Genomic DNA, 144,179 nt, shown 5'->3' with positions numbered 1-144,179 from the left:
TTGGAGTTACACGGGCAAATTTTATGTGCCAGAAATAACAACTATCACAGTATATGGCACGGTGGCTTTTAGCAACTGGCTTAGCGCATTCTCCACATGGATACCGGACAGGTCCAGAGGTTTGTAGCAACATCACCTGATAGCATGATCAAAAATAATTGAGACAATATCTAAATTTAACTGGTCGAGATCTAACGCGCCTGGAATGGTTGAAATGGAAAAATATCATGTATGACACCATAATAGTCCACTGGTTACTAAAAAAGATAGAGGAAGATGGTATTCTTGAGTCTGTAAGCTGTAAATGTATGGTTCAAGTCTTTCTTAGAGTTTATTACTATGATAACAACGTTTTGTTGGGTACATGTGCTGTTTGCTGGCTCCACTCGGGATGCATAATCATCAAAACTCACGACTGGTACCTGAATTAGCAGGATAACGATGAAAAATGTAAAAAAAACTTGAAAAAGTTCGCCATTTCCGGGTTTTCAATTTGGTGTCAAGGTCACTATATCACACAGTTGTTATTGAGCGTTTCGGTGATCTAGACGGTTGTTATAACAGAGCGTCCACTGATCTTGACAATATGAAAAAAGTTCCAAAATCGTCGAAAACGAGCTGATCTTGAAGATATATGAATGGTAAAATCGTTCAAAATGCTTTAAAAGATTGCTCCGTAAAAGAGCTAGAATGATGGAATGCAGGGACAATTTCGGGGAATATACACATTATTAATGTTTAAAAAGAGAAAGTATACGACTTTATTAACAATATAAACTTAAAATAAGTTTTTTTTAGATTTGTGATATTCTGTTGATATTGTTGACTTTTAATTGTTTTACATATTTTTTGTTGATTTTGTTACTGTATATTACATTCCAGTGGTTGGTTATACAAAGCGGTTATACGCCGAAACGAGCTGTATTGTGACTTTTACACCCCGACCCCTATACTGATCAAATCGATTAAGTGTATTATTCACAGCAATAAACTTTATTTAAATTTATAATAAACGATTGTCCTTGAATTGTTCTTTCATATTATGTATGACATAAAAATATTGTTTAATTCATTCAAAATTATATACCATTATATTCCTAGTCGCATGACATTTTTGCCGAGTATAGATAAAAAAACAACTTAGACCATAGGGCCGTGTTTCTCTTGCTTGTTCTTCTTTGCGATATTACTCGATTTTCAGCGATGACTTTTAGACAATATTAGCATAAATTATCATGTTAAAGCTTGTTGCCTCTTTCGTTACAACGATACCAAAATTTATTAAATTGATAAAGAATAAAAAATAGTGAGACCTAGGGCCGTGTTTTTCATACCTGCGCCTACGTGAGATTTTCAAAGTCGACTATTAAGATAAAATAAGCATTTATCACGTTAGAAATTAAAATAAAAACATTTTCTGAAAGCTCGTTGTTTCTTCTTTACAAGTTTTTTAAGTTTATTAAGTTGGCAAAGAATTTAAAAAGGTTGACCTTTTTGCCGTGTTTTTCTAACCTATGCTCCTGTAGAGGCGATATGGCCGGATTTTATACATACCCTCGTACAAGTCCACCATACCGATATACTCACGTGTGAGTAATAACTTCGTAACAAATAACATAAATTCGTATTTTTTTCAATAATATTTGAAGCCTCAGTCCATTTATCATCAAATTTCGTTTCAGAATGTGCATGGAACAACTCGGATTTGGTTTACAGCCACGTCGACCACGCCACTCCAGAGACTCCGACAGTGTTGTGATATTTTTCAGAGTTATAATAGTATAGAGACAGTGATATTTTTCAGCCCAAATATCCTGGAAATGTTATTTTGTTGGTTTCTAGTATGGTAGCCAGTGGTATGTTGTACCACGCGGTTGCACGAATGATGAATTGATTTTATTCGACCTATAATATTGCGATTAGTGAGAAGACACGAAGAAACCGGCTGTGTAGCAGATCGGCCCAGGACCTCAACGGGTGAGTTCATATTGTCCTTTCCAATCGTCGAGACCGCTTCCGGATACCAGGGGTGAGTATCTCGACACTATCGTTAGTTAAGCGTTAACGACTGTTGTAAGGTTGGTTTACGAGATACTTGCGCAGGTATCTCGAAGGCGTTCTTTAGGCAATCGTTCGTTCCTCACTCGTTAGTTATTAACGATTGACCTGTGTAATCGTTTTCCATGCTTTTTGTGTGTTTATGCAGGAAAATGGCTGAGTCAAAACAACGAAAACCGAGATATTTAACAGACGAATTACGAATTGTTAGCACAAGAGGTAAATAAACAAACATTCTATTTGGTAAATTCAGTGATTTATTGTCAATGGAGAAAAAGCAAAAGACATGGTCAGAAATGACCAGACGTATAAACGCTGTCTTACAGACTGTACGAACGGCGGATGATCTTAGAAAAAGATAGAATGACTGGTCTAGTGTTACCAAAGGAAAGGCAGCAAAACGTAAGCAAAGCATGGAGACATGTGGCTGAGTCTGGATTAATTTGGTGGCATTTTCGCTATGCAAGCCTGACTTGCAAGTCTGTGACCAACTACGACTCAGCACTCATGAAAATGTCCAACCTGAGACATCTTGCTCTGAACTGTGATTTGATAGAAAAATTCGATGTTCATTCACATATGCAACATCTTAAGTCCCTCGAAATGTATGCAGGGAGACCCCACGATTTAAAAACATTAGCGCATTGTCTAAAACGTTCACTTACGTCCGTCTTCAGGTGTGAACCTCTAAAACCATGTGACTTTTTGTACATTAAGAAAAGGCTTCCACATATTACAGACGTACATGTGGAGATGAACACTACAGAAATTGTAATTTGGGCAGAAATCTTTAACAAATATTGTGGAACAATGCGATGATTGACATTATTCCAAGTAGAATGCTGCAGTACAACTGGGCACAATATCGAATGTAATGAACATTATAGTGAAAAGCTCTGATGACTTTTTAACATTGTAAACTTAGAAATGCCATCAATATTAAGGAAAGTACCTACATAAAAACAAACATTTGCACTTTATATAATACATGCATGTATAATACATACTTTGTTGTATCTGTAGTCCTGAAAATACATGTATTGTTCGTAAAATCTGTTTTTGTATGTCAAAACACGATGCTGTTTTATTTCATTTTGATTGATCTGAAGCAAGACAATATTATTTCGAATAACATGGTAGGGGGTTGGCCCTTAACCTTTTGACTTAGGTTTAACAACGAAAAAATCCGCACTAATCCCAGTTCAATTCACAAAATCTTGGTTAAATAATCAACCCCCGGGTATACGCGACGGGTATGAGCTTTGATTTAGGTAACTTTCCTGACAAGATAAAAACAAATTTCTCAAATTTGGATCTCGTTCACCCTTATTTGTACAACTTTACCAAATATGGTATCACAAACTTGGTTAAGGTATTAAAAGTTGCGCGTGGACAGGGGTTATCGATTAAAGGGAATGTCAATGTCATGGCCATCGCCGACAACCACGGTACTTTCTTCGGTTATACTTCATACGAACCATGGGACAATTGACTGTCAAAGTCTCGTTATATATCTTTCCGTTATAAACGTAACAGTACAGTGCGTATTAATATCTATATAATCAATACATGTAATGTCTAAGTACATTTATAACAAAATCTCCTTTCAATCCACAAAATCTCAGAAAAGTATAACCATAAGTAAAGCATGAATGGACATATTTCCTTGCGAGTTTTCCTAAACACTTTAGGAACAGAACGGAAACAGAACATAAACAAGTTTTGTTCTAGTTTAACAGAGCATTACAGTTCCACATTAAAATAACATTTTTTCTTACTGCAACTTTAATCATTAATGGGACGTTCCCCGCCACACAGTGACATATAGCTATAAACTTGCTTAATGTACATTAAACCATGGTTGTGATTATCAAAACGACAATTTGATAGCAAACATTTATGATTGTAGACGTTACGAGTACATGTCCTAGATTTAATTAGCGTCAAAACGTCTTGCGAATAAGGTTATTGCGTGTCTGTCTACCATCTTCGTTGTTGTTGTTTTCCCCATCATTTCCGTCGTTGTCATCTCCATTGTTGTCATTATCATTGTCGTGAACACGGTCATCATTGTCATCGATGAAAGGCAGATTTCTCGAAACACAAATGTTGTGAAGAACCGCCACCGCAGTACAATATTGGCACACTTGACTGGCGTGTACGTCATGTACCCACCGGAATTGTGGAGACATCGGAATCTCATTTTCCAAATCCCGAAAGTACGTTCAAGCACACCGTGTACGTTATATCTCCGTTCAGGCTCTGTGTTTGCAGTAGGTAATGGTGTTAAGAGGTATTTCCTCAACGGGTACGCACTATCGCCCAAAAGCCAAGTATTCTGTAAATCCAATTTTTCGATCATACGTACACATTCACAGTTATTCCATATGAAAGAGTCATGTGTTGACCCTGGCCAACGAACAACTATATTTATGAATAAATTGTCAGCACTACATATACCCTGAACATTTATTGCATGAAATCCCTTGCTAGTTACATACAAATGTTCATCTTCAGTCGGAGACATTATTGGAACATACGTGCCATCAACGACACCAATTATATTGAGAAAGCCGCTTATATCATGAAATAGTTGCTTCGTTCTTGTAAGTTCTGCACGTGTAGTTGGAAATTTTATTTGCCGGGCACTTGTCTCGTTAGGGCTTTAGATACCGCGTGAATGCTTCTTGAAATCGAGTGAATAGATATCCCATGACCATCCGCGAGTACTGACTGGAAACTTCCGGTAGCGTAATATCGCAATGCAACAAGTACCTGCAGGGAAACCGGAAGTGACTGACTGCGACTTGTTGGCCTTACTAGTTGAGTTTGTGCACATATTTCAAGAATTGCATCTCTGTCCAACCGATATTTCTAAATAATTTCATGATCGTTCATTACGTCGAGGGGATTCATTCTATCTCTAAATACCCTTGGAATATTATGGCGCCTTCTGTTACCGTCACCTCCCAGAAATACAAGTGCCATCTGATAAGAGAAGAAATTCTTATATAACTGATTTAACCATAAAATATTAAGTAAGGAGTTTGATGTTATCTGCGACCGAAATAATAATAGTTATCATCAACATCATCATCATCGTCGTCGTCTTCATCATCAGCATAAATTAATAAATGGTTCAATGTTATTAATTTACCTCAAGGATTAAAATTCCAACCACGATATTAAATAGTGACAGCTTACATTTAGCTTTTGTTATATCTATGTGACAACACCTTTTCCTGCGTTTGTTTAAGGAAACGTGAAGAAAAGCGTGCTTGATTTTGTTACATAATGATGGTAACGAGAGCTCTACGACACCCATCAGGCAGTCGTTAAATAATGGTTTACGATAGTCGCTATGCTAACGAGAGCTTCGAGATTTTTTTATCGAAAACAACTTTTTATCGGCTGAACTGTTAACTGCAACGCCACGAGAAAGTTTAAAATTAAACACTTTTTTTTACTTATTTAGACTTATTAACGTGTGGGAAATTCTTTTAACATTTTATTTCATCGATGGTAAATACTTTTCATCATTAAAGAAGATAAACATCAACGGAAACAACGAGTTTCTTCTTGTATCGGGGAACAACGTTTGTCGACATTACCCCACCCACCATTTTAACATGGCTGGGAAACGTGGTCCGAAGTCTGGAATTGACCTAGATGAATTAGAGAATAGACTGAATCAACGTTTTGATAAACTAGAATGCATAATGAATGATTGTGTAAAACAGGAAAAATTCCAACTTGCCAAAAGCAACATCAGAGTGTTGTTATACGAAAATGACAATGTGGCCCAATATACTAAACGGGAGAATATTCGCATCGGCAACTTCTACCCGGATGGAGACTTAACTGACTCTGTGTTAAGCATGTTTAACCATGCTATTTCACTGGAAAACAAAGCCATGAATGATGTTTCGCAGGAGGAGGAGGAGCTCAGCCAATCTGTCATTTCTCCCAGTACTCGTCAGACTGTCATCACTAGGGCTGACATAAGTGCCTGTCACTACACTAATCCCAAGTCGCGTGGGGCAAAGAAGCAGATCATTGTACGTTTTGTATCGCGCGAGCCAATCCGTACACTACACAGATTTAAGAAGAATCTCAAATCCAGTCCTAACCCGCACTATAAGAATATCTACATTATGGATGACCTGACTCCCTTGCGCATAAAGCTTAAAGCTGTGGTCGCGAAACTTCCAGGAGTGGAAAAAACTTTCGTTATAAATGGTAATATCCATTGTATGTATAAGGGTAAACATAACACCCTGTCCTCACCTGATGACATCTTCGATCAGCTTGGTGTGAATGTTACAGATGATATGTTAAAGGACATGGGTCTGCAGAGATACATCTAGGATCCAGAGGAGGATGATGAAATCCCCGATGACTTTGTTTATGACAGTTATGTTAAAAGTTCAATTGTTTCTCCGAATTTTGATAATGGTACAAGTAGTACTGTATATCAACTACATACTAGTTCTACTCCTAAACACGTAAATACATTATGTGCATATATATCACAAATTGATAATCAAACTGTAGTGAATACTTCCAATTTTCATAAAAATGTTGATGATGCTTTCAATGCTGCAAATATTAATGTTACAAGTAATGTTGCAAAGGTTACAAGTTCTAGTAATATCAAATGTTCTATTACCACTAGCAATGTTCATGTTCATACATGTATGTCAAGTTGTTTGTCTGATGTTAATACAAATGAGAATTTTGTAAATTGTTTAGATAATTCTGTTTATCCATTACATATTAATTTTAGTCATGTAAATTCATTATGTGTTCAAACTGTGCAAGATAGTCAAACTGAAATTAATACTCCCAGTTTTCATAAATCTGTTGATTGTTCTGTAGATTTTACAAATAATGGTGTTGCTAAAACACTTGATGCAGTTGCCTCAAACTTTAGTATTGATGATAATTGTATCACTTTTACTAATAATGTCGACCATACTTCATATTGTTTGTCTGTTGATACCAGAGTTGTGAAACTAGCCTTTATAAATGTGTGTGGACTTATGTCCAAAATTGATTACCCTGAGTTTGTTGATCTTATTAACAAGTATGATGTCATTGGTTTAGCAGAAACAAAATTAGATAGTTATGATGTTCCTGTCTTGCATGGTTATGTTTTTAAAGGTATATGTAGAGGAAAGTTTATAAGAAAATCTGGAGGTGTAGGAATTTTTATTCAGAAGGATTTGGCTGATCAAATTAAAATTCTTGATTGTAGCAATGAAAATTGCCTCTGGTTTTAATTCATTTCCAGTGATGTAATTGTTGGTACAGTTTATATACCACCTGAAGGTTCAAAGTACAGTTCTATCGATATTTTTGATAAATTAGAACGCGATATTGTCGATATTTACTCAGAATTTGATAATGCATTCTTTGCTATAATGGGCGATTTAAATGCTCATACTAAAAAACTATTAGATTTTGTGGAAATTGATCCTTATATTGCATCTCAAAACTTAGATGTTACTACTAGGAATATGCTCTCCATTGCCAATTTATTGGATCTAGGATTTTCAGTTGAAAGGTGTTCACGTGATACTCATGCTCCAAATAACTATGGTTATCGTTTGATAGATCTATGTAAGTCTGCTAACATATACATAGCTAATGGAAGATTAGGCAAAGATATTGATATTGGTCAGTGTACATGTATAAGCAGTACTCTTATAGATTATGTTTTGTTATCGCCGGAATTATTTCCCAGAACTGTACATTTTGAGGTGCAGGAACATGATCCATTGTTTTCTGATGTTCACTCTTGTGTAGAATTTAGTATTAGTATTAATATGTCATTAAATTTAAGTTCTGACCATGTTAAAAATGTTGTTGATTCCACTGATGATGTTGTAATGAGACCAATATGGGATAATAATGCAAAAAATCAATTTGTAAGTCACATTGATGAGTTAAAGATCACTGCTTTGGCAGATGAAATAGATAGCTTATGTATTAGTAAGCAGTATACTGTTGATGTTGTTAATCATTTGACAAATAGTGTTTCTAATATTTTAACTAATGCTGCTGATAAATCTCAATTGTTGTTAGAAAAGAAAACTGTTAATAAAACACCTGTTCGTAAACACTTTAAGAAAGAATGGTATGATAATGATTGTAAAGTTGCTAGAGCTAATTATATTAAAAGTAAACATTAGTACAGATTTAATAGAACAAATGAAAATTTTGCTTCCTTAGCTAACAATAGTAAGTCTTATAAGAAATTAATGAATAAGAAAATTAATACTTTCAAAGGGAATGTAAATAAAAAGTTAAAAAGTCTTCGTAATTCTAATCCCAAAGCTTTTTGGGGATTATTAAATAAATATTGCGATGAAAAGAAGAAAACCCTTGTCTAGCATTTCTAAAGATGTATTTTATGAACACTTTGTCAAGTTAAATCAAACTTCGTCAACCAATGATGTGGATATGTATTCAGAAATTGATTTTGATTCTATCCCGGGCAATAATGAAGAATTAAACATGGTATTTAGTATTGATGAAATTAGACAGCGGTACACAGCTTGAAAAACAATAAATGTCCTTCTTCATTTGATAATATTTTAAACGAATATCTTAAGTATAATGGAAGTGAGTCTTTCTTATTACTTGTTTGCAAACTATTTTATTTCATTTTTGATTCTGGAGTATTCCCAGAGGTTTGGAGTAGAGGCATCATTTTCCCAATTTATAAAAACAAGGGTAGCATCAATGACCCGGATAAATATAGAGGCATTACAATTTTAAGTTGCATGGGAAAATTATTTACGACTGTCCTAAATAACAGATTAAACTCTTTCCTGGTTAACCACAATTTACTCTGTGAGGAGCAAGCTGGCTTCAGGAAAAATTATAGTACCATTGATCATGTTTTTTCTTTGAAAATCTTGATTGATTTTTATTTAATGAAAGGTAGAAAACTTTACTGTGCCTTTATTGATTATAAGAAAGCATTTGATAGTGTTAATAGAATAGCTTTGTGGCATAAACTCTTAGAAAATAATATAGATGGTAAATGTATTAAGATAATTAACAGTATGTATGATATTGCTAAGTCATGTGTTAAAGTTGTTAATTCATTATCAGAGTTTTTTAGTAGTCAAGCTGGTGTTAGGCAAGGTGAGAACCTTTCCCCGATACTATTTTCTTTGTTTCTTAATGATTTGACTCAGTTTATGTCAAGTAGGTTTGGAGGGCTTGAAACCTTTTCTAAAAGTACCTTTGAATGTTTAAGTGATGATGATGTAGATGTTTACCTACGTCTTTATATATTACTTTATGCTGATGACACAGTTATTCTCGCCGAATCTCATGCCGACTTGCAAGCGGCATTGAATGCCATGCCAGAATATTGTAATATGTGGGATTTAAAAGTTAATCCCAGTAAAACTAAAGTTATTGTTTTTTGCAAGTCTAAAAGAACATTACTGAAAGAACAGGATTTCTACTATGATGGCGCTAAAGTAGATATTGTTGATGAGTTTGTGTATCTTGGTGTTATGTTTAGCTACAATGGTAAATTTACTAAAACTAAAAAACTTTTGGTAGATCAAGCTCGTAAAGCAATGTTTGCACTTATAAAGAAATCTCGTAAACTTAACTTAGCTTTCTCTTTTCAATTGTATTTGTTTAATTCAATGATTGTACCAATATTATTATATGGTTCAGAGGTATGGGCTATGGAGGATCTTAAGATATTAGACCAATTTCAGTTAAAATATTGTAAACTCATTTTAAATTTAAAACAGTGTACCCCTAATTGTATGATTTATGGTGAACTTGGTTTAAAACCAATTTCTATACAAGCTAAAACTAGGCTTTTGACCTTTTGGAGTAAAATAGTAAATTCTGCTGATGTGAGCAGCAGCAAAATTAGTCATTTATTGTATAATACTGCATATTCTTTGCACAATGATGTTACCTCTGGCTTAAAGTTCCCATGGCTTTCCTTTGTTAAGAATTCTTTAAATGATTTAGGATTAAGTATGTACTTTGATTTGCAACAGGTTAATAGTGTTATTGTTTTTAAAAATATGGTTAAAAACAGATTATCTGACCAATTTATTCAAAATTGGTATAGTATTGTTTCAAATTCACCAAAATGTCAAATGTATAAAGTATACAAAAAAGATTTTGGGTTTGAAAGCTATATTGATATACTACCCAAGAATCTTTCATTGTATTTGCTTAAATTTAGAATTATGAATCACAAATTTCCTATTGAAGTAGGGCGTGGTCAAAATGTTGAGAGATTTCGTAGAACATGTTATTTGTGTAGTAGTAATAGTTTAGGTGATGAATTTCATTACTTGTTTGAATGTCAACATTTTTCAGACGATAGAAAGAAAAATATTAAATTGTACTTTGTCGTAACTCTAATTGTATTAAGTTAGATCAATTAATGAACAGTAAAAACAAAAAAGAACTTATTAAACTGGCTATATTTTGTAAATCCCTTTTATCTAATGTCAAATAGTCATTCTCCTTTAAAAACAATACGACTTATTTGTCTTAGTATTTCCTATTATAGGAAACTGTATGTAATATATGTCCACTTTGTTTATATATATATATGTTTAATTGTTTGTTAAAGCGTTATTGTTCTGATCACATGGTTGTAATAACCCATGATCTAAATAAATCTTGAAATCTTGAAATCTTGATACTTACCCCAGTACCGTCTGGTACAATCAGCAACGTATCTGTCGATCAACGGTCCGTCGACGTTTACTGGCAGCAGGAATAAGGGCATATGCTGCGTCCAGGGGCAACGTCTGAACGACGGAAAGACGTAGGAACCGCCAATTGTGGTCTCGCCAACATCTAACTAAGATGGACGCAAAACCAGTGGAAAGAAGTTTAATTCCCAGACGTGTTCAATTTTTGCATATATATTCTTGATTGTAAGCGTAGGGTAATTGGGTGAACGGTTCACCGACTGTTGCGTCATACAGCACTCTCTTTGGGGAGGAGACAGTGTTATTGTCTGGGCAGTCATATCCTGGCACAACAAAACACCGCTAATAGTAGAGCAAGGTAATCTGACTGCCCACTGGTCGACAGCATCCAAGAACCATGTGTGGTGCCTTTCTTGCAAGATCACCGTGATGTCATCATTTTCCAACAGGACAACGTTTTCCCCTGGCCTGCCATCTCTCCGGACTTCAGTCCCATTGGATATCTTTGGAACCAGCTTAGACGTCAGGTACAAAGTGGACGTCACTGACGCTTCAACACCAAGGCCGAGCTTGTGCAGGCGCTTCGGGACGAGTTGAATACCATTCCCAAGTACCGCGTACAACGTCTCATTCGTAGTATGAAACGCAAATGCCAAGCTGTCTTGGATGCTAATGGCGGGCATACTAGATATTGAGTATGTGAATTTCAATTTTACCCCACCGTCTTTGATGTATAATCATCTAATCACCCACAAATCATCATTTGTCAAGTGTTACATTTCAGAATAGCTGCATTTTACTCAAGGTTTTCTTAAGGAACTTCACATCAACGTCAATTTATGGCAAGAATGTTCTCTGATGCGTTTTCATTGACCGCGAGTATATACATGTATGTCGATATTAGTAATTTTCATTTTCAATTTTAGTAACATTTATATTAAATTTACTTCTGTTAGAAGAATGGAGAAATTACGTAATGTGTCGTGGTCACATTCGGTGCTACCTGTTGCATTTCTCTTTCATCTCTTTCTTTGACTTCGGGCAGATAGCCGTTGTTCACCTTCACCATCTCAAATCTTAACAGTGAAATAAGGTACCACCATGTCACGTGATTTTTAAAAGCAGGCGTATGAAAAACAAAACAAAAACTTAATGCACAATTGTATTTTCTTTAAAGACATTTTATTGCACTATGTTAAATACTACTTTACTTCGAACAATATACATTACAATACAGAACCATAGAAGTATAGATTTTTATAATTGTGCGCAGCACTTACGGTTCAATATCATGGATGTATAATCTGTTAAAAACATAACATCCAATATACTTTCTATTTCATCATAATTTAACCATACAAATACAGGGGCGACAATACCGCATACCAATTATAATATTTCATTTGAGGCATACAAAGGCAAATCTCCTTAATATTTCTCTTTAATTACTATGAAAATATCACTGACCCTCAAAACAATGATATCACCATTGGAATGCCTATTTTATTTTGAATACAGTTAAAGGTGCACTTTTGCTCCCAAATATAATTTACAACAATTAATAAATGTTCTTTGTCAAAGAATCTGTTAAGTAGAACCACAAGCGTTAATGCCTTATCTATAATTTAAACATCTATAATTTAAACGTATGATGTGCACAATAATAGTGTAACGGGTTCTACCAATTCACTATGACGGAAGTCTATAGTGTAGACTGTTGTGTACATGTAACTACATTTTCCCGTGCTAAAGAAGTTCAGTACTTTTATTTGGATTATGATAAGTATGATTTAAAATGTATACTTCTTTCAATTTCATTAAAGTTTAAGTCATACTTTGTCATATGATTTTATATTCAGAGTTTACTGTCTGCTGTCTATTAATAACTGCAACTGCAAATCTGGTTAGTTCCATTTTGTTCGTAAATGATTCATTGGGAAGTGTGTTTATTATGAAATTAAATATGGAATAGTTTTCTTTAAGTAGCTTGTTTGGAATAAAGTATATCATTAAAATGTTTTATAATTAGCAACCTATAGGCTTGTTATTAAGTTGTTTACCTTTGTCTTTTGGTTGATTTTATAACCAAATTAAACTATGCTACTTGTATTAATATTCATATTTTATAAACCATACTTGGATTTGTTTTTTTCTATCTAAAGACTGACTGAATCAGTTTCAATGATTTATCTTGTCCTCTGACGGTACCTTCACCATTTTTACATTCTTGGGACTCTGTCCAGGTAGTGTGTGGTTTCCCTGTGGGCCACTCAAATATTTCATATAGATTTTTCAATTTACAACTTGATTATTGTAACTGATATGTGAAAGTTCTCTGATTTTAGATAGTTAAAAATAAATTACTTGGAGTTTAGCTTTTTAAACTGTGTTTATCAATATTTGACACTCTACATAATTGTTTTAACCTTACAACATAAAGTTGCATTATGGCTAGCCTGAGCAGCTAGGTGTAGCTTGGACATTTGTTAGTTTCATAGTTGTTTTTGTTTTACTGTGTTATTTCCATTTGAATATAATTAATGAACTTAAATTCTTGAATAGATTGTATAAAAAAATGAAAACATCTCAGTTGTTTTTCACGCCCAACCTCCCTGCCTTTGCCCTGTGTCGAACCTGAGGGTTCTTGTAACCGCCCGTGCGGCTTACTACCACTCGTTGAGGTTCGGTTACAATAGCATGAGTATTTTTTATATGTACTTGAACAATTACATGGCTTACATGTATATCATTTCGACACTGGCTCTATCTTTACAGTGTATACCTAAATCGTCATAGAGCATATGCAAATACTCTCTTGTCAAAACCGGGGGAATTCACAGTTTCTGCCTACAACGCATGGATTTTTTAACCCTATCCGAAACCAAAATTTCACCAAAAATACCGCCTGTTTCAATAATGCAACGGTGTCCAAGTCTTTTGGGTTTGTGTAATGCAACGGTGTCAATGTTTTATAACGTTTCCGTAATGCAACGGTGTCCATGTCTTTTGCGTTTCTATAATGCAACGGTGTCCTTGGTTTTACGGTTGTATACCGCAACGGTATCCATGTTTTTAGAACCGATTTTATACTGACCCGAACCTGTAACATAACGCATTTCTTTCTCCTCAAGGTTAGGGGAAGGGTCTTAGCAGGGAAAGCTTATATATACAACATAAAGACTGTACCCATTCTCTTCTCTTGTAAGTATATGTCCATACCTGGACTGTGACCTTGTCAAACAGACCATCTTTATCTGGTTATGTTTGTTCTCATTTACAATTATCTAATAACTGATGGGGTGTCTTTTTTTCCTTTTTTTAATATAGCATTCGATACAACAAGAGTGTTTTAACAAGCTTTGAAGAAATACGGATTTTTAATATCAGATTACATGCTCAAAATATAGATACAGGTGCATATTAAAAACATGCTATTGTGCTATTGGTTTTTGAAAAAGGACATGTAAGAGTATCATCGCGTGATCATTTTAAGTTTATGAAGCTTAAACACTTACATCTCAACATATTTTAAAGCTAAAATATCAATATGTATTGACACCATGACAAAAATAGTGTGATTATCGGCAACGTTGATCATGAAAGTATCCAACCCTCTTTCTTTTAATAGTACGGGCTACAGTTGCCTCGACACTAAAATATTACTGTTCCGTCGACTTGGCCTCAGTCTCTTCAGGGGCTGGAACGAAGATAAAGCCGTCTTAGGCTTCGGTTTTTGATTGTACTTGAATATATAAATATAAAACAATTGTAATATACCACTAAACATAATTTGAAAAAAGGACAAAAGTATTTTCGCATGATGTTAAGTTAATGAAACTAAAACACTTACATGTAAACATACATCTCAACATATTTTACAAGCTAAACTATCAATTTATTTGACACCATGACAAAAATAGTGTGATAACTGGTAATGTTGATCATGAAATTATCTTACCCTCTTTCTTTTTCTAAAATATTGACTGAACATGTTGTTCACAAATTGAGTTCATGTATGATTTGCAGGCTTTTATGATGTTGTGGCCAAACACTGCTTTAAAACTTTATGATAGTAAACAACTTTTGCATTTGATCGGCTTTTGAATGAATATGGATTCAGAATATGCTATTGTGCTATTGGTTTATGATAATTACTGTTTCTTCCATTTCTACCGGGCCTGGGGCTGGGGCTGTTGCTGTACGCCGTTGCTGTTTTTGATGCAACTTAAATATATAAATATAAAACAATTGTAACATGTCACTTAACATAATTTGAAAAAAGAACAAGTGTATTATTGCATTATCATTTTAAGTTTATGAAACTAAAACACTGACATCTCAGCATATTTTACAAGCTAAAATATCATGTATCAAAATGATATTGACACCATGACAAAAATAGTGTGATTGCCGGTAACCTTGATCATGAAATTATCTTACCCTCTTTCTTTTTACCCCACTGGCAGTGGCCTTGACACTGAAATATATATAACATATACCATGTGCGTATATGCCTTACCAAATGATACAAATCATTGGTCAATTGTAGACTAAAACAGGAGTTTGAAATAAAGTAACTTAACAAATGTATTTTTTACACTGATATACCATGCAGTGTAATAAGGGTGTCGGGGTATTGCTATACTCTAGCACAATCAACATCATGCAACCTAATGCTAAGTGTTTTAAGTATTTTTAAAATGATGCATTATAGCATGGTAAAATTAAACTGTTGCAAATCTCATTTGACCAATATTCTTAACATATAAAATATTTTTAAGCTGTTTAAATAATTTCAAACATGTTCAGAAAGTCCACTTATTTGGTTGATTAAATAAATATGATTAAGAAGGCAACAAATCAAGTGCATTCGAGTCATACCCACCTTGATACGAAGATCGACCTTTTTGCTGTCTTAAGCTGTCGTCTCCTGAAACAAATGAAGGTATTTTGAAAAATTGTATCACTTTTTTGTCCTTTTGAAACTTCTGTGTAGTTACCGTTACATGTCATTGTAAACTGGTTTTGGAAATTAGGCAGTGCTTTCCTATTTATGACCATGTTTGAATCTGCCATGATGACTTCATCTTTTCCAAATAATAACAAAAAAGCTTAGTCTATTTTTGGAGGTGACAGTGTTTGTTTACACTGCGGAAAATGGTTTAATATTCGGGAATGTACTGAAACCCATACATCCAAAGTGTACGGTAAATGTACGGGATGTTGAATATAGGGGCGTGTTGGACCCGTTTATTCATAAAACTTGCACATCTTGAGTATACGGGATTCAATGTACTAGTGTGTACTAAACCATCCAATCATGTTATAATTAAAAAAAAATGAATTTTGTCATCAATTTTGGTCTTTGATTGTTTTATTTGATAGCATATATAATATAAACAACATTAATACAATTGACTTAAAAGAAGCACTTTTACGTAGTAAAAATCACCTTTATAGAAAATGTAATGCTTTAATTGGTTTCGACAACTTTTGATTAAATTAAAGAGGTCTGAATGATAACAGAAAAATTAATTGGATTTTACCCGGGGTTGGCTGGACCGAAAGTCAAAGTCCTCACTATTCCCCAGACTTGGGGGGCCGAGTTACACATGATTAGTGCATAAGTCATTAGCTGAATGGAATACGGTATATATCTATGAAAAAGACAGATTCAATATCAATTTAAGTCAAAACATACTTACAGACACTTTATTGTAGAACTTTGTTTGTTTACTTTTTCTGTTTGGTCAATCTGCAGAAAAAAAGTTTATAGAAAAATAGACAGTTTAATATTGTTAAATTTATAAGATGCTGAATAAGATTTTTTTCAGTAATGACACTTATCTGCTCAAACTAAATGCTTACAAAATAAAGTGTGTTTACTGCTGGTATGGTTTTTAGCAAAACCTGCAATGCAAATACTGGTTCAAGAATGTACCAGTTATTCACAACGATGGATATCATAGGAAAATGCTAAGAATCATAATAGTTAAAAAAAAAAAAATCATTCCATAGATAATACTGTTTTCTCAAAATAAGCATATTACTTGAAGCACAATAATTATAATAGTTCTCATTATAACTGTGTTAATGATGAAAATTACCTAAACATATTAACATTGAACGGTAACACATAACAAAAAACATATGTAAGCAATAATTAAATATCATTATTCATTTATACTGTTATTTGTTATTTGTTATAGATCAGTTCTTAGACACATACATACACACACAAACACATAGAAAATAAATATTCAATAAAAGGAGAAACAGTATAAATAGCAGTGTTAACATACCTTTTCGAAGACAAAGTGCATTTTGACTCCGCAACTAAACAACATAGCATCAAGGTGTCTGGTCTCTAACAGAAATAGTTTTGGAATGCACATAGAGACAAGGGCATTCAAAAAACTGATTGGCATCTTCTGATCAGCCTTCCAATGTGCATAAGTAGAATATTTCGTATTAATGAAGCAATAAATTCAAGCATTTTATTAACAAAAGACTTGAGTAGAAGAACAAAAATCATGAATAGACAAAGCAGCGGCGACATCAATAACATGAAAAACACATTTCATAAACTAATTTCAGCCAAGTGTGATATCTTCCTCATCTGTTATTAAATTGTAACAAATGTAGTAATTGATCTTGTTTTTGTTGGTAATTTGGTTTTTTGTTGTTGACAACTGGAAGACTTGGTCCGCCTTTAACTGTGTTTTCAATGCGTTTGACCTTAAAATGAAGTGGATTGGTAATTTGCATAATCTTATTCAGATTTGGAGTCTCAACCCTCTAATATCAAGAGATCTTATTTCCTCAGGGTGTTCATGTACTCTCTATGAAAGAGACACAGATTCAATATCAATTGAAGTCAAAACATACTTACAGAGTCTTTATTGTAGAACTCTGTTGTTCAGTCAGTTCAATTTGGTCAAACTGCAGAAAAAAAGTTTATAGAAAAATAGACAGTTTACTATTGTTAAATTTATAAGATGCTGAATTTTAAGATTTTTTTCAGTAATGACACTTATCTGATCAAACTAAATGCTTACAAAATAAAGTGTTTACTGCTGGTATTGTCTTTAGCAAAACCTGCAATGCAAATATTGGTTCAAGAATGTACCAGTTATTCACAACGATGAAAACAGTATAAAAATGGATATCATAGGAAAATGCTAAGAATCATAATAGTTACAAAAATAATCATTCCATAGATAATACTGTTTTCTCAAAATAAGCATATAACCTGAAGCACAATAATTATAATATTTCTCATCAGAACTGTGTTAATGATGAAAATTACCTAAACATATTAACATTGAACGGTTACACATAACAAAAAACATATGTAAGCAATAATTAAATATCATTATTCATTTATATAGATCAGTTCTTAGACACCTACATACACACACACAAACACAGATAAGATAAATATTCTATATAAAGAGAAACAGTATAAATAGCAGTGTTAAGATACCTTTCGAAGACAAAGTGCATTTTGACTCCGCAACTAAACAACATAGCATCGAGGTGTCTGGTCTCTAACAGAAATAGTTTTGGAATGCACAGAGAGACAAGGGCATTCAAAAAACTGATTGGCAACTTCTGATCAGCCTTCCAATGTGCATAAGTTGAATATTTCGTATTAATGAAGCAATAAATTCAAGCATTTTATTAACAAAAGACTTGAGTGAAAGAACAAAAATCATGAATAGACAAAGCAGCGGCGACATGAATCACATGGAAAACACATTTCATAAACTATTTTCAGCCAAGTGTGATATTTTCGCATCTGTTATTAAATTGTCACAAATGTAGTAATTGATCTTGTTTTTGTTGGTAATTTGCTTTTTTTTTTTGTTGTTGACAACTGGAAGACTTGGTCCGCCTTTAACTGTGTTTTCAATGCGTTGGACCTTAATATGAAGTGGATTGGTAATTTGCATTATCTTATTCAGATTTGGAGTCTCAACCCTCTAATATCAAGAGATCTTATTTCCTCAGGGTGTTCATGTACTTTCAAAAGACTTCCAATGAATTCAACATTTTTGTCCGCAGTGTGTCAGCAATTGAAGCAGATTTACTGTCGATGTTTCACGATGTCCCACAGGTAGAAACAACACATGCACCTGAAAAAAATAAGCCTATTAAGGTCGCTGTATAATTAATGATTTCAATATAAACTTTTTATCCAAGATAATATTTTCATTGAAATAGTGACCTATTTAATTTGGAAATATAAGAAATTCTAGAGGTTGGCCGCAGATATAATATTTACATGTTTTAACTACTAGCTCAAAAATCGTATCATCTAGTGTATAAAAACAACATACACTTTCAGTTTATTAAAAGCTGTGTGGCCTTATTGTTGAACGTAATGGTTCTATGAATGGCATTCAGAACCCTACTTGCCGAAGTCAACGACTACTCAACTGTTACCATTCTATGTGAAATTATATTGGCCAAGACTCAACTGACTACTCAACTGTTATTGGCTTAGTTCTGTTGACTTCTAAACTTTTATGGTTCTAGGAGAAATGTTATAAAGTAAGTGTTCATCAAACACTATTGACATCATCTTTCCCTTCAACATACAACTAAATTTTCTTGATTATATGATAATCCATTTTCAAATCATCATGTTGACAAAGATATCATAAAACATTTGTTTAAACTTATATATGAAACCTGTTATTTGATATTTTGTCAGCAGTCTTATATCTTGGATTCCTTGCTTTTTTCGCATAAATTGGCTTGTTCCAATAAAAAACAACAACAAGAGATGTAATTCAAACGTTAGTTCCCCTGAGCGCCAATGTGTAAGGATTATTTCAATGAAATATGCATGAACTGATATGACAGCTTATTTGTCAATGACATTGAAGGTCTTTTGAGGCAATTTTAAGATTATGACCATTCAAAGTGTGAGGTTAGATGGTACATTTATTAACCATGTTCAGATGTCATATATTTGCCGATAAAAATGTATTCTCTTAGCAGCAAGGAATAAGTAAATATGACAATTTTTAATGATGAATATGAGTTATGTCCTTGAACTTTGACTCTTTGTCCTCAAAATCCATCGTGGTCATCTAAGTCACCCAACGCTTGAATGTCAAGTTTGAGGGCCATGGGTGCAGGCATTGTGGAGTTTTCACCAAGACATACTTTTTGCCTTTGAGGTCACTATGACCTTGACCTTTGACCTGATGACCCTTTAAATCAAAAGGGGTCATCTCGTGGTCAGGTCCATCCCAAGTCAAGTTTGAGGGCCATGGGTACAGGCTATCACCATATGAGAGCAGCTTTAACCTTTGGCATACTGCTGAAATTGCATGGTAATACGTCAAAAAGTTTTAGGCCAAACACAGAATCAGAGAGCTAAAAGCCCCCTCGCATTTTTTTTTAAATAATGATTTGTTTTAAGCATTTCTTAATAAACAATTGTTACCTCATATTTGTTTTATTTCTTTCACAAGGAGCTCACTGAACACAAGGACATATTGGTTTTTTTTATTTTTCCTCACACAGTTGTCTGCTTAAAGATAAAGGTTGGGTGGCAACATATTACTCTGGAAATAAATTTGGATAACCCGGATTTAATACTTTATTGTGTTCGAATGTTGTATGCCGTAATTGTTGGAGGTTGGAGAGGGTATGGAGAAGTCGGTGGAGAGGTGGGGTTGGGGGTCATGGTGACTTAAACCCGGGACCCCCTTTCATTTCAAAAGAACCTACAATAGAGTATGCGACTTGGTTTTTATGCCGGGATGATCTAATAATCCATTGTGTTTATCGCTTGTATGTCACACGTAGTCGTATGCGTGTGTGTTGGCGGGGGTAGTAAAACCCGGCACCCTTTTTATGTTCATAAGTAAATACTATAGAGTATGCGGGGTGGTTGGTACGCCGGGATTAATTGCTTCATTGTGTAATCACTTGTATGCCGTAGTTGGTTGTAGTTTGTGAGGGGAAGGGGAGTCGGTGGTGGTGGTTGGGGTGACTTAAACGTTCAAAATCAACTAAGTATGATAGCATGCTTTGTTCATTCAATTTCTTTTATGACAATTGTACTGTATTGACGGCACCGCACGGTACTGCACAGCAAGACACTCAAATGTGAGATCTGATAAGACAGCAGACGGTAATAAAGATAAAGAGCAATACACAGAAGTTGTGTACTTTACACGCGCTGGAGTTATTTTGTTATAGTAGATATTGATATTTATAGATTTAATTGATTTTCTTATTTTTAGTATGTCGTACATTGATCGTTTACTAGCTGTCTTATGTTTTTATTAATATTGCTTGTAATTAGTTATCAGTTTATATCGTTGAAAGCGCCTTTGAACGTGTGTATAAAAAGGGTGCTATATAAGTTAATCAATAAAAATAATAGTTGTGTATTGTGGACAAGTTGTATTCGTGAGTTACCGTGTGCTGCTATACCGGGAAATTTACCCACATACTCGACAACGGCCAGTTTACTTACCATACCACCCTCACTTAACCATGACACCCTCTTTTTGTACGACGAATCCAGCTTCAGTGCAGTATAATACCCCTGGACCACAACAATTTTGTCCTTACTAGGTTGCGGTTCCATTACTAGCATCCCACACACCGCAGTCATCGGTAAAAGTACTACGCCCATTCCCAGCCCGTTTCGTTGAATTTTCCCCACTGTCGATTACGAAGTAACAATTTTCTTTTCGACCCGTTCTTGAATTAGTAAGTAACTGAATTGTCGTCGGTAAATCTAGGAAACCTCCAGACTTCAGCTGTCCGCTCCTATCAGATGGAAATCGATCTGAATTGGGGCATCACATTGTCAGTTGAAAATGTTTCGCTCTTTTCAGATATATTTCCATCCGATTCCATGCTGTTTTTCTAACTGGATGGGTTCTACAGTACATGGCGATTGTACTAAGTTCAGATTTCGCCCTTAACAGATGGGGACCGATCTGAATTGGGCATCACATTGTCATGAAAAAATGCTTCGCTCAACGCAGATCTTGATTATGTTCTACAGAACATGACGACAATTTTTCAATACGTGTAAAGCTCACATTGTCAAAAATGTCCTCATCGCCAAGAACAACTTAAGACGAGGAAATTTCATCATCATCATCATCATCATCATCATCATCATCATCATCATCATCATTTTCATCATCATCATCATCATCATCATCAACATCATCATCATCATTATTGTTGGAGACTTTGCCTGAATATGCGGTATCTAAGCGATCAGTGCGGCCACCAGACCCTTTAACCAAGCAAACAAAGTAAGTTGGCATGAACTCTGATTCCTTCTTAGGGACATTCGTCATAGTCCACATAACATATATCCCCGGGGCCGACCGACGGACATCACAGCTGAATACATCCCTTGTGAATAGGCCTGAAGAAAACTAGTTTGTGGTGGATAATAGGACTGGATAGGCTGTCGGATAGCCGCACTTATCGCGTAGATATGCGCTAATTCATTGGTGGATCCTGCCGTTATAGTGTCATGCAGCAGTTTTCGGAATTTGCTAGTTACAACAGCGTTTACATTTAAGAATATGTCTTTCTCGTAAAAAGATCTGTTTAATATGAGTTCTTATGCAGTCTAATCTCTTAAGCAAGTGGTGGTACTGAGTGTTCGTCACAGAAAGTGAAACAGAGCGGTAGAGGCAGTTCCCATCGCCTATAACTGTCAAAGGCCTGCGCTCTTTCCACATAAATGAATGATACATTTTAAGAATTTCAGTAGATGTAATGTCTGTGCTGGGTTGAACACGTCCATGGTGCTGAGAGGCAAGAGTCACACAATACGTTTGTAACAACCGGCGCTCATTTTTAGCCGCCTGTTATGCTTTACTCCAAGATTGCTAAAAGGGACTGTGTCACAGATTAACACCAAATAAAGTTTTTTTTCTGTAACGAATCTCAGGACAATTATCTAATAGAATGTGTTACGCTTTGATATCCTAATTGTAAAAAAGTACCAAAATGTAAAAAAAAATTGTGTCGGTGACCGCGTTCGAACCCGCGTCGCCAAAATTGAAGTCCAGTGTTACCTACTGAGCTATTAAGGCTTACTCTAAACGGGTGACATAATTAAGCTATACACCTACCTCGGTAATATCACGTGATAACACCGACAAGCCAATCACGCATAAGGAATGAATTCTACCTGGTAGACATACCCAGTAATGTTTTAAATGAAAAAAAATACGCAATAACTGCTAAATTTAAATAAATTGTATACTATGTAGTAGTTTAGTAAGTAAGTCTCAAGGCATTTTACATATCGATGCTAAGTTTATGTAATTTTTCGACAATTTTCTTGTTTTCGCTATTTTATCATCTGTGAGACAGCCCCTTTAATTTCTGCAACTTTGACAGCGCCCCGGAGGCTACAAAGTAATTTGTATTGGAATAATAGCAAGAAACACATTTGATATGTGGTGTCATTTATACAGACTATTATGAACTTAAATTATCGATTTCCGTTATTATTAGTTTACTGCTAGCGATTTTCATGAACCACACGGCAAAAAAGTATCAGTTTATTTTAAATTTCAGTAAATTGCGTGTAGCAATTTAAATCACTGATGTCCCCTTCCGTTATCTAGAATTTCACCTCCTTAGGGCAATGATGCATCTACTTCTCTGCAGAACAAGGTTTAAAAGCTTTCGTCCCGCCCGCACGAACGAAACGCACCTCCATAGGCACCTTAAAGAATACATTTTATATTGTAAATGGCTTCACAGTCGTTGCCTTTGTAATATTCTTTTCAATTATCACCTCATTGCAACATTTCTTTTTTTAATAATTGTCATCCATATACGAGAATTGACAATTCGACAAATAATAAAACATAAAACATAATTTTAATTAGTACGCTTAATTAGGTTGAATAATTAAATCGTGACAGTAGGTGTCTACAAGAAGTCTTAAAGCTGCACTCTCACAGATTGACCATCCTAAAAACTTTTTAGAATCTTCACATGTCGTCGTATGACAACTAGAAACAAACACGTATAAATTGTATTAATCGCCTATGTAAGCTAATTTAATTGGCAGTTTAGTTATAACTTCAAACAAAAACTACCAACAATATCTCAAGTTGAAAGGGAGTGTAAATAACGTCTGTTACGGATAAGAAATCATTTGCAACAAAATAATTTGGAGTCTGAACGTTATTTTTCTCGTAAACATTGGTCAAAGAATGTAAGATTCTTTATCTCAATTATTATAAATGTATGCACAGCATCTTTCTAAAGCTTCTTTATAAATCACACATTTACTGATAGGAAAAAATAAATAATATTATAGGAAGCATTTGAATATCATTTACAATTATTGCTGAATTATCAGCTGTGAACTAGCCTAAGTAAGGTCTATTTTTTAAGGATTCGTTTACGAAATATCATTTTGTCAATTATGTTTTAATCGGCTCTTACTGCGAAAACGTGAGGTCTTCGCTTAGCAGAAATTGAAATCGTAAACAGGTGTGTTTGTCTTCTGCCCTCTTTGTTATAGATCATATTGTGTTTTTGACAGAAAATAAATCGAAATAAAAACTCGTACTATTATGGATATAGATGAATATATTTCCAACTGCTGTCGTAAAACAGCGCGCTCTACTACGCCGCTATGACTTACAGTGAATACAAGAATGACCTGCTGTGTGCCTGTCAAAAGCAATAAAAAAGTGAGATTTAAAGTGATTTAGGACTCTTTATGTCAAACCTAGCTAAAATTAGTCTATACATAAGGTGACTATGACACTGCCAATCCACCAGCCCGCTCGTTGACACCAGCCATTCAATTAACTAGTTTTCTCTTTATATTAAGAGCACTTATTATTATAAAAATGTGGTTAAGAATATAGAAATGTGCCTGTCAAATGAATTAGAAGTAAAATTTAAAAATAATCACGGGACATAATTTGTATCATAGGTAAAAATAGAGTTATGTGAACTTATTGAATAATGGTCGTCAGTAATTGTGTGAAGTCAATTGAATGAAGGGTATAGAAGTTATAAATACGATTAAGCTAAACCCACTATTTTTGTCTTTCAATAATTTGCGTTTTATATACTTTTTCAATTGTTTTACTACTCAAAATAAGAATTATCATAACGATTATCACAATAAACAATTTTTCATATGTAAAAAATCTATCAGCATGTATTTTGTCTAATTGAAATAAGCATCTTAAGCCTATGAATCTTAAGAAGTTTCGAGAAATAAGGGCATGGTAACTAACCTTACAAGTTTAAAACAGCACTTTTGACAAATTACATTTCAGAGTTCATATCACCAAGTCCGTCTTTATGTTTATAAGAATACTCCGGCACCAAATCTATAAGGCATGTGAACACAAAGTATTCTCTACATAGTCGGTGTTTGAATGTTTGAAAAATTGACGTTTACCGTTCAATTGAGAATGCATATAAAGTAACTCGGTTAGGTTTTACTGTACATAGTGAGTGAACGTGAAAAAAACAACACACCTTTAGGTCTTCATTGCAAAATGCGCCTAGTCGCCTGACGTGACTGTACCCGAAAATTGCAACTTTCTCATTTTTAATAACAAAAGTGAACAGAACATAAATGCAATATATTTGGATGAACACCCCTTTAAATATACTGACAATCTGACGATTATGCTCAAGCCATGCTAAGGTGTTAATTTTGCTCACTCATTACACGATTCTAACTTTGATCTATCAACAAGCGCTTTCATTACGTTCTGCGAATTCACACCTTTTTACCAAACACGTGAACTTTAACATATCACGTTCTCAAGCCTCAAGGTGTTGAGACTTTAATGAGCCAATTTTAAATTCCACGTTCGCATCAACTTTTTCCCTAATATTCGTTGCCTTTCTTTTTAAAAGCAAATGCGTACAACGCTTTTCTTAAAATATATTCCCTAGATACCAAGAACAATAGGAATAACATTGATAAAACATACATATATTATATAAATAGTAAACACTGACGTGCAATGTACTATTGAACTACATTGCATTAACAAATAAATATTCTGACTTCAGATGTTTCTCTCATACACCGCGTACTCTTGTTACCTTCGTGTAAATAAAAGATTTAATTTCTAGTTCAAAGGAGCATTCCGTTTTGAACCAGAACGTCATTGGGGTTCAATACATCGTATTATAGTCATCATTGACAGCATGGTTCCAAATACTGACCGCACGATAAGAATCTGTCACAGCGGGGTGTCATTACTGATAGGTAACAGACATGGACCAATATCTCACAATGACATGTCCATATCGATATTGAGACGAGTATTGCATGTATGTATTTAAATGGTATGCTATTAAATCTAATATTATTCCTTTATTCATTAAGTACACTTTCATATCATGACCAATGTTAAACTGATGTTGATGATTCGTATTTATGTGCTGTGATGGTATTAAAGTGGAATTGTATTATTTGCATTTCTTTCTTCACGAAATTGTGCAATGAAACATACCAAGCGATTCCACATCACAGTTGAGACACATACAAATCGTTATGATACACGTAAGGACAATTGTATAATCAACTCCCGCTTGATACCAATTATTCACCTTTCTCGACACTTAACTTGTTCACAATACACATTTATTTTTTTATTGGTTAACTTCATATAGCATCCTTTCGATACACACATTCAAAGGCGCTACAACTAAATAAACGGATAACTTATTGCAGGCGATATCAATAAAAATAAGACACCTTTAAAACAATCAATATACGACATACTAAACATACGAAAAGCAAACAAACAAATATAAAATGTGAATTTGAACTAGTCGTTATTTTACATTAACATATATGAAATTGAAAGGACTTCCCGGGATTTAGCCCTCCCCCTCGTCCGACTTCCACACCCCTCTCCACCCACCAACAACTTTGGCATACAAGTCACGACAAAAATGAAGTATTAAATATCAGCATACAGACCCTCGCATACTCTCTTGTATGTAAGGTACGAGCCCTACCCTCCTTTACCTCTACACTTTGAAATGAGGTATATGAAAGTAGTTTTTGAGACTTCTTCATAGCCACCCCCAATTCCTCCGACTTCCCAACGCATCTCAAACCACCAACAACTACGGCACACAGAACACCTCGCATACTCTTTTATATGTAAAGTATGATCCCTACCATTCATAACCTCCACACTTTGAAATGAAGTATCGGAAAGTAGTATTTGAGACTTCTTCGTAGCCACCACCCCCTCCTCTGACTCCCCCACCACTCTCCAACCAACCTCAACCACGACATACAACCGACTTATACACAATACAGTTTTAAACCATACTCTTTTGTATGTACTTAGAAATATGAATAGGGTTCCCGGGTTTTAATCAATCCATGCCCCACCCCAACTACGCCGACTCCCCCACCCCTCTACAACCACCAAGAAATACAGCATTCAACCCACTAAAACACAATGCAGTTTTGAAGCCCCGGCGTACGAACCTCCTCGCAAACTCTTCTTTTGTATGAATGTAAATGAAAGGGGGTCCCGGGTTTTAGTCACCACGACCCCCAGCCCCATCCCTCCTCCGACTTCTCCAACCCTCTTCAACCTCCAACAATTACGGCATACAACATTCGAATACAACAAAGTATTAAATCCGGGCGTATTAAATAAAACGATACATACCTATGAAAATGAAAGGGCATTTCGGTATTTATCGGGATTTCGGTAATTCCACCGACCGCAGTCGGATGACCAAATAATGACAAAATGTCTGTTTAGCTGTTAATATGCAATATTCCATCAGGACTACCCCTTTAACAGTATGTATTAAGTCTAATTAAAATGGCTCTCTTTACTCTCCATTTTCATTATGGTTTTACACAATATGTCCTAAATGTTACAAATCAACAACTGTTGAATCACACAACTCTTCAGCTGCTTGCAGATATAGGATTCAATAAGTTATATAAGTCAGAGTTAATGACCATACAAGATAATTTGGGCATCGTCAATTGGGTGGATTGAATATTCAATGACAATGTGAAAAGTCCAGCTAGAACTATTCTCACATCTGTAGTTGCTGTTTTTTTCTAAGATCCATCGATAGTCAGGTTTGGATCATGTGGAAATTGGTAAATGTCCAAAAGACTGTACATTCCACCGTGCCCATGGCAGATCGCACCAGTGATATGGGTTTTCAACAGGTCAGCTGCCTTCGGGCTCTGAAAAATAGATCCATGCATGTTGATTCATCTAAAACATTGTGTATCTAAAGGTACTACAGGCATTTAACAAAATCTCTGGAGAGCAAAAGTAGCATGTCCATGTTGCGAAACCCTAGTCCGTATGGACTCCGTCGCTACGAAAATAACGTTCAGGATAGCCCGAATAGCGACAAAATAATCGGGCTTGTTGATTAAAAAAATGGGGTCAATCTGTACATCGACAATGTTAACTGACTTCCGGATTATCATGCAGAGCTACAGATAATTTTTTTACATAATAACATTGCCATATATACAATTTCGTTCATAACTAACTGATGTCTATGACTTCCTTAATAAGAATTTAAGTTTTCTTTCATAATTTATGAATTTGAATATCATTATCTTAATTAGTTTCGAAACTTCCACACCAAAATAAATTATGCAAAGAATAGCTTCAAACTAGATGTAGGATCAAGAAATATTTCAATGATTTTTGTATTGCAAATGAATCATGAACTGAAAGACATTTGTATCTGTCTAAAACTTCCAGAAAACCCCAGGTCAGCCACCCACTCTTCTGGATAAAGAAAATGGTTTAGAAAATGATGGCGATGATGATCTGTTTGGCTATCATCAGGCAGGCATTGAACCGGCTATAGACTTCAGACAGAAGTATGATTATCTTCTGGTCAAACCTAAACAATTGAAGGAGATGGAAAATGGTAAAAGTTACCAATATTTCCATCTTTAATGTATTTGTCGCTAGTATGCTAATGCATGTAAATTGTCGGCCAACCGGTGAGAATAAGGCCTTGATGAATTCACTGGTGGTCATGTTTATGGCAGACAGTTCATAGTGTCCAGTTTTAAAAAAGACTGAGAAAGGTAGTCTTTAGAAAACCGAGTTTCTGTTGAAACTTTTTGCTACTGAGCTTGTTTCTGTAGCTTTTTGCATAAATATTGCATATTTATTTTATAGATTTACAAAGTTATACGTACACATGGCTGATATGATTGCTTTTAATAGATTTTCTTTACTTCTGTTACAGTGAAGAAGCGAAAAGGGAGGAGCATGATGTTTAAGTGGGTGAAGCTGTTCAAGCCAAGTGGACGGAAAAGGGAAAGTCAACATGACTATCAGCCAAAGTGTTTGGGAAAGGTAAAAAATATATTGATAGTTGGCAACGTAATGCTTTGCATATGTTAGGACAACATACAAAAAGGAAAGGATATTATGTTACTGGAATATAGTGGAATATAGTGAATGTAAGGACAACTTAAAAAATAAAGGATATTTGTTACAAGAGTATTTGAAGAACTAAAAATATATTTCTTTCAGATCTTACACTGGAGGTTGAGTGGGACTGTGACAAAAAAGTTTTATCCATATCACTCATACATCTAAGAAGGATAAAAACATCACTACTGGACTTTATTTTATCTGTAAATGTAATTCATTTGTTTTGATAATGAAATGTTACTACTGTGCTAGTGCTGTTTGGACGACTAATGTTTGTGTCTATACTTCATTTTGTTTATTAACATAGCATTTTTTTATCATTACAACAATTTCCGATAAAAATTATTTTGTGTGTATATGTCATTTGCAAGATCTGATGAAATACCATTTCACATAACCCTGGAGGAATTTCTAATTTTATGTCAAGCTTGTGTCTTTTCAAAGAAACAGTCCAGATTTTGTGTGTCTTTGTACGGGTCAACTTTCATTGTGCAAAACAGTAACTTTTGCAACAACTCTATAACTGTTTTTCAAATGAAATTTGGTTAACATGTATCAAAAGATAATAGACACATATGTACAACAGCCCACCCCCTGGCATTGTTAAATATTATCCTGATTGACTATGGAACTTAGGTTAAAGTTTTAGAGCAGGTTGGGATATTTATTAATAACTTCTATGCCCTTCATTCAATTGACTTAATACTTCATATCCTTTATACAAGTTATGGCCCCTTATTGACTTAGGTTAAAGTTTAAGGAAAGTAAAAGTTAAAGGCAAGTTTGGATTTTTATAAAAAAAAAAACAACTTCTATACCGTTCATTCAATGCACCTAATAAAATTCAAAATTATTTACGACCATCTTCAAACAAGAAACTTAATTCCATTTTAACCCTAAATACAAATTATGGCACTTTTGTACATTCTTTACCACATTTTCATAATGGGAAATCAAGTTATTTGAATGACTTGCGTCATTGTTCGGGCGGGCTGGTGGGAGGGCAGTATCAAAGTCATCTTATGTATCGAATAATTTTAGTTAGGTTTGACATAAAGAGACCAAACTTGGTAATATTACATCGATATTGTATTCACTTATAAGTCAAAGCGGCGTAGTCGAGCGCGCTGTCTTCTGACGGCTTTTGTTTGATAAAGTTTGATCTTTATTCTTAATTATATATTATGTAAAGAGGTTTTCTTTTTCTTAAGAATTCAAAAAAAAATATATATTATATAACCTTTTTTTAATTTTAGACCCCTTTAGATGCCTTATTCAATATACATAAAAATCAAATGGTTTCTTTTAATTTTGAAACTTTACAGAACAAATGTCATACATAAAAGATTATTAAACAAAATACATATTATACATCACAAACTGACACATATTATGCTCAATGTCTTTCAATTCAACTCTGTCTAAATACTAAGGATGCAAACGTTTGGTATTTGAATGTCAAAATCGGTATTAGAATATTCGATAAAAAACTGTTGAATAAATAAAAAACAAATCCTTTTGTCTACAACTCTGTCTTGTTTTTACAACGATTGTCCCATAATGCCAGAGTGTGAATTTGATGACAATACACGATATACGCGCCATATGTCATTTAGGGACATATCGTCGGGTACCATAAAAGCCCCCATAATTTTACAATAACAGGCTATAAAACAAGTGGTATCAAAAATTTAATTTATTTTCGGTAAACTTAAATACCCTTGCCAAATGATGTTTTATGAAATCGGCCTTTACACCAAGGTGTTGCCTTGGCTGCATATTTAGCTGTGCAATATTGCTCAAATTGACGTGCTAATATGAATGACACGTGCTACATGTATATAACTATATATGCTTCAAACTGTTGTTAATGTATCGATACAGTGCTCGTGCTTTGAGATATAACTTTATAGTTCTGCGTTTTAGTATAGATATTTCCTCTATTGATATACAATAGAAGAGTTGAAATCCACATATGTTTTCGTTATTTTACTAGTTCCCGAGTTGGTTCGGTTTTCCATTGTTATATTTAGTAGAGGTCAATCCCAGAACGAGGTTGCTCGTCCTACGGAATGAGAAATATGAAGGCAGTGGAATTGAAATTTTTCGATTTTGTTTGTGCATAAAGTTTTTTCTTTCTTTTGAAAATGGGGAATTTCAGAGTCATTGGGGGATAATCAGGGTCCGCCGCGCGAACTGGCGAAGACAAGGTATGGTTTAAATGCCATGGCTATAACTTTAACGAATGATAATAATAGTTTACCAAAACATCTAAAATATGAATTTTGGTAAACGAATATTCGATCGGAAAAATTACCGAATACTCGAATATCAATTTTGCCATTCGTCTGCATCCCCAGTAAGTACTCTATGTTCACTGTTTATGTCTGTTATTAACTCAACTTCTTAGAATATATACTACTCAAAATTTGCTAAGCACCAAAAAATGCCCACACCACTATGAAGTATGCATTTAATATATTTGCGATATGCTTATTGGATACGGTTTGGTGATGTATTGACATGATTACCAGTGTACACATAAGCGTCAATAACGGGTAAATCATTCGTGCATGGCATGGAAATGATGTACCCCTCGGTTTTCACGTTTTTTAGGTGCATTGAAAACATGTACTCGAAATGTGTAGGGTATTTAATCTTCACTTCAACTTAAAAATCTGAAGTTGTATGAGTTAATTATGGAAAACGGAAATGTTAGAAGACATTTGTCAAATGGAGAAATGTGGCGGGCAGTTGGGATGGTGGAACAAGGGGCTACCCATCGCCAGGTAGGGGAGGCCCTTGGTGTGCACCATACAGTTGTCACCAGGGCCTGGGCGAGGTTTCTTCAGTATGGTACACCACTTAGGAGACATGCTGGTGGCAGAGAAGGGCAACAACTGCAGCTGAAGACCGTTTTGTGGTTATTCAGGCTCGCAGAAGTCGTTTCGCGACAGCGACACAGCTTCGCGCCGACCTCCAGAATGCATCAGGGGTCAGAGTTTCTACTCAAACCATTCGATCTAGGTTGCACGAACGTGGTCTTAGGTCACGAAGAGCGTGTATACGCATTCCGCTTTCTCGGAACCACTGCCAGACACGATATGATTGGGCCTTGGATCATGTTGGTTGGCGTCGAATGGATTGGCGACATGTACACTTCACAGATGAGTCCAGGTATTGCCTTGATTACACCGATCGGCGTGCAAGGGTGTGGCGGAGACCAGGCGAGAGATTCCATGCGGCAAACATTGCTGAACATGATCGCTATGGCGGCGGCTCCATTATGGTCTGGGGCGGGATCAGCTGGGATGGACGCACGGATCTCGTGGTCCTTAACCAAGGTACACTGACTGCCCAGCGGTATCGAGATGAGATCCTGGATACCCAGGTGAGATTGTATGCTGGTGCAGTGGGTGATCAGTTCATTTTAATGGACGATAATGCCCGCCCCCATACTGCCCATATTGTACAGAGGTATCTGTACATAGAGGGTATAACACGTATGGACTGGCCAGCACGATCCCCTGACCTCAATCCCATCGAAGACATGTGGAATGAGCTACAGGTGAGACTTTCAGCACGTCAGGTCCAACCAAGAAGTCTCCAGGAGCTTGGTGTTATGTTGGTCCAAGAATGGAACAATATTCCACAAAGAACCATCAGGAACCTTATAGGGAGCATGAGGAGGCGATGTGAAGCTGTTATTAACAGCAACGGGTCACATACCCGATATTAATCCTATACCAGCTTACAATATTCCTTTTTTAGCAAATTTACAAAATTTCACATTCAATCATTTTTTTTTATTTTCAAGGGTCACCCTACTAAACTTCTAAAAAGTCACAAAGAACAAAAAAATCCTTTAAAAACTGTCGACATCATTAAATAAATCATCTATCTAAAAGTATAAATACTTTTCAAAACTGTATTTCAAATGTAGTATAAGGTATGCATGTGTATAGTTTTGGTGCTTAGCAAACTTTGAGTAGTATAGTTTGTTCATCAACTAATGAATATTTTCTAAAAACAAATAAGATAAGTAATGATAAATTTATATTCTTTTATTTTTGGTACATTCATTTTTTTCAATAGATTTGGTATAAACCATTTCATTTTTTTTACAAACCAAACATTTTCTGTTTTTTATTTGTTGATATTCAGTTGTCGAGAACAGTTTTTTACTAAAATAAAAATGTTAAACGATATTACATTTTGATCACTTCCTATTGTTCGGTCGACCTACAGATTTATGTTTTAACACTACCGTTTTTGATACAATCAACATAACAAAGAAACATAGCAAATATTTGTACTATATTAAGGAATCACGTAATTTCAAGGACTTTTCACAGTAAAGCGCTAACTTTCTTTGGGTGGTTTGGTTGTTACTTTGCATTAAAACAATATATTTCATCAAACTCGTATAAGTGTAAAAATACTTCGGAATATATTGACAGACGTCTAAGGTCCGCATATCCTGGACATTTGAGGACGAAATGAAATTCGTCCTCAATATCATTTAGATTACAGAGTGAACATTTTCTTTCATTCCTAGGAACCTTGTGTCGACCTATTTCTATATTTAGTTTATGGGATGAAAGGCGTAATTTAGATAAAATACTTCTATACTTTGTATTTTCAACAAGATTGAGATATGAAGATTGTTTAAAAATTGTCTTAATTTCTTTGAACACATCTAGAGACGAAGACAAGTCTAGCCCAGACCTCCAATTGCTAATTATAAGTATCTTCCATGGCCGAGAGTGTAAGATAAGGTCATTACGACCCGAGCGTAGGGTGTTTTGCGGAAACGAGGTTTACCAAGTTTCCACGAAACACCCTGCGCGAGGGTTGGGATAATGAAAGAGCATAAATTCCCATGCACTCAACATGTACAGAGACCATATATATCAATCCGTTCAAGATATACGAAGATGTACGGTGCCGTACATTCATCAAAATATTACTAGTAATAGCCGTAAATTAAACCTATCAGCATTGTAAAATCTTATTATTTTTATCATAAACATTTAGCTTTAATTTTTATCAAATGCTGTTAAAACCAAAACGCATTACATCCTCTACAAAACGTGAACCTTACTTAAACACATTGCTATTACCTTAAAAATGTTAAATTGGCTTGTTCCAAGACAAAAAATAAAAAAAGTTGTCAAAACTTTCAATCTGTGACAGTGCAGCTTTAAAAACCAAATTAATTTTTCTGTTATCATTCAGACCTCTTTTTCAATTAAAGCATTACAATTTCTACAAAGGTAAATACCCAAATAAAACACCCAAAGACCGAAATTGATGACTGAATTCATTTAATTATAACATGGATGGATGGGTTAGTACACGCCCGTACATTGAATCCCATGAACTCAAGATGTGCAAGTGTACAGATGTAAAATTCAGCTCTCCTAAAACAGGGTTTCAGATATTTTAAATTAAAGAAAACTTTCTCAAAATTTGTTAATGGTCATTATATTCAAAGTACGCTAGTAGTCTTAAATCGCTCATTGCTGATAGAATTGCTCATCCCGATTTTTATGGTTATATTTTAAAGAAAATTCGTAAAATTAAAATGTTTCCAGCAGGTAGTTGGGCAGATAGACTTAATGAATTACTTGGATTTTATTTAAACCGTGGATATAAAGGCAATATTTTGAAGAGCACTTGCCTTCTTGTTTTTGAAGATGAATACCTGAAACAATATTGGGTTGAATATAGCATCCTTTCATAACTAAACTTTCAGTGCTTTGATTTTAATGAAGAATTTGCTAATTCATGTTATCTTTAAAACCTTTTTTGGCGAACACGTGTTGACTGACTGGTTTGATTGGTAAGTTTCCTCAAGTTCATGCATACTTGGATAGTATTTATGCACTGTGCTGTTTGTAGAGTTTTGTCCTGTTCTATGTTTTTTGTTTGTGATTTTGTGTTCTATGTCTTTGGCGTTAGCCCATTGCCACAAAACCGGGTTTATGTTTAATCTTTTTGCTACTGAGCATGTTTCTGTAGCTTTTTGCATCAATATTATGAACATACGGGTCCAACACGCCCCTATATTCAACATCCTATACATTAACCGTACACTTTGGATGTACGGGTTTCAGTACATTCCCGAATATTAAACCATTTTCCGCAGTGTAAACAAACACTGTCAACCCAAAAAGTAGACTAAACTTTTTTGTTATTTGGAAAAAAAAATGAAATCATCCTGGCAGATTCAAACATGGTCATAAATAGGAAAGCACTGCCTAAATTCCAAAACCAGTTTACAATGACATGTAAAGGTAACTTCACAAAAGTTTCAAAAGGACAAAAAATTGATACAAGCTTTGAAGTATGTTTCTGTACTGTAAAGGGGGCTCTGAACTATTGACTAGGAGAATTAAAGTGAAGCATTGCGCTACAGCTTCTAGTTTCCAGGATCGGACATACATGGAGTTTCTGTTTGGCCTTTAAGAAACCATAATAATAATTTCTAATCATTTGGTTTTGTAAGCAATCATTGTTAATCTCGTGTAAAAATTACTGATTTCGTACTAAATTTAGGGACAATGCAGTCCGAGAATAGGTATGTGGTTTAAGATGGCGTTTCCGAGCTAGTTAGGGAAGGTATGTTACACTATCCCAAACGAAAAAATACCGCCCGTTTCAATTATGCAACGGTGTCCTGTCGTTTGGGTTTCCGTAATGCAACGGTGCACATGTTTGTTTTTTCATATTTCGATAATGCAACGGTGTCGATGTCTTTTTGGCAACGGTGTCCATGATTTTAGGTTTTTATAATGCAACGGTGTCCATGTTTTTTAGAACTTAAATTTTATTCTGCTGAGATCAGTCAGGTTTTGAGAAGAGAAGAGAATGGGTGCAGTTTTAAATGCTGAAGGCTGTGCTTAGATATTTCCAGACTAAAGAAGGAAGACATGCATTATGTTTTAAGATTCACAAAGATTATGGGTAAAAAACGAAAACATGTGCATCGTATGAAACGGCAACTGTTTACAAAATGTCTTAGAGAAGAAAAGAACAAATTAACTTCTATTCAAACGCCGTGACAGATCTAACCATATTCGTGTACCGTATGTCAACATTCAGAGGTCTACCATGATTTTTTTTTTAATGTTCACACATTGTTGAGTCTGTACAACATTGATCCCTGTGCCTTTGAACAAGTTCATAAGTGTTTGCCTGCTAGGTTCGTACTTGTAGTTTCTTTTGTATTATAAGAACCTGCGGTCCATTTTAAAATAGTGGTTGGTATTGACACCAAGTTTCATACCATACCTGGTCTCTGGCCTTGTTAAACAGACCAGCTTTGTTCACAATTACAATTTTAACTTGAGGAGTGATGGGGTGGTGTCTTTTCTCGTTAATATAGCATTTGATGCAACAAAGTGTTTCCTATCAAGAATTGAAAAAAAAATGTTTAGACCAGATTACATGCTCAACGTTATAGGTACACGTGTATATTGAAATCATGACACAGATGTAAAAACTGTCTCATCTAGAAGACATAGTCTAGTCCACCAAAATAAATGAATACATGTCGAATACAATAGATCTTATGAAGGATTCAGAGTTTAATTCCAGAGAAAGTTTCAGAACACACGGTAGTTCTACCTTATGATACGATAGTAGATCACAGTAAATCTTTTTGCACTCACCTATCATTTTACATTTTTGCATTTTCAACTATTTAATACAAAATTACATCATGTTATCATGATCAAAGTAAAAATGTGTGTGTTATACCTGTGTATGTATTTTGAATAAGAGTATCCGTACCTGTGTATGTATTTTGAATAAGAGTATCCGTAGTGTCCTTGATCCCTGTTCTTTGCCTTTTACCAAGTATGACATACCCAGGTCTTGGTATAGCCTTCTTATCCTTCCAATAAGTTTTGGGGGCTTTCCTTTTACTGACCCACGAATGGGTTTCTCTCAGGATCTTGTTCGCATTCTGAAATCCATATAAAAAAATAAAAAAAAAATAACAATGTCTTGAAACAAGTTTGATTACTAGTTCTAAACTAGCACATCAGACTGTTACTGTACCTTGTTGCAAATAATAACAAGAGCTGTCACAAAGACAGGCTGCTTGATTATTATATCACGGCTGGCAATCATGGCACCAATGGATCTTGGCGCAATATCACACAACAATATCATAACATTGTATTACTATGTTGTTGTGGAAACTGGTGTACCATAAGTAAATGTCTTTGTTGATGTAACGTGTCATACCTACTATCTCAACATATGTCAGTCCTCATTTTAGGACACCAAATTTGGTGATAAGTTGTTGAACGTTAAACCAAATTTTGAGTGGTACTGTTAATTTTGTTGTGTTTTTTATTGCAAATTCAAGGATATATATATATTGGATATATAGTAAAATCTGACTGACATAGCGTTTGTTAAATGAATGGACTACTGATTCTTATACATGACTAAAGCTTTTATTGGAAAAAAAAAACATGAATACTAGATGATTGTTCGACATTCTGGTGGCATAACTGAAGTTGACATATCAAGAACTCTAATGAATGACTAAAAAAGGTCATTTAATCAGAGCGCATACCTGTAGAGACTGGGTACATTTGTTCAGTCCCTCCTTACTGACATATGGCAGAATTAGTCTTTGTTTCTCTGTTGCTGTCTACAATTACATTAATTGCCTAAAAGAAATATTACTTATTGCAACTAGGATTGCTGAAATATACCATGACAATAAAAATTGAATTTTGAATATAAAAACATTTTTGCAATTGTACTCTTAAAACAGTATCATGTTATTAGCATATACATAATGCATTAGCCTTTAAGCCTATCACTTTACAGCACTATCACATGTGAGGTTCCACGGCCAATCATATTTCTCATCAGCCATTCTTATAAATTTCTACCAATGCCATCTCATTAAGTTTACAAACTAACATATGAAATGTCATTCCTCAAATTATATTAATATTAACTTATTAGTTAGGTGATTCCATATTGAACGAGTTATTTGCCAGTATCCATGTTTTAGTGTTTTTCTTTCATCCGTAAAAGGTTTAAACACAACGTGAGTTATAATTTATATTTCCCTTGCACGATAAAATTTTATAAGAAGAAAGGTACAATATATAGGTGTATATAAATGTTTTATTAAATGACATATTGCTTTGACTGAAGCATTAACTCAGCGTTGTCTTGACCAACGTATTACTATTTCTTATGCTTAATTGTTTTCTCTAAAATTATATCATCCGAAAATTGACAAAAAATATATATAAGAAGCTGAAACATTAAATATGCATAAGTCATGCTATTTTTAAGTAGAACTTGGGAGTTAATTATCTGCGGGGAAAAAGTATATATTCTCAGATTTTATTAAAAAAATCAATTATTGTTTATGGTATGGTAGAATTAATTGTATACAATTGTTAATATGACTATGAACAATGAATTGAATTGAAAGGTAATTACCTTGATTACCTCTTCATATTCTTCATGTCTGTTTACAACTTCATTGGCATCTTTTTCCTGGATAACAACATGTTTTCCAGTATAGATGCCATCACTTGCCCATGTCCCTTGCCCTCAGTCATATTGATCTTAATTGTATACAATTGTTAATATGACTTTGAACAATTAATTGAATTGAAAGGTAATTACCTTGATTACCTCTTCATATTCCTTGTGTCTGTTGATGACTTCATCGGCATCTTTTTCCTGGATAACAACATGTTTTCTTGTAATAAAATGAATACCAGTATAGATGCAATCACTTGCCCATGTCCCTTGCCCTCAGTCATATTGATCTTAATTGTATACAATTGTTAATATGACTATGAACAATTAATTGAATTGAAAGGTAATTACCTTGATCAGGGGCAGATAACTCTTGTTTGGTTACATGGTGTATATACTATGTTTGGATGAAAAAGTTAAAGTAATACAAGGGCAATGAACTCTTGTTTGACATTTTGTAAGAGTCTCTTTCGGGAGTTGGTTTTGGGGTTGGTGTTTTTAATACATGATATACATAAGTATTTACAAAGTACAATCAATTATTTACAATGAGTTTGATAGTGTTTGGTTAATACATTTTATGAGGGGTTAGTTCGTCAGCAGGTATCAGTATCAGAATCGTCTTTGTAATTTAACACGAAGAATTGACAATCGTCACAGGAGCATGGGTACTTTTCTGATGGTTCTGTTCTTTTCTGAAACATATCAACATATATTTTAGTTGTTGTATTTATTATATTACTTTATTCTTTCTGTTATTCTATGTGCAATCCTGCGTCTAGTATTATTCTTCTGGTTGTTTCGTTCGGTAAGTTTAGTGAATTGCCTATTGACATTAAGTCTTCTATTACTTCGTCGACTATCATGTCTTCGATGTCCTCTGCTAACTGGGTGGAGGTTGGTCGTCGGCCGATGGGCATTCCTATTGTTGCTATGTTGTTGATGTATACTCCGTTTTCTGCGTAGTCTTCTTTTTCTTTGAGTGATTCTAAGTACAGTTTCCGTTCTCTGTGTGCTGGTGCTCGAAAGATCGATACTGGACATTGATGGTTTTCAAATTGGTTCGTTAGATACGTTCTGGTATGTTTTATTCTAAATTGAATATATCCTGTGAGGTATCTTTCTTCCTCGTTCCTTATTTGTATTGTTTCTGTTGCATATGCGACGAATTGTATGCATTTCATATGTTGTAGGATGTGTTTTGCTTTTTCTATGTTGTCAGTTCCTATCACTTGTATTTTGTAACAGTATCTGGTTGTTTTGTCATTTGCCAGGGTTAACACGTATTCACTCATCGTTGGTTAGTATTCGTTCTTTGTTTAAATTGCTCGTGTAATCGTTAATAATGTCAGACAACGAGTTGTATCCGAAGGATGATATGTCGATAATTGAGTTTTGTATATAATACAATTCAAGTAGTAGTTCACACTGTTGTATTCGTCTCTGTATGTTTTTTAATTCTGTTAGTTGATACGTTGTATTCTCTGTTGTGTGTATTTGTTCGTTTGGATTTAATACGTTGATTCTGTTTGTTTCTATTGTTTGGTATTCTTAGTCCGATTCGTCTAGATACTGTATCCCGTTACGTGACATATATTTTCACGTTATCTGAAAATGAAATTTCATTACTTTAGTTCGTTGGTAGTGCCTTAATTATTCGTTATATATGTCTTTTACAATAGAAACAAAGTGAAAAGGTTAAAGTATTTCAATGAAGGTTACTTGATAATAGTATGATATAACCGTAGGGGTTGTCTTTATTAATACGTTGTAGTTGCTATGTATTGTGGACCATGTTAAAGTTAAAAGGGGTCGACTCTTGTAATGACATTTTGTAAGAGTTTCTTCCGGGAGTTGTTTTTGGGGGTTGTGTTTTTTATTCGAACTGTTTGAAATATAAGTAATTTAAGTAATACAATTATATGTAATTTAATTACATCAACACCGACACCTTGCATGTATTTATTACAATAATCAATACCACCACCCATTAACTATGAAAGGACAAATAATAACAGTCACAAAGTAGATGAATATGTTTTCATCCGTATGTACAAGTCTTTGTGCAATCAAGTAGGTCACTTATGATCTTAACCGTCACTACAAGCTGAACTTCGAATGTCCTGACTGAATGGGTGTTTTATAACTGTGCCTTATTGGTTGTTCGTTCGTCTTCTGCGTCGATTTTTTATTTGTCCAAAAGATTTGAATTCTTCGGGTTCTACAGAGTCTTTCATATGTTTAACAATGGCTTTTGGATTTATGATGACTGTTTTCCACTGGAGGTGAGAAGGTGGTGGAAAGAGTTCCCGTATAGCTGCTACACATAACTTTTTAGTAAACTGTACGTATCCTTGGATGGATGGTGATGTTCTTTCTGTTCGTCTGTAGTATGCGAAGCAGACATAATCTACGTAAGGGTGATTCACTATTAATTCCATCTCTTTGGGTGTTGGATGTTTGAGTTTAAAGACCCAATCCTTTGAATGATAAACTTTTGGCTCATTTACAAATAGGTCGAACACTGGCCGTTTAAGTGTTGGGTTGTTGACTGTTGAGTCCATAGATTCCATGTTATTGTTTATATGTAGAAGGAGTCTTTTAGAAGACAAAGTGTCTATGCAATTTCCTGTAAACATATGAAAAAAGCAAAACTAGAAAAATAAACAAAGTCATAATGAAGTGTTATAGTAATTTTCAAAACAAGTATAGAAGAAGATCAGTTATAATTTAATAGTAAATAATAAAAATTGTCTTACATATATGGATTGACTGTGTAGTAGTTGTTGTTTGTTCTAGTATGGTATTGATTGATATACCCCCGTAAGCTGTATCACGTCACATTGATATTTTATCCCAAATGTATTTTAAAAGACTAAGAGCTGATAAATGATGATAAAAGATTATAAAACATGTGAAGCTTTCCCTGTCTAATCTTTAATGTAACTGTAGACGTGTTTGTTTTTTGTTATATTTAATATGGCCGACTTTGTTTAGTGGGAGGACCAATCAGGATTTTCCGTTTGATCACGTGCACCAATGAGAATGCTTTATGTCTATTATTTTTGTTTATGGTTTTGTTTATTTTAGGTGATCACGGGTCTCAGCGAAAGTAAGTCCGGGTGTGTCACACGGTATAGCTCTATGCATATCATTACCCCGTAGGGTACGCATTCCGGGTCGAAATCCTGTTTTCTGAACGTAAATAACAACAACAATACAAGGCGTAACTACATGCTAAACTATAAAAAAATAACCTGCTTCCTTACGGTAAATAACAACAACAAAACATCGCGTAATAACATGCTAAAACTTTAAAAATAACCTGCTTCCTTACGGTAAATAACAACAACAAAACATCGCGTAATAACATGCTAAACTTTAAAAATAACCTGCTTCCTTACGGTAAATAACAACAACAAAGCATCGCGTAATAACATGCTAAACTTTAAAAATAACCTGCTTCCTTACGGTAAATAACAACAACAAAGCATCGCGTAATAACATGCTAAACTTTAAAAATAACCTGCTTTCTTACGGTAAATAACAACAACAAAACATCGCGTAATAACATGCTAAAACTTAAAAAATAACCTGCTTCCTTAAGGTAAATAACAACAACAAACTTAAGGTGGTATTTCTACATAGTTTGTACATTATTCATGTTCTTAAAGTAATGACACATATATCAATAAATGCATGCTAAAAAGAAGTTAACATAAACAAAAGCTTATTAATCAAAGGACTGAAGGTCCTGAGAGTTGCCAAGAGAAGTTTCTTGCAGATGCATTGCTAAATGAAGCTTATATGAGTAAACAAAAGTTTTGTAAATATTTGACGAAAGGTTCTAGATTTTTAGCAGACATGAGACATGTAATATTGTCATGGTTTGAAAGAACTATACACAGTTGTTCAGCACATGAAGATGATGTGACATATACAAGATCCAGGTCCCTACCTATAAGGTCAAGGTCACACTTGGAGGGAGACAAACAGCTGTATACAATTGTCGGATGTAAAATCACTTGCAGTTACAAGTCTTGCATAAAACAGTTGAAATCAGTGTGACCTTGACGTTGATGAAGTGGTTATAGTGACAAAAAAAAATTTTGTGGACTTTTCTTTTATTTTTATCAAGAAAATAGATACATTGCACATTAAGTATGATTTGGTAAAAAATCAGAGGTAACAAAATAGTGAATATTTAACCTGTTTACTGGCCTAAATGGCACACAGTAGCTCAGGGGCCGTATTCATAAAGCTCCTAAGGAAAATCTTAAACTTAAGTGAACATTTCAGATGCGGATTTCCAATTTATTTTTAAGCAAACGTCAAAGAAACTTTTCATGCTTATGAAAAACATAGTTTTGCATATGAATGCAAAGTTTCATTGAAGTATTATGGGTAAAAAAGTGAGAAATCTGCAATGGAAATGTTCACTTAAGTTTAAGATTTTCCTTAGGAGCTTTATGAATATGGCTTGAGCCTGTTCGAGACACTTAGTAACTAAAGTTTCATCTAGATCCAAACTGTTTGAAATTCAATCCATAGATTTTATTACCAAAGGTTGGGGAAGTGTTTTAAGTTGGAAGTAAATATAATAGTTTTCATGTGCACACTTGGCCTGGGAGTGAAGGGGTTATTTTTTCTAAGCCTTTGATATGAGATGAAGAAAAAAAAATGACTAGATTGGCATAGAATCTGCTTGAAATACTGGTTAGAATGAGATTGTACATACAAGATGGTGTAAAAGTAATACAAGTACAAGGTTTATGTTGTACATTATCAGTTTTGTAAAATAGTATGTCTCATGTTTCACATAAAACACTGTTTGTAAAACAATTTGCTGCCTGTATGCAATATGGCCTATTAACATCTTGATTAACCTTAAATTTGACCTTTGACTTTGAAGGATGATCTTGGCTTTGATATGTTGCCATTAATTATGTGTACTAACACTAACCCGCGACACTATTAACCCATTATCTGATAAGACACATTTTGATGCATCCGAGAAATGTTAAAAATGGAGCATATTCTTAATCTTCTTAAGGAGCGAATGCTCACTTTTTTAAAAAGGTTTTCAAAACTGTTAGAAATTCATTTTTTCTTTTGCAAAGCATTTCAAAAATTTATAACCAAGTGTAGAAAATAATGTCATCATCCAAATATAGCATATCGGGTAATGGGTAAACGATGTACTATGAAAGCAGTTGTATTCCTGTTATATTAATTTAAGGTTAGCAAAAAAAAATTGGCTTGAAAAAATATCTAAGTTGAATGAAACAAAGATAAACAGACAACGATATGTACAGTATAGTAAAAGTTTAGTCATAACATAGAAAGAAATCATAGGCAACATAATAAGCAAATGACATATCAATAGTTTGTAAGATATGTGAAATGACATACACTCAGTCAAAGTTCTAACCGATCACTTCTTAAACTGGATTTTTTTTAAAACTATATTTCTGTCCTGTCTGAAAAATTAGTAATTGTCTCAGCTGATGTAAACTTGGCAAAACTCCTAATCGGTCACTTAGTAAAGTAACTTTCCTGAAAAATGCATAAAGTGTCAACAATATACAGTTCAGTATTCTATTTTCCCCATCTCGTGGCAATATTCTTAGAAAATTTCAGCTAAATCGAAGCTTAAACGGCAGAGAAAACACAGTTCATATGTGATTACTCCTAATCCAAAAGTCACAAGGAAAAGAAATTACAATGCAAATTCCATAGGGAATCACATTTTTCATTGATTTTGTATTTTTAAAATCTTTTGACACAGTCTCTGTTTCACATAGAAGGTAATGTTAAAGTTAAACATTTTTTTTAACTTATTAAGCCATTGGTGACTGTGTATCAGTCTCACATGTCATGTAATATCATTTTAAAGTGACAAAGGGTGGTATTTTTATTTTTCTTCCTTTATACGCTATGTTAGATTTTGTGACTTTTATTATTGATAGTGTTGTCATTTGAGACACTGTATCTTTTTGATGAAGCGTAGTACGTGAACCAAGTTTTCACAGCATGTGTACGAGATAATGGTCTTTTCATAAATCTAATTTGTAATTAAGCTTATTGTACAGGGAAGGGAATATTAGAAGATTATCTAGGTGACCGATTAGGAGTTTTGTTGAGTGTATTCAGCAAAACAACTCTTTAATACAACTACCTGTCTTAGATAGGTAGTGGTCAATTAGGGAAGGTGTCACCAAGAGCATGTAAAAAGAATGCAGACAGCTGTAGCTGGAATTTGGCAAAAGCAAATTCAATTTTTAAAGCCTGGTATAATAAAATGCGAGTATTCCTGTACTCCTTGTATTTAACTAAAGTATATTTAAAACTTAACTACTAGTAGACATGCATATATGGTCCATGGACGCCTCCACTCAATTGGTGTGTGAAAATCAAGGTAGAATGTGAAGGTCAAGGTCAGAATGATAGTGATACATGACACTTCACAATCCAAAAATGCAACCACAAGCCAAGTTTGGTGATCGTAGGCCATATAGTATAGGAGATATGCACTGACAAAGATTTAAAAGTAATTCTGCTGATGAATATTCAATCTTTCAAACACGAAAAAAACCCTATATCGTCTGGTAAAAGTAATGACCAAAAACGTTATAGATGAAATCATTTTTAGTAAAAGAGGTAGATTTTTTCCTACAATATGTAATTGAACTAGAACTCTGACCAAGTGAGCTCTACCATTGTATGAAGTAAATATGAAATTCCATCCAGTAGTTTTCAAGTTATGCTCCAGACAAGTAAAAGTACCAAAGGACAATAGCTCCATAATTAGCAAATTAAGAGTTATGGTTCTTGTACACTGCACTTCATCTTATTGAGTTTTAACATTGTATGAAGTATTATGAAATTCCATCCAGTAGTTTCCAAGTTTTGCTCTGGACAAGAAAAAGTAACAAAGGGCAATAACTCTGTAATTAAGCAAATTACTGCACTTCCTATCATTGAACTTTACCATTGTATGATGTTTTATGAAATTCCATACAGTAGTTTTCAAGTTATGTTCCGGACAAGACAAAGTAACAAAGGTCAATAACTCCATAATTAGGTAAATTAGAGCTATGGTTCTTGTACACTGCATTTCTTCCCATTGAGCTTTACTATTGTATGGAGTTTTATCAAATTCCATTAACTCATTATCTCCTAGAGACACATTATTGCACAATTATTGTGGCTGATGTTTGAAGAAATTGTGAGAAATAGAGCATTTGCTCCTTAGGAGCAAATGCTCTATATCCCATAATGCCTTTAAAACCATTGAGATAAACCGATACTTCAAGCCTTCAAGATTATTTTTGGTTAGCTAAAAATATAAAATGACGTCGGAATCTAAATATAGCATAGGGGATAATGTGTTAAGAAATACTGAAGTTATGGAAGAAAAACAAAAAACGAATGGACGGACAGACAAACATTGATGTGTGGGGGTCCCTAATTACACCAAAATGAATAAAGTGTGAGGATTTTAATGCCTCATGATTCCCGCCCCAGATTGTAAATTAGTTTACGAACCGTTGCGTGCTTTACAATTGGCCAATTAAAAAGTACACAAGAGGTTGATTGGCACATTGCTGCTCTTGTTTCATACTGGTACCTTTAAAGTAAAATTGTGAAACGCGGCTGGTGGTTCACATAATGATTGACAGTTGTGGGCAGGAACTATGAGAAATAAAATTCTCAAATTGAATTCAAATGACTTTTATAATAGGTAAAATACGCCACTTTCACATCAAATAATACATCAATCTGTCACATCAATGACAGATAGGTAATGTCCTCTAACAGACAAAGATAAATTTTTGTGTGTTTTAAAGTGAATTTTCATCAAGAATATTACTCTAAATAATGAAGATCAAATGTAAAGGTCAACGTCAGAAGGACATGAAACTGATGAAAGTGGAACGCTGCATTCAATATATGCATCCTCACACTAAGTTTGGTAATCCTAGGTGATAACTAGATCCTCGTTCGATTTAGTGAAGATTCCATCCTGTTCTGTGACTAAGCTTGATTCCACACCACCCAGGTCAAGAGCTAGCAAGTTTGGTAATTCTTGGTGATGGAATGATATAACAGGCAACACTATGAATGATCCAGTGTATGAAAAGTAAACATCTCTAAACTATAAACTATGAACATGATTTTTCACTCATTAAAGGTGACCACAGACTGTCATGCTCCAGTGTATGAAAAGTAAACATCTCTAAACTATAAACTTTGAACATGATTTTTCACTCATTAAAGGTGACCACAGACTGTCATGCTCCAGTGTATGAAAAGTAAACATCTCTAAACTATAAACTTTGAACATGATTTTTCACTCATTAAAGGTGACCACAGACTGTCCTTTGGCTATGAAATTCAGTGTTTTTGGTAGTTTGGCTGTAATGTCTTCCAACTGACACTGAAAGGCTGCAACTAGCACTTCGTTTGATACATTGAAGATTCCATCCTGTTCTGTGAGTAACTGGGATTCCACATCACCCAGGTCAAGTCCTAGAATGGTGGCCGTCATCTCGGTGTTTGGCATGTCAGTAACCTATATAAATAAAGTAGAGAATAACTCCGTTATTAAGCATAAAGGGGTTATGGTTCTTGTACACTGCACTTCCTTTCATTGAGCTCTACCATTGTATGCAGTATATGAAATTCCATCCGGTAGTTTTCAAGTTATGCACTGGACAAGAAAAAGTAACAAAGGGAAATAACTCTGTCATTAAGCAAACATGGGTTATGGTATTTGTAAACTGTACTTCCTCTAATTGAGCTCTACCATTGTTTAAAACTTTATCAAATATAATCTAGTAGTTGTCATAGTATGCTCTGGACAAAGTTTACACTATTAAACTATGGAACAAGGGGAGATAACTCTGCAACAAATTGACCAAGCGTTATAACCCTTGCAAAGTGCACAACTTCACATTGCTATCTATCTAAGTTGCAAGTTTCAATCAAATTCCTTCAATTCCTTTAATTCTTTCAAGTAGTTTTTAGGTTAGAGTATGGGACAAATACACTATCGAAATAGTTTGCATGCGTAATTGCCAGGGGTAGTATAAACATTTCATAAATGAAACGCTTGATGTTGATGGGACATCTTTACCTTAACATGGCCGCTAAAAAAATGAGCGGCTTCCTGAGATGCAATATCATGTTAAATAAGTTTGTCAAATGGATGAAAAGTTAATGGCAATTTTACATCTTGAATGTGACCTTGACAAGTGGACCCTCAAAATGTGTGGGTCATTGAGATGCACCTTCATGCTAAAATTCAAGTCTGTGCATTGCAAATAGTTTAGGTAGATCAGAGGATTTGGAAAGGAACTTTTGCTCGAGTACATGTATGTTTGTATGTTCCAAGATATAGCATTTACCTCTATCTTTGTAAATTGTGTGGACGACAGGGATTCCTCATTGTTATATCTCTTGCTGTTGACAACAATATTGGTGATGGCAACAACATCCCCCAAAACCACAGGCTCTGCTGCAATGTTGCGCCACAGGCTGACTTTCACCTTCCCAGTACGGTCCTCCACCGTAATGGTCCGCACATTCACCTCTTTGTCATTCACCATTACTGTAGTGGCAACGCTGTCCTGCAAGGAGAAATAACATCGACATCTTTGATGTGGCATAAAGAAGTTTTTGATTGCTTATTTTCAATCATCATCTTTTATGTATGCCAACATTTGTCTGCCTGTAAAGGGGCATTAAATTTGCACACAAAAAAACGTTAGTTATTACCCTGTCAAATTGTAACCCTTGCGATGGTAAATAAAAGTGTGTAGTTGAAACACCAATGCGCCCAAAAGGTCTTGTCACAAATAAATTTGACATTTGACCTTGAAGGATGACCTTGACTGTGTTATGTTACAAATGAATATCTGCAACTTAATGAGATACACATGCATGTCAAGTATCAATTCTGTATCTGCAATAGTTCAAAAGTTGACCTTTGACATTGAAGGATGACCTTGACCTTCAAATGTTACCACTGAAAATTGGTGGCTCCATCAGGTACACCTACATGCCAAATATGAAGTCACTAGCTGTATTAGTAGAATATATGACAATTAAGCTTTGTGACATTGAACTTTGACCTGCAACACATAATCTTGGATGTGGTTAACATTTCTGTAAAATTTAAAAAATCATTTATTCATGACGGGAGATATGTATCAGACACGAACATGTGTACGGCTAGACAGACACATAGGGCGAATCCTGTTACACTCTATCCAATAAGCTCTATGTATGGGTGATGGTATACTTTGTATAACAATTACGCAATCAATTTTTAAGTGTTCACTTTTATATATATACACTTTGAGAAAACACTTAGAATACACTTTGTGCTCAATACAGTCCAAAGGACTTAGAATCAAAGAAGCTCGACCAATAAAAATGAAAAAGTTAAAATCAAACTATTGATCAAACACACACTTAACAATTAAAATCTCGTTTCCAATATTCAAACACGTGTGATGTAAACACTTGATGAAAAAAGTCACAAGTGCTTCTCAAATACTTGCTTTACAATATTTTAACAATGTATCCAATATTCCAAACACCTCAAACTATTGATTATCAAACTCTTGATGTAAACAAAATGTTAATTGATTTTTAACCAGTCTTTAATATGTCAATTCAATACATGTCTGTGAGTGTGAACATCAATAAAAAAATCCCAAATGTACGTGTTTGATAATGGTGGTGAGGGCGAATAGCGCAGTAAAATGATAACCTAAATTTAGCATGCGCACTCGAGTAACGTTAAGTAGAAATGCACGGAATACAACATACATATATATAACCCGAGATAAACATAAGGCTTGGTTACGAAATTATACCATGCATGCTAAAATGAACGAAGACGGATCGTTTTTCCGAAGTCGAATTCAGGCGTCCCCTTGACGCTACGTAATTTGTGCAAAAATGGTTTGTTTAAAAATGCACAGAGAACATCAAACATAAATAACCTACGATAAAAAGAAAACTCAAGTGAATGACAATATATTCAAGTGCATGCAAACGGAACTGCTGATTGTCGATTCGTTGTTGTTGAACGAGGGCCGAGATTTTACAAAATGGCAGGCTCCGGTGTTGTTGAACGATGCCCAGAGTTTTTGAAAAATGACTGACTTCGGACGCTTTGTAAATTGTGCAGATATGTCACAAGACAAAAATAACAATGCACTGCTATGATTGTAAAATACTCAACACATACAATAAGAAATTGAAGGAAAAACAATTTGTTATAGTTGGCTACTTACCAGATATATTTTGTGGTTTGTAGAAGAGTTAGCCCGGATTGAAGCTGGCGACGATTCCTCCGCGATATTTTAGTCGAACATTCAAAATGAATTGTATATAAATCACTTATGATAACAAACGTTTCTCGACGTTAATTTTTTTAATTTCCATACGTTTATTTTAATGAAATAACAAAATAGCACGCCCGACACTTCACATTCATGGACTACTTTTAGCCGAAGTACCACAGAATTGGGCGGGTTTTGACAAGCTGGCGGGAAATTCAATGGACTACTTTTATTACGCGGTACTGCACAATTTGACAGAGGGGTGAGCGCAAGACTGTGCTAAGTGCATTCTTTATTGCTTTACACTTAACACAGTCTTGCGCTCACCCCTCTGACAATATGTAAAAGCATAAATTACTACGAGACAGGATAAATCATTTTTAATACCTTCATTTGACCAAAATGCAAATAATCGAGTTTCAGACTCGCACAATAAATTATTTATTAAGACACATCACACATAATAATTGAACTATGCATGTGGAAAACATGATAGATATGGAACTTCTTTCAGCGCGGCATTCTACCTGAATCAAGGGGTCCGCGAAAAAAAGTGTAACTCTGAAATATGGTATCAAACATGACTCCAGAGAGTTTGCCTAAAGGCAACTCAAAAATAATTAAATTCCATATAAAAATAAAAATACAACTGACTTTGCTAGACTTTGCTTGACTTTGCTTGGCTTTGCTTGGCTTTGCTACACGATTATTGACTTTGCTAGACGTTGAAAACCAAAGATAAACACATGTTCCCTAAAAAAAGAATGTTTATTAAATTTTATAACATCTTAAATAATATATAATTTAATATTAATACATTGGTACATCAAATTTATTGTGGTCGTTTCTAAACAGCAATAGTGAAATGTAAAAAAACCCACTAAACTTAAGGTAATTGGTCCGAGTCAGAGTACCTTTGTTCCTGGGTTTTGAAAAAAATGCATTACTGTATTTTAACATTTTAATATATATACACTCTAGAAATTCTAAATTTGTCAAACATAATTGACTTTGCTACACGGTGCTTGACTTTGCTATATGGTGCCTGACTTTGCAAGACCTTAAAACATAGAATAGATACATTTGCAATAATAAAATCTAAAATACTTATATTAATTAAACACATTAAGGTGTACACGAAATAACATAATTAATGTGATCCTTCTATTCGGGAATGAAACTGTGTAATATATTGGACTAAGTGTAATTGGTCCGAGATTAATTCAGTTTGCTGGACTTTGCAACCTTGAAGTAATGTGATTTTACAAATTTGACACAATATTTGCAATAAATTATACATTTGTCCAACTAAGTATATAAAACTCATCAAAATAATAAAAATAAATAAAAATAAAACTGACTTTGCTTGACTAGGTTTTGCTAGGCTTTGCTGGACTTTGCAATCTTGAAGTAATGTAATTTTACAAATTTAACACAATATTTGCAATAATATATACATTTGTCCAACTAAATATATAAAATTGATAAAAATAAATAAAAATAAAACTGACTTTGCTTGGCTTTGCTAGGCTTTGCTTGACTTGGCTTTGCTAGGTTTTGCAGTGTTTAATAGGATCCATGTGTCAACATTACGGGATAATTTGGACAAGATAGAGGATTTTTCCCCGGACATAGTGGTGTTGATAATAGGAACGAACGATCTTTGCTCGACAGTAAATACACCAGCAACGGTTTCCAGTGCTATTTTGGATTTAGTGGACACTTTAGTGTTTATCTGTTAGTTTTCCCGGTATTCTACAAAAAAGTGAATTCTTGTCCCATTCGACATGTTGTAGACATTCCCTGGTTCAATGAACGGGCTTTCCTGACAAATGCTGCCTTGGCTTCTGGCTTGTCAGTTCTTCCACACCAAAAAGCACGATATTGGGTTCCTAGGGGTTCTGGACACCCGAAACTGCCACTAATGTCCTGGTCGACGATGGCGTTCATCTTTCCCCGGTTGGAGAGCACAAGCTTTACAACAACATCCGTGCCACGGTGGTGTCTGTTCTGAACGTACAAGACCGTCAAGATAAGATATGTTAATCTGTCTTTATTCTTATATTACAACATGGCGGTTCTACACTCATGTACATCTGCCTTTTCTATTTTTCTATGCAGGCAGTGATTACACAATCATGCTTTTTTTCATGAGTTGCCACTCTTGCACTCTTATATTTCATGCCCTGAGAGCTAATAACTCGCTTTTCGGGCAGCGTTTATGTCAGTTATGTGATGTTTCCATGCTGCATATTGTTTACTCATGCCTTGAGAGCGGCTATGCTATTCGGGCAGTGTTTATGTCAGTAATGTGATGTTTCCATGCTGCATATTGTTTATTCCTGCCTTGAGAGCGGCTTTGCTATTCGGGCAGTGTTCATGTCAGTAATGTGATGTTTCCATGCTGCGTATTGTTTATTCCTGCCTTGAGAGCGGCTTTGCTATTCGGGTAGTGTTTATGTCAGCAATGTGATATTTCCATGCTGCTTATTGTTTATTCCTGCCTTGAGAGCGACTATGCCATTCGGGTAGTGAGTGGTAACTGTCTTAAAGTGCAAGAGATGTGATATATGTATATATATATATATATATATATATCTTTGCCTATTTTTATTATTTAATTATTTATTATTTTTGCTGTCTACGACACAGCATATCTGTATCATTTATCCTTCAGTTTTGGTTGTTCTGCTTCTTAAAGAATTACTTCTTTATGGTGCTCAGCCCTCTTTTTAAATTTGTTTATGGATTGAGGGATATATTACATAACATGCACATGTTTCCTTACTGTGCGGTGGTTTAATAATAGCATACATTACTTAATTTCTGCTATTTGCAGATGAGGCCGAAGCGGTCAGCTCCGTCAACTACGGCATCATGTTCGTGCTGCCATGCCTCGCCTGTTCCAAGTCAGCCACAAGTACAAGTGGCCATCCGGTTGAGGTGCCCCCTCGAAAGAAGTCGCGACAGCAGGTTTCCACAAGAAAAACTGTGGGTCACAGGCGTGCCAGCACTACCGGTAGTGGTCAGACCAGTGTTTCCCATACCAATTACATGGAGCACCTGGAAGCTAGTCCACATGGGCAAATGGATCCTGAGGCACCTGCTGTCCACCCCATATAACCAAACAATTTCGTGTCAATATTCCCGGATGACAGTGATCATTCTAGTAGTGATCTGTCTTCTGAAGAAGATTGTACTTTGGATGGTCCGATAGCCCACCACGCCCAGGACATTACGGGAGGTAATGGCCACCCATTTGTGGAGCCTATTTCTACACCGATTGCCGTGCAGGTAAAAAAGTCAATCCAGAGGAAGATTATACAAAATAGATTTGTTGACTTTGCGCTGTTATTGCCACTCCAACACGTGGACTCAAAAAGCAAATTCACCTTACAATTTGATAGGTTTTCACAAGTCAGTCTCGTTCCTTCTCATAGGCCGAAGAAGATCACATCTATCGAGATGTGGACTTCTGCTTTTTACCATTTTGTAGCCATATATGCCACACATTACCCTCATGAAACCCCTGCATTAATGAAATATGCTGAAATTGTCAGGGACCTTGCCCAATGCCCAAAAACATGGCGGATGGGCTTGGCAACAATACTACATGTATATGCAGTTCCGTCTGTACCGTGAACATCAGGTCATTCAATTGGATAGGTTACACACAGAGTTTTGGGTAATGGTCACAACCCAAGCTCATCTGACAGGTCAAAACCGGTCCTTTCGATCAGGCCCGAGTTCCTCCGCTGGACAACCCAAGCAATTTCAAAGGCAACAAAATCGGTTTCTTGACAATACCTGTTGGACGTTCAATGCTAGAGCAGGCAATTGCAGATTAACCCGCTGCAAACATTCCCACATCTGTGGCTACTGCAGACGCCAACATCATGCAGGAAACTGCAGTTTTTCCTCTAAAGAGCAAGCTGCAAACTCGCTCTCCAGCAATCCTCCCGGGAAAGTCCCTACCTTACCCTCCCGTCCACATAAATCCTGAAATGATAACACCTGTCCGGGTAAACATCCTTGCAGGTTACCTTCAAGTTCATAATGATTACAACTACTTGATTTCAGGCTTTAGTCCGGGTTTCACACTTGGTTTCATTGGTCTTCGAAGAGCTACTACATGTGTTAACATGAAGTCATGTATCGAACTCCCTATCATTGTCCGAAATTACATTCAGACTGAATTACAAGCTTCCCGTATCAAAGGTCCATTCTCCTCTAAACCTTTTCCTAACCTTCAGCTAAGTCCAATTGGTCTAGTTCCCCAAAAAAAGTACATCCAAAACCTCAGCTATCCCCCAGGGGAATCATTTAATGATTATATTGACCCCTTTTTGGCCGCAGTCCAATATGCTTCATTTGATGAGGCAGTGAAAAAGGTCCGTTTACTAGGCAATGGCTGCTTTATGGTGAAAACTGATATAGCTAATGCATTTCGTATTATTCCTATTTTTCTGATGATCACGAGCTGTTAGGTTTTAAGTTTGATTCTCAATTTTATTATAATGTATACTTAGTAATGGGCAGTTCATCTTCATGTGCAATATTTGAGACATTCAGTTCTGCCATTCAGTGGGTGGCCAACTCACGACTATTTATCCCCCACATGGTCCATATACTGGATGATTTTCTCATTTTGAGTCATGACCAACATTCTTGTCAAAACCACTTACTTAGATTCCTTGAATTTTGTAACAAAGTTGGTATTCCAATAAAAACAGACAAAACGGAATCAGCCCGACAGGTCATTACATTTATGGGTTTAGAATTGGACGCTTCCAATATAAAAGCAAGGTTACAAGGATAAACTGGACAAACTCAGGCTCCTACTGCCGCAGTTTGCTTGTCGCAGAAAATTGAAACTCAAAGAATTACAGTCCATTCTCGGCCTTCTAAACTTCTGTTGTAATGTAGTTCTTCCCGGTCGCTGCTTTCTGTGCCGTTTGACAGTTCTTACCAAAAAGGTTACACGCCCTCATCATCGCATTACCCTCACAGCAGATAGTAGGAAAGATATCAAAGCTTGGCAATTATTCATTGAACATTTCAATGGAGACATCTCCTGCTGGATCACAACTGGGTCACAGACAGAGGTTTGCACTTGTTCACAGACGCAGCTGGTTCTTTAGGTTTCGGAGCCATGTTTCAGTCACATTGGTGTTATGGAGCTTGGTCACATCACCTAGTTCACCACAATATAACTTAATAACATGTACCATGTGCCTTACCAAGGTGATACAAGTCCTTGTGAAAAGCAAGTCGTATACTAAAATAGGAGATCGCTAATGTTTATTACTTTTCTTATATTAAGCAGCTGTCTCTAGTTTTGAAGTAAAAATACTTAACAATTGTAATTTACACTGATATACCAGGGCTTTTTCTATAGTAATCACGGGTCCGGCTATCGGACCCATTCCCAAAGCAAAATATAAGATATTTTTCCCAATCTTTAGAAAAAAATCCCAATCAAAAAAAAAAAAAAAAATATATATTTTTAGAAAGTCTTTTTACCTGTACTGGTTCATTTTCAACATCCTAATAAATTATGTGATGTAAAGTTTTTTTTATAATTGAACTCGGAAATCATTGATTTTCATCTCATTCAGAGGTCAGTATGAAATATTATCTGTCATGATTTATTGCAATAGATATTTACACTCCAAGGATTGATATTTTTGGGGTCTTTTAAAGGGAAAATAAACTTATATCAAATAATTTCTTAATTCGCAGGAGACTAGACAGCTTTTCTTTTACTGTAACATTTCCTAATTTCGGCATTTTCACGACGCAAAATTTCCCAAAATGTCTAGGGTCTTTTTCCCAAAATGGGCAGAAAAGGCCCTGTATACCATATAGTGTAATAAGGGATTCGGAATATTCCTATACTTTAGCCACAATCAACATCATGCAACATACTAGCTGCTAGTGTTTTTTGGTATTTTTAATAAATAATGCATTATATGGTAAACTGTTTATGTTCATAATCTAAATTGAGAAATATTCTTAACATATAAATAATTCATTATGCCGATTTAATAATTTCAAATATGTTTAGAAAGTCCACTTATTTGGTCGATTAAATACATATGTTTAGAAAGTCAACAAATCAAGTAAAGGGAATTCGAGTCATACCCACGTCGACTGTTAGTTCAGCCTCCTTGCATTCTTAAGTTGTCTTCTCCTGAAACAAATGAGATATTTTGAAAACCGTATCACTTTTATTTCCTTTTGAAACCTTTTTTTTAAGTCTCATGTCATTGAATGTATTGTGTAGATTCTCCAATAGACTGTAATGTGTAGATCCTGACCCATCTCAAATCCACTGACTATATTGTGAAGATTATCCAATCGACTTTATTTCGTAGATTCTGACCCATTGATTAAATTGTGTAGACTTGGACCAATCGACTATATTGTGAACCATTTACTATATTGTGTAGACTTGGACCATTGACTATAGTGTGTAGACTTGGACCATTGACTATATTGTGTAGACTTGGATTATTGACTATAATGTGATGACTTGTACCATTGTCTTTATTGTGTAGACTTGAACATTGACTGTAGTGTGTAGACTTGGACCATTAACTATTTTGTGTAGACTTGGACCATATACTAAATTCTGCAGACTTGGACCATTGAGTATATAGTGCAGACTTGAACCTTATGAATATTGTGTGTAGATTCTCCTACAATGTCCATCACCTTAAAATAGATTGGGGACTAACCGTAACACATAAACTGGCCGGACTCTGCCAAATTGGCAACATCTGAGGCCCAACTTTTCCATGTTTTTCTTTAAAACTAGACTTCATGACCACCAATAGCAGGCAATGGCTGTAAGAACATAGTTGACACCATGAAGAGCCATGGGCTCCTTCAGTTTTTAAAAGTAGTAAAACTGATATTCAAAACAATAAAAACTATGGATTATCTAAAACGCATACTAGGAATCTGGGCTTTTAAAACCGACAATCTACTGGTCTAGGCCAATTTTTACTACACGCGGACCTATTTCACAAACAGAAAATGGTTAAACAAGACCTGTCACAGTATTTGACGAATGCTCCCGATGTGATAGTGTCTTTCAATTATGTCAGTATATAAAAAAGGGAAGAAATAGCAATGAAATGTTCATTATGTCTAAAATATATGGAACAATTTCATTCATTTCATATTAACATTACTCACAATTATGTATGCAATGGTTATAATAAAATTTGTAGTTCAAAAACTCTTAAATTGTTAGACAGCTCATATGGAGGAGACATGGTGTTTGGTAGATAGAATCTCTTGCATGTTACGGATGCAGTGGAAGTGGTGGCTACCTTATGCAGTGAATGTTGTACACATAGGAATGCGATTTATTCTCGTCAAGCGTCTCCAGCAGCATAGACCGAACCTTGTCCAACTCACTTTGAGGCCATCGCGACGTCCACGCTCTATCTCACCAAGGAACTTTTCCCTGCAACATGGCATGTCGGTATCATATACCTCTAACAAGTTGTTAACTATCTTGTTTGTTAAGTGATGTAACTGTGACGGTATTAGTCGCTCCAAAAAAGTGTGGCCATTGTTTATTCGTCGATCTTTCAATTATACAAGCAGATGGCCTAGGAAGCTGTGATAAAAGTGCACTCGCTAGTTTCCTCAGATGTCTGGATGCCGTTGTTAGCATAATCTTCTAGACTTTATGCCTGTTCATATACCGAAGGTTCAATCCGTAATCAATAATGTAATTAAAAAATATCAATTTAAGAATTTAATTCTAAATTCAAGATACCAAACAGAACGTGCGTAAACGACAAACATATTTTACAAAACTTAAGTACATGTACAATAGTTTGTAGATACTTAGTTGCTATGAAAACCTTTAACTTTTGATTATACAAAATTATTTTACAAATCATGATTCATCATGATACACTCAATCATACTGAGTGCGCATGCGGAACAAAATATGTGACAGGAAAAATATGCTTTCGAGACAATTGCAAAGCGTGGAAAGGATCGAAATTTCGGGGATTTTTATCGCCCGACGGGAGACCGAAGAAGAATAAAAATTCTGGGGAATTATTATCGCCAGACGGTAGACCGGGGAAGGATTGAAACTCCGGGGAATTTTTATCGCCCGACGGGAGACCGGTGAAGGATCAAAACTCTTAGGGATTGTTATCTTCCGATGGGAGACCGGGGTAAGAATAAAAAATGATGGGGGTTTTTGTCCCCAACCAGAAGATATGGCATGTATGTGTAAATAATTATTGAAACAAAGGTTTTTCTCAAAATTTGCTGCTATGTCGACGGATGTGTTGCACTGCGACTTGTTCACAGATGCCTGATCTCGCTCGCTCTGGAGGATGGTTGCTGCCACTTGTGATTTGCAAACAGCTTTAACCAAAACAATGTCAGCCTAAAATACAATACTTTCTCCTATTTGTTCAATGCCTATTAAACTAGTTAAAACGAAAAAGATACTCACACTTTAATATTATCAATCAGATACGCACATTATTTAATATTACGTTTTAAAAGAACATATTAATCAGCCTTTTCATCAAAATAAATAATAAACCGACGATGGAATGTACACTATAGTTAAACTGAATCATATTCGCAAATGTAATGTTATTTCCCTGATATTTACAAAACATTAAATTTGTTTGTCTTCGGGAGAAAAGCTGAAACCAGTCGTTATTGGCAAGGCACGTGAGCCCCGATGCTTTGGGTCGATCTCTGTGGACAAACTGCCGGTCAAATACCACATCAACAAGACCGCATGGATGCTAAGCTGGTGCTTCGAAGACTGGGTAAAAATCGCTTGACCGAAAAATAATGGCTGCGAACAGATAGATCCTCCTCTTTGTAGACAACGCATCCGTAACATCCGGACATCACGCTGAGAAACGTGAAGCTGCTGTTCTTTCAAAAGAACTTCACTTCAATTTTGCAGCCCATGGACGCTGGTATTATTCAGACATTAAAATTAAAGTACAGAAAGAGGCAGCTTGTACATGTGCTTGGTGAGATGGACAAACAGTTCACAGACCGGTCAAGAGATCCTAAGGGTTTTGAACATCTTACAGGCCATCTATTGGATCAACTCATCCTGGAACGAAGTGAAGGCAGGGACCATTCAGAAAGGTTTCAGGAATTGTGGATTCGGGGACAATATATCATCTAGTGCAAGTGACCATGAGGAAAGTAACCAGGACAGAGATTATATTGACGAATATGATATACCACTCGTTGTATTGATGCTGTCGCACGATCTGTTCAGTTAGGACTTAAACACCCTTGCTGACATTGACAGCAATGTGCATACGTGTGACAACTCCATGACATGCTGTGGCCGCCCTGCTTCAGACATTCTTAGTTAGATGAGGAACTTCCAGTAACCTGGATGATGACTATGAATATGAAGAATGTGTAAGATCGGAAAAAGTGGTTTCACTAAGTGAAGTGAGTGTAGTTTGGACACAATAAAAGCTTTTGCTCAACAACGCTCACAGAATGACATGCTTGACATGATAATGTCTGCTCAGGATTTGTTTATGAACTTGAAATGAAAGTAAAACAAACAAAAATGACGGACTTTTTACTTTAAAAAGTGAACTCGAAAATGTATATGTACATGTAGTATTGTATTTATCTAATACATTTTATTTAAAATTTGAAATAAAGAGGTTTTATCTACATTTATATCCAACGTTCTTTAATACTATTGATACAGATGATATTGAGTGTGGTATGAGGTGGTGTTTAAGATACATACTTGATCTTTGAACAAAACGTAAGTGGTGGACATGTCAAACCTTGTTTAATTGGCCACCTTTCTTAAGTAGCCACTTTGATCTTTTCCTAAGGGTGGCCACTTAATACTGGTTTACTCAAGAAACCGGTTGCTTGCTAAATAAATATATTTCTTCTGCTTAACTTACTGGTATATAAATTTGTATCGGTTTTCAATAAAATATTTACTTTTTCCCTTATAAATAATTTGTACAAGTCTTAATGTTTTATCTGTTCTGTTCTGTTCATAATTATATCACAACATTGTAATCATAATCTAAATCTTTGAACAGCAGTGTAACATTCCTTACCTCCTGTAAAAAAAATATACAAGCCCATCCGGAGCGCTCAATGTGTGTTGCGTTGTCATGCACCAGTCAATTGTAACCACAGTCCCCCAGGTGCGGGGTATACCGGGGGAAATGGGCCGTGTTTTTACCTTCCAAAGTGGCAGTGCCGAATGAATGCGATGGTTTTGTCTTCGCGCCCAAAATAGCCGAGAATGGGCATAACCTAAGGTCCCTGGGGTGCAGGGGCATTTGGCGGGGATTTTACCAGCAGTTATTCCCCGCAGAGCAGGGCTTTTACCCGGGCTTGGCTTGGCCGAAAGTCAAAGTCCCCACTAATCCCCACTAATCCCCGGTACTTTGGGTCCGTGGTTACGATTGACTGGTGCATTACTAGGGTATGATGATATCATATCGTAGAATTGCGGTGAGGAAGAGCGGGGCCGTATCTTCGTGAGTGTGCACCACCACAATGCTCAGAGCGTCCGACCTAGCCTGCAGTCCATCTAGTTTCGCCAAGAGTTTAGTTGTAAATTTCTGATATCCGTCCATATTTATTATATTTAACTAGCTTCCTTGAAACAAATTACCTACACCATCCATTAAGATTCCAAAAGCTTTGATTTCGAACTGTCATCCCAGACTTTTATGTCACGATTTTTCAAGTGAAAACAGTGTGGCGCGAGTATAAGAAAACATCAAATATTCACATGCGAACATTCTTTTATGTTACAATAAATAGTTTCTCTTTAATATTTAATGTATCAACCGCACCGACGGTCTCTTCGCACTGTCGTTTAACCTTACTACTGTTAACGATGTCTATCTCGAAGCTTGCTGAAGATGGCCGAGTTGTTATGAATGCGTTTTATTTGTGTCTAATTCTGTTAAATCATTATGCCAGTGTACTGTAAAAATGGTTTGAAAGAGTAAACAGGTTTTCCCAGTATGGTGACCTCTATGGGGGGGATGTTCTTGTCCCCTACAACTAGTCGGTACTCGGCCTGACCTTCTCTAGAGAGTCTTAACCATAACACGACCACAAAACTGAAAACCTTGATCGTATCATATCACTGGTTTCCAGACACGTTGAATTTTGTGGAGTTATATGCATACTTTGCATACCAAAGAACTTTCCAAGTGTGGTGATCTTTATGAGATTGTAGGTGTAGGTCTCCCTGCATCCCCATCTATGTAGTACACCTGTATTTTCTAGCGAATACCAGACCCGGTCGAAAGACGTGATTTGTATCGTTATTTTCTTCACTTTCACTCACGTTAAAAGTACTTAAACGAGTTTCCAATTGTTGTAATGGTTTACTAGCCGCAAACAAAACACCTACTATAAGCGGTACTCCGCCTAAATATCTCTTGGGTACCATACCCAGTCGGAAAATGATTTTTGTTGAATCATGGCCTATTTTGAAAGTGGTTTAACAAGTAAACGAGGTTTTCCAGTATGGTTTTGATATGGGGTGGTAGGTGTACATGTCCCCTACAACCCCTTCTAGTTGCAACTCCGCCTCAACTACTCTAAGGGCAAGATTTTTGTTTGACTCATGCGTTCTTTAGAGTGGTATAATTAATGAGGTTTACCAGAATGGTGACCAATGTGAGGTTCGATATGAACGTGTGTCCTACAGCACTATATACTAGTTGATATCCTCTTTAGTGAGTACCATCCCCGGCTGGAATTCTGTCCTGGCGTCAACTTTCTATTTAATTTTGTCGAACTTTGAAAGCAGTTTTAATGAGTTGACTTATGTTTTTTTCAGTATGGAGACCTGGGGTCGTAGATAAACGTGTCCTTAAAAACAATTTCCATGTGATTCTCCGCCCCAACTTCGTTACGGAGTACTAGACCTAATTTAAATACATGTACATTTTGTAGTAAGAAAAAATGCATTTTTTCACTATATTGAGCGATTCTACTTCGTTGAGATTAGTAAGACTGAAACAATTTATAATAATAATATTGTTACGCTGAGGGCATAGGTACTCAGTTCATGAACTTAATCAGCCTTGATCTGTATTACCATTGCATTGCCTGATAATTCATGTGGACTTTCATTCGTAATTTGCAAGAGCGACGGAGGAGGCTCATAAGGTGATGATTTCATTATGTTTACAATTTGAGATAAAGGATTTTATAGGATGAAGTGACAAGTTTTGGTTTTAAAATAACATTATTAAAGCATTATTAATTAGTTGAATGATGTTCAATTAAAGCTGCAATTTCACAGATTGAATGTTGTTTTTTTTCTTTTTTGCCTTGTAACGTGCCAATTTGTATGAAAATGGGTGAAAACCAACGATATAAGACTGTTGATAAAAAGCAGATCGAAAATTTATTTAATTTACTTAAAAAATGACGTTTAATGCATTTTCCTTAACCTGCTAGTAACGCTTAAGGCCATTACACATCAAATTTGGAACAGAAATATGAAAATCTGCGATCTGCTCTATTGTCAGCAGTCATTTTTCACTAGTTTGCAGATATTTACACAAAAATTGGCTCATTCCAAGACAAAAAATAAAAAAGCAGTTTCCAAAACGTTAAATCTGCGAGCCTCAAGAAATAAAAATTGTTCCAGATAAGGTTTTTTTTATAGCTAGAAAGTATAATTTGGTTCAATGGTGCTTTTGTTTTCACTTAATACACAGTCACCTCCGTATTCTAATTTACATCTTTGATTTAAGTTTTTTTGCAGTGTACTTCTTGAAGCATATAAATCACATGTTACTTTCGTTTGTTTACATTCAGCCGTAATCATGAACAATTAATGAGGTAGTTTTATTGGTACCAGATGCTTTACGGTTGAAAAATATTCTGGCGATTGCCAGAGTTGAGCCAGGGTCGCCATTTAAGTACAATAATACTTGGCAGTAGTCAAGGCCATACGACCACGAAGGCTACTGACACTGTCAAGGAATTGAACAATATTTGTGTTTAACGTGCGAAATCATTGGAAGTAGAGTTGTGTCTCCTGCATATTCATTAAAAGAAGATCTGGGCAGTTAATTGTCCTACGGTATATATGATGTTTAACGGAAGAAAGTACCGTAGTTGTCGACAATGACATTCACCAAGATTGAGGAGAGCCCCTATTTATTATGGAGTATGCATAATGTCGCTCTTGTCTAGCTTACCAAGTTACATGAGAATACCATTGTAACGTGCGACGTCAAACAAGGCCAACAGATCCCTTTTGAGAAAAGCATTCTCGACCCTGAAGGGATCTGTTGGGCTTGCATGTTGGCCGCGCACGTTACAAATGAGGCAGTGGTGGGATGAAGACAACTGCCGGACCGGAGAGCCTAACTCACGAGTTTCGCAGGACACGACTTGGGACGGAGGGGAATGTTATGTAACGGTCCGCTGTAGGCGGATGTGCGTTTATAGTACAATATTCCATAATAGGCGGAAGTATTTTCATGGTATGTATATTACTTGGTTAATAATATGCAAAGTAGCAAATCCCGGGCTGCGTGTGGATTTAGAGATTACTGTTTATAAAGACCACTGGACCCGTTCAGGGTCGAGCATGCTTTTCTCTGAATGAATGTGTTGATGTTTGTTTGACGTCGCGCGTTACACCATTAACAGTTACAAAGTCATATCAAATACAGAACTATAAAAAACAAGAGGGCCATGATGGCCCTAAATCGCTCACCTGAGTAAATGAGTTTATCCTTTGCAATCAATATAGCTTGATATTTGTTCTCAAAGAATATTGAAAAACATACTGGTCAAACATGTTGCCTGGATAATCACGGACAGGACTTGTCGCAGTTGCCTGCACACTGACAGGTCTTGTCACAGTTTCCTGCACACTGACAAGACTTGGTGATTGACTACACTCTGACAGGATTTTGTTCAGTTGCCTGCACACTGACAGGACTTGATGATCGACTGCACACTGACAAAATTTGATTCTCATACCTGCACACTGACAGGACTTTGTTTAGTTGCCTGCACACTGACAGAACATGATAATTGACTGCACACTGACAGCACTTGGTACAGATACCTGCACACTGATAGGACTTTTTTTAGTTGCCTGCACACTGACAGGACTTTGTTCAATTGCCTGCACACACACAGGACTTTGTTCAATTGCCTGCACACTGATAGAACTATGTTAAATTGCTTGCACACTGAAAGAACTTTTAGTAAAGATACACAAACAACAAACAGTGCACCATCCAATAAACTCAATAAACTGCCTTACTGCCTTAAATGAAATATCAGAACACATTCAGCACCTTCCACTTATATCATTGCTTCTTTCATCTAGGTCAACATCACCTTCCTTCACATGTTCAAAATCATTCTTTTCTTTAAATAAATTTAGGCTTATTCACTTTCCACACAGAAGATAAGATTGTAGCTTAGAATAATCTATATGAAGTTTACAATAATCTACATGAAGTTCAATGGAAAAGTCTGATTAAATTTACCATAAAGTAAAAAATGAAATTTCTTCTAAAGAATAAAGTGTATAATAATTTATAAGTTATCTGAATCTATGAATCTAAAAAAAGAACAATAATTACCTAAGAACTGACTATATTGAAGACTCAATAAAATTTAAAATCTATTCCCTTGTTACTTAAAATAGATATTAGTGGAATCTCCAACAAAAAGGGAGACCATATAGCAGGACTTGTTGCCCTTGCTTCAAGAGTAAACTTTACATAACTATCAGATTTTAACATTTTGGCCATTTTGTTGTTGTTTTGATCCATCTTGACACCTTGTTGTATTTTTTGTAGAGGGTCACCGAATGAAGCTTTCTGTAAAGTTAAATTAAATTTGGACTGGTAGTTTTAGGAGATGTTTTTAAAGCAAAACAGGAAGTCAGCCATTGTGTTGTTTTTTAAAAGCAAAATAGGCAGTTGGCTGACAGACTGAGTGATGGACGGACTGACGGACGCTGGACAAAGACCGATCACAATAGCTCACCTTCAGCACTTTGTGCTCTGGTGAGCTAAAAATAATCTTGCACTGCATGCAGAAAATGAGATGAAAAATGGGCAATAACGATTTATTTGGTGACAGTGGAACAACATGGCAGCAGCATTTTACTGTCAGAATATTTATATAAACAGGAACCATATAATTTCTTAAACTGAAATAATATCAAAAACTGTTACAAGAGAAATAAAATACAGTTTGCAATACCTTTGCAAGTAGTGTATTCATACACCTGGTCCGGTATTCATAAAACTTCATAAGTTAAATTCTCAACTTGAGTTGATTTCCTTAAAAAATCATACACAAACTAAAAGAAGTGCTTTTTCAATGTATTTTCAATAAAATCATTGCAAAATAAAGTATTGCAGATATAATTAAGTCATTATATCATATGATATGATACTTAACTAAGAAAAATGATTTATGTTTGTAATGACTTAAGAAGTTTTATAAATACCGGCCCAGGAAGTTGGAACATCTGGAAATCAAAGCAGACAAGAAGGTTATTTTTATCATTCAAATACAAAACTAGAAAAAAAAACAATGATGTGAAAAAAATAAGAACAAAATCATATTTTGATTAATCACTTATGAATTAATTCTCAGTGAACATATATGTATTAGTTTTTCGAAAAAGGCCTTTAAGGCAAAAACTCAATACTGGCTTTAATCAAAGGGGGCTGCCTATTATGCCTTTTGATAATGCCTTGTGTTTCTCTCTCTAAACTCACCTTCCAGTGTGACTTTAGAACTCCTTTTTAACAGTTTGTCAAATACAGCACCATGCACAAACAATTCTTACATTTTACTTTTGATGTCGTAATACCCCACACTATTACTGGGGTTGAGAAAACTGTCAGGCACAAGACAGCGGGCATGCATATTTTTGTTTGTATGGTTTGTTACTCGAACCACTAACTTGATTTCTTGTCATTTTTCAAAGACAAAAAAAGGAGTTGAAATAAAATAATCCTCCATTTGTGTCTGACAAAGCTGTAGTGAGTCTAATAATGATGTCTAAACCAGCAAATCACTTTTATGCACTTAAAAAATGCACTTAAAAATAATTTCAACTTGACAAAATCCATCACAGAATGATGATTTTTTTCCTATTAGTGTTACAGTAACATATTAATGTGTAGTGTTCAGAAGACAATGTTTAAAGTCATTCACATAAGACTTGAAAGAGAAATTATTGCAAAAATAAATAAAAACTGAACTTATCGACACAAAACAAAGGGCCTATAGTTCAGAACTTTTTTGAAATAATAAAATGTTACCAGCATCATTGTTAACTTGAAAAGGCGGAATATTTTAAGATGTGCCTATATATTTCAATATATGAAATACATAGTTGTCTCAAATGTTGTTACAAGTAATGCAGATCACAAGTGTCCATGATACTTCCAGAGCAGAAAAGACTTGAAAGTTAACAACCATGATGTGAACAACCCTGTTAACATTAAGTTCTAAACAATCCGCAGAATATTGCTTAGTTCACCAGTCTGGGACTTAAACGCAGGTAAAAATCACATTATAAACTACATTATGCAGCATTTTTTTTTTCTTGAGCTTCTAAAATTTGCAATAGTAATGTTAATATCCATCGTTGACTCGGAACTTGTGTTAGACACATTTAGCAAAGAGTTTGCATTGCAGCTCACATCACTGTAGCAATCTGAGTCCTCTTCCAAGTCCCCATCCACCTTAACCACACACGCTAACAGTGGATGTTTATGACGACACTTGAAGAACTCTTTCTGACAGTTTAACACATAGCGCTCGTACTGGGTGTCTAGCTTGTGTGCCTTGGCGATCTGTTCAAGGCGTGCTGGTACTTCGAGGGCCTGGGCACACTTGACAGAACAAACCCAGTGTTGAAATGGCACACAAGTGTTTCCAAGATAAGGGTTCTTGAATGTGATCACCTTGAAACCTGGGGAAAAATATAACATTAAGTTTAATCATATTTATATGTCTTTTTTTAGGGCGGAAACAATCTCAACACAATTATCTCAAAAGCACTTATGACAATTCTCAATCTTAATCTCAACTCATTTTACAACATAACAGCATACCATGGTTCAAAATTGTATAAGTTTTTTCTCTTTTAAAATGCACAATCTTCTTCAATAATTTGGTCAAAATCATATAGAATAATAATTCAACAGCAAAAATTGAACTTGAGTCCAATTTTCTAGGTTTAAGTTATTACTCAAGTAAACTTTTTGCACTTAAATTAATTTTCTTTATAACAGTTTGCATTTTTAATATTAACTGTATACCAGTCATTGAAATTAGACATTTGGATGAATAAGCCTGAATTCCTTTACTATCGCTTGACATCAGTTTTTTTAACAAGCCCTGCTGCATAATATTCAGAATTTAAGCAAGCCCGGAAGACATTTTATCAGTACAGGGCTTGCAGGCTAGTGTTAATTTTGCCCACTGAATATACACATGTATTTTGGTTACCAAAAAAATTACTCAATTTTTATCAAACGTTTTACCTTGTTTGTTGCTGAGACAAGCTTTTGGGCAGTTCTGGCACACATTAAACATGTCATACACACCACACAGATAGTCCTTCAATACCGGGGCTACGTTCTCATCTGTGAAGAAGTTCTTTTTGCTCCCAACGAGAGCCTTTGCTGCCCAGAAAGACAGTGACATGGGTCGTTTGGTAGACATGACCCCTGTACCATTCATTTCCATAATCCTGCAGTAAATGTCAGTATGGTACCACATGAAAGTTGACTTGAAGTAGTTATGATTGCCATGGCGATGAACTGTCTCTAAGCTCTGCATTTGTAACAGGAACCCAGGGAGCGCGTCAAGCAGGTTGTTGTCAAGAAGGAGAGTGCGTAGATTACGACAGAATGTCAGTGTGTATGGGATAGACTGGACGTGTAAACGGTTATTGGTAAGGGCGAGGTACTCAAGCTTCTGTAGGAAACCAATGTCTGGAGGTATGTCGTACAGACAGTTGTATTTGAGGGACAGGTATCGAATATTGGCACATTTGAAAATCTGAAAGCAAAATGCATATATTATGCACAATTATGAGACTTCAAAAGAATGAGTTAACAGTTTGCTGTTGGCACTCAAATACCTGTTTAAATGTAATAAAAAAACAGCATGTTGTTTCATTTAGCCAATTGAATATCAAACAAATATATTTCTGTTTTAAAAGTGCTTCCCAGTTCAGTTATGAAGCAATGCATCTTAAGAAATTAAAACAGCTTATTTTGTTTGCAACAAAAATAACAATCTGATAACACAAAAAGACACAATTTCCTTGTTGTGCAGTATTGGAGTGTTTTCGTTGTTTTCATTTATACATAAATTTAAAACTCATAATGAGAATCAGTAGGCAGTGTTCTTACTGTGCAATAAGAAGCATGCAGTTAAATACCAATGATATTCAAATAAACACACAGTAAGATTTATGTACTTGTAAACAGTTAACAACACTCAATCCTAGTGATTCAGATCATACATACCTCGCACAGTACATGTACATTCATTGCATACAATTTCAATTACACCGGTAGTTGCTGCTGTATCTATTACTTCATATAATTAAATGATCACTAAGTGTAGTCTATTTAAAATTCAGACAGACACACAAATTGAAATCTTGGCCCCAAATTTGCAAAATATCTTTATTCCTTTACAAGAGGATAAAGTTTAGCTCACTATTTTGGATGGTGTCATTTGTGTATTTCTTTAGAGTGTTTGGACTTTATCGTGATGATTATCACAGTAAACTAAATTTTCTTTAGTAAAATCAAGATTAAGTTATAAATTTGGCTGAATAAAATAAGCTACACTGTACTTAAGCTTGTTATGCTTAATATTTGGAGATATTGGGGCTTAATGATTGGTGTATTCAAAAGTACAGGCAAATACTATACATTGGGCAGATTGTTAAAAAAAATGTTAGAGTTAACAACACTAGGTTTTCTGCTAAAGAGCTATAGAAGGGTGCTGCAACCTATCCTTCTTTGGTAGCACGCTTCTGCCGTCATAGAATTGAATGCTTAAGATAATCAAACATTTCTTTGGCTTGGATAAAAACTTATAGCATGACAATAAATTCATACAAACTTGACATATTTGGCTATTTAATAATGTTTCAATTCAGCACTTTTCATCACATTTTCTGTAAAATTCATTACCAGATGTTAAAATTCTTTAGAGCCTGACCCACTGTGCCCTTTTTTCTTTTTAAGCACCATGTCCCTTTTCTGCAGCACCCTGCCCTTTTTAAAAATAAATGGCTAAAAGCCTAACCCTGAATCAAGAGATAAACAGCATTATTGTTCACAATTTAGGATGATGCAAAAATATGTTATTTTAACTCATTACTGATTAGACTTTTAAGAGACTTGCTCATGTTTTTGGCCCCAATTTTTTGTCCATGCAAATGCACCTGAAAACACTAACGTTATAATTATTTTACTCTTTGATACCAAAATTGCAGAAAAAAAGAACAATTTAAGTATAAGAAAATATCTAAGATTTAGTGGGGTGCCAAATGGCCAGTAAAGTCAAGAAAAATTGACGTCATGACTGCTAGGCCACAAGAACTTTTTACCTTTTAAGAATACATTAATAACATAACATAATAATGTCAAACAACCAATTACACTACAACAAATCACTGAATCCTGTTAAAAATTTTGGTCTTCAAAGACAATATTGGAGCAAACATCAACATTTGCTGAAGGGTTGAAGCTGTCCGTATCTTAGTTTAACACTCCTAATGGTATGCCATACTTTATTTTGTTATACAATAAGAACAATTTTCAAAACATGAGCGAGTCCCTTTCATGATCTAAACATAAATGCAAATGACTTATTAAAGGAAATATCTCGCAAAAAGATATAACAAAAATTATTAGCACTCTTTTGGAGAATAAGTACCCACCAAGCTATTATTTAAAAAAAAACACACATTCATATACAGGGTAATACTTTTTATATGTGAAGTCCAATGAGTTCAACATGAAAATGCATTGAAGTCTAAAAAAATTAATTATTAGCACCAATCTATATTGTACGCCTTTAATAGTAAAATATTTATGACGTGCGATCATGTGCTCCTTGACATTATAACAGGACTGAAGCTAAAACAGCTGTTTTGTATCTTATAAAAAATACTCAACTTCACTCAATTAAATCCAGCTCTTTGCAACCATTCAAAATCATATATATATTATATATATAGACAAAGAAGGAAGTTGCCAATCCATGGTTTATAGATCCTTGATAACATGTGTATACCTCTTTAGGCAGTTTGTTGTCCTCTCCATACTTGAAAATACTGTCTAGATGAAACTCTGTGAAAGCGTTCATGTTTATGTACATCGTCAACAGTGTTTCTGAAAAGAAGCATTAACTGTCGTTAGGATTAAAGTGCACAAACGTAGCGAAAAATAACAATAAATGTTAGAATTTAAGTGCATACATGTAGACACAAATGGAAAAACATGCCATTTTCTGACATTTGGCAAATACATGTAAATTACAAACACAACAGCAAAAGCTAAAAACAAATTTGAAAACAGTACATTCATTTTAGACTTGGTGGTCAACAAAACCACATAGGGCAGACTATTAGAAAAGGTAAATTATACACCTAATACTGCTAGTACATACATGTATAGGCATTTATTACATAAATGTGTACATAAACTTGTCCAGCATAATAGCACACAGTCGAAACCCATTGGCTCAATATACCAGGGACCGGACGAAAAACTTTGAGCCTCGCCAATATCGGGCCAGCCGGGAATGTTAACATAGAGTAAACAATCTTTTAAATCCAGTTCAAACCAACAAAGAAATTAAGACAAGCAATATCAAGCCATCTGATTTCAACTTTATATGCTCAAGAAAACACAATACCACCAGATCTGCGGAGGAAATGTTTGTTTTCCCTCTCTATTTCGTCCTTGACCAGCTGCATAAGGTAGCGTGGACGCTGATGGAGAGCCACATACAGGTACCATAGCTCCTGTGGGATGTCCTGCAATACACAGATATAATAATGCACTCATAGAGGGCAACATACAGGTACCATAGCTCCTGTGGGATGTCTTGCAATACACAAACATAATAATACACTCACAGAGGGCCACATACAGGAACCATAGCTCCTGCGGGATGTCCTGCAATACACAGATATAAGAATGCTCTCACAGAGGGCCACATACAGGTACATTAGCTCCTGTGGGATGTCTTGCAATACGTACACAAACATAATAATACACTCACACAGGGCCACACACTCCATAGCTCCTGTGGGATGTCCTCAAAACACAAACATAATAATAATACGCCAACAGAAGGCCACATATACTGAGCGAGTACCTAAATTGGAACAGTACCTAAATATGGAACACCCGTTATAAAAGCATTTTCCGATCATGATTGGTTTATTTACGATTTTAATCAATTTAGATGCTTGTCTTTGATACAAGTTTCAAAGAGCACCATACTCCGGTAAGTATTTCAAATGCTGGTATCATTTAAAGTTTTTCATGTTCAAATGTTAATACATCATGGCACACGGGGGAATAACATTCATGCTTGCCACTATCACAGCATACTGGTACAGTCTGTATTTTTTTACTTAAATCGTCAAATTTTACTGACAAAAAAACAAGCTGGAAATAAAATAAATTATTAACTTACTAAAACAAAACATGTAGCAATAATTTTAAAAGGATACATAAAAATAAAAAAAGAATTAAAACTGGTTCATATTTAGGTACTCCGGTGACAAAAATGGCAGTCCTCAACTGTGAGGTTAATAAAGTACTTTCATGCAGTTTGGTCGTATCTGAAAAATACCAATTATATCAACCAATAGGTCTTGAATTCTAGTATGCTGACTGAAAATTTTGTAGTTGTGGTGCAAGTCTTACTAAAAAGATTTTTTAAAAAGTGGCGAAAGTGTTCTGATTTAGGTACTCACCCAGTGGTTACAATAGCTCCTGTGGGATATCCTGCGATACAGGAATATAATCTTACACTCACAGGGAGCCACATAATACAAGAACAAGTATTATGGTGCCTCTCTACATGTATATTATTCAGTATTCTCCGGGTACAAAGCATTTTGCTGGTAACCAGCATAAGCTAAATAGTTAAGCAAATTCATGTTCCATTAGGATGATGAAACCAAATCAATAGAAGACTTGAGGAAGTCAAAACTTGGCTATCTTACACAAGTATGGTGAAAAAAATTACTTGCATACCTTCAGAGGAAACACTCTCTAATGATCCTGGAATAGCTTGTTTCTTCACTTTAAATGTTTATAGTTATGCACCAGTCAATTGTAACCATGGCCCCTACTGGTCTGGTGGGATAGCTGGGGAAATGGGCCGTGTTTTTACCTTTCAGGTTGCCCCGCAGTGCTGGGTGAATGCCGTGGTTTTGTCCTCACGCCAAATATAGCGGGGAATGGGCCTTACCTAGGGTCCCTGGGTTGTGGGGGCATTTGGCAGGGATTTTACCAGCAGTCTTTTCCCCCCCAAGACAAGGATTTTAACCGAGGTTGGCTGGACCGAAAGTCAAAGTCCCCCTTATTTCCGAACCTGGGGGCCATGGTTACAATTGACTGGTGCATTAAGATCATTTATTTATGTAATTAGTTATTGATGGTGAACATTGACTTCGACCATGTTTAAATCACATTTATTAGCAATAATAACATTTTATTTCAAGACACTCCGTGTAAGTTTACATTAGTTCAGAAATGAGGTTAACATTAAAACCAGTGACAGTGTTTAACACTGTTTAATAATGATATCACTAAAAATCACATACGAAACTTGCAGTGTCTCCCTTTTCTTCGCGCTCTTTTAGCTTGTTCTTCCATTCCAACCATTCCTCTGGTTTTTCATTAAACCTTTTGAAGAGCAATAACTCATAACCATTGAAGACATTACACATTTCTTGATGTCTTTTGTCACCTAATTTTGTTTACAACATTTTCGTTTCAGTTCCGTGAGTCGTGCTTGATTAGTTACCTTGTATTTTTAATCGATTACACCCGGTTCATATTTCCTTAGATAATTATAACATACTATTCATGAATATTGAATAAATATAAAGAAGCTTAATTGATTTAATAGTTTGTGTACTGATGTCTGTTTTCTGTCCCTGACAATACATAGTTACTAATTTGTACGCAATAAGATAAGTGCTAAACCGGAAGTTTACGCCCATGGGCATTCATGTGGAACATAACAAAATTCAGCTGAGATGCATCTTTTATCATTTTAAAATAAGATAAAGCAAAGATGGGATTACACAATTTGACTGTTCTTTTCCAAATAACAGCATTTTTGCTGTCTTTCATATTGTCATTTTTCATATTCATCCCTTTAGCTGTGAATCAGTATCGGTTTAATGCACATTGCTTACTGTATGCATCCGGACACTGGAACACTTCTGACATTTCTCAACTGACAGATATAACATGGGGGCCAAACAGTGCTTGCGGGTTCGGTTTGTTCATCGGAATTGTTTTGATGCTAGTTACACTGTTCTACATTTGCCTTGATGCATTGCATCTGTTCAGGGAAACTGAAAGGTAATTGTTGTTGTTGTTGAAAGGTAAAAAAAAAATTAAAAAAGCCCCATTCTACTAAACACGTAATTTTTATGGAAAAAACACTTTGCCTTCAAAGGAGAGGTTGCACCATTTTCTTTAGAAGCCAACGCGGTGGTGCCCTTATCACTGTGTTTATCTACTGCAACCGCATACAAGTTCTGAAAACATGCATGCTGCATTTCGCCGCCAGGCTGGCTAAATGCAACATGCAGGTATTTTTACATATACCACAAGTACAAAAAGAAGATTGTAAATTGAACCATGCTCACGGAATGGGTTTCACCTTATTGTGAGGGTAAACAGTCCCATAAACAACACTTGATGATTAGGCCGCTGGAATATTGAGTGTTTGTTAAAGCATTTTTTTTAGATAAGTTAATTGATCCTTAAATATACCTGCAAAAGGGCTTTCACTCGTTTGTTTGCAAGGTTTGCACCAGTAGGTCAGTTAGTTTAAGCGTCCTTGTTGGAATAATAGCAGAGGTTATTGTATGTTTTTGTGAAATGTCATTACTAATAAAACACAATTGAGTTAGTTTGTGTTTAAAAAATTATTATTGCGCGAAGTGTTTGTTTAAATGTGGTTTGTTATGAATGCTACTATTTAAAGATTTTTGGAAAATCATTATTCAAAGTGACTGGGGTCAAACACATGTTCAATGTTCACAGTGCATGGTTAAAGGCCTTCTTGACTTGAAAAAGCTGTTTTTAACCATCAATAATAAATATAAAATAATATTATGCTACATTGTATTCAATATGATATTTATTTACAGTCGCAAAAGTTTAGAAAGGGCATTCAAAATTTAGTGAGAATTAGATGACAAAAGTGTCTGAAAACAGTTGCAAAGAAAAGTTTTAAGTTCAATGAAACTGATTTGAAATATATTTATTGGACGGGAATAAAAAAAGCCTTCAGAAAGATGATTAAAGCTACCTTAATTACTACTTGGCCCAACGCTGGCATAGGCATCAGGTTAAAGTTTTAGGGCAAGTTGGGATTTTCACTTATAAGTCCAATACCCTTCATTCAATTGACTTAATACTTCACACAGTTGTTCAGGGCCATCACATAATGAGGTCAGATAACTCCATTTTATCCTTTATATAAATTATGGCCCCTGATTGATAATGGAACTGAGGTTAAAGTTTTAGGGCAGGTTGGGATATTTATTTTTAACTCATATACCCTTTGTTCAATTGACTTAATACTTCAATTACACTATGAGGTAACATAACTCCATATTATCCTTAATGGAAGTTATGGCCCCTGATTGACTTAGGTTAAAGTTTAAGGGCAGGTTAAAGTTTAAGGGCAAGTTGGGATTTTCACTTATAAGTCCAATACCAGTACCCTTCATTCAATTGACTTAATTCTTCACAGTTGTTCAGGGCCATCACATAATGAGGTTAGATAACCCCATATTATCTTTTATACAAATTATGGCCCCTGATTGACTATGGAACTTTGGTTAAAGTTTTAGGGCAAGTTGGGATATTTATTGATAACTTCTATAGCCTTCATTCAATTGACTTAATACTTTACACAATTGTTCAGGACCATCACACAATTAGGTTACATAACTCCATATTATCCTTAATACATGTTATGGCCCCTGATTGACTTAGGTTAAAGTTTTAGGGCAGGTTTAAGTTTTAGGGCAAGTTTTTAATAAAAAAAACTTCTATATCCTTAATTCAATGCACTTAATACTTTGCAAAATTATTTGACGACCATCTAACAACAAGGAACATCCATTTTAACCCTAAATACAAATTATGGCCCTTGTATGATTTTTTTAGATTTAAATATCTTTTGAAAGGCGGATTTTTAGCTCGACTATTCAAAGAATATGGAGAGCTATACTACTCACCCAAGCGTCAGCAGCAGCATCTGCGTCACACCTTGGTTAAGGTTTTGCATGCAAGCACACATAGGTTAATATCTCAGCAACTACTTGAGGTATTGCATTGAGACTTTACACAATGGTTCTCAACCATCCAACCTACTTAAATAACCAAGTTAGAAAACTCTAGTTTGCATTTAATGCAATTAATAGGCCTTTATTATTTGACTTAGAAATTCTGGTTAAGGTTTTGCATGCAAGCACACATAGGTTAATCTCAGCAACTACTTGAGGTATTGCATTGAGACTTGATACAATGGTACTCAACCATCCAACCTACTTAATTAACCAAGTCAGATAACTCTAGTTTGCATTTAATGCAAATAATAGGCCTTTATTATTCGACTTAGAAATTCTGGTCAAGGTTTTGCGTGCAAGCACACATAGGTTAATATCTCAGCAACTACTTGAGGTATTGCATTGAGACTTGATACAATGGTACTTAACCATCCAACCTACTTAATTAACCGAGTTAGATAACTCTAGTTTGCATTAAATTCAAATAATGGCCGCTTTCTTTTGACATAAAAATTCTGGTTAAGGTTTTGCATATTACCACTTTTAAGTCAATACATCATGTATGCCATTGAAACTTTACACACAGGCTCCCAACCATTTAACCTTCTTCTTTAATCAAGTAAGATAACTCTATCTTTCATATTATATAATTTTTGCCCCTTTATTATGAGACTTAGAAATTCTGGTTAAGGTCTTGCATGTAAGCACACATAGGATAATATCTCAGCAACTACTTGATGTATCGCATTGAGACTTTATACAATCGTATTCAACCACCCAACGTAATTGAATAACCAAGTTAGATAACTGTATTTTGCAAATAATGGCCCTTTATTATTAGATTTGAAAATTCTGGTTAAAATTTTCCATGTAACCACCTTTATGTTAATATCTCAGCACATCATGTATTGCATTGAAATCTAATCTAACAGTGATCCATGCATGTTTCGCCAAAACTTTTCAATCCTTACATTGAAAAGCGGCAGATTAGTCGAGGGCGCTGTCTCTGTGACAGCTCTTGTTATATTCTTAACCACATTTTCATAAATGGAGAACAAGTTATTTGAATGACTTGCGTCATTGTTTGGGCGGGCTGGTGGGAGGCCAGTGTCAAAGTCACCTTGAATCGAATAATTTTAGCTAGGTTTGACAAAAAGATACCAAACTTGGTATATACGAAGAGTTTATGGAGACCTTTAATGGGAATGTATTTGAGGCCCCTAGGGTCAAAGTCAAGGTTACTATTAAAAGAAAAAGGGTTGGTATTGAATAACTTAAGTAAGGGTCTACATATTGTGACCAAACTTGGTATATAGGAAGAGTTTATAGAGACCTTTCCTGAGATTGTGTTTTGGGCCCCAAGAGTTATGGTCTAGGTCAAGGTTTTTGCTAACAATAGAAATATGGTTAGTACTGAATAACTCAAGTTCGGGTTGACATAGTGTGACCAAACTTGGTATATAGGACAAGTCTATGCAGAGCTTTCATGGATTGCCTTTTGGCCCCCTAGGGTCAAGGTCACTGTTACTAAAAGTAGCTTACTGTTTCAGTTATGGTTGACATAATGTGACCAAACTTGATATGTAGGAAGAGTTAATGGAAGACTTCCATGGGATTGTGTTTTGGGCCCTTAGGATCAAGGTCACTGTTAAAAAAATAGAAGAAAGCAGTTGAAACTGAATCTCTTCTGCCAATCATTAACAACCACATCAGGATTCTTGTTCACTTTTTAATTTGATTGTTTTATTGCTTTTGACAGTCACATATTACATCTTTATTGTGTTCACTTCTAAGTCAAAGCGGCGTAGTTGAGCATGTTGTCTTATGACAGCTCTTTTTGACTTAGCAGACTGCATTAAAAAAATACTGTAACATGTAATGACCCACTTGACTAACTTCCTATGTTTAACTATTACTCAACCTTTTGTAAATATTATCATTAGTTAACAAATTGAAAAAGATAAAGTTGTTTTTTTGTATTATTACACCCAGGTTAAGGTTTTAGCTGTTGTTGTTTATTTTTCAGTTCATGGCTAGATTCAATGCTGACAGGCTTGGTTTCACTGGTGTTGATGCTGATGCTGTTTTCAGAGAGCATCACAATATCTGTGGGCTTTAAAGAATGGTGCAATCTTCTGACAAATCCCCCTTCTGAGATTACTTCGTAAGTGTATTAAATTAAAATAATTACCTTTAACTTTGTTTATGTTTGCCAAGGATAATTCACTTACGCATAGCAAAGGCCCTTGACTCTGGTTTTAATTATTGTCAAATTATGTCCCTTGTTCAATTAAAAAACCCAGAGTGTTATGTTATTGTTGTAAGGTGTAGTATTTTATTTCTTTTGATTTTCAGGTGTGAATTGGCAGAGTATGTCACATTTTATAGCGAAGACAAGATCAACATCAACAATTTCTACACTCACATGAAAATGGCAGAGGTATTTTTTACACTTTTTTATTGTGAGAAGATTTTTTTTCTTATTACTTATTTTTTTATGTCCATGTAATCATAAAAATTATAATACTTCAAGTTGTATTGTAGTTAACTAGATCTTCATAAGCTTCAGAATACATTCATATAAATTCTTCAGAGTAGTTAAGAGTATTTTATATTACTTTGTGCAATTCAGAAAATAGAAAATGTCAAAATTTAAGGACATCAAAAATCTGCTGAATTTTTATTGGATTGTCATTGTCAAAATTGAGATGAGAGTGGTCTAGTGGAAAAGATGTTCGATCCCCACTAGGGGCCTTACAACATCAGTACTGGTTTCTGGACTTGAGGAATATTCTATAAGCGATCAGCTTTTGTCACAGTTGAGCTAAAGAACTTAAGAAAGCTTAGACTACCCAGTTTAAACCAATGAAAATAATCGAATGAATTGTACATTACCAATAATCTTAGCAAAGCCATTTTAATACAGTAGCTCAATCACAATGAAATTTTGATACTAAGAGCCAGTCAATTTGTACTGCCCCAAAATGTGACTTCAAACAGTAAGTTTTCAGAATTTCAAAGAGTTTAGGTTGTGATCATGCTTTTTTTGACAGCTACAATTTAATTGGTGAAATCAATGCAAACTGTACCAATCTGAGCACCTCGGCCATTTTCCTTCAAAATAATGTATATGAATGGTTTACAATATCTGAATTTCTTACATTTAATTACGGTATGCTTCAAGCAGATTGCATAGTAATTTTAATTAAGAAGTTAAGCCCAAGGACTCTACCCTTAGTAAACTTAATGGTTTATGCAATAGTACACTTCACTGGGAATTTTTGAACTAAGTAATTATAATTACCATTAAAGCACTACAATAAATTAATATTATTAATTTTACAAACTAATTCTTCTGATGCACCGGATACATCTAAGGCTTGTCACAATTAGCAGAGTTGGCGGAGGTGTTCTGATTGAAACTTTACATGTACGCATGCTTTACACAGATATGGGCAAGTCTCTTAAGTTGTTAGTACATGACGTGATGTCGAAGTATATGCCAAGTCGCTGATGGCTGTTGTCAGTAACCCTTTTGATATGGCAGTGGATAAACTTGCCATAGGTTATAATTTGAGTTTCACTAAACAGATTAGGGTGGACCGAATGCCATGATCCTTTAATGCATCGGTCGCTTGAAAAGTTTATTGTTAAACAGTAGTTTCATGTTTGCAAAATTGTTTTACTTACAGTTTGGAAGCTGGTCAAACTTTATCTGTTGGCTGTTCCTTTTTGTGACGTCATTTTACAAGCTGGTACGCTACCAGCGACACGAGACGTTTATGGCAAGTGTAAACCGAGAACGCGAGAGATTAGTCCAGAAATTTGGACCTCGTAATCGTGCAGAGTACATGCCTGTTCCAACCTGATTGGTTTTACATGTTTTGATTTTATTTTAAGATGCTTGTACCTGAAAAATGCTGATTTCCTTCAGGCAATCAATTTTTTTTAGCTTCATCCACATTATTTGCTTGTCTTCTTAGAAAAAAAGTCAAGATATTGTAAAAGACCCAATGTCATTGTTGTTCAGTGTCATTGTTGTTCAGTGTCATTGTTGTTCAGTGTCATTGTGCAAAACCTTTAAACTTTGCCATAACTAAAAAACCATAAAGATATTTCAATGAAACTTGGTAATTATGTTGCCAGGGACAAATACGCACATGTACAGGAATGTTAATAACTTCAAACATCTTCCTTTTCTTAAATTGATATTGTCATACAGACTTTATACCCTGTGTACATTGTATGTCCTTGGGTATAAATACCACAAGTAAGAAAAGATAAATTTAATGAAATCTTGTTCATCCTCCAGAATGCTACGCATATTACTTATAGAATTTGTTTGTGTCAAATCACATTCCTTAGTTTAAACACAATTACGAACATATGTTCGATGAAAGTTTGAACAAAAATCAGCTCATAGATATGATGTTGATAATCTTATTGTCAAATATATTAAAATCTTAACAATCACGCCATAGTTTTGTAAATTGTTTGAAGCAAAAAGTAAAAAAAGTGATACATGTAAAGTATTTTTTTTTATATTTAATGTGTACATTTGTCAGATTATATTTAGTTATAGGGCATTATAAATACTAATGGGTATTTAAGGGAAAAAGATCTGACAGAGATATTGGTAAATTTGGTATGGTCAATTTGGTGATAGAAGCTTATGTGAAGAGTGGTCAAGTTCCTAATTCTAGCCACTTTTACCGTATATTAACATAGTGTCATCAGTGATGGATAGCAATTATGAAGAAGAATGTCTGAACTTGTTTTAATGTTCTTTGTCATGCTTTTTCTGATGGTATTGTTTAAATTATTAATTAAGGCTGTAAAAAAACAACTCTAAAAAGTGTGGCCGGATTTGAGGTACAGGTGGCTGTCAGATACTCGAAAAGTTTCACCATGCTGTAAGTGCTGCTTATTACATAGTGCAATGATGTATTTATATATTTATATATTGACACCAATTTTGTAATGTTTACCTTTGCATTATGCTTTTCAATGTTTTATAATTATTTACAGATCATAAAGATCTTTAAAGGACTCATTCACAGATTTTGTGTTGGTAAAAACTTTTAACTTTGTCGAAATCGAGTAATGTACGTTTTTTTTATGAACAAACTTCAAACAGCAACTGGCACATACACAGAATTCTGTAAAATCCAGGCTTATGTTGATTAAATTTTCAATAGCGTTTAAAGGTTTTTTTTGAAAAATAGGGCATTTTTGGTCTAGTAACAATAAAGCTATTATTTGAACTTTTGATAAGTTATAACTAGCATTTTGATCACATTTCATACGAATTAAAAAATTGATGTCTGACCTAATTAAATGTGAACGAGTCCCTTTAAGTTCAATAGTTATAGAGTGAATCTCAATTGTTTTGATGTTCTTTTAAAGATGTTAAGTTTATATCACCAGACTGGTATATTGTGATTGCATATACATAGAAATTGTTCTTGCTGTATGAAATAGTGATTTTAAGAGTGTAATGTCCCCTGCATAGCCTAGCAAATATATAGCGATCATGTTGTTTGATAGCAGTTATGACCCTTGAATTGTCAAATTTGACCATATTCACCCGGTCTACTAACAAGCATTTCTTATCCAAGTAAGGTTTGACAGCGTCTGATTGCATTAACATGTTTGAAATTATTGTCCTTGAATTTTGATTTTACCATCTGTGCAAGATATTATTATAATATGTTAATTTTACTTAATCAATGTTCAATAGTAAAACCTATCACTCCACGAACATCAGTCCTACCCATTATTGATAATGTTATCAGAATTTCTGATTAAAAAATGATGCATGGGCAACATATCCAATTTGCGGAATTCTAGATTTTGTGATTTAATGGTTGTATCTACATGTGAAAATGTCTAAAATAGTACAAGGGTTGTTTCATTTGTCAGATGAAAAATATGATAAATGTTATAATGGATATGTTTATTTACAATAAAGTACTGTCTAATTCCCTGTAAAATGTAATCTCATCCTAGTTTTCCTCTGAATTCAAGGTGTTTAGACACTGGCATTCCATGTGCATGGATTTATTTTATGATCTGCATGAATTATTTATACATACATATTTATGACATATTTCATGTTTTACTTAATAATTAATAACATGATTTCTTTGTAATTATCTTGTTCTAATAAAATAGTATTGGTTTCAATGGCTGTTGTCAGTTTTTCCTCATGTTTATGAATGCACCTTATTAGGTAATTTTGCCTAAACGCAAGAGAATTTTGTGATCGCATTGTGCCTCCTTTGTACCACTTTGCCCGAAAAATTGGCTGAGCTGATTTTAGGTCTTTTAAGAAAATATGCATTGACAATGGCTGAGGCAATAAGTTTGAGCCACTGGCACCGAAACTATAGACATCAATTGGTCAAGTAAAACCTATATGTGAAGACTTTTGGTCGACAGTCAAACTATTATCCAGTGATTCGGAAGCACAGAGAGTAAATCTACAGTGGCCTCTGTTAAAACAAAATGTCCTCTGAGCACTGCTTTTTTCTGAAACATTGGCCTTGGTATTTTGGTGGGCAGTTGTTTATATATTCCAGGATTTGACAAATAAGAGGACAATGACCTTGATGTTTAAAATACCCCCCCCCCCACAAAAAGCTGACAACTTAGTCAGCATACCTATAACATTTGTGATCTACATAATCCCAATTACCATCCTCTAATTAAAGTGCCGACAAAATTAAAGTGCCGACAAAATTAACAAATATGTTACCTGTAGGATCATTGACTGGTCAAAGGCAGCCTATCTAGGAAGTTTCATGATGAATTATCATACCATTCTTAAGTTATTGGGTGAACATAGGTACAGTAATTGTCAAGTTTGAACTGTGACCTGGATCAACTGTTCGGGCCCAAACACCAAGTCTGAGGGCCATGGGTGTAAGCATTGTTGGGTTATCACTTGGACAACCTTTTAGCATTTAAGGTCACTGTAACCTTGACCTTTGATCTGATGACTCCTTTAATCAATAGGGGTCATCTACTGGTCAGGATCAGCCTCCATGTCAAGTTTAATGACCATAGGTCCAGGCATTGTTGAGTTATCACTCAGACAATCTTTGACCACTATTTCCTGTTAAAAGTCACTGTGACCTTGACCTTTGACCCAATGACCCCTAAAATCAAAAGGGGTCATCTACAGGTCAAGCCCAACCTTCATGTCACGTTTGATGACCATAGGTCCAGGAATTATTGAGATATCACACGGACAAGCTTTGGTCTAACGACTGACTGATCGACATGTACAATAATATGACAGCAGGATGTAAAACACTAGATTTGTGAATGTCATAGCATTAAAAAAAAGCTTTATTGAAACAAATGTATAAGTACATTTTATATCATCATTATAATGACCATTGGTATGATGACTGTGAATAGAAGTAATATAAATTCATATACATTTTACATTTTATTAAAAAAAAATCCATTTCAGTGATTATTAACACGTAATAATCAAAATACAAAAAAACACATCCAGTAAATACCGGGATATATATTCAGATGAATTATTAACTAAAAGATGAACAATTCAGTAATATATCTGTTCACATATGAAGCAAATATACATTTTGATAATGATAATTAAACAAATATAAGTACATAAAATCAAGGTTTTAAAAACCTACATTCTTTTGATAAAACAAACCTACATTGTTTTGATAAAACTTAACCATTTCAGGTTATTTTATACCTTAAGTGTGTATCTTAGGTATAAAATAGAAACAAATCACAGAAAAACCAAAGGACATCCACTAAAAGTTTTAACAATGAGCCAATTGTTCAGAGCTTTACTAAAGTTAACTATTGATGATGTGTTCATATATTTAAACAGGTACAGCTGAAACAATTGTCTCAAATCTTGTTAATAATACTGCAGATCAAATGTGTATCCAAATTCATTAAACTTCTAGAGCAGTAAAGATTTCATATAACAAAGTTTGAACAATCGGCCGAATGTTTCAACAAAAAATATAACCACATGTCAATTATTATCAAAAACATGCACAGTAAGAATTTAACACTTTTATGAGTTTAACATCAATGTGATGCAGGTCATTTTGACAACTTTATTACGGTAAAAACAAGTACGGTTTAAAATAATAAACCTAAGGAAGTTTGAAATATTATAAACATAGAGCTTGAAATATTAACTAATCCAACCACAGCTTGAAATAAAAAATTGCTTAAAGTTAAAACAAAAAGCTCTAGAATTATCTTTGGGAAAAAAATACTGAATGACTAGAATGAAGATTTTAAGAATCTTTCAAGCCTTTGAAGGGTTCTGAGCAAAGTCCGAGACACGAACACAAACTGGAGTTGGCAGATGTGTGGCAAGGTATATTTCCATGAACAGAAATTCTAGCTTCTGTGGGATCTTTGGTTGGTTCTATAAAAGTATGATGCTTGTCTCTCTCTGCATAAAGATAAAGATAAATTTACTATTATAATTTTGTCATGGTCATGCTTGTTGTTGTTAACAATGTAAGAATTAAAAATTTATTTAGCAAATAATATAATCATATAAATAAATAATTCATAATTTTCACATTCATTGAGTAAATATTGGCATCAACAATTCATAAGAATTGAAAAATGCTACCATATTAATTACACATGTACATAATTATAAGTTTATTACAGAGTTTAATGTGAATAATACTCGAGCATCTAGTGACGTGAGCTACATTTTATATGCAGAATATTCTGCAAAGCCTGTTGAAACAAATGTTGATGTGTACACAACATCTGGTAGCAAACTTTGCCAACTAGTAGTTATATTTATAGACATAAAGTAAGTCAACTGTCTTGATTTAATTTCGTTTGACAATAAATCATCAGTTTGCATAAGCTGGGCTCAAATTTGGCTGTTGTTTTCATCCAAGGTTTTCTAAATGACAAGATCAGACTCCCTCACAAAGTCAGTGGTGGTAGAATCACTGAGAACTACATGTAGTCGATTAATTCTTATTACATACATGTTATTTGTACTGTTAAATACAGAATAAGAATGTCTTACCTTCATTATCATCCTCAAAATACCTCTTCTGTTTGGGTACCATTGTTGGTATTGAAAAGATACTCGAAGAAGTGCATCATCATAATTGCATGTCCCGGAAGAAAGACATACGCCGAGTACAGGAAGATGGCGATAGTTGCAACTACTATCGAATCTGGAGTTTGTAGTTAAGATCAAATGATTCTGATGATGAACTAAATTGGTCACGAGATTTATCCAGAAAGTCTGTAGTTGTGAGTGTCCAATTTCAGCAAAATGTTCACTTCACTATTGACAATTGGTATACAAAACAGTGTGATATATGGATCACATGATCTGATCTGGCCCAATGAAAGACCATATGGCCCAGAATTAAAGCTCACACAGCCAAGATTGGTACACCAGTTAACTTATGGATCAGGATATACAACAGTAAAACAAAATAGATTTTTCTTTTAAGACAGTTTTAAATGCCAATCAGTTTGCTTGCTAGTTGATCTTATGACTTTGATCTAGGCCATATTGATGACTAGCCCTTGTAGTAAGCAGAACTTGTGAAGGCCTAATATAATGAATTTATATGACATTTGTTCATAGAAGTTTCATAAATATAGATGTTTAAACTTTGCATTGATAAGATTTCTACACAAGTATTTATTGCACTTTCTAGTATGAAGAAGTCCTTATATAATAATGTTGTTTGTTAGTTTTTTGGCATTTCAATTTTGTCCATAGAAGCTGGGAGTAAGATTACTGGTGTATTATTGGTCCCAGATAAAAGCTACATACACATATTGACTTTGCATTAATAAGATTTTTACAGAATATCATTAATTGAAAATTGCATTTCTTCTCTGTCCTCTGGTAAGCAATCGGAAGAGTGCTTGCAGCTAGGTAATGATTAGTCTAAAGTAATAAACGTATTTTCTTAGATTCTTGACATATCGAAAACCGTAAAAAAATCCGTCAACGTACAATTATTTCGACAAGTGTCACGCCTAGTCATTCTAAAATGCCGTCCAGGCTTTTTTTTTAATGATGGTTAGCCTGGAACGACGTCCAGGCCACAGGCGCAAGTCACAAAATAAAAAATCGGCCTATATATATGTTTATTAAGATATCTTATTATAGTATATAGCCCATATAGAACATTAAAAAAAGTTTGTGTCAAGTACCTGTGGTCCAGGCTAACCATCATTAAAAAAAAGCCTGGACGGCATTTTAGAATGACTAGTGTCACGCCCATTTCTTACGTTTTTTCACCATCAAACGTTTTGATTGATTATAAAAGGATACTGACAACTTTGACCTCCGTAGGTTCTAACATATAAACTGCTGTGTTTAGAGTGTACTGTAGATACCAGTAGTTGAGGAAATCTATAATTCTTTTAAGTCCCATTTTGTTTTGATTTGGTATCGTACGATGGAGAGTAAAAGGGGAGATAAATCGTAGAACAAAAAACTCTGCCCTACTGTATTTTTAGATTTAGACATAACGTTTTAGTACGCAAGAATAACGGCGTGGAACGAAAGGGTCGCGGACACTACGGACCAGATTTAGGGACACTACGGACCACATTCGTTGTTTTTTTTAATTTATTCACTCATTGGTCTTAAATTTGTTAATAAATACTTGAATATTAGTGCTCAGTATGACAAATATCTTTAATGTAACTGAAAATCCCATGAAATTCCAATGTTAAACATCAATGTATTTTTAATAAGTATTATAATAATTCGAATAATACTGAACGAAATATGTGTTTATCTTATAATTGTAAATGTGAATATTAATGTTTTCATATGTGATCGATTGCTTTCTGAAATAAACTTTGAATCGTCATATTTGTTTGTTTTCCGTTTCATCTGTTTTAATTGAAAGGTTAAGTGAAAGTGCCCTGTTACAATGGGTTTTCACACTTTTATGATTGCCAATTTAAGGTTGTCAGTGTAATGTTTGTTTCTTTTGTAATATACCGCCGATAATTACGGGTACAATTATAACTAATTAACACTAATAAAGGCAACAGAAATTGCCAGTTTTAAACATCAGTTTGCAAGAATTGCAACAAACACACATCGTTTATTTAATATAAAGCAAGAGTTGAGGTTTACATCCTCACTCATTGGTCTTAAATTTGTTTTGGTAAATGAACTGTTTTTGAAAATATTACTGCTCAATTTATTTTGGGAAATAAACTGTTTTGGAAAATATTTCTTTTGTTGCTTTTAACTGATTTAACTGCCGATCTTTCAAATTTCGTTCATTATTTTTCACATAATTGTTATAAATACATAGGTCTTTAACACCTTTTGGAATTTCACAAGATTTTATATTGAACCACTGATCTATTCGATCTTCACGGGATTTTTCACAGTTAAATGGAAGATATAACGTCATACTGAGCACTCATATTCAAGTATTTATTAATAAATTAAAAACTAAAGAGTGAATGATTAAAAAAAATATGTTTAAATCATGGTCCGTAATGTCCCTAAATCTGGTCCGTAGTGTCCCTAAATCTGGTCCGTAATGTCTGGTCCGTAGTGTCCGTAATTCGAACGAAATACCTTCAGGTGCAGATTTTTAATTAATATCCATCTTAGATGCATACTAGCTCTATAAATGCAATAATGATATTATGAAGCTATCTGAGAATTTCTTAAATAGATCTCTCTTTTTTATTAGAAGTCCTTTTTAACTAAGTTGACCTTTTAATAGCATCACAGACCTATAAACCAAGGTATATAGGTCCGTGATAGCATTAGCTAAAGAACTTCAGCGAACACGTTATATATTACCTTTTTGGATGTGTTGTAAACATCAAAAAATAAATATCAACATTAAAGTTATGGAAGCCAGAACTATGATAGCATGTACCATAACTTGGCAACTATCATTCATATCTCTGTTACCTAATTGAATACGTTAGTCCCTGTCTTTATTTTAGAGTACCTTTAAATTAACTTTATAAACCACCTTTGATTTTTAAGTTATTATGTATTATCAATAACTGTATAACACCTTAAATAATATGCCATTATATATACCATTGACTTTAGCTTTTATACACTTGTTATACCATATACAATATGTTTATAAATCGTCCATTCAAAAGCTCGCATGAGCTTATGTTGTTTTGTCTGTATCATGCCGACTCAAAATAAGACTTATCTTTATCTTTAAAATAACATAAGCAATTTATGTAAATTCTTCTTCTAAAAAGTTCATTTGTATATTCACATTGCGTCAAGAAAGCTGACAAGGATAGAAAATAAAGAGCTGTCACAGTGCGCTCAGCTATTTTCCTGTTTTTAACCAGAATTCCTTAGGAAAAAATAAGGGAAATCATTTGCATAACATGCCAGATAATTATTTGAATGGATTAGTTAAGAATGATTAATGGTGAGGGTCCTTATATAAAGTTTCAATGCAAACATCAAGTAGTTGCTGAGATATTAATTTACATCATGTATGCATTCTTACATGCAAAACCAAGGTGTGACGCAGACCCTATAAAAAGACGGATGTTTAGCAATTATTTTATTTTTTATTGTTAAAATCATATTACAAATCATATTTATAAATAGATATTTATACAAGTCATTTTCATTTACAAGTATGTTTTTCTTTAATAAATCAATACAATATTGTCCACGAAAAAATTGTTTACTGTACATGTATGTTTAGCAACAATATACAAAGTGTGAATCCTAGTACTTTATGTGGTAAAAGTTGTCCTTTTCTACCCTGTTGACAAAAAAAACAGTCATTGATGTGGAAACTTTTCTTTTATCTAAAGAAAAGTAACTTTAATGTTCAGTTCTTATATTTTGCTAAAAATCTGTACATTTAGTAATCTAAACAGATTTATTACTCTACACATAAAATGGATGTCATTTGCTTTTGACAAATATTGCACATTGCCAGATAGACAGCACAAACTGAATACAATACGTAAAAAAATATAATCTTACAGTTTATTCTACAATCACAACAGCCCATCAAATTCCATGATAATTGTGCTTTTCCCCCACTTTTCTTTCCATATATAAAAATATTCATTTTTTTGAGTGTATGTGTGATGATTTTACACTGTCAGACAACTACACTGACCTTTTTTATCTAAATCCTGATGCATCTATTATAAGTAACAAAACAGGGGTTAAAGTACGTAAAACATTGCTTTTAATGCCTGTTTATATGAAAGATTTAGAATTTTGTGTTGTATCCTTGAGAATATAACATTACAATTACCAGTACATGTAACCTTTATTCTGACCAGCGATGAACACTTTTTTCAATATTTATACCTGTATACACTATCATAAAAAACTGGGAGCTTTGTAGAAGTGCACATGATGCTTCATGAATCAAATTTTGTAAAAATATAATACTGTTTGCATTTGAATTGTAACAAGATTTTGAAGCATTGATTAAGTATGTTTGTAATTCTGCCCAAATCCATTAAGTGAAGTTCAAATCAAGCACAACATTATTGCTTGTCGATCGACAGTTAAAAGTATCTGCCCCCATCAGCAATTTGGCATCTACTTTTATGTATGATCTAGAACTATATTTGTAACTGGTCAAGATTCAAGCTCACTGCCCTGCAAGGCATTCATACATTAACAATTTGCATTTGTTTTACTTCAATAGACCAATTCAATTGCAGCTTTAAATTACTCTCGCAAAAACCTGATGAGTAGCGAAACTCTTTGAAGCATTGAAACTGACTTCGTATCTGTTGTTGTGGCAGTAAAAAGGGACCATCTTTTTAGTGCAAAATGGACTTGCTATCATTCTTTGTTTTGGTAAGTTTTTGCAATCAGTAGGGTATGTATGGTTGTAACAATTTGTTTTAAATGTTAAATAAAAATCTCTTAACAAGCAGATCTCTTAACAAGCAGATTATTATAGGAGCACAATATTCAGAAACACATGATTAGATTCAATTTGAAGAAACACTAAATCCATATGAACGTATCTACCATGTGTTTATTTCACTATAAGCTGCGAGGGTGTAGGTTGCTGAGGTCTGTTTATTTTCTGGATTTCTTCAATGACAGTAGCTGAAAGGTAAAACAGAGAACATGGATTTATACAAAAAAAAATTAAATACAAAAACTTCTCTAAAAGAAGTCTTAAATTAAATCCAAGATCCATCTAAGTCCTGAGATATTGCGAAGCATTAAGATTCAGATTAAACTTCAGCATTAGACTCTCATTCGAAATTTTATGGAATTATTTTATGACAAGATTTAGGTTAAAAAGTGAAGATTAAATATAGCAAAATACTGATCCATAAGCCTTCTGTTACATGTATACTCTTCTATATATGGGAGGCGGAAAAATAAAATAACACCAAATTTGGAAAGACATTATCCCCCTGTTGATATTCATTTTCTTTTGAAATTTTCTAAGGTTATTTACCATTATATATTGTATAAATTGTATATTTCATTTGACCATATTTGAATTCAGAATAACATAATAATTAAGGAGTAAAAATTAATAGAAAGGTTCAAGGAGGGATTTTGTCCAACATTAGTGGTAATCAGTAGGTGTCCACCTTTCAACCAAGACTTTGATCCTGACAAGGGGGATTTTCTCATAGTTTATAAGCTACATATACTAGATTTATCACACCGAAGACAGTTTAAATACATCCATACAGTATACAAATGGATTATTATAAAAATTAATGCACTGCAAATAAACATAAAGGAAACCTTTGAAGCTGGCGATGAAGATGATGACTTAGTGTTGACCTTGGCAATTTGCGTCTTGAGGTCGTCAATTTCGTCTTTCTGTTGTGTGAGTTTCTCGTTCATTCCCGCGAGATGGTCACTCATCATGCTCAGCTGGCTCTCATAGTTCTTACTAGTCGTGGATAGCTCATCCTAGCCAATAAACAATTACAGATTTAGTAAGTTATGTCATACTAAGAGATGAGGACTATCAACAATTTACAAGAGCACCACTGAGTGAACACCAATGCTCGTCTGTTGTTTTTTTTTGTTAAGAAATAATAGGCATATTAGTAATATTCAATAATTATTAAAGCCTGATTTATTGACCTTGCTTTACATGTGAGTATTGACTCTACCCACAAGTGTACCCAGTGTCATTTAAATACCTTTACCACTTTTTGCATTACGAAGATATCAACGAAACCAAGACTATCTTCGAAAAATAAACAAGCAGAAAATGCTTTTATTGAATATAAACAATCAAGTTTCTTGGCATTTTTGTTCCAGATTTCTAGTCCTAATGAATTATTTATACAACAACAACAATTAGCTACCTTAAGCTGAGCGTATGTTTGTGACATCGCCTTGAGTTCATCCTCAGACTGCTTCTTGGCCCGCTCTGCCATCTGGATTTGTTTGTGGAGGGCTCGAACCTGAAATGCATGAAATATTAACCAATTGATGGTAAGGAGAAATTCAATTTCTAATAAACAGCATATTCACTGTGCATTAATCTAAACTATCTTTCCATAATAAAAGTATGTTCCCCCTAAATCTACGGTATGACCAATAAAGATCTTTAAACTCACAACTAGTACACAATAAAACCATCTTTGCTCTTTAGGTACCTTGTTTTGAAAGAGCTAAATGTGTCCTCCATAAAGAATACATACCTCAGCATGGAAGAAGACAAAGTTCTGAAATGACATGTTCACTGATCTTTGCACTTTTAAAAAACAAAAAAAACCCATCCCCCCTCAATATATAAGGCATACCTCAGCGTGAAAGGAGACACACTTGCTGTCAGCGAGCTGAACTTGCTGGGTGAGGTCGTTGATTCTGACAGAGAAGTGGTTCTTGATCAATGCCTCTCTTGTGTCCACATTGCCTGTAGGCTTGCCTGTAGCATCTAGCTTACCAAGCTGAAAATAGGAGAAGATGGTTTATCATTTTTATTTACATCACATAACTAGCCAAGCCTTCAGGTTCCTTGAATGGGAACAAGCTGCAGAGATGGACTCTTCTGAAGCCATTCGGTTGCCGTTAATTATACTGTTCACTTCAATAAAACTGGCTTCATGTTACAAATAACAATATAAATGTAGGTATATATTTATTGGAACATTAAAAGCAAACTAAACGCATGAATATATCCTTACCCCCTTTTAAAACAATAATGACAAATAACCAAAGAAATAAACAAAAGCACTGCAGAGTGAATGCCAATAAGCCTTTTACGTTTTCATTGTAAACAGTTATAGGCGTTTGATTTATTGCCAAGGTCAAAGTTTTTGAGCTTCAACAATCCTGGCAAAAACGATGCCAAAACTATGGCAATGCCTTAACTTCATTCCTTCATTCAAGAACAGAAGAGCTTAAAACACCAAAGTTGACCCACCATGGTTGTATCTAGCCTCTTGTCAGAGTCGGTCCCCTTACGGACTGGTCTAGGAGCCTCCACATTGTCTTGTATCGAGGTGACTTGTTCCACTTGTGTGGAATTCTCCATCTCTTTTTCAAGCTTCCGGGTTTTCTGAAACACCAAGCCAAAGATTGAAGATTGAAGTTGAACGTATATTAGTACAATGACTAAATGGTTCAGCTTACAATATAAGTAATACATGTATGATGTAAAACATACATCTTGAACTACTTTATATCTCACTTTTTTCCAAAAAAATATTTATGAAAATTTTATTTCAATAGCACTTATCTAAATCTTGAAATCAGCCAGATCGTAACTGTTACATGTTAAGCAACCTAGGTGTACATGTTCTCCTCATATATCATAAGTAAGGTGATGCATGTCATGTCTCATAAAAAATATATCACTAAATTTCAAGTATTAAAAGGTTTTCAAAAATTGAAAGACTGAAGTAAGTCCTACTTAAATTCCATTAGCTACCACAGTCTATATGTATCTAGTACCTCTTCCTCGTGTTCAAACTTGATCTTGAGTAGCTGATGTTCCAACATCCAATGTTCCTTTTCTTGCTCAAGTCTTCCTACTCGTTGCTGGAATGCCTCAATCTGACGAAGAGAACAAAAAGAAGATCACTATGAAAACTTGCTCTCTTTCAGAATTACAAACCCATTTACATTAAACCGGTATGCAGATTCATTTTCAATAACATGTGTTATGTATTGCGTTAAAGTACATATAATATCCTTACAGCTGACCATGAATCATAAATATGAATATTGTCTCCTTTTTTTACTTTAATGTCTTAACATTTTAGCATAAAGCCTTCAACAGCAGATACAAAACACTCATATCCTTACTACTTATCATGGAAGAGAACTTATTCCTGTCACACATTTTCCAACACAAGCACTAATAAAAAACAAGTTGGTGAAGTCAAAATTAAGTTCAGATCAAACTAGAGCTGTCACAGGAGTGACAAATACCCCCAAACGCCGCCTGGACACAGGAATGGCAAACCATTCCTTTGAAAAGAGGCCATAACTGCAAGGTTACTGCACACTGCATCTTCTTTTATCATGCATGTATTGTTTTATTTAAATCTGTTGAGTAATTTAGAAGTTACACTGCTGACAAGAAAAACTAGCTGATGCTCTAGCTGATCTCTTCTGGAATAAGACATCTAGAGCATTCACAAGCTATTCTTCCAACACGATCATCATCAAATTTTACAAGTACATATTTGGGCTTGAATGCATCCTTATCCACCTGGGAATAAATCCCGGGACTGTTCCTGTAGCCGAATTAACAAGTCCATCTGACAGGTCATTATTTGTAGTAAGCACTACTGTGGCAAATATGCCATACTTAAGTTCTGTTGGTATTCCACTGGCATCTGGTTCAAATGAAGCATGCTGGATTTGTTTTGTTTGTTCTTATTTCCAAGTGTCAATTACTTTTAAGGTAAATATTTGCTCATTTAGTTTTTGAAGGATCTATCGAACTTTACCTGTATTTTCTGATGTTACACCTGTGTACCAAAAAATGTTCAAATCTGTCAAGCCTTTCATGAGTTATCGTCCGGAAACCGTTTTTCTATTTTTAGTAACAGTGACCTTGACCTTGGCCCCACCAGCCCCAATATCGAACTTGACCTGTATCTTCTGATGTTACACCTGTGTACCAAAAAATTTTCAAATCTGTCAAGCCTTTCATGAGTTATCGTCCGGAAACCGTTTTTCTATTTTTAGTAACAGATACCTTGACCTTGGCCCCACCAGCCCCAATATCGAACTTGACCCGTATCTTCTGATGTTACACCTGTGTACCAAAAAATTTTCAAATCTGTCAAGCCCTTCATGAGTTATCGTCCGGAAACCGTTTTTCTATTTTTAGTAACAGTGACCTTGACCTTGGCCCCACCAGCCCCAATATCGAACTTGACCTGTATCTTCTGATGTTACACCTGTGTACCAAAATTTTTTCAAATCTGTCAAGCCTTTCATGAGTTATCATCCAGAAACCATGAAAACCGACAGACCGACCGACCGACAGACCAACCGACAAGCTCACTCCTATATACCCCCTCAAACTTCGTTTGTGGGGGTATAATTATAAGTAAATGTTCTGTTTTATTCCTCATCAAAAGGCAAACATCAGCTGTCTGGGTTGTCTTGGCAGTGAAATAGTATAACATTATTTAACTCAGAGTTATGGACCTTGTTACACATCTTTGTCTTATAACTGAGGACACTTTGATCACAAAACAAGCTAATAATGATGGTACCTGTTTAGCGAGCCCCTCCTTGCTCTCGGTAGAACTCAGGAGAACCTTCCTGTTCTGAACCGCTATGTGGTGAGGCACAGATTCTGGACATGGCTGTATGGATCAATAATTTCAAACATTGTACATGTAAGTATTATCATGTCGGCGTAACTATAAAAGCAAACTATTATTCATTACGTATTCAATGGTAAATTTAAAGACTTGCCAACCATGTTTGTCATGAGTTTTGGATGAAATGATCTGTGAGAAAAGCCATACAAGTTTCTGAATGAAGAACAAGAAAGAATAAAAGAATTTACTTGAGTCAATATTAGGTATCGGTACATCTAGTTTTCAAAATACCATTAAATGCTATGAGCCACATAATATCAAATTCCATTCACATAAAAAATAATGCATGGCCTTTTACTTTTAAAAGTAGAGCTGAGTTTATAATCTACTTGCTCTTTCCTAAGATAAACATATACAAACCCTGGAAAGTGATGATATGTAATGTGCGGCCCGTTGTCTGAAAGTCACAATGGCAGGGTTGGAGCGTACTGATTGGTTGGCATAGTCTCCGCTCATGCTACTTCCTCGAGTACGGTACCCAGCACGCTGGCTGAAAAACTCTCGGTTCCCAGAGAGGAATGTGGAGAACTGAAAATTAAAAAAGTTTATGAATGAATTTTCCCAAGAAATCATTTTTTAAAATTCAATTCTTTTAAAAAAAAAACAAAAAAAACTGTAAATAATAGCATATGCTTAAAAATTAAGAAATCTTAAGCCTAAATGTAAATCATTTTAGTCCTGTTTGATTCTTAAAAAAAAATGACCAAATTACGAAATTTGAGGACTGCAACAAAAGGACCTGAAATGTTGGTAAATTAAACCCACACAAAATTTAAACAATTTACAGCAATGGTATTTGACAACAACTGCAAAATGGCCAGAGACTTGCTGAATTAAATCCTCGTGAAATTTTAACATTCAGAAGTAATGGTATATCCCACCTTGCCAGTGGATGTGACTAGAGAGACGAGGGAAGACACAACACACTCATCCGTTGTTTTCAACCTCTGTGTGGCCGTTGGCATCTGGTGCTCAAATGATACCTTGCCATTGTAATGCTTCGACACCTCTGAAATGACAGTCTTCATTTTAAACAAGATGCCAAATGGCAACATATCAAGCCCATTGAAAGAGCCTTTGGCACAGACATAATGCCCTTCCATGCAATTGCAACACAGAATAACAACAAGCAGATAATTATTACTGCATTAAAGATACAGCCCGAACAAGGTTCAGTCCGGACGAATGGACACACGCTGACACACATACATGAAACCTGCAATATTCTGCCTCATCATGGCGAAATCTCCACTAACATCCTATAATGCAAGGCTTAGAAACAGTCCAGACAAGGACCTTAGACCTGTAAGTTCCACCCTGACCTTTGAGGTACAGACCTGCTTCTTGTGTGAGACACACCACCTCATCATGGTGAAACTTCATGGCAAGTTTCTGAAAAATTCTATAATGCATAGCCCAGACAAGGTTCAGACGGGAAGGACACAAACACACACACTCATGCACACACATACACAGAACAGCCGTTATGACATTTATGTCTCACTCACCGCACACAATCCTGACTTAAATGATCTTGATGTACAGTTTCATCACTAAAAAAAATTATTTACATATGGAAATAATTTCATTTATTAAGACAGAATAAATTGTTTTCTTTATTTATCTACTATTTCTCGGAAATACTTCCTAGATACGGGTAAGCACACGAGGTTGCCCGGAAATCAACACGCGGAACGCTCCGGTCATCCGATTACTTGACCACCTGACTAGCCCAGCATGTTCTTTTCTCGCTAACCTTCGAAGGAGTAACACGTAATACCGCAAAATTATTATTTATTTTTGAGCTAAGTTAAAATTAAGTTTGTGAAAATGCCAGGACGGGGGAGAGGAGTTAAGAGGAGGAAAACTAGGCAAGCGGAAACGGAGCCCGAGGAAGAGCTGAGCAGCCCGCTTGATGACGTGTCTAAAGGTTATAAAAATGTTGTTGACTTTGAAGAGATTCTTCAAAGATCAAATGTGTTAAACACAAATACATCTTTTAACATAGGGTGTGGTGTGGTAGCGGGGAATACCCCCGAACTTGTAGCAGCATCCTTTATGTTAACACATATTTAAAAAGAGATTCTTTAACATTGTTATGGAGAATATTTTGTTTTTCTTTCTTGATCACTTGAACTGCAAATGAAGATAATCAATTCCGTTTCATGTAGTTTTTTTTTTCTTTTTCTGTTAAACAAATTCCAGTAATAACTAAATCTTTTAATTTAAAAAAGAATATCTTTAAAATTATTTTTCTCACATATAAGCTTCATATTTTGCTGTTTTTTTCCTCTTAAATCCTACAGTAAAATCCTAGTATTGTATTCCTACCCCTGACAGTGCCATGTAATTGGACTAAATCATCACACAGCAAGGCGAACATTCGTGGGTGATTACTTGGACTGTGTCCACATGTCTTTGTGCCTGAAACATAACACCAGATTGACCTAAAAACTGTGTGACTTCACAGTTGTCATATAAATTCCAAAACTGAGCAACTCAACCATCCTTTAATAAATTGCGATAAAAAACTACCAGGTAATGCCTCTCTACATAGATCATTTTAATCTTTACTTTTACTGACATTATACAGTACACATTATTAAGGGAAAGTTCCACCTACTTTGAGCTGCCAGCAGACTGGTGACAGTGTCAAGCTTGTTAAAGATTGCGTTGAGCTTCTTAAGCGAGCGATGGAGCTCCATGTTTTTGTTGTGAAGCATGGACGTACATGAGGACACCGCACACTCCTCCTCTAGGCTGCAAGTGATTATGGTCGGTTTATACTTGTTCAATTTAGCTTTATTGTGAAAACATCTAAATGCTGATATGAATCACAAGTTATAAGATCAGGTAATGATTTCTACTAAACAATATGAGCCCCATTGCACGATTTTGGGCCTTCAGACATAATTATTACAAATGAAATAATCATTAATAAAAAATGCCAAAAATAATGTTTTTTTCTATGTACATCAACTTCTTCAAAACTTCTTTCTTTTAAAGGTTTGTCATTGGTGCATCATTTTCTCGACAATTTATGACCATTGGTTTACTCATGTTTCCATAGCAACCATGGATTTCGTCCCAACTTATTTTGACTGCATTCATAGTATGCATTTAAATCGGCATAATGTATTAAAAATACGAAAATGAATCATATTTCTTTCTAAACTGATGTTCCTTAAATAATCTGTGTTAATGAAATAATTAAAATTATAATTTAGTTGTAATATATATTACTAAGTAATTTTGCACGTCATTTGAATAATGTTCTTTCGTAACAACATCGATGGAATGACGTCAAATTTAGTATTCAAAATGCGCAATACATGGTCTCACATGTAAACACGTATCCTACGAAATTTAAGTGATATCATTATGAAATATTCACAATTACTTACTGAAATGTCATTTAATCCAAATACCTTAAAACATTATAATAGCAAATATATGTCTGAAGGCCCAAAATTGCGTGATGCGGCTCATATATTTTCAAAATCCATCAGTTGCCAATTATACTGTTCAAAATCACTTTCTGGGAGGTGAAAATTGTAGCAAAAAGGCATAATAATTGTGCTTTAATAAACTGATTGACAAATACACTTTGAAAAGTTTATTTGTAGACATGTTAATCCTCTTACCTCTGTAGTTGATAGGGTAATAGTTTGTTCATGTAAGCAACCATTCTCTTCACATTTTTGGCAAAAGCCTGAAGACCGGTGGCTGTTTCCTGAAAAAGAACAAGAGTTGTCAGAGTAATTGACGAAAGCCTCCTAAAGTGTAATCCAGTTCAATAAAATATGCATCTATATCTTATTTTTTCATTCACATTTTATGTCTTTCAATAATTCTGCTCTTAGAGTTCATTAAATTTGCCATTTGGCAGTGGAAATTTAACAAGAGCTGTCACATAGACAGCGCGCTCGACTATTCCGCCGCTTTTCAGTGCAAGGATTGAAAAGTTTTGCCGAAACATGCATGGATCACTGTTAGATTAGATTTCAATGCAATACATGATGTGCTGAGATATTAACATAAATGTGGTTATGTGCAAAATTTTAATCAGAATTTTTAAGTGTAATAATACAGTGCCATTATTTGCAAAATACAGTTAACTAACTTGGTTATTCAATTAAGTTGGGTGGTTGAATACCATTGTATAAAGTCTCAATGCAATACATCAAGTAGTTGCTAAGATATTATCCTATGTGTGCTAACATGCAAGACCTTAACCAGAATTTCTAAGTTGCATAATAAAGGGGCAAAAATGATATAATATGAAAGATAGAGTTATCTTACTTGATTAAATAAGAAGGTTAAATGGTTGGGAGCCAGTGTGTAAAGTTTCAATGCAATACATGGATGTATTCGCTGAGGTATTGACTTAAAAAGTGGTTACATGCAAAACCTTAACCAGAATTTCTAAGTCTAATAATAAAGGGCAATTATTTTGCATTAAATGAAAACTAGAGTTATCTAACTTGATTAATTTAGTAGGTTGGATGGTTGAGTACCATTGTATAAAGTCTCAATAGAATACCTCAAATAGTTGCTGAGATATTAACCTATGTGTGCTTACACGCAAAACCTTAACCAGAATTTCTAAGTCTAATAATGAAGGGCAATTATTTGCATTAAATGCAAACTATAGTTATCTAACTTGGTTAATTAAGTAGGTTGGATGGTTGAGTACCATTGTATCGAGACTCAATGCAATACCTCAAGCAGTTGCTGAGATATTAACCAATGTGTGCTTGCACGCAAAACCTTAACCAAAATTTCTAAGTCGAATAATAAAGGGCATTTATTTGCATTAAATGCAAACTAAAGTTATCTTACTTGGTTAATTAAGTAGGATGGATAGTTGAGTACAAGTGTATCAAGTCTCAATGCAATACCTCAAGCAGTTGCTGAGATATGAACCTATGTGTGCTTGCACGCAAAACCTTAACCAGAATTTTATAAGTCAAATAATAAATGCCTATTTTTTGCATTAAATGCAAACTATAGTTATCTAACTTGGTTAATTAAGTAGGTTGGCTGGTTGAGTACCATTGTATAAAGTCTCAATGCAATACCTTGAGTAGTTGCTGAGATATTAACCTATGTGTGCTTGCACGCAAAACCTTAACCAGAATTTTATAAGTCAAATAATAAATGCCTATTTTTTGCATTAAATGCAAACTATAGTTATCTAACTTGGTTAATTAAGTAGGTTGGATGGTTGAGTACCATTGTATAAAGTCTCAATGCAATACCTCGAATAGTTGCTGAGATATTAACCTATGTGTGCTTGTACGCAAAACCTTAACCAGAATTTCTAAGTCAAATAATAAAGGCCTATTATTGGCATTTAATGCAAACTAGAGTTATCTAACTTGGTTAATTAAGTAGGTTGGATGGTTGAGTACCATTGTATAAAGTCTCAATGCAATACCTCAAGTAGTTGCTGGGATATTTACCTATGTGTGCTTGCACGCAAAATCTTTCCCAAGGGATGACGCCGATGCCGACACTTAGGTGAGTAGTATAGCTCTCCTTATTCTTCGAATAGTTGAGCTAAAAATGTAAAATAAATTGACATGTTGAAGAAGGTCAAACCCCCCCCCCCCCACAAAAAACTGAAATATTTTTGTTTACACACTTACTCGAAGCTTAATAAATCCCATCAAAAATATTTATATCAAGAATAGAATCCTGCACTTACCAATGTGGTGAGTGCGTCATCCTTGAAAGTAACTAGGAAGTCTTTGAGCGACTGCTCCACTGGACGTAGATATGATAGGTGCTCGTGCAGAAGCTTACAAAACTGAAACACATTTTCAACTTTATCAAATGATAAAAATAATTCTATGTGACATATGTTTTTAAATTTTACATAGTTTTCTGGTACCTTATTAAATGATAAATATCATTTTATGATACATATCTTACATCACTTTCTAGTATCTAGATGGTTTTAGTACATCATGGAAAACATGGAAAAGATGTTAACTTTTGATAAGCATGTGGGTGCTAGACAAACTGATAAAAGATTGCATGCCCTAATAGCACAGAGTGAAATCTAAACTCATTTCACCACATAACATTAACAGTTATTCAAAATTGTATGTGCTTTAAAAACATGTTGATTAAAATCGTTGGTCAAGATTCTTTGAAATATTGACAAAAAAATAATTGTAGCCACACCTTCTATGAAATCTTTTTCTTTTTTCTTAAAAGAGGAGTCAAAACATTTTGACTCAATGTGGAAAAATGAGTTGAGAATGAGACTGAGATTTACAGCAATCAAAACGTTTATTTGCTTTCAAATCACTAGCTAAACAAACCTTATAATTATATAACTGCATGTATTGTTCCAAACAATAAAGCTGTCATAGGAATAAACATGTATTGAAGATATATCACAACACAAAATGACTTCACATAAACAACAGGGTGACATCGCAAAAAAAGGATCTGCAAAAGATCATCCACCAACCTGCACATTGACTGGACTGATTGGCTCCGCTTTCCCGTCAGCAGGGTAGATCTGTGACCTCTGCTCTGTGTAAGTGTAGAAATTGGAAAGTGCCTGAATTACCTCCCCTAGGAGAGTAGCAGACTGGTTCACAAGTTCTCGTGAACGCAGCTGGTGGCGCCTGTCATGTGTGGGAAGATTTAAACCATTCAACTCTCGTACTCCTGCAAGTGGTTTAGAATAAATGCCACATTTTATGATATTCAAACTACTTAGATTTTTTTTTTTTATATATATGAACAGGAAAGGTCTATAAATATCTTAATGTGAGAAGTACAGAGCTACATGTACACATCTCGGAAAGCATTATCTTCAATGAATAAATTGTTTATAATAAAAATACATGTGTAGAGGCTTTGGGTTGGGCCATGTGACAAATGTATAGGCTTCCGTATTATACAGATTGTTCAGGGGGTGTTTTACCAGCAGAGGCCGCAATGTAAACAATTGTTTTGAATGGTAAGAATAAGCTTGACATGCATTTTGATTCCATAAAAAATAGCAGTGTAATGAAGTACTTCTAGTGATCATTTACCAGTACTTTCTAAACAAATTAAGGTCTTATAGGACTAGATGAAATAATTCTTTGATCAATACAATCTTCCTTGGCCACATAAAAAGGACAATAACATTGACTAGACAACAAATCGACTGACACACTTTCCTGATAGTTATAATCTTTTACTCACTAGTATCGATGAAAGGCAGTTTGTCTGCTATGATTTTATTAGCAAGGTTCAGTTTGTCCTTGAGTTCACTTTCGATTGATCCTAGCTGGCTCTCCCTGTCAATGTAAATTTTATTGTAAATATCTTGTGCATAAGACATCAATACATTACACACAGTACATTTCATAAACTTGGTTCATACTTATCAATTTTATCTTGATTGTGACAAAAGCTGATGGCTTATAACATCACTATCGAGGCCATTGCCTGGGCTGACACCTGTACTGGTGTCCTGTTCAAGAGGCCATGCAAAAGTACCCCTGATGGAGATCAAACTCACAACCTCTTGGGTGACAGGCGGACACCTATACCACCGTCCACCTCAATCTTTTTCTTGATATAAATAAATTGTAATGCTTTTCGTTAATAAATAACTTAACATTATGTCCAGAGGGGATATCAACCCACAAAACAATTATTAAATACGAACACCTTATTTTAGAAACAAATATGCATATCCTTTAAACTGGATTTAATACAATGATACTTACGCTTTCACAGTTCTGGTCTTAAAGTCTCTCATATCTGCATCCATTGACTGAAGCTTTACCTATAATGAAATTAATACATCGTTATAAACTAGCAATGTTCAACATAATCCAACTGAACAAATTTCAGTACCTTCTTTGTAAAGACAATTAATAACATGAATTGTTATACATTTAAGATTGTTAAATTGTAAGTCACTCTCGTTGACACGATGTTGTGCGAGAGTGTGGTCTTGTGTTCAGGGGGAAACCAGAGTGCCTTGAGAAAACCCACTTGTCCAGCAAGGTGCCCATTAACCAAACTCACATGTGCCCAGGCCAAGAATCAAATCCGGGTCGCCTTGGTGTGTAGCGAGCGCGCTAACCACTGCGCTAACCAGACATGCAATTTGTACATTATATTCAGCATATTTAATGATTAGATATTTTATAATTGAAAAGCAGCAGAAGTTAATTTCATGCAAACGTTTCTTTAACTATTCAATTTATGACTACGGCTGCATTTCTCGTATTTTAGCATTTACATCATGAGGGCAAAATTGGTCTAGTGGTTAAGGTGTCCATGTTTTGCAAAAGAAGTCATGACTGAGTGGTCTGGTGGTAAGTGATTTCACTTTCCACCAAAGGGTTGCAGGTTTGATCCCCCGCTGCCACTAAAAATACTAACTCTGTGATATTTCTATCTTTAAGAACAAGGATAGCTCTAACCAGGGTTACATTATGTCTGTGCACTTCGACCTCAACTAACATGCCTGGGGGAGAGTGGTGGATATGTGGATAGGTGTCACCAAGTAAGCATACATCCCCACAAGAGGTCAAGGGATTAATCCCACTAGGGGCACATTCTGCTGGTCCTTAAAAAGGAAGCCAGCTCTAGTTTATTCAATACTCGTCAGTACCAGTAAAATTATTCAAAATAATGTACCAAATATTATGAAAAATAGGCATCCTTTACAGACAATGTTACTAAAAGTTTCTTTCAGGAAAAGTGATTTACCGTATATCCTCTTTAAGCTATCTTCACAATCATGCTTAATGAATTAATTTAAAATAAAGTCTGAAACTTGGAACATTGAATTCCGTCATCCAAGGCATACCTCTAACATGGCTTTTTCCTCCTGGAGTTTATCGATGTGTGCCTGGTTCTTCTGTACCGTGGAGTTAAGTACGAGCTCATGTTCGCTACATTGCCGTTCAAACTGCCCCAGCTTCTGCTGAAGGCTCTCCAGTTGGCTCTTATACTCTAGCTCAATGTCATGTACCTGCAAATTATATGAGAGTAATAGGTCAGAGATGAAATTCATAAAACACCATATTTTAAATAAGACCTGACAAACTTATATCAAGACTGGGACACAATAATTTGACTATTTTTTCCGAAAAAAAAAACATGCTAAAGAGAGGCTGAGTACTTTAAATACAGATTAATGGCATTATTTATTTTTATGCAACAGCTTCTGGATTTATGCCTAAACAAGTGATAAAATGAATGTTGAGTTGTCCTTGACCAATAATCATGAAACTTCTATACTAAATTTAAAATTGACTTTTAAACCTACACTAAACACGAGTTGTCAAATAGACAACCCACTCGACTATTATGCCACTTTTAAGTTTAAAGATGCACTATTACTCCTAAATAAGATTTAACACATTTAATACAATTGTTTTAATATACTCAAAAGGATGAACAAATGTGAAAAAGAATGGTTCTTATGAAAGATACCGAGTTTAATCTAAAAGAGATGTGCAGAAAACATGGTAGTTCTACCGTATGAGATCATAGTTAATTGCAGTATACCTTTAAGTATTCACCAATCATTTTATATTTTTGCTATTAAATTCACAGTAATAATATTGTTTATAGTTATTAATATTTTCCATAAATGCATTATTTAGTAAGAAGCTGAGGTGTAAATTCAATATAATTTCCAAGTGGAAAAATGAAGGCCAATAATCTAATGAGATTAACATTAAATGCTTGTTCACTAATTATCATAGATTCAAGATATAGTGCCCTGAACACCAAGTTTGTTCAAGATTGAATGAAAAATGGTTAGAAACTACCAAGGACAACTTAAGTGGTTGTCAAATGAATTACCACCTCCATGGGTAATTTTAAAATACATATATTTTTTTAAATGTGTTTTGCACATAACTAGAATTGTGTAAATAGGACACAGATTCCCCATCTTGCCTTATGTGACACAGGAAATGTTCACACCAGTTCCTATTTATTTTTAACCAAAATGAAAGTCTATTCATATAAATTTATCTGGTCACTCATATTTGCAAACAAAATGTTAAAAAATGAATTACCTGAAATATTTTCTGTTAAGGGCACACATACTGAGCTGTGGTCCAAGAAGAAGATTGTCCATCCACTTTTACAAAACATGTTTATAGAACTGTCACTACCATAATGGACCATTAATCAAATATGCAAAGTTTTGCTAACTGAAGGGCCTTCACCTTACACCTTACATGCATTCCACTGATATTCACAATATCCTTAAAATCCCTACCTGTTTATGCAGTCGTGCATTTTCTTCAATCTTATTCTGTAGTTCCTCATTGAAGATACCAGGAGACCTAGGGCCGGGATGATGAGATGGAGAATCTTTATTCTGTGAGGACAGACCCAAAAGATGAGGTTTATAATGTATCACCTGTATGCAAAACACACAATGAAATCAACTTTAACTATCTATTATACTTATTACTATAGACTATACTATAGCACTCTGTTCAGTATGTTATGATACTTGTTAGAAATACTTAAAAACTTACATTAACAAAAACAATAACATTACTAAAGCATGGAGACTGTTTGAAATATAAAAAAAACAATAATAATGTATGTTATTACTAAGAAAGCTTCATAAGCAGTACTTCTCAAGCTACAATTGCACTTATGTTGCCATTTCTCAGATGCATATATTTCACAATCCATTCATGTGCAAATTAGCTAAATATTACAGAATGACCCTGATACTACACAAGTCATTTTTTTTAATTGCCACAAGTAAAATTTGACATAATTAGTTGATAAAGTGACATAATTGACATCACCATCGTTTTTACAGCTGAATAATACAACACCTCACTGACATTGTATTTTTTACAATTTTATTCAGATTATCTCAAAGATATTTTAACAATAATGCGTGTAAATATAATGGAATCTTTTAGAATTGATGTTCATCAATATATGAAACATTTGGTCTTCTTTCAGACTTCATAAAAGTGTGCATTGTTCAAATGGTTAATACAAGGATCAACCCCAAAACAAAAACATTCAATTTTTAATTTAAAATTTGATACATAATAATATTAAATACTGCTATTGAAACCTTATGTTTTTTCTTTGACTCTAAAGCATCCAACTCCTCCTGTAGTAGAGAACATCTTGTGGACAGCTGTTGGTTGCGAAACGTCAGACTGTCCACCTCCTGCTCATATTTCCGTACAGTCTGTTCACACTCCTTGAGACTCGACTGGAAGATTATAAACAATAATTCCAAATTTAAATTAAATTATTATTTGTTAAATCCAAAATTCTGATACAAAAAGAGTCAAGGTAGTAAATCACTCTATAATTTTATTTCAGTTTTTTATTAAATTCAATTTATAACCTAAGTATACTTATTGAAAACAGAAATAAACAATTTGGACTTGTTTGTGTACATAAAAAACATAAAGCAGTATAAGCTATGTATAATCCTTCATACCTTAAGGTCATTGTGGGAGGACTGTTCATCCAGGTAAGCCTTTTTGAGCACTGGGACCTGAGATTTAAGCTGAAATTGGTAAAAAGATGCATATAATTTGCTCTTTAAAAGAACATGTATATTTAATTACTTAGACAAAGATTGACTCAAAATCCAGAATTCCCTTTCAAGATTGTCCTGATTACAAGTTAAAACTATAATAATGAACATATTGTCTTACTGTCAGACTGTCTTACCTGTGCAAATTATGACATTGTCGAATGTATTCAATAAAATAGGTATGTACATACATTTCTTTATACATAAATGTTAAAACCCTTGCAGGCATTATTAAGACACGTTTCTTTTTGTAAAACCATGCTGTTTCAACTACATGCAATTTTTTTTCTGACCAATTTTGGGGCAAAACTTTATTTGGGAAAATATAAATTCCAAATTTCAAATTATTTTTTGAAAAATATAAAATTCAATAAATCATTGGATCCAAAAACCAGTTTTGAATGAAAGGGTTGCTGTATTCATAAGGGAACAAACCCTAATCTCTCTTGTTTACTTATAGGGATAATTTGAATTCCCAATTGCAGTCGAAATGTATTTTTCCCGATTAAAAAGTCCCTATTCTAAATCATGAAAAAACACTGCTCCAGGCATGGGCTGTTATGACGCATAAAATTGTCATCTGCCTAGATCATTGAAGTATTTACATGAGTTATATTAATAGCTACCAATAGCGGTTTAACGACACATGGACGAGAACAGAAATTTTGCTATCAAATGCCAAATCAAAAAAGTACAAACATTAATACCAACTAACATCAATTAAGGGAGCTGCATATGTTGACCTGTTCAACTTCGAGACTATGATACAAAGTAACAAACCATCCAGCCATGATAGAAACTCAAGATATGAAACATTTTTAAATACACTGTCATATGTACATAGGTTTTTTAAGGAACTCGAAGTTCTTGTTCCAAACATGTTTATACACAGAGCATGGTTTTGTTCCTATTCAATATCTTAAAGAGAAGGGCATGGTATTGTTCAATGGATGAAGGTGCAGAGCACCGTTGTGTTCAATATTGGAAGGAGCAGAGTATGGTTTCGTTCCATATCCGAAGAAGCAGAGCATGGTTTTGTTCTGTATTGGAAGAAGGAGCAGAGCAATGTTTTGGTATGTTACAATATAGGTAGCAGAGCATGTTTTTTCAGTATCAAAAGAAGGAGCAGAGCATGGTTTTGTTCCGTGATGAAGACTTAACAAACCCAAATTCTTATACTATTGCTTGGCATCAATTTTTTTTAACAAGCCCTGCTATATATATTCAGAATTTGAGCAAGCACGGAAGACATTTTCATTACTAGTGCAGGGTTGCAGGCTTCCGTTAATTTTGACAATGGTTTTGATTCACCAGTCTGTAACACACATTTGTCAAAGAGCTATATGATATTGCAGCCTGCACGTCAAATGATCAGTTGTCTGCTAATACAGAACTTGTCATGAGTGTGACACTATAAATCTAAATCAACAGGTGGGAGGGGCGAACCTTTCAGACAACCCTATCAAACACGCTTTGAGTAGAAACAGATCAACATTGTGTTCCCGATGGCTTGTTCATAAAAATAATTATTAATTATTATGATAAATAATGACATGACATTTACTTTAGCGTATTCGGCTGCAAGTTTTTTATATTTTTCTTCAGAATTTGACATCTTTCTGAACCGGAAGTTTGTAAAAAATTAACTGTTATGAAAACTGCAAAGAGACTATACTGTAGTATACTTCACGACAAAAAAAGCGTTTCCATACATTATGAATCTATAATTTAAACAGTCTAGCTTACGCATGATATTTTGGTTGGAAATTCCGTTAATAATTTCGTAATTAAAATTCTTCGAATAGACTACGTACCCTTTAAACTATGGAATATTATTTGTTAATGAAAATTTGATTATGAATTGATATAAATGTAAATGTGACACACACGTGATACTTTGATATTGTCTAGTACCGCCAACCAAAACATAATCTCCACAATACCACACTCATAGGGTAAGCGATTTGTGGCCATACTGAGCTGAATGATACACTTGCACGGAGAGTACCATTAGTACAATTTGAATACCATGCAGACCTTGACCTGATTTTTACTCTCTTCAAATATATATATTGAGAGAGAGAGAGAGAGAGAGAGAGAGAGAGAGAGAGAGAGAGGGAGGGAGGGAGGGAGAGAGAGAGAGAGTATTTATTAGTATGCAACGAAATTACCTTTTTTCACAATTTCATAGGGGTACTACACGTACAATTTATAAAAAAAAAACTATTTCTGTTATGACCAAATTCACTTTCATGCTTGTATACATTTGTACACTTGAAACTGCTTGTCGTTGTTACTCGTCGGCGAACATTAGACCTAAAGGCCTATATAGTTAATTGAATATTGATTTCGTTTGTTTTACTATCCCAGATCCACAGCTCCCTCCTAAAATCGATGATACTGTATAAACAGTGAATAGGCTGAACTTGAATTATCACATTATCGGGTCAAAATTAATGCCTCCTTTCCGTTACGCTTGAAACAAAACATATATAGTTGTATACGATCAGAGGCCTTGCGAAAATCGACATTCAAACAATAGACCCCCACCGCCCCCCCCCCCCCTTGCCAGGAGCCGTGTGTATATCTATGTGCATAACTTCGTCATTTATAAACATGTTTAACAGAAATGTATTAAGGGCCTACACATGTATTAGTATTAATTGTAAACGAACAGAAGTTTGATTCAGTATCAAACTTGGAAATTCCAACGAAGTCTCCGCAGGCCAAACGGAGTTTATTGGCTATTTGAGTTATTCATTCATTGTTTATGAGTGAATAAGCTTTATATTAGGACAGACACAAGGATGGTTTTAAAATGACAGTACAACTATCGCATGTATACTCTGGGATTTATAAATGGTTGTATTCGTCCCAAATAAACTGCATATTGATGTCGATGGAACAGCATTTTGGAACTGGCGTTTATTTTAGTGTGATCCCCATTGGAAATTTTTGTGCTATTTTTAGAGAATTGCAACCACATCGGTCTTGCGTTTTCTGCAGATATGAGCGCGGGCGAGGGTTTCAGGAAAGGACACAGTGAATTTCACCCTAAGGAACTGAAACATGCGGTAACTACAATATTTATATGTCGAAATTGTTGCAATATTCATCTTGGAATGCTTAGTATACATGCACATGTATATGCATTAGTTGTATATAGATCAAAGCAAAGAAAACGCAGCATGAACAACAATTGTTAATATAAAAGGTTTATATATCCGTGATAAATAGGGACTTCAAATATCTATTAGACATAATAAAATACTATAATGCCAAAAATATCGTCCATTTAAAGGAGGGCCAAAGACATTCTGCTAATTGTGTGTAACATTAATTTTGTGGATTGTATTATATAATCCGTTCCAAATATGATAATTCAATTATACTATTTCACATTCTAGCTCGACGCCTTCCTTCTAATTCATTGTATGGACCGACTAGTAGTAAAATACATATTATTTATTGGTTAAATATTTTGTATCTTTAGGACCTTACTACCCCAAGGGAAGGGGTTGAGGAGCGGCCTCGAACATCTGTTCCGATACTAGGAGTACCGTACGATGTGTTTTGTAGTGCACTCTTTTTCCTTCTTGAAGACTGGGTACAGAACAAACTTCCTGATAAACCTCCTGCAGATCTTCGGCAATGGGAGAAAGATGCTTTCTTAAAAGTCAACAAATTAAACAGTGAAGGAATACATGGGGACATTAACGACCAAGTTGAAGAGGTCAAGTATACATATAGAAAATTAATTGAGTTGAAAGTTCTTTGCCATTTTCGAATCGTTGCAACTCACAGAATTTGGCTCCGAAAAGTTTACAAGCTATGTTTAGAAATAGGAATCCAGTTTCCAGAAAACGTGGAATCCCTTGTTAACAAACACGATTTCAGCAAATATACACACAAAGAAGTGCTTGGTTATGCTATCATGTTCCAAGATGGAAATTTGGACTTCCGAGAACTTACTTTAGATGATGAAAAAGTGGAATGGAAAAATACTTTGTACAACCACTATGCTCACAACCCACACCATCCCGAATATTTCTATCCCGAGGATACGCAGACGGGGGTGAGAGAGAAAACGAAACCAATTCGAGAACTGGACTCGGAGGATGGTTTGTGCTACCTTCTTGAAAGTATATTGGACATGCTGGCATCCCGCGGTGAAAGGTTCCTGAAGGACGACCCTGTAATTTCGTTGCAAAAGTTATTTGAAATGCCAAGGCGATATCTTCAACGGTATCATGAAAGTGATCAGGATTTTGTTGAGAAGACAATGCAGGAGTGGTCAAATATTGCGCAAGAATATTTAGCGAAAGAGGAAAATAGAGAAAAATTAAATGGAATTTTTGACAATCGAAGGAAAGTGACATATGATTTTCCCGATACCTCGTAAACTGGTTGTAAAGACTTTTTTTGTTTATATCATACATGCAGTTATTTTTTATTCTGATTTACGCGGATATAAATATGCGATATGTATCTTTAAATTTATGTAATTTTTACCACTTTCAACCAATATTGTCTAATTAATTTTGAATATTTTGAACACAAGTTACATTAAAATATTAAAACTAACTATGTTGCGCGTCAGCTTATGAGATAACCTGTTATAGGTATGTGTACTAATATCATGAAGATCGTGACTGTGACTAATATATTACAATGTTCGTTGATGGTATCACAATGTTCGTTGATGGTATCACAATGTTCGTTGATGGTATCACAATGTTCGTTGATGGTATTACAATGTTCGTTGATGGTATCACAATGTTCGTTGATGGTATTACAATGTTCGTTGATGGTATCACAATGTTCGTTGATGGTATCACAATGTTCGTTGATGGTATCACAATGTTCGTTGATGGTATCACAATGTTCGTTGATGGTATCACAATGTTCGTTGGTGGTATCACAATGCTCGTTGATGGTATCACAATGTTCGTTGATGGTATCACAATGTTCGTTGATGGTATCACAATGTTCGTTGATGGTATCACAATGTTCGTTGATGGTATTACAATGTTCGTTGATGGTATCACAATGTTCGTTGATGGTATTACAATGTTCGTTGATGGTATCACAATGTTCGTTGATGGTATCGCAATGTTCGTTGATGGTATTACAATGTTCGTTGATGGTATTACAATGTTCGTTGATGGTATCACAATGTTCGTTGATGGTATTACAATGTTCGTTGATGGTATCACAATGTTCGTTGATGGTATCACAATGTTCGTTGATGGTATTACCATGTTCGTTAATGGTATCACAATGTTCGTTGGTGGTATTACAATGTTCGTTGATGGTATCACAATGTTCGTTGATGGTATTACAATGTTCGTTGATGGTATTACAATGTTCGTTGATGGTGTATTACATGTTATAGCCCGAGTAGACTTGTTATCGCTTTTGCAAACTATTTGGTATACAAAAGGGAATTATTAGTATTAGTAAGTTTAATAAATTGAAACAGCATGTCGTTGTTCCTTTTTTCGAACTTTGTATGTTGGCATCCCCGACCCCTTTCCACAAATATAACAAAACGCCCATGATACGGAAAAACAAAGCTGTGGTTTGTTGTTTAAGTACATTTTTTGCATGACTATGTTAATATAGTATTTGTTCTTTATATTTAATAATATTTTATTGCATCAGCAATGGGTATTTTCACTATTTTGTGGTCTGAGATGACGTCAATCACACTGTCCATGTCCTGTTTATATTGTAACTCTATCGCGGGAATGAAATTGACTCGTACGTGAAAATATTGTTGGTGAATGAAATAGGTCATATAAAATAGCATTACTGTGAAAACGACAAGTTGCTGTCTTCGACCAAATACTAGTAGTTCGTAAAATGCTTATCAATACATCTTATCAAGAACACTTGTTTTCTACCCGTTTCGTCTTTATCACCAATGCAATTTAAACCCGTAACTTTCGATGGGATCGATTGTTGTTGTTTTGTAAGCAAACGATTTGCTTTCATGGTAAATTTTGGCGATCTACAGAAAATGAGGCGCGGCGCATAATCTTACCCTCTACAAGGCGATATAAATAACGCCATCGTCAAACTCGATCTACCTATGATGGAACCTATATGATACCCTTATATGTTTTATTTCAAAATACTGCGTTGATTTGTTATAAAGAAAGCCAACTATACTGAAAACTATAAAAAAAATATACACAATGGTAACTCTAGGGACAAGCCCAGTAGTCAAATATTCAAATATAAACCCTGTTTAGACGTACATGGTAAAGACCCGGATCAAAATAGCAACAAATAATGGGATTTCCGCATTGGAGCTGTCAGTGAAACACGAGCTCATTGGAGACAATCTAATACAAAGTTTGCACTCGAAACATGATTCAAAGCATGCAATTTTTCTGAAAAAAAAACCTTTATCCGAGCTCGGGCCCACATATATGATTAAATTAGAGTTGAATAATAAATACCGTTTAAGCATGCTTAAAGCCATACACTCAATTGTAATTATGCAACTTTCAAAATGTAGAGACCCTATTATAATATATAGGTAAACATGCACATATCATATGTCCAAGTTCTTCTACCTAGAATATCATACACCAAATACTAAGTATTTCGTTTCGATTCAATACTAACCTTTCTTTTTTTTCTTTTCTCATAAAGACATGCTTTTCTCAGATTTTCCTTAAAAAGGTTCTGTTTAGCATTGGCTAAACACTTTGAGTCGAGCGTACATGCTAAGTAGAATAATATTTCTTTATGGGATTTTTTTTGTAAAAACATAAAAAGCTTAAATATAAATTTGTTTAACATATCAAGAATGCTTTGGTGTAATTGTGTACGATTAGATCAATAGAAGTTAAATCACAAAGAGTATCGTTGACATTTTGCAAAAGTAAGCTTGAAGGCTACACCAATTTATTTTTCGTCCTTCGGATTTTGGCTGATAAAAATGAAGCGAGCGACCGAACTAAAAACAAATTTCCCAATCGGAACTCCTCGGCTAGTATCAAGATATGGCGAAGCTTGCCGGAGATGGCCGAGTTGTTACGATTGCAAATTTCCATATTTTTAAAAAGCAGGAGTAACAAAGGGCGAAACATTTTTGCTCTTTTGACATATAATTGATATAATAAACAAAAATTCTGAACACTTTTAACGCTATATAATTTCGCTAAGTTTAAGGAAATATTGTTATTCCAAGTAAAGTCCTTCAATGCGGGAAATAATAGCAAATATAAATCACATGAACATTGGCAAACGGTTTTTGAGCTATTCATTGTATATAAATATTTAAATATTGGCAGTTATTGCAACCCACTCCTATTATGTGTGTATGATTGAATGTAATCGTGAGGGCAGACGTGTTTCTTGAAAAAATATTAACATCCCATTAAAGTGTTTCAATTTATAAGTTGTATATAATTACTCAAAATTGTTGCATGCGGAAAAGTCAATTTAGTTTAAACGAAGGGCATTTGTATAGGTGGTCCTGGGTGGTTGTGGTCTTATAGAGTTTTAAGGTTTGCCTGCGCCAAGGCTTGCTGAAATATTTATTTGAGGCCGACCAGACTGCGCATGTCACCTTGGTTACATATTTTAATTTCTTTCCGAAGACTTTAAATAATCTGACCAATCAGAGAGGGCCAATTTATAACGTTGTTTATACTTGTGGCTCAACTCTGTTGTATATATTATGATGTACTTGTTGTGTTCGAATGATTTTAAATGTTTTCTTAATTGTTTCCATGCAATAAATCTATTGAATAAAAATTTTGCAACGATTCGTTCATATGATACTCGAAGCCATATATTTGATCTTCTATTAAATACACATTACTTTATAGTAATTAAAACCAGAAAATAATGGCATATACTTTTATAAAATTGAATTTAATGGAATTAAGTTTTGGAACTATTTTTGTCGTTCTGTGATCAAACATGATCATCGGCGGCTATGCTAACATATTGGTACATGATTGTATTGTACTAAACTTCTTTTCGTAAACTGTATATTTAGTGTTACTTAAATCGTCTTCAAAAACAGCGTGGTTTTTCATGATAAGTTTTTTTTCAAATCGTTTTTTTTTTCTTACAAGGATGCATATGGCCCTTATCTTGAAATGTGATTTTAATGTTATTTCTAAAACTTAAAAACGTATTTGATCAAAATTGATCAATATGACCAACGATTTGAACATTTTAATACATACTAGGCATGCAATTAAAGCAATATTATAATATAGACAAACATAATTTTGAATATGACACAAACCCCGTAGCGTAGCATATTGCGCCTCAAACATAAATGACGCAACGCCATTGGTCCAGGACTGGTCACACGGTGACCCCATATTTTTCCATATAGGGTCACAAAATTTATATCCTTCCAAAATGGTGTCTATTTTCCGATTCCGATTAATAAATGAAACATTTAAACATGTAAACAGGTATATATCCCATATCGGGTCACCTACTTACCTCGTTACTTATAATATATCTCCATATGCATGTATGTGCCCAATCTTGTCAATATTTATTGCTGAATACATATTTTATGTAAGATTGTTTTTCGATCATGAGAAAGGAGTCGATTCACATAATTAGATAAGTCAATATGTTTATATCAAATATATAATATAACCTGTTCAAGCTTACGTCATGAGCATTTAAATACAAACTTATTTACGATTCTTTCTTTTGAATCCAATTCATAATATCAAAACAATTAAACAAATCAGCATCAAACTGTGCAACCTTTTTTTATCATAATGACACAAGATACAAGATACAAGAATCTTTATTTACAGTCGGGTATATGTTAACAAGAAACATTAGCTCAATGAGCTATTTTCCGACATGAATAACAATCATACATAATGAAAAAAACGAGGTCATCCCAGTAAAGTTCTGTACTATGCAAACAAACCTAGGTTATTCTTATAGTCTAATTATCAACAATTTGTTGATTTTTAAACGAACAATTTAATAAACGTCCATGTTTTCGGTGCTTTTCCATTTTCGTACAAACATGAATCAAATTTATTTTGTTTTTATAACAAATTCAAAAAGTCGCGACAATTTACCATTGCCCGACACTCATTTGATGAAACTAACGCCTGGGCGGTTTAACTTACGCGCAAATATAACACGTGACCACACAAAGGGCGGGGCTAGTGGGTAAAATAAGTGCGAACACCAAACAAGTTAAAAATTCATATGGACGATCTACGGAAAAGCTAGGGTGCGAGCTTTCCCGGCCTGCAGCCTCGCTGCCCAGTCGCTCCATTTTCTGTAGATTGCCAGAATGAACTCTTACATATCCACAGAAATCGCTTTCAATTTTGCGGTTTTTAAATGCCATAAATTATCAAGTTCCGCTTGCGCTCTTTTGCTTTTAGATCGATGGTATTGTTATGTAAACGACAGGATCCTTTCATCTTGTTCATCCACTTCATTGCCCATGGTACTGATCGTTTCTGAAATGTCATTGGCGCTGCTCTGCGACTGCTCAACAAAGTCAACTTTAGAATGGCAAATTTAGTTTTTAAGTACTTGTGTTCTCAAAGGAGGCCAGGCCAAACACGTCAGTAAAATTTCTTTTCTCTAACCCCAGATCCAAATAATAGGTCATACTGCAAATCCATATCTTGCCCAGGGGCAAAGATAAAAGTATATCCGTCTGTAAAAATAAACTAAATACATTTCAACACTATTTTGTTTAACTAATGCACCATTCAATTGTAACCACGCCCCTCAGGTCCGGGGAATAGCGAGGACGATCGGTCCAGCCAAGCCCGGGTAAAATCCCCGCGCTGCGGGAACGGACTGCCAGTAAAAAACCCGATAAATGCCCCCGCCTTCCAGGAAACCTAGGTAAAGCCCATTCCCCGCTATTTTTTGGCGCGAAGACAAAACCACCGCATTCACCCGGCACTGCAGGGCCACCTTGTAAAACACGGCCCGTTTCACCCGCTATCCCCGGTATACCTCCGGGGGCCGTGGTTACAATTGACTAGTGCATAAGGTTGGACAAAATGCATCTTCCACGATCGCTTGCATCTTCCATCATCCCAATCCTATCGCGGGGTGTTCACATCATTCTGCATTATATCATATAAATCTTCATGTATGGATATTTATAAAGATTTTCGTCCTGCCATTATGGTTTTTTTTATTCGTTATCAATGACACTTATTAAATGAATCGGAAGTTTGTTTGTTTTAATTAATAGATGATAATTGACTTTCGATTCAGCCAATCCCGGGTAAAATTCCCGTCCTGCGGGGACGAACTGCTGGTAAAATCCACGCCAAATGCCCCCGCATCACGGGATACCTAGGTAAGGCCCATTCCCCGCTATCAGCGAAAATGAGCGGAAAAAAACACCGCAATCACTCGGGACTGTGGGCCGCCTGAAAGATAAAAACACACACACTGTATTCAAAAAGCAGCAAATAACTCTCGAAAGACAATAATAGAACTGAGACAATCGGAACACCTCGACCATTATACAACGAAGCTTTCCGAAAGCGGTTTGCACGAGAAAAACGAAGCCGGTGATTCATAATTGTTTCTCCCAGAAGTTAGAAGAAGTAAGTGTTCTAATCTTCACTACTGTTAAGTTTATCTTTTATATGAAGTCATTTTTTTTATAGAATTCACGAATTCAACATCGCACATGGTGCAATGTTAAAAGTTCTTAACTATTTATAAGAACTTCTTGAGTTTTCAAACTAAACTATACTTTTCATTATATGTTTATATTGGAATTCATAGTCAAATTCATGAATTCAACATCGACCCTCCCTCCATCTTGCTCCCCGACGAACCCCCCCCCCCCACACACTCCTTATGGCTCCCTTACCTCAGACCCCACCCTTACAACGTTTATGTGTGGAATTGAACAGTATTTCGAAACAGGGTGTGAAAATCTGGTTGAATCCGATATTCTTGTTTGTTTAACGAGTGAACTTTAAAGATGTACTCTTACTCTCAAATAAGATTTATCGAAATAAATACAAATGTTTTAGTATACAAACGATGAATAAATGTTGAAAACAATGTTTCTTAAGAAGGATACCCAGTTTAATTTGAAATAAAGGTGCAGACAACACGGTATTTATAAGGTAGAAAAGGTAGATTACTGTAAATCTTTTAGCACTCACCAATCATTTAATAGTTTAAGGTGTTCAGCTTTTAAATACACAGTTACAATCGTGTTATCAGTAATTAATATTTTGAATAAATGCATTTTTTAGTAAGAAGTTAAAGGTTTATTACTCAAAATGTATGTTTGTTATACATGTGTACGGTATATATTGAATTTGAATAAGAGTGTCACTTTAAGCAATCATGATGATGATTTCAATTAATTTCTAAAGCAAAATGTTGTTGTTGTTGAGAAAACATAACAACACAACGCATACTTAAAAATTGCACATTAATTGCAAAATGATGCACACTGCATCAAGTAAGCTTTCATAGCATATTAAATATTTGTGAACTAGCTTAACACTCAATAACCTGTCTTGTTTCTTGAGATTTTCTGGTACTAAAAATATCATGCAGAGTAATAGTCAAACACACTGTCTTACAAATATCTTGATGCTGTTCATTCACTTGATATGCTACCTTACACTTAGTGTTTGAAAATCGGACTCCATCTGCAATCGATAATCGAATCGAATCGGACCAAGCATTTTGATTAACTATTGGACAATAATTGAACGTTCATAATATCAGTAAGGAATACAATCTTTATACAAATAAAAATCACCAATACATGATCATTTAAATGGTTAAACCTGGAATCAGTATGTGTGATGATAATAGTCATGCTTTTTGCAACAGAAAGTAAATTTTTATTTTTTTTCTGGCTTTAATAACTTAACGAGAAAACATAACAATACAACGCATACTTAATAAACTTCATAAAGTTAAATAACTCTGTCTTTGCATATAATGCAAACAATGGCCCTTTATTATTCAACTAAGAAATTCTGGTTTTGCTTGTAACCAAATTTAAGTCAATGTTATAGAAAATGCATCACTCTTTTTTCCCCTCTTGGCACAAATTAAGTGCAGAAACTTGGCTATGCAAATATAAAATACATCATATTGCATTGAAACTTCATACAAGGGCTCCAAACCATCTGACCTTCTTATACCTAAAGTCAATATTACAGTAACTTCTTTGTGTATTGATTTGAAACTAATAAAATTATGTATGATAACTGCATATGCATATAAGAAAATTTTGCCCCTGTATTGTTTTACTTATAAATTCAGATTAACGTTTTGCATTTTTAGCTCGACTATTCGAAGAAATAATTGCCCTTTATATTTTCGACTTAGAAATTCTGGTTGAGGTTTTGCATGTAAGCACACATAGGTACATAATTGAGCAACTACTTGATGTATTGCATTGAGACTTTATACAATGGTACTTAAAATCGAACCTACTTAATTAACCAAGTTAGATAACTTTAGGATGCATTTAATGCAGAATAATTGCCCTTTATTATTCAACTTAGAAATTCTTGTTAAGGTTTTTCATGTAACCACATTTAAGTCAATATCTCAGCAAATACATCATGTATTGCATTGAAACTTTAGATATATGTATTCCCAACTATCTAACCTACTTAATTAATGAAGTAAGATAACACTTGTTTGAATATAATGCAAATTATGGGCCTTTATTATTTGACTTAGAAATTCTGGTTAAGGTTTTCCATGTAAGCACAAATAGGTTAATATCTCAGCAACTACTTGAGGTATCGCATTTAGACTTTATAAAATGGTACTCAGCCATTCAATCTACTTAAATAACCAAGTAAGATAACTCTAGTTTGCATTAAATTCAAATAATGGCCCTTTTTTATTTGCCATGGAAATTCTGGTTAAGGTTTTGCATGTAACCACTTTTAAGTCAATACCTCAGCAAATACATCATGTATTGCATTGAAACTTTATACACAGGCTCCCAGCCATTTAACCATCTTAATCAATTTAGAGAACTCTATCTTGCATATAATATAAATTTTACCCCTTCATTATTCGACTTAGAAATTCTGGTTAAGGTTTGGCATGAAAGCACATATAGATTAATATCTCACCAACTACTTGATTTATTGAATTGAGACTTAATACAGTGATCCATGCATGTTTCACCAAATTTTTCAATCCTTACACTGAAGAGCAGCGGAATAGTCGAGCGCACTGTCTCTTTGACAGCTCTTGTTACTGTGTACAATCGAAACTTTGTACACTGGCTCAATAATTCAAACTTCTTTATTAATTAAGATAACTCTATCTTGTATATGTGAGTGAAGGGGAGGGTTCGCGCAAATCATGGAACATTGTCTGAAAGTTTTAACTGCCCTCTTGGTTTGAGGCAAGGATGTATAGCGTCACCTGTTTTATTCATTCTCTTCATAAATGAATTTATCAAGCTTATTGAACCTCCGGCATTTAATGGTATACAGCTATTTCCAGACACTACCCAGATAAACTCTGTGTTCTTTGCAGATGACTTGGCTTTGCTTGCTGACACTCCGTGTGGTCTACAACGCCTTTTAAATGCACTAAGTGAATTTTGTTATCAGTTTGGTTTAAATGTCAATATTAAGAAAACTAAAATTATGGTTTTTAAGAATGGAGGTACCTTGTCTAAATTTGAGAAGTGGAACTATAGAGGGACATTATTAGATGTTGTAAATGATTTTACATATGTCGGGGTACTACTTACAAGACAATTATCTTTAAATAGGATGGCGTCAGATCAAGCTTTAAAATCAAAACGAGTTTTGCTAACTGTTTTATCTAGACTATATGACTATGGACAAATGAATAAATCTACATTTTTCAAAATATTTGATACTAAAGTTGTCCCAATCTTGTTATATGGTGCAGAAATTTGGGGTGCAGAAAGGATGGTACCAACAGAACAAGTACAACTATATGCCTGCAAACGTTATATGTGCATACCAAAACATACGATGAACTTTCCGGTGCTTGGTGATTGTGGACGTTTTCCCATGTTTATTATCGCTATAAAGCGTGTTTTGAAATATTGGATGAGAATAATTAAACTTCCTAATTATAGATTTGTTAGGAAAGCATATGATTTATTATATTTGCAAGACCAAATTGGCAACAGAAATTGGGTAACCAATGTAAGGAACATTTTATGTCAAAATGGTTATAACTATGTGTGGTTAGAGCAAAATGTGAACAATGAAAAACTGTTTATATCATGTATTATACAAACATTGAAAGACCAGTACTTGCAGGAATGGCGTTCTGCAGTTATTGACAGTCCTAAGTTAACTTATTACTCTTTGTTCAAAGATAATTTGTGTCATGAAAATTATTTAGACATTGTAAAAATAAGAAAATTTAGAAATGCGATGGCATGTTTCCGTTGTTCTTCTCATGACTTAGAAATCGAAAGGGGTAGATATATAAGCACCCCAAGGGACAGACGCATATGCAAACTCTGCAATATAGAACCAGAAACTGTGTACCATTTTATGTTTAAGTGCCAACACTACAATGATTTAAGGTTGAAATACCTGCCTAGTAAATATTATACTGATCCCACTGTTAACAAATTTACTGTACTGATGTCTTCAAGAAATGAACAAATTGTATTAAATGTATCTATGTTCATATTTTATGCTATGAAATATAGGAAGTTGTATTTAACAGATAATAATTAAATGCATAATGTTATATATGTGCCTTTATGTATACTTTTGTTGTGTATTAGAAAAAATGTTTTCTTAACAGTTGGAAATATACATGGTATATCACGAGCATTACAGTAGTAGTACTCTATATGTTGAAGCATTTTGGTCATGTATTTAGTTTCCCTCATTTCATGTATTATTAATGGCATTATTTTAGATTCATAATTGTGACCATAGTTTGAAAATTACCATACTATTTTAGTATCTAGTACTATCTACCATCAGATTGTCTTGAATTTAATACCTAATATTATAATATTTCGACTCAAGAGATCCACATAGTAATGCTACAAAGGTCATAAATATGATTTGATGCAATATAATACACTTTTTTATGTTGAAGTAAGCCGAATGTTTTATATATTAATATATATATATATATATATGTCTTAAATATATATTGTTTCCTATTGACAATCTATTTTTTCGTTTCGAATAGGCTGTCGGGTAAAGGATATAATTCCATGCAGTAATGGTGTCTTACCGTTAGGTTATGTTGTCATAGTTGTTCTGTTAATCAGTTCAAATATCAAATAAGTCTATCTGTGTGTGTTCTAGTAAAATAACAATAAGACAAGATAAGTCTTGTTTTCAACAATACCATTTACAAATTTTCATATTTATAATCATGGAAAATCAATATGTGTATATGTCTGTAAATTTACTTAAACAACATTAAACAACCTAATTACAATTGTTATTATATTTGCGTTACAATGTCATGCATTAGTGTCCGTTCTTTAATGTAAAAATCTTTTGTTTTTGTTTTAACAATTCCTCTTCACCATATCTATATAATTGCATTAAATTGAATGTTGTTTTATATTGTTGAATGTATATTGTATGTATATCCAGACAAACAATTTGAGCATATTATACTAGTATTAAAATACAAACACCTTAGTTGTACAATTAAAATCTCTTAAGTATTGGTAAATGTATTATAATTATATTCCTGGCATCTAAATACGTAATTAACAGATATATAATAATTAATTATTGATAAGACTTGGTTGATTCACATAGTCAATTCTAATAACTTTTATTTGACAGTTCTAACATTATTTATTTATTTTTGAACCATGTTTATTATCAACTATTATTTGCTTGCATGTAATATTTGTGTAAAGCTGTATCTTAGAAGTTTGAATATTAACATTGTCATAACCCTTTTCCACTCATTGTGTACATATATGTATCTGTATAATATGTTGTCTTGGGCCGGAGGCCTTTATCAATTAAATAAATTGAATTGAATTGAATTGAATTGAATTGAATTGTATATAATTTAAATTATGCCCCTTTATTACGCAGAAATTCTTGTTTAGGTTTGCATGTAAGTACTTTTAAGTCAATAACTTTAACAATTAAGTATTGTAAGTACTAACCCTATTTTTGCATATAATGCAAATTTTCCCCTTTATTTTTTGGCTTAGAAATTCTGGTTAATGTTTTGCATTTAATCTAATTTGATAGGTGATCCATGCATGTTTCTCCAAACTATTCAATCCTTAAACTAAAGTATCTCGCTCATGGTTTGTAACATGCATTTTTTTTAATTACGAAATAAACTTTTGCAAATCATAAGGAATGTTAGAACAAAAATACCAAAAGCTGGAACCCTTTAGCAAATGTTGATATTTGTTCAAATATTGTCTTTAATGCACTCTCACAGATTGGACGTTTTGACAACTTTTTTTTTTGTCTTGAAACGAGCCAATTTTTGCGATATTCCATGGAAACCAGTGATATTAGACTGCTGACAAAAGTTCACAACGCAGATTTTTATATTTAAGTTCAAAAATTAATGTTTTATGCATTTTTCTTAAACCATTAGTAACGGTTTAAGCCATAAAACATTAATTTTCGAACGGAAATATGAATATATTTTTTGTCAGCAGTTTTATATCACTGGTTTGCAGATATTTACGCAAAAATTTGCTCTTTCAAAGACAAAAAATAAAAAAGTTGTAAAAATGGTAAATCTGTGAGAGTGCAGCTTTAAAGACCACATTTTCCACATTTTTTAACGCGATTGAAAATTAATTACGGCTGTGGTGTTGCGTGTTTGGTTGATTGACTTCATCACGTAGAGTTATCAATGTATTTATAACAGGTCAACATATCCACCAATTCTACTTTTTTCTTGGCTCTTCCAACATGGGTTCGAACCCTACTAAAACCAAATTACTTTTTAATGCTTTAACTGTTTTTTTTCTGCAATTTCGATATCATAGAGTAAAATAATGATACAATAAGTGTTTTCAGATGCATTACCGGCAAAACTAATTTTTGGTCCAAAAACATGAGCGAGTCACTTTAAAAGCGGCGAGCAAGTTGTCTTTGTGACAGCTCTTGTTATTATTTGCAACAAGGTACAGGTAACAGGCTGATGTGCTAGTTTAGAACTAGTAATCAAACTTGTGTCAGGACATTAAGTTCATAAAACCTCTATGAAAGAGTTGTATTGTTAATATTTCATTTAAAATGCCACTTTTCTTTTTCAGAATGAATGACATGATGAGTGTAAGTATGGATAGGCTACAAGTAAAGTCTTTTGGGGAATTGTCGTTCATAAATAATATTCCTAGTATGTGTTTTAGAAAATCCAAACTTTAATAGCGATCTATGTACAGTTTTTGTACAGTTTATATTATTTTGAGTATCAGTTATACAATTTTTAAAAATAAAAAAGTGCTCATACCTTCTTTCAGAATGCTAACAATATCCTAAGAAAAAGTCAAACGTGGGTAGGTAAAAGGACCCCCAAAACATTCTGGAGAGATAAGGAGGTCGTCATAGCCTGTGTGACGAAGACCAGGGTATGTCATACTTTTAGTCATATGCTGTAAAAATCTGCCTGTTACCACAATGTCATGTGTCAAGGTCATATTTGGAAGTCATTATATATTGGCCGTTTTGAACATCAATGCAATTGTCAATGTCTCAGTCCAAACTTTATCATAAATTGATTGAAAATATGTCCTACATTGGAAGATGTGTTGTTCATGCCACTTTTACCATGGAAATTGTCCCTTTATTATTTTGCTTTAAATCATCTGATAGTGGTTTTGCATGATAACACAAGAAAGTCAATGATTCAGCAGCTTCTTGGTGTATTATATTGATCTACAAGAATAGGAATTATTTTAAAAGCTATGAATAATCTTTCTGGATAATACTATTGTCATCATTGTTGTACTAAAATTCAAATGCATCATGCTTGTAGTAAACACAATTTCACACCCTATTGCATGAAATACATTTTTCTAAAAACATTTGGAAACTAAATTCACTATTCGGTATCAGTGTTGTTCATATTTTGAAAGAAAATATAGCAGTATCAATTAAAACATGCAGGATGATATAAACACAAACATGCACAAATGTAACTTATAATTATGCCCCCCTTCGAAGAAGAGGGGTATATTGCTTTGCACAGGCATGTCGGTATGTCCGTCGGTCGGTCCGTCAGTCGGTCCGTCGGTAGACCAAAGCTTGTCCGAGTGATAACTCAACAATTCCTGGACGTATGGTCATCAAACTTGACATGAAGGTTGGCCTGACCAGTAGATGACCCCTATTGATTTAAGGGCTCATCGGGTCAAAGGTCAAGGTCACAGTGACCTGTAATGGTAAATCATTTTAAAGCTTGTCCGAGTGATAACTCAACAATGCCTAGACCTTTGGTCATCAAACTTGATATGGAAGTTGGGCCTGACCAGTAAATGACCCCTATTGTTTTTGGGGGTCATCGGGCCAAAGGTCATGTTCACAGTGACCTTGAATGGTAAAAGGTTGTCCGAGTGATAACTTGACAAAGTCAGCATCCATGGCCCTCATACTTGACATGGAGGTTGGGCCTGACCAGTAGATGACCCCTATGGCTTTGGAGGTCATTGGGCCAAAGATCAAGGTCACAGTGATCTTGAATGGTAAAAGGTTGTTCTAGTGATAACTCGACATAGCCTGCACCCATGGCCCTCATACTTAATATGAAGGTTGGGCCTGTCCAGTAGATGACCCCTATTGATTTAAAGGCACATCGGGTCAAAGGTCAAGGTCAGTGTGACCTTTAATGGTAAATAATTTTAAAGCTTGTCCGAGTGATAACTCAACAATGCCTAGACCTATAGTCATCAAACTTGATATGGATGTTGGGCCTGACCAATAGATGACCCCTATTGTTTTTGGGGGTCATCGGGCCAAAGGTCATGGTCACAGTGACCTTGAATGGTAAAAGGTTGTCGGAGTGATAACTTGACAATGCCTGCACCCATGGCCCTCATACTTGACATGGAGGTTGGGCCTGACCAGTAGATGACCCCTATTTTTTGGGGGATCATCGGGCCAAAGGTCAAAGTCACAGTGATCTTGAATGGTAAAAGGTTGTCTGTGTGATAACTCAACAATGCCTGCTCCTATGGCACTCATACTTGACATGGAGGTTGGGCCTGACCAGTAGATGACCCCTATTGTTTTTGGGGGTCATCGGGCCAAAGGTCAAGGTCACAGTGATCTTGAATGGTAAAAGGTTGTCCGAATGATAACTCAACAATGCCTGCACCCATGGCCCTCAAACATGACTTGGAAGTTGAGCCTGACCAGTACATGACCCCTATTGATTTTAGGGGTCAAAGGTCAAGGTCACAGTGACCTTGAAAGTAAACCCGACAATTCCTGGACCTATGGTCATAAAACTTGACATGAAGGGTGGGCCTGACCAGTATATGACCCCTCTTGACTTTTGGGGTCATCGGGCCAAGGTCAAGGTCACAGTAACACTTAACGCAAAAAAATCAACAAATTTTCTCCCAGTGATATCTCAACAATGCCTGAACCTATGATCATCAAACTTGACATGGAAGTTGGGCCTGACCAGAAGATGACCCTTTTTGATTTTAGGAGTCATCGAGTCAAAGGTCAAGTTTACAGTGACCTTGAATGCGAAAATGTTTCGAGTGATAACTCGACAATGCCTGCACCCATGGCTCTCAAACTTGACTTGATGTTGCATCTGATCTGTACATGACCCCTTATGATTTTAGTGGTCATCGGGTCAAAGGTCAAGGTCATAGTGACCTTGAACGAACAAATCTTGTCTGTGTGATAACTTGTCAATGCCAGCATCCATGGCCCTCAAACTTGACATTTAGATTTTATGTGACCAGCTGATGACTCCTAAAAGGTCATGGTCCTAACACACTCTTTCCTCACACTTTGAATGGTTATAATCTTAAAACTGTCTCAACGGCATCCAATGTCAGTGACAAACCAGCTGTCATTTCGGTCCATGCATATTTCATTCAATTGTCCATATAATCCTGACAACATGGCACTCAGGGGGGCATGATGTTTGACAAACATCTCTTGTTACAGATAGAGATGGAACAGGGTAGAACCCTGCAGGGCAACCTGGAGGCCCTGCTTAAGGTGACCTCTGATCTAGCAGCAGAGCTCACCAAAAAAATGGAGGTTTTGAAAAAAACTTGTGAGTATTAATTATGCCAAATGAAAATTTAAAACATAAATTAAAGCAAGTAATTTGGTATATACCCATATAGCAAATTCGTATGAAGTTGTACTTTGGGGTTGCACCTTGGAATTAGATGTTCAGTTGATAATTGTAAACCAGAAGTTCTATTCAGTGCAGATACATACAACTTTATATAAAGATTAAAGATGGTTAATAGGAAACATACCATTAATAAAAGGGTTGGGCTTAAGTCAAATTACAGAAATGAGGACAACAGGTTGGGCTATTGAACCTTACTGCAACTAAAGCTATGAAAAGTCTGCTTAGCTTGACTAATTGACCAATAAGGAGAGCTGTTCCAATTGCGATGGCGTCAGCATTTGCTTACCATTTTACCATATTGATATAAGATTTTGCATGTACAGGCATGCTGTCATATCATGCAAATGCATCATTTATGTGATTCAAACTTTAGACCTGTTTTCTCATCTATACAACCTCCTTAAATTATTAACTTAGATTACTCTACCTTGCATACCATACAATTACTGGCCTTAACCTTTTGGCATAGAATTCTGGTTAAAGATTTGGATGATAGCAAACATAGGTTGATATCTCAGCAACTACTTATGTATTGCGTTCTGCATGCCTATTAGTTGTGCCCGTTTATTCTTGACTTAAAAATTCTGGTTAAGGTTTTTTATGTAAGCACATATAAGTCAATAACTTGAAGAACAACTAGTTGATGTAATGCATTGGAGCTTTAATCAAAAACCGTTTGATAACATGGATAGTGCAAACTTTGCCCCTTTATTATTTGACTTAATTCTCTATGCAATCTGTTACAGAGATCCATTTAGATAGTACATGTTTACGGGTCAGTAGAAGAAATGTAATGTTTGCAAGTATAAAATGTGAATAAAAATAAAATATATTATTATTCCTAAACAATAAATATAAGTTGCACATGCTTCATAATTGTATGTGTTTTAAAGCAAGTGCTTTTAAGATCAATATGACTGAGGGCAAGGGACATGGGCAAGTGATGGCATCCATTTTGGTTTTTGTTTTATCACCAGAATACATGTTGTTGTTATTCAGCAGAAAGATGCCACTGAAGTGCTCCAAAATCTGGAAGATTATGAAGGAGTTATGAAGGTAACAACTTTTCAAGTTCAATGCTTTGTTCATATAAGCTATAAATATAAATGTATACATTTAATTCTACCATATCATAAACAATAATTGATTTTTTTTATGAAATCTGGAAATATATACTTTTGTCATTTAGATAATTAACTACAAGTTCTATGTTTAAATGCTAAAAACATAGCGCGACTTATGCATATTTAGTCTTTCAGTTAACTAGATGTGTAAATACATGTATGACATAATTTTTTAAAAGACAAAACAGTTATAGCAATGTCAAATAGTAAATTAAATTTATCAGTCAAACACAGTATTTACTCTAGCTTAATTATTAAAACTTGATGCACTTTTGTGGACATTATTTATTGTCTTTCACTTTGAACCATGCGGTCTTTTAATCTTTAAGAGCTCAATCCCTTCAATGATATAAAGCAAAATCTATTTAACAAAAAATGAAAAGAAAACGCTGAGTTAATGCCTCAGTCACAGCAATATGTCATTTAAACATCATTTATAGTATACTATAGACACTTGTACTTTTATTCTTTATGAAGTATCGACCAAAGTATATAATACAAATTGTTGTGTTTACCTTGTACTGATGAAAGAAAATACTAACACATGGATACTTGCAAATCACTCGGCCAATATGAAATCATCTAACTAATAAGAAAATATAAACATACTTTAAAGTATGACATTTCATTTGTTAGTTTGTAAGCTTAATGAGATGGCATTGGTAGAAATTTATGATAATGGCTGATGAGCAATATGATTGGCTGTGGAATGTCACCTGTGATAATACTAGGGAGTGTAAGGTGATTGGCTTAGGCAGGCTTAGGCATTAAGCATAAGATTATATGTTCATACCATACATGGTACTGGTTTAAGGTTACAGAAATCCCCTAATTAATCAGTATTTTATTAATTTGCTATAATGTATTCATATGCCATTTTATTTGTAAATTTGTAAACTTAATTAGATAGCTTTAGCAGAAATTTATAATAAGCAATATGATTGGCTGTTGAACATCACATTGGTAATAATTGGTGATAATGCTGTTAATTGATTGGCTAACAGGCTAATGCATTAAACATATGCTAATACCATACATGATACAGTTTTAAGATTAAACAGTTAAATTAAAGATTTACTTCTTAAGGCCACACAAAAGTAATGTTGCGCTCCTCGGATTTATGCCAAATAAAATGGAGTGAGAGAGCAAAGAACAATTAAAATACAATTTTGTCAGTTTTCATTAAACTGAAAGTGAGCGAAGAACGAAAAATATTTTGTCCTTATAATCAATATAAATAAGAAAGATTGTTCAATATGATTGCCATAAACCCATTTAAATGCAATCTTGAACTGAACCTGGATAAATAAAATTTCTAATATAATTCAAACCAATTTTAATATGGCTATCTTTCATAATAAAAAATAACCCTGCTTTTAGTTTGAAACAACTTCTATAATTCACTATAACAATCATTTGCAACTGTTTTTAGACATAATCATTTTTAGGATTATTTTTGTAAAAAAATGATTATTTACAATGGCATCATCAAACATCAAACATTTGCCAAACACCCCCTCCCTTCACCACCCCGGAATACCTAGGTAAGGCCCATTTCCCGCTATTTTCAGTGTGAATACTAAACCACTGCAAAAACTTGGCACTGCGGGGTCACCTGAAAGGTAAAAACACTGCCCCGTTATCCCTAGTATACCCAGGTGGGGGCAGTGGTTACAATTGACTGGTCATAATCTCGGATAATGTTGCAAATGAAACCACAATTTAAGGTGATAAACGTAGGCTTACCTATGTTTTGGTCAATCCAGACCAGTCTTTAAAGCGCTATTGATGAAAAGATATTTGTTCATAACTGTAGTTTTGTCAGAATTCGGTCAAAAATGAGCTTAATGCATCAATTTGGACCAAACATTGACTCATGTTCCTGTTACGTTGAGCTGTCATCTTCAGCATCGTCGTAACAAGGTTAATTTTGGTCACTTGTATTATAACTTGAATAAAATAATACTTAGTTGATCATTCTGATTTTCAACTGAGTTTCTAGCAACGCAAAATAATAGCTGCCAGTCTCAGATACACATGCTTTATTGCATAATTATATCTTCAATGAATTATTCTTTACTGCATGAGACAATGAACAATGACTTCAAGCATGCTCAAAGCATATTTATTGTCAAAAATAAGATTTAATTTCCAAAATTCAAGCCACATTGTTTACTGGAAGCTGACATTTTGATTAAATTTAATGAAACCCATGCTAAATTGATCAATATACAGTATAAAAACACCATGCATCGGTAACTTCCCTTTTCAGAAACACATAAACTAGCGTAGAAAAATTATAATTGATTATTTTTCAGCCTTTTGAAAAATTATTACCTAAAAAAATTTGAATTGCAATCAAAATAACAGTGCGGGCTCACAATTTTATTTTTTATCTTTTACTTTTTCAAAAATTAGGAGCGTTAAATTTGCGGATGAAACATCTTTTTTGTGTGGCCTTAAGTGCAAAAACGTTTTTATATTCACTCAAAATCACTTTATCTAGCCATGGTATGTAGCTGCCATCCTTGCTGCAATGTAATATTTCTTAAGGCCATTACTCTCATTGTAGCAAGTAGCTGACAAGCAAAAAGAACTTTTACCATTCCTGGAGAGGAAGGCAGTGATGGAGTTAACCAAGCCACTACAAGAGGTATACACTCATGATTCAACCGTAAGTGATTCATTAGTGTTATTGATATATGTCAATTTCAGTTATGCCACAAGAATGTCTGAATCTTTAAAATATATTTAATTGATGAATCTAACCAAAAAAGTCAATGCCGGTCTGAGTCTTCACAATGTAGTCAATTGGTCCCAACCCTACTCACTATAGTTGATGGTCCAAGTCTACACACTAAAGTCAACGGTCCAAGTCTTCACAATATAGTCAATGATCCAAGTCTTCACAATATAGTTAATGGTCCAAGTCTTCACAATATAGTCAATGGTCCAAGTCTTCACAATATAGTCAATGATCCAAGTCTTCACAATATAGTCAATGATCAAAGTCTACACAATATAGTCAATGGTCCAAGTCTACACACTATAGTCAATGGTCCAAGTCTACACAATATAGTCAATGGTCCAAGTCTTCACAATATAGTCAATGGTTCAAGTCTACACAATATAGTCAATGGTTCAAGTCTACACAATATAGTCAATGGTTCAAGTCTACACAATATAGTCAATGGTTCAAGTCTACACAATATAGTCAATGGTTCAAGTCTACACACTATAGTCAATGGTCCAAGTCTACACACTATAGTCAATGGTCTAAGTCTACACACTATATATAGTCAAAAGTCCAAGTCTACACAATATAGTCAATGGTTCAAGTCAACACACTATAGTCAATGGTCCAAGTCTACACAATATAGTCAATGGTCCAAGTCTACACAATATAGTCAATGTCCAAGTCTACTCAATATAGTCAATGGACCAAGTCTACACACTATAGTCAATGGTCCAAGTCTACGCACTACAGTCAATGGTCCAAGTCTACACACTATAGTCAACGGTCCAAGTCTACACAATATAGTCAATGGTCCAAGTTTCCACACTATAGTCAATGGTCCAAGCCAAGTCTACACACTATAGTCAATGGTCCAAGTCTACACAATATAGTCAATGGTTCAAGGCTACACAATATAGTCAATGGTTCAAGTCTACACAATATAGTCAATGGTCCAAGTCTACACAATATAGTCAATGGTTCAAGTCTACATACTATAGTCAATGGTCCAAGCCAAGTCGACACACTATAATCAATGGTTCAAGTCTACACACTATAGTCAATCGTCCAAGTCTGCACACTATAGTCAATCGTCCAAGTCTACACAATAAAGTCAATGGTCCAAGTCTACACACTATAGTCAATGGTCCAAGTCTACACAATATAGTCAATGGTCCAAGTCTACACAATATAGTCAATGGTCCAAGTCTACACAATATAGTCAATGGTCCAAGTCTACACACTATAGTCAATGGTCCAAGTCTACACAATATAGTCAATGGTCCAAGTCTACACAATATAGTCAATGGTCCAAGTCTACACAATATAGTCAATGGTCCAAGTCTACACACTATAGTCAATGGTCCAAGTCTACTCAATATAGTCAGTGGACCAAGTCTACACAATATAGTCAATGGTCCAAGTCTACACACTATAGTCAATGGTCCAAGTCTACACACTATAGTCAATGGTCAAAGTCTACACAATATAGTCAATGGTCCAAGTCTACACATTATAGTCAATGGTCCAAGTCTACACAATATAGTCAATGGTCCAAGTCTACACACTATAGTCAATGGTCAAAGTTTACTCAGTATAGTCAATGGTCCAAGTCTACACAATATAGTCAATGGTTCAAGTCTACACAATATAGTCAATGGTTCAAGTCTACACAATATAGTCAATGGTTCAAGTCTACACAATATAGTCAATGGTCCAAGTCTACACAATATAGTCAATGGTTCAAGTCTACACAATATAGTCAATGGTTCAAGTCTACACAATATAGTCAATGGTTCAAGTCTACACACTATAGTCAATGGTCAAAGTTTACTCAGTATAGTCAATGGTCCAAGTCTACACAATATAGTCAAAGGGTCTGAGTCTACACAATATAGTCAATATTCCAAGTTATACAATATAGTCAATGGTCCAAGTCTACACACAAAAATCAATGGTCCAAGTCTACACACAAAGGTCAATGGTCTACATAATATAGTCAAAGGGTCTGAGTCTATACAATATAGTTAATGGGTCTGAGTCTGGACAATAAAGTCAATGGGTCAGAATCTACACTAGTCAATGGGTCTGAGTCTACACAATATAGTCCATGGGTCTGAGTCTACACAATATAGTCCATGGGTCCAAGTCTATATTATATAGCCAATTGGAGAATCTTCAGTCTAGAGTCTACGCAATTAATTCAATGGGAGAATGCAAAACCAATACTTTGTCCAAGAAGTAATTGCATTGAAAGAAACTGATGGTTAGCATTTTCCTCCAAGATCAATTTTAATACTGCTTTTAGCTGGACTATAAGGAGAGCTATACTACTCACCCGAGCATCGGCGCCGGCGTCACACCTTGGTTAAGGTTTTGCATGCAAGCACACATAGATTAAAATCTCAGCAACTACTTGAGGTATTGCATTGAGACATTATACAATGGTACTCAACCATCCAAACTTCTTAATTAACCAAGTTAGATAACTCTAGTTTGCATTTAATGCAAATAATAATTATTTGACTTAGAAATTCTGGTTACGGTTTTGCGTGCAAGCACACATAGGTTAATAATTGCATGGATACTTGATACAATGGTACTCAACCATCCAACCTACTTAATTAAGTTAATAACTTAATTAAGTTAGAAAACTCTAGTTTGCATTCAATGCAAATCATTGCCCTTTATTGTTTGACTTAGATATTCTGGTTAAGATTTTGCGTGTAAGCACTTGACCATCCAACCTACTTAAATAACCAAGTAAAATAACTCTAGTTTGCATTTAATGCAAAATAATTGCTCTTTATTAATCAACTTAGAAATTCTGGTTAATAAGGTTTTGCATGTAACTACATTTAAGTCAATATCTCAGCCAATACATCATGTATTGCATTGAAACTTTACACGCAGGCTCCCAACAATTTGACATTCTTATTTAATCAAGTAAGATAACTATATCTTTCATATAATATTATTTTTGCCCCGTTATTATGCGACTTAGAAATTCCAGTTAAGGTCTTGCATGTTAGCACACAAAGGATAATATCTCAGCAACTACTTGATGTATTGCATTGAGACTTTATACAATGGTTTTCAACCACCCAACCTAATTGAATAACCAAGTTAGATAACTTTATTTTGCAAATAATGACCCTTTATTATAACACTTAAAATTTCTGGTTAAATTTTTACATGTAACCTGAAATCATTGAAATCTAATCTACCGGTAACAGTGATCCATGCATGTTTCGCCTAAACTGTTCCATCCTTACACTGAAAAGCGGCGGAATGGTCGAGGGCACTGTCTCTGTGACAGCTCTTAGTTTTTATCATTGTCTTCTTGAACAAAATATTTGCAGTGCAAGATAGGTTTTAAAACGTTACCTGAGCAGTACTCATAGTTTTAATTTGTAAGCATTAAGTTTGAGGCGATGAGGATTTCATCATGGCTATAGAAATCTAAAATTCAGCATCTTGTAAAGTGAACAAATCTAAACTGTCTATTTTTCTCTTAACCTTTTTTACTGCAGGCACTGCAGAGGGCTACAATTGTGTCACTGTAAGTATGTTTTATTAATATAAAAAAAATTAGACTTCACTCTGTATCCATTTCAACTACCGTAATCACTCTGTTGTCTTCACTTAATTATGATCATCATTATGCCATGTTGAACCTGGTGTACTATATAGGTTAATGCTAAAAGATTTTTAGTTTTTTAAATATGCAATATCATGTTTATGTCATTTCACTTACAATGATTAAAGCAAAAAGAACAAGCATATGATTTGTTACCCATCATTGGGTCAAAGGTCAAGGTCACAGTGACCTTGAGGGCAAAGAGCTTGTCTGTGTCATAACTTGACAATGCCTGCACCTATGACCCTCAAACTTGACATTTAGGTTGGGGGTGGCTAGTTGATGACCCCTATGTATTTTTGTCCAATTGTCCATATATTTCTGACAACATGGCACTCAGTGGGGGGGAGGGCATAATGTTTGACAAACATCTTTTGTTTTCTAAAGATTCACAAAACTAATCATGATGTATGTTTATTTAGCTTCATTAATATACAAACAGTATTATTTTTATATAATATCAGTTGACTGGTTTGAACTGTGAGGCTGTATCTCCTGGAATTGCATGCAGGAAATCCATACTCCATGAGACCACAGTTAAAAAAGTGTATCGCAGATCTGACCCCAATTTCTCGAAATTCTTAAGCTTAACTGAGGCTTAAGTTGCTTATTATACCCCGACAAACGAAGTTTGAAGGGGGTATATTGGAGTCACCCTGTGGTCGGTCGGTCGATCTGGGCCGTCAGTCGGTCCGTCGGTTTGTCGGTCAGTCCATTGCAATTTACCTTGTCAGGAGCATAACTTAAAAACTACTGGATGGAATTGGATTAAATGATAGAGCATAATGAGAGGAAGTGCAGTGTACAGTAACCATAACTCTATTCTTGCTTATTTCTGAGTTATGCTCTTTGTTACTTTTTCTTGTCCGGAGCATAACTTGAAAACCATTGGATGGAATTTAATAAAACTTCATACAGTGATAGATCATAATGAGAGGGAGTGCAGTGTACAGAACCATAATTCTATTTCAGCTAATTACAGAGTTACTGCCCTTTGTTACTTTTTCTTGTCCAGAGCATAACTTGAAAACTATTGGATGGAATTTAATAAAACTTCATACAGTGATAGATCATAATGAGAGGGAGTGCAGTGTACAGGAACCGCAATTCTATTTCAGCTAATTACAGAGTTACTGCCCTTTGTTACCTTTTCTTGTCCGGAGCATAACTTGAAAACTATTGATTGAATGGAATTCAATAAAACTTCATACAGTGATAGATCATAATGAGAGGAAGTGCAGTGTACAGGAACTGCAATTCTATTTCAGCTAATTATAGAGTTACTGCCTTTTGTTACTTTTTCTTGTCCGGAGCATTACTTGAAAACCATTTGATGGGAATTTAATAAAACTTCATACAGTGATAGATCATAATGAGAGGAAGTGTAGTGTACATGAACCGCAATTCTATTTCAGCTAATTACAGATTTAATGCCCTTTGTTACTCTTTCTTGTCCGGAGCATAACTTGAAAACTATTGGATGGAATTTAATAAAACTTCATACAGTGATAGATCATAATGAGAGGGAGTGCAGTGTACAGAACCGCAATTCTATTTCAGCTAATTACAGAGTTACTGCCCTTTGTTACTTTTTCTTGTCCGGAGCATAACTTGAATACTATTGGATGGAATTTAATAAAACTTCATACAGTGATAGATCATAATGAGAGGGAGTGCAGTGTACAGGAACTGCAGTTTTATTTCAGCCAATTACAGATCGAGTTACTGAACTTTGTTACTTTTTCTTGTCCGGAGCATAACTTTAAAACTATTGGATGGAATTTAATAAAACTTCAAACAGTGATAGATCATAATGAGAGGGAGTATAGTGTACATGAACCGCAATTCTATTTCAGCTAATTACAGAGTTACTGCCTTTTGTTACTTTTTCTTGTCCGGAGCATACTAAACCTGAAAACTACCGGATAGAATGTAATAAAACTTTATACAATGGTACAGCACAATGAGAAGGAGTTCAGTGTGCATGAATCATTATACTATTATAGCAATTAACAGAGTTATTGCCTTTTTCTGTTGTTGTTTTTTGTCAAACTTTTGTCCGGACAGGAACTTAAAAACTACTAGATGGAATTTCATAAAACTTCATACAATGATAAATCATAATGAGAGGTGGCGTTCGGGGATATTAATCACCTTCAGTGATAGCTCTAGTTTTAATTAGCCTAAATACTTACTAAAAATGGCTTTTGTTAAATGAGAAATGTCTTATTGTCATAATCATTTAGAATATTCCTACATAATTTCTAAAAACTCTTAAAGAAGTAAATAATACGCATTTTATAGAACAATAAAAATAGTGAGATTAGCTTAATCCTGTTATAAGAGACTGGGGACCATCTGGTGTCTAGATGCTGTAAATAAATTGCATGAACTGATTTCAATTCAAGTGGACTGAGATGTTTTGTTAAAATGTGGACTCAGATGTTTTGTTAAAACGATAATTATTTGGAAAAGAAATAATGAAACCATCATAACAAATTCAGACATGCTCATACAGAAGTTCCAAAAAGAAATAAAAGTGATACAGTTTTAAAAATACCTCATTTGTTTCAGGAGACGACAACTGAAGGCATCAAAACGACTTAGCCGCCAGTCAAGGTGGGTTTGACTCGAATGCCTTTTACTTGAGTTGTTAACTTTCTAAACATGTTTATTTAATCGACCAAAAAGTGGACTTTCTAAACATATCCGAAATTATTAAATTGGCCTGATAAATCTTTTATTTGTTAAGAATATTGGTCAAATTAGATAATAAACATTTGCAATTTACCATATAATGCATTATTTATTAAAATACTATAAAACACCAACAGGAAGTATGTTTAACTTTTTATGTCCCAGACAGTGGACTTATTAAAATCACACCGTCCCTCCATCTGTCCGTTAGTCCAGCTCAACTTCTTTTGTCCAGCCTGTAACTTTCTTCTGTATGGACAGAGTTCTTAAAGACTTGCCATATGTGTGTGGCATATAAAGACAATGTATCACGTTCAAGACCTGTGAGCCTACCTTCAAGGTTACACTTAGGTTTTGAATACTATGGAATGCTGCATATAAGGACATAGAGTATAGATGGGTGTGTCCAGGCTGTAACTTTCTCATGTATGGACATATTTTAAAATAACTTGTCTTAGACATACAAGATGATGTGTTCTGTGCAAGACCCTACATCTAAGGTCAAGGTCACACATAGTCTTTGAATACTATGGAATGCTGCAAATGAGACATAAAGTAAAGGTTAAGTCGTGTCTGGGCTTTAACTTTGTCATGTTTATGGACAGATTTTAAAATAACTTGCCACATGCAAACGACCAGCTATATCGGTGATACATACTGTCATGTGGTCTTGCGAGGATAACAGCCATATTGGTAAGACATAATGCCATATGGTATATCAAATGCACCAGCCACGTAAGTTAGACAATAATGCCATTTGGTTATGCGAAGGAATCAGACATGTTGGTATTAGACATAAAGCCATGACTGTGGACTTTTAAATGAATCAGCTATATTGGTTAGACAAAATAGATATTTAACTGCTATTTTCATCCTTTTTTTATGAATTGACATTGTTCAAGGTTCAACGTCACATTCAGGGCATTCATCACATACAGTGACTGCTTTTGTTCCTTCTGCATAATGTTAATAGTGGCTTAAAAGTATACCAATATTCAGAAGCATTTAAAACACAGTGGATGGTAAACCAGTGTTATAATATAGCATGTTTATGCCATACGAAGGTTATCTAAAATTTAGTGGTCTTCTATATAAGCCTACAACGCCTGACTCATGAAATGTCATTTGAGCAGAAGGTATTTATAGCTCCCACCAATACCTGAAGTAATAATAATTGTTTGTATTTGTCCTGTTTATTATCAATGTATTTCAGTCAACTATGTATCACGTACACTCCCCATATGCTAGCAGATTAAAGGTCTTTACAAAGTATATAGAATAAATGGGCACATTTTTCTTACAAATGCTGGTTGAATCTTGAGGTGACAAAAATCAAGGATCACAATGCCATTCACCAGGGAGGGAAAGTTGGGACAATTTGGGATTGTGTATGATACTAAATCTTTTATGAATTCTCATCAATTCATAAAGAATAATTTTGCGACAAGAGAGCCGATAATTTAGACCTGTGACCTGCACTTCATACGTCTGCTGCCAATGCCGGATTATAGTGGTGTTCATGCAGTTTACCATAAGCCCATTTTAAGTAATATATACTGTGTGCTAAGAAAGTTTCATGTTTAATACTTAGTATCAACTTCAGACTTATATATCCAATATATATTTGCTCTTTTGGTATGACCTTTGTACACTTTATCCAGTAAAAGTTGTATAAATGGCGTGTATTAGTGCACAGACATAACCTGGCTTTTTCCTTCACAATTGTGATGATAATGCTTTTCACAATCGATGACTTCTATCATATTATAAAGGCATACGCACATGGTATATGTGATTTATATTTCAGAGCCCATGCATCCCAAGCTAAGACAACGACCAAGAAGAGAAAAAGGGTAGGAGATAATTCATGACCAAGCTAAAGCACACTATTTTCACTTTGTATTTGCCAATCGTATAGATAGTTCACCATATAAAACATACCTAAGTTTCTTATATTAGTTTCATATACTGAAGCTAAACATGCAATAATACTTTTGTCCAATTACAAATTATGTCAAGTTGCTGTGACAATTGTTATCACCAACATTTATATATTCACCAAGCATCAGAAGGGAGATTCCACTCCCAAGGCCAAGGCGCAGATTACATCAAAGGCTGAGACAGAGATTGCTTCAATTAGAACAGAGACCCCACGTTTAGTAACGGTATTTATCAAAAACAAATAGCACAGTAGCACATTCAGAAAGTATTTTTATTCAATAGCATAGATAAATTGTATTTGAAACCTTTAGTCTAGTTTAATTTAAACATATTTATTTTACAACGATTGTGAAAAAAGGTTTTACAACATTATTTTAATCACTCTCGTTGGCATGATTTTATGCAAGAGTGTGGTCTTGCCATGTGGAGGAAACAAGAGAATGCGAAAAAAAACACACTTGTCTGGCTTGGTGACCACAAACCAAACCCACATGCACCCAAGCCAGAAATTGAACCCGGGTCACCGAGATGTGAGTGGGCTAACCACTGCTCTTACTGGACAAACCTTAAAGCAGGTCACTATCACCATCTTCTTTAGCTGTGTTAGACCACAAAATAACTTGCAAAACATGATTATTATATGAACTCGATTTGTGATCAACATGTTCAGTAAATAGTTTTTATGAATGATAAATGATGATAACTGGAAAAAGAACTAAAGACTTGTTAATTATAAAATGCAAAATAATAAACTTTAGCATGTCATAAATGTAGACAGTAAGAAGTTCATGAAGATTGATAACAATATTAATGTTTGATGATCATAATTATATGCTGCTGCGATATTTGGGACCATGTCCCAATAAAATATTAAGGTGTTTTTAATTTTCTGTTATTCTACTTTTAAGTTATCTCTAACTGGTTTTCGAAGATTATTTATGTCTCATGTGTGACAAATTGTTTTTCTGTTACTCGTAATTTTTTTTTTAATAATCTTCTTTTGAACTTGTATTACATGTAAATACTATATGTAATACTATAGGATTTGGCAAGAGGGACTCGTACCAAGAAAATTATTCTTCCAAGCATGTTGTTTTTTATTAAAAATAAACTTTCATTTCCAGGCCTGTTCATTTAGTTGCCATACTGATGGGTTGGGTAAACCTCCTGTTGACGAGACCAGAAAACCACTGTACGGAGACGTGTTTGGTACAACAAGTGCCGAGTTTGAGGTAATTGGCTGGTGTGGTGTATTCAAGTGTGCCGCATTTACTAATTACACATCTTTAACCTTTTTATTACACATCTTTAACCTTTTTATTCATAAAAACCTTTAAAATGTGCTTTCAATAGGGTCTGGCAGACTGATAGTGTTAAGCATATAATAAATGATGTAATAAAACAACCCAAATATTTATATCAGTGGAGACTGTTTTCTTATTTGATTATTAATGTATTGAATAATAATATCAACTTTCTTACATAACATTTTCGTTATGCTGACAGGTGTAATACAGGTGAATAATATGCTCTTATAAAGATTCACAGTCATTGTAAAATGAATATGTTTGAACTAAACTGAAATAATTCAAACAGGATGGTATAGATCAGAGCCATTGGGGCGAGCTAAAAATAGAAAGTGAAGAAGAAAACAAGACGGAGACGGGTCCTGATGATACAGGCCTGGTCACTCATGCTGAGGGGTAAGTAGATAAAGAGTGGGTATGGCTGTCAGGGCTTCCTGTGATGCTTGTAAAGACATAAAATATATTTAAAACTAATATTTAAAACTGAAAACAGTCTGTGTATGTTTATAACTATTTTTTCAGGTTTGTAACCCTGAGTGGAATGTCATCAGTGCCTGTTGGCATGGAGACCCCAAGAATTATAAATGTGCACAGGATTGAGGACGCCATGGATCAGGGTGGAGAAACTCCAGTCCTCTACCAGGTTATCCCTGAGAAGAAAACTAGTGCTGGAGGGGCCATGATGGGCTCCACACATGTATATGATATGTCTGCGGTGAGTTTGGATGGATAATAGTAATCGAAGTCCCAATGTGTAGCTAAGTAACAGAGAGGGTGCGAGTTATGTGTGTCAAACTTCGGGTATTTTATTATAAAGGTCTAAAGAGTGATTATGTTAATGGACAGGTGTAGTTAAAAAAACAAACACTATTCATTCTGTAAAATATTTAATAATAAGGTAAGTTAAACAACATGGTAAATGAAACAAACTTACTTTGAAAAAATGGTCCAGAGTGATGTTAAACGATAAGTAGCTTAACCTTGACGCCATTAAATCTCACAAACAAATTTTAACTTGCAGGTCCCTGTTGGCGCAAAGATGCCCAGAGAAAAGGGTCCAACAGAGGTTATTGAGGTGGCCTTGAGATCGGAGGAGCTTCACCTTGACACGGTAGCCTTCAATACAGGCGAAGTACAACCAGACGCTCTGGAAACAACAGTCACATCAGGAGAAAGAGGACATCAGTGATATGGTGGCAGAACATGATGCCAAACAGAAGGTATGGGATGCACGTTTTTGCAAAGTTGTACAAAAATAAAACTATGCAGTTTCGGAAATTTATTTAAAATCCTATTTAGACATTTTGTGATTTCCTATTTTTCAATTGATTAAAATAATAATCCAACTCTTATATAATGGAATTACCTAAAAACAATCAACATTTTGCATATTAAAAATTCCATCAAATTTCTATTTCTGTAGTTATTTTGAAAATGGAATGGTTTTTTTTTTTTTAAATTAAATTTATTCAGTTGGTACCAGTATGTGAACAAAATAATCAATAATTTTTTTTCCTAAACTGAAAAAATAATGATTTTTTTTTTTTTATCCTGATACTTAAATATTCTGTTTTTCAGAAACTGATGAGGAAAAAACAAGAAGAAAGTGGGAAAGCCGTGAAAAAAAAATACAAGGAGTTTACATTCTAGTTTTCATCCCCTGTGACCAATAACAAACATACTCCCAGTTTTCATTTATCAGTAACATTATAAATTTACAATGTATGTTGTAGATTAGTATCAATACTTGAAAATGTTATGTACATCCTCGTGTCATAGGAAACTCCATATAATTACCACATTGGAAACTCCGATTCATTTCCTCAGGAAATTCCATTCTTTGTTGATAAGTTCACACTAGTACGATTAATACAGGTGAATTTTTGCTGATGCAGGGACTGTCTACTTTCTGTTGTGAAATATTTTGTGGTGGTACACAAACTGTTATGAAATACTTGAGGTCATTTTCTGAAATTAGGCATGAACTCTAGGAACAATACACAGTTATAACATAACTTATATAACCATGTTTCTTGATTAAAATGCCATGTGTATTCAGATTTTTGTTAAAATGTATAATTCATTTTCAAAGCATTTGGTTTTTGTTGATGAACCCATTGGTAAAAACAATAAAGTCACCTTGAATAAACAATGGCAAATCAATTTTACACCCCCCCCCCCCCCCCCCCCCCCCCCCCCCCCCTATGAATGAGGGAGACATATTAATATTGTTGTCTCCAGTCAGTCGGTCAGTCACATGAATTGATTTTAAGATCAGTAGGTCAAAGGTCAAGGGCGCTGTGACCTTCAGGTGAAAACGATTTGTTGGGCTTGATAACTAAAGAACGCTTGGACCCAGTAACTTGGTATGCAAGTTGGTCATGACTGGGTCAAAGGTAAAGGTCGCGGTGACCATGAGGTGAAAAAAGATTTACTTTCACTTATGAACACCACCCAGGATCTTCACACTTACTATGCCTCTTGGTTATGACTAGTTCATGACACCTTTTGATTTTGGGATCAGTAGGTCAAAGGTCAATGTGACCTTGAGGTCAAGAACACTTGCATCGAGGAACTTTATACTTGGTACGCCAATTGGTCATGACTACATGTAGTTGCCTCAGTAGGTCAAAGCTCAAGGTGGCGTTGACCTTGAGGTGAAAAAAAACACATTATATAAATATATACTTGACACGTCAGTTGGTCATAACTAGTAGATAACCCCTATTGATTAGATCAGTAGATCAAAGGTCACGGTTGCAGTGACCTTTAAGCGAACAACAGTTTCCAAAAATAACTAAAGAACACTTGCACCAAGGAACTTTAATATAGTTCCTGATGACTAGTAGATTACAACGGTTGATTTTTGGATATGTAGGTCAAATGTCAAGATGACTTTGAGGTGAAAAAACAGCAGTTTCCGCTGAATAATTGGAGTATTTACCTTTGGTCATGCAAGTTGATGACCCCTATTGATTTTGGGATCAGTTTATCAAAGGTCATGGTTGCGGTATAGGTCACAGCGACCGTGAGTTTAAAAAAAAACTGTTTCCGCGCAGTAACTCGAGGACGCTTGGACCAATGGACTTTATACTAGATATGCCAGTTGGTCACGACAAGCAGATGACCCCTTGATTTTCAGGCCAGTTAATCATAGGTCAGGGTGACCTTGAGGTAAAAATGGTTTCATCTGAATGATAAAAGAACGCTTGTAGATGAATCATACTGTTGTTGAGGTCAGTAGGTTAAGGTCACGGTGACCTTCAGGGGAAGAACATTTTGGTGTTCGTAGATCACACTTATTTCCGTTCAATAACGTGAGAACGCTTGGACCCAGGAACTTAATTCCTTGGACCCAGGAACGTAATTCCTTGGACCCAGGAACTTCATACTTGGACCCAGGAACTTCATTCTTTGGCATGCAGCTTGAGGGTTATCATCGGACATAGCAAAAGCAGAATGACCACTTATTTATGGCATAGACTTGTTTTGGAATATGTGACATATCCGTATGAACAATACTTTTCCAGGACATGTGGCATATACGTTTTTGTTTTGAAGGGGAGTAGATCGAGGTTCACAAAATGTGACATATAATTTGTAACAAACGTGTGAGGAATTCGTACTAATATGTCACACGTGTTACATATTTGTATGAGTGAAAATTACGCCTCAAAGGTCATAACATCGGTCAATCAATCGCAAAAAGAGCATGTGGCATTTTTGTTTTGGAAAAGGACTATGTTTTTCAAAGAGATTAAAACAACAGACACTAGATAAGTGTCCGTGTCCAGACAGTATATCAGTAGAATGTATGCAACGAGATTCATGCCTTTTTATCTTTGAAACATGCTTTCGAAAAGAACTTTCAGTGTGGAATGTTTATGTGGATTTAGCCAAAAAAATGACTAATAGTTGTGTGTAGCCTCTTGGATAGGCAATGCCATTGGCAGTCATAGTTTCGATCTGAAGTTGGAAAACTAAATTGTAGTAAAGTTTTGTTATAAGAATATCAGGTCTGATGTTGACCTTGCAATGCTTAATAATAAGATAAACTCGTTCATGTAGCTCTTGTACGTAGTTGCTTTTTCTGCATAGAAAAACACAACCTACAACCTTTCGTAAATCATATGTGTAATAGTTTTAACTTTTGTAATAGTTAATACATTTGTTTTTAAGTCCCTTTTTACAAACGATGTTGTCAAAAAGAAGCAAGTTTGACAACCGAGGCTTCAGAACTTGGGAAATTATAGG

General features: G+C 34.7%; 6 protein-coding genes across 6 annotated transcripts; 3 read left to right on the top strand and 3 right to left on the bottom strand.

The window, feature by feature from the left end:
- Positions 1-46,604: 46,604 nt before the first annotated feature.
- LOC128208786 (uncharacterized) lies at positions 46,605-50,090 on the bottom strand. Its single transcript, XM_052912386.1, has 3 exons — positions 50,071-50,090; positions 48,172-48,393; positions 46,605-47,336 (listed from the first exon to the last, which is right to left on the bottom strand). Exons 2-3 carry the CDS (start codon positions 48,370-48,372, stop codon positions 47,115-47,117), a joined length of 423 nt encoding a protein of 140 aa, XP_052768346.1. The 5' UTR covers positions 48,373-48,393; positions 50,071-50,090; the 3' UTR covers positions 46,605-47,114.
- A 15,153-nt stretch (positions 50,091-65,243) lies between these two features.
- Positions 65,244-73,391, bottom strand: LOC128208783 (uncharacterized). The gene is made up of 5 exons (XM_052912382.1): positions 73,028-73,391; positions 71,101-71,221; positions 70,477-70,574; positions 67,698-68,217; positions 65,244-67,123 (listed from the first exon to the last, which is right to left on the bottom strand). The coding sequence occupies exons 1-5, from the start codon at positions 73,151-73,153 to the stop codon at positions 66,729-66,731; spliced, it is 1,260 nt and encodes a 419-aa protein (XP_052768342.1). The 5' UTR covers positions 73,154-73,391; the 3' UTR covers positions 65,244-66,728.
- Positions 73,392-73,428: 37 nt separating this feature from the next.
- On the top strand, positions 73,429-81,928 carry LOC128208785 (transmembrane protein 179-like). The gene is made up of 4 exons (XM_052912385.1): positions 73,429-73,796; positions 77,769-77,906; positions 78,098-78,182; positions 79,435-81,928. Exons 1-4 carry the CDS (start codon positions 73,504-73,506, stop codon positions 79,609-79,611), a joined length of 693 nt encoding a protein of 230 aa, XP_052768345.1. The 5' UTR covers positions 73,429-73,503; the 3' UTR covers positions 79,612-81,928.
- A 6,404-nt stretch (positions 81,929-88,332) lies between these two features.
- On the bottom strand, positions 88,333-107,785 carry LOC128208781 (protein phosphatase 1 regulatory subunit 21-like). The gene is made up of 21 exons (XM_052912380.1): positions 107,713-107,785; positions 106,050-106,118; positions 105,672-105,815; positions 104,844-104,945; positions 103,416-103,580; positions 102,322-102,380; positions 101,792-101,886; positions 101,064-101,266; positions 100,290-100,391; positions 98,224-98,312; positions 97,203-97,339; positions 96,911-97,003; positions 95,461-95,588; positions 94,940-95,107; positions 94,469-94,561; positions 92,688-92,789; positions 92,158-92,292; positions 91,535-91,681; positions 91,094-91,192; positions 90,519-90,689; positions 88,333-89,858 (listed from the first exon to the last, which is right to left on the bottom strand). Exons 1-21 carry the CDS (start codon positions 107,761-107,763, stop codon positions 89,829-89,831), a joined length of 2,382 nt encoding a protein of 793 aa, XP_052768340.1. The 5' UTR covers positions 107,764-107,785; the 3' UTR covers positions 88,333-89,828.
- Positions 107,786-109,026: 1,241 nt separating this feature from the next.
- On the top strand, positions 109,027-111,632 carry LOC128208784 (uncharacterized). The gene is made up of 2 exons (XM_052912384.1): positions 109,027-109,222; positions 109,642-111,632. The coding sequence occupies exons 1-2, from the start codon at positions 109,157-109,159 to the stop codon at positions 110,548-110,550; spliced, it is 975 nt and encodes a 324-aa protein (XP_052768344.1). The 5' UTR covers positions 109,027-109,156; the 3' UTR covers positions 110,551-111,632.
- Positions 111,633-127,490: 15,858 nt separating this feature from the next.
- Positions 127,491-142,077, top strand: LOC128209765 (splicing factor 3B subunit 2-like). Its single transcript, XM_052913964.1, has 11 exons — positions 127,491-127,538; positions 130,179-130,280; positions 133,874-133,902; positions 136,555-136,599; positions 138,485-138,530; positions 138,741-138,842; positions 139,743-139,850; positions 140,215-140,321; positions 140,448-140,640; positions 140,947-141,145; positions 141,504-142,077. The coding sequence occupies exons 1-10, from the start codon at positions 127,533-127,535 to the stop codon at positions 141,112-141,114; spliced, it is 906 nt and encodes a 301-aa protein (XP_052769924.1). The 5' UTR covers positions 127,491-127,532; the 3' UTR covers positions 141,115-141,145; positions 141,504-142,077.
- The last annotated feature ends 2,102 nt before the right edge of the window (positions 142,078-144,179 follow it).

The sequence above is a fragment of the Mya arenaria genome, chromosome 11 (genome assembly GCF_026914265.1).
Source record: "Mya arenaria isolate MELC-2E11 chromosome 11, ASM2691426v1".
Classification (NCBI taxonomy): domain Eukaryota; kingdom Metazoa; phylum Mollusca; class Bivalvia; order Myida; family Myidae; genus Mya; species Mya arenaria.
The sequence above is the reverse complement of the archived record's forward strand: the minus strand, read 5'-3'. Positions and strand labels throughout refer to the sequence as shown.

Bases quoted from the DNA above. Each gene is read 5' to 3' on its own strand.
- LOC128208786 (XM_052912386.1), bottom strand. From the start codon at position 48,372: ATGGTGAATGACAAAGAGGTGAATGTGCGGACCATTACGGTGGAGGAC. The intron at 47,337-48,171 runs GTAAATGCTATA...TTATTTATATAG, and splicing joins CACAATTTACAAAGATAGAG to GTTACTGACATGCCAAACAC.
- LOC128208785 (XM_052912385.1), top strand. From the start codon at position 73,504: ATGGGATTACACAATTTGACTGTTCTTTTCCAAATAACAGCATTTTTG. The intron at 73,797-77,768 runs GTAATTGTTGTT...TTTATTTTTCAG, and splicing joins CTGTTCAGGGAAACTGAAAG to TTCATGGCTAGATTCAATGC. The intron at 77,907-78,097 runs GTAAGTGTATTA...TTTGATTTTCAG, and splicing joins CCCCCTTCTGAGATTACTTC to GTGTGAATTGGCAGAGTATG.
- LOC128208783 (XM_052912382.1), bottom strand. From the start codon at position 73,153: ATGTGTAATGTCTTCAATGGTTATGAGTTATTGCTCTTCAAAAGGTTT. The intron at 71,222-73,027 runs GTATGTGATTTT...TGTGTATTGCAG, and splicing joins AGGGAGACACTGCAAGTTTC to GACATCCCACAGGAGCTATG. The intron at 70,575-71,100 runs GTATTGTGTTTT...GCTTCTTTTCAG, and splicing joins TTTCCTCCGCAGATCTGGTG to AAACACTGTTGACGATGTAC.
- LOC128208781 (XM_052912380.1), bottom strand. From the start codon at position 107,763: ATGTCAAATTCTGAAGAAAAATATAAAAAACTTGCAGCCGAATACGCT. The intron at 97,004-97,202 runs GTAGGTGGAACT...GTTATGTTTCAG, and splicing joins CAGTCTGCTGGCAGCTCAAA to GCACAAAGACATGTGGACAC. The intron at 92,790-94,468 runs GTACCATCATTA...TCTCTTCGTCAG, and splicing joins AGGAGGGGCTCGCTAAACAG to ATTGAGGCATTCCAGCAACG.
- LOC128209765 (XM_052913964.1), top strand. The intron at 133,903-136,554 runs GTAAGTATGTTT...CATTTGTTTCAG, and splicing joins AGGGCTACAATTGTGTCACT to GAGACGACAACTGAAGGCAT. The intron at 136,600-138,484 runs GTGGGTTTGACT...TTTATATTTCAG, and splicing joins CGACTTAGCCGCCAGTCAAG to AGCCCATGCATCCCAAGCTA.
- LOC128208784 (XM_052912384.1), top strand. From the start codon at position 109,157: ATGAGCGCGGGCGAGGGTTTCAGGAAAGGACACAGTGAATTTCACCCT. The intron at 109,223-109,641 runs GTAACTACAATA...TTGTATCTTTAG, and splicing joins CTAAGGAACTGAAACATGCG to GACCTTACTACCCCAAGGGA.